We start from the raw sequence: 144,179 nt of genomic DNA on the forward strand, positions 1-144,179 counted from the left end.
CACAACAGAGCCGGCTAGCTAACCGATCAGAGCAGACTGGGCTCTGGTTTCAGACAGAGGGTGAAAAGAGGTGCTGCAGCACGAGAAAAATAAAGAGCTTTTTGAACATTAAAGCATGGAGATGGTCACAGTAGAGACACAAAAAAACATGAAACCTGAAAATAGGCATTATAGTGCCCCTTTAACTTTGTATGGCAGATTGATCACAACCAGTTTTTTTTTAAAGTTTGTTTATTGGGTTTTTTCAACAGCATACAGTTATTCTATCAGAGCATGTATACAAAGTAGGTAAACAAGTCTTCACTTTATAGAAAAATAGGTAGTAACGTTTCCTCCGGAGTGTTCAGCTGCAGCCTCATGAGCGGCAGCAGAGCAGTATGACCAGGTACAGCTGTATTATTCAGCAGGCACCTTGTGTGTTCACGCGCCAGCTCACCTTTGTCCACAGGAGCATTGTGTTTATGCAAAAACCACGCACAAACTTTTTGGGGGTGTGTATTACATATTTGGCTGCATGCCTTTTCTGTATAATGGGTGGGATATTGGTGTGTGACTTCCCTTCAGTGCTCCTGATCTTGGGTGCATGTTTGTATCAGTGACACCAGCTCTTGAGGACAAGCCGGAGCACTTTGCAGCCCCCCAGCCATGCCTGGGTTTCACCTGAGAAGCCTGGTAAGCTATATCACACTGAAATGAGCTCTCACTGCTTTCCCCCCCGGACGCACAGGCTATACAACTACATTTAGACGGATCTACAGATAGCCTTTCACTGCCGTTTAGATTTAACATGCAGATAAAAGGAAACGGAGAGTCGTTATCATCCAGCATGGAAAAGAGTCATAGCTGCTGTCGTATTCTTAAATGAATGTTGATGGAGATGCACTGTTGCACTCATACTTAGCTTGGCAATAACTGTCAGAATGCTTATCATCTCAGTAGTGGCTAAACTATGTCTGACCTGGGTGTCTTTAACCTCAGAACGAGGATCAGGGACTTAAAGTGTGTAACCTGGTCTAGATGCTGATAGATTGAGCCAAGGACCTGGTTTCACTGAGTTTGACAGACGTGTTACTCAATTTACAGTCCTAAATCTTTCTTTTTATTGAGTGGCTCACTTATTTATCAAAGTATGTTGATAGATTTCAACACTTGAAATGACAAAATAAATACAATTTATATTATGTTTGTACCCTAGGTCATTTCATCTCTGAAGAACTGATAGCATGTCACAGGTGAACTCCCAAGGTAAAAAACATGCAACGAAGCAGAAGGAAAAAAAAGAAAGTCAGCAGAAAAATGTGAGACCGAATGTTCCCAAAGCATCACATGCTCCCTCTAAAGAGCCGAATGTGAAACAAAGAGTTAGAGGGGATTTACCAGCTCTAGAAGACGGCAAGACATTGGAAGTGAAGAGCCACAGAAGCCATAAAATAGATCACAGTAAAACAAGAATTACAGGACCAAAAGAACAAGTTGGGAGCACACTAGGAAATGGCAAAACTGCAAAAAGTACATCACAAACTCAACATGACAAAGATAGTAAGATGGGCATAAAGAAGACCACCAAACTCAAGCCCTTACCAAAAGCAACTATACAAGGAAGGATCAACAAGAAACTCCCCCCTAAGCCTGATAACAAGAGAAGTAGGAACGTGTCGGCGAGTGAGGAGGAGGACTCTGAAAGTGATACAGAAGACTCAGCGGAGGTCACTGAAGAGGAAATTAGTAACAATGAGAAAGACGAGGAGCAGGGAAGTAACGAAGAGCCATCTGAGACACATGGGAGTGAGGACAGCATTGAGGAGGAGGAGGCTGAGGCGTTAGATACTCAAAGAAATAAAGGCCGGACAGAGACCGAAGAATCGGACAAGGTCTTTCAAGTGAACTGGCCACATCCAGCGAAGAAGAAGAGGAGAGTGAGAAGGAAGTTAAAGTATGTCCGAAGGCTATCCCATGATGAGAGCGAGGAAAACGAGATAACCCATGAGGACAAGTCTGATAAAGGCGGCAGACGACGCAGACAGGCTCCACATCCCTCGAAGCTTGCTCAAGGACCGAAAAACAAGATGTACAAAAAAACAAAGGCAGATAAGCAGGCGGAGAAGGCGGAGAAACAGAGAGCCAAAGCAGAGAAGAAGAGGTTAGAAAAGGAAGCCAAACAAAAAGCTAAGGAAAAGAAAAAGACTAAAACACAGAAGAGGAAAAACCCAGTTCTGCAACGGAGGAGATTGAATCACCAAAAGGTAAAAGAAAAAGTACTCATGAGAAAGATGGTCCTGAAGAAACTGACCCAGATGAGGAAGAGGAGGAGGAGGCTGAATCTACATTGACCAAAGCCATCAAAGGCCAAAACCGAATGATGCTTCTCAAAGATAAAGGTAAAGACCTCAAGAACATTCTGAAGGTGGAAGAACAGCAGGACGCTGGACGTGTCGTCAAAGGGCTTCCACAGAGCTTGCTCTTGGGCAAAGTCAAGATGTCATCTCTCCAGCATAAAGCAAATAAGATGTTATCCAAACCGGAAGAGGATTCATCAGAGAGTGAGGCCATTGATGTGGGGTCCAGCAGACCCATGGAACGTTTGATAGCACGAAGAAAAGGTATGACCACTCTTCACGAATGTCTGGTTGGCTTCAGAAAACATGCCCCGGGGGTTAAACATGAAAAAGAAGCTTTCTGCTTGGACTAAAGCCATCGGTTTTTCCCACTGGCTATCCTTTCGGACCATAAAACAGAAGCAAGGGCCCAGAAAAGCTAAGGGCAATATTCTCAAACATAGGATGGCCATGAGAGTTGCCAGTAAACCAGCCTGGCCAGTCAGAAAAAAAAGAGTTCCTCTGTGGACACAATGGGTAAAGAGAGTTTCCAGCCTCGTGGAAAATGCAGGGGACGGAGGGGAGGATGCGGTCCCTAAGCTGGGGAGAAAGAAGTAGAAGCCAAATACGCGGTGGTATTCCCCAGGATGAACAAACCTGGGCAAGGCAAAGACAGCCAACGTGCCCCAGGCAGCGGCTGGACCCGCTACTGCCTCAAGTGCCACTGGACCACCAGGGGAACCCACTACATCACAGCCAAAACCCCCAAAACCAGGTGCCAGGCTGGTGCTCCCTGTTAAACAGATCTCAGCCTCCTGAAGTCCATCAAGAAGACCTTGCCTGGAGCGTTACTGGCAGGTACCGATGCGTCAGAGAGGAGCCCTGGGTCCAGTGGTGTACCGGAGGCATCATCCAACACTGAGGATAGAAACAGGAGAGCAGTCCTAGACAATCAAGATGGAGTGAATGGTGCTACAGGCTGCAAGAGGAAAACTGGACCCCTCCAAGATCAACCTGACTAAGATGTCCTTGTCAGGGGGGAACAATCAATGGTGGTCGACTCGGGTCAAGGGGCCAGACCAGAGAGAGAGAAGCTGCAGCTGGGATTCCCAGGTCCACCACTCAATTTCAAAATGGGGGATGGCAGGTGCAGTGATATCAGGTGTCCGGTCCTTGTATGAAGAAGAGGCCGACAGGGAAAGTGGCCCAGCTGATTGGTGAGGGTGGTGGTATATATACGACCGCCCAATCAGAGGTGCACTGGGCAGGTAACCCCGCGGATGAGTGGGGACCCCCTTCAGGTACGTGTCACTTTCTGGGTGGGGCTTTCATTAGAACTCTGTTATGACACTTTTGAATATAAAAACCTCACTATGTCACTTTGTGCAAGTCATAGATAATTAACAAAAGAGGGTGTGTGACAACATTTGGTCAATCTGCGCGATTCAAGACTCTTATGAGATCAGTTTTCTTTCTTTGCTGTGTGTGGGATCAGGATTGGCTGCGTGCTGAGAACCTGTTGCCCCACCAAACAGTGGAGAAGCTAACCAAGTGGACAGTTTATGATGATATGGGCCAGGCCAGGACCGTCCCTGCTCACAATGGCAGGGCCCCTGGGAATCAGAGGACCCCACCAGGACTATGCTGGAGAGTCGATTGAACAACCACACAGGTATTGATACCGCATTATGAAAAAGAGCCATCACCTGTAGCAATGTTTATATTGCTTGGACTCTGACTTAAACTGAAAACCTGTGAAACCCAGGGCTTTCTGTCATTTATTTCCATATTCCGCTTCTTCTTTTAGCGTGACACTTTTGGAGTCATAAAGCCTTGAACTTCCCAATAGTCAAATCCAAATCTCAACATATGTTTATACTGAAACATTTTCCACTCAGACACATCTGTGTTTCAGAAGTGCCTTTTGCTTAGGACAATTCATGACGTGTTATTTGCCATAGATCATCGGCCCAGTGAATGCAATACCGTATTTCAACCACGTATTCACCACATAGACTGTATATAAACGGTTATTCCCGTCTGTCAGTGAGTCCTTTGTGCAGATTATAAAGAGCAGGCGTCCTGATCGTGGTAAACTCATTGGATTACTAAAAACAGCAATGAATCACTTTTTGCAGAAATGTAATTGAAGAAAAGACATATAACTCAACCTTAACCCAGGGTTTATAATAGTTAGACCTTGAAACAAGAACCTTGTACGACTTTGGTAGGTGGCTCTTCTCTTGTCTTCCCACTGTAGCTAGCACTAGCTAAATTAGATAGATGCATCAGTCAGGGCTGCCAACACTCACGCATTGAGCGTGAGAGTCACGCAATTAACCCATATCTCACGCACTCACGCCACACTTGTCTTTCCTCACGCTAAGTTTTCGTCCAAACTAAATGTATATAAATATAAAAATAAGTGAAGGAACAGCAAACCGAGCGGTCTATGAAATGAGACGGTCCTTCTGGCTTAGTTCAGTAAAGTTGGAACGATATTGGGAGATTCTGATTTCACGGATCAATAACTCATGAACAAAACGTTATTCAGACACAAATGACGTCTCCTAAGTACCGTGGTAAGGTTGACAACGAACTACAATCACATTTTGATTCGAAAAAGCCAATACGCGCCGTCCTCCGAGCTGGACACATTACATTGGTCTCTATCTGCAGCCGGAGAAGAAACGAGTGCTCAGGGACCGTCTGCAAAGTGCAACTCCGAGAAAAGAGAATGCAATAATATTCAATCACTATTATACAGCTTATTACTACCAAACTCACTACACCCATCAATCGTCTCCTGTGTGTCATACTACAGCAGAGAGTTTTGAAGAATATGCTTTTGAATAATTTTGGGGAATATTTATAATGTAAATCTTCAATAAATATGGCATCATCTTCAATAGCTTTACTATTATACAGTATATTTTCTACCAAACTCACTATTTGCATTGTGTTGTTAGCATCTGGTTAGCTAGCTGCGCTAACGGATATTAGAAGCTGTTTCTAAAACAAGAGAGGGAGAGCTCTCTCCTGTCAGTCAGACTGAGAGATAACTACAGCTCAGTGAGGTAAGGGACTCTGTTTAGATAGTTAACTTTAGTCTAGTTATCTCAGTGGGTCTCAAACGGTTTGGTCACCATTTATGAGAATACATGAAAAACAGTTATGAAATACTATGACAGTAAAACAAGAATACAGTTTAAAGGGGAGAGTGATTTGTAAAATATCCATATTTTAAAAAAATACTTAAAAATAGCACTGTACCTCTGCTCACTCCAAGCTGAACTTCAAATGTTGGCAGCCCCTGCATCAGTAGTTGTGTAACAGTTAATTGGGAAAACTTTAGCAGCCTTATTTAAAAATGTATTCAAAAAAGAACAGCCAACTTAGAGTTTGTAGTACATGTGTAAAGCTAACAAGCCAAGTTACGAGCCCTGCTAGGCTACATGCTAATTAGAGCTAACATAATAAGATGACATTAGAATGTTATCATTGGTTCTGTAAACATGTTTATTTCTGCTGTAAAGTTGGGCATTTTAAAGATCTACTGAAGGACAGGTCTAAAGGCTTGTCCTAATTGATATACATTTAGTTGTAAACTGTTGTAGTCTATTTTATTGTTCTACTACAATACATCAGCCTAACCAATCTTTATTGACAGCACTGCCGGCAACCCTTACCTGGAACTCCCAGTATCAGCTCTTGAGCAATGCCCTAGTATAACTTTGGGAGCTTTTTTTTTTTACCAAAACAGCCAGTTAACAGCGGAAAGAAAAAAAAATGAATCTAACAAAAAGGATTTTGCGTAAAAAAACAAAAACATAAGACAACATTCCCTTGAATTCAGAAAAGTTAAACATTGTTGTCTTATGTCTAATGGTCAGAATGTCAGCATATCAGTCTACCTCATCACTTTTAGGCGGTGTGCAGAGAAGACAAAAGGACATAAAAGACTTGCTGGTTAATTTATTTCCTGGTCTGTGCTGATACAATAGAGCATAACACACACCTATGAGATTGTAGTATATCAGCTATCACTGCTGAACTGCTGCGAAAGATTGGTTACCTGCTGTGGAAAAGTCAGGTGTGGAGAGGACCATAGGCAGAACAAACAAAACACTTCTTAAAACATAAAGGACCCTCTCTGGTGAAGGATCATTACTTCATTTCATTTGATCCAGACTAGAGATGGCTGTGGACAGAAGGAAAGGGCGAAGTTATCTGAAGTTCATGGTTACTGACTGAAGGGAGGGTTTAAAATGGACGTGGTGAGCTTTAATATTTATATCCTCAGTGCTTCTCAATGTCTGCATTTTGTAGGTGGTGATGCCTGGCAGCAAAACCTCTGTAGAGGTGGATGAGGTGGAGGACCTGTCCCAGCTAGAGTGAGTTTCTCCCCCTCTCTCACACACACACACACAACACACACACAACACACACACACACACACACACACACACCACACACACACACACACACACACACACACACACACACACACACACACTACACACACACACACACACACACACACCACACACACACACACACACACACACACCACACAGTTCCTTCAGTATAAATATGCACTGTTTGAACCTGTCTCTTAGGGAGGTGTGTGAGAGCTCCGTGCTTCTCAATCTGAAGAAGAGGTTCCACCGTGACTGTAATCTATGTGAGTTACTGTCCTCACACTATGATCTCAAACACCTCAAAGGCTTAATGCTACATTATATGTGTGAAATACTTTCATACTGCAACAACACATTTAGAATAAAGAGGTTTTTCAAAATAATACCTTTAAATATATTAGAAATACACAGAATAAAGTGAGCTAAAAAAACAAACAATTCCATCAACTGAGAAGGTCAATGAGACATAGTGGAAATCTGCACAAAAAAACTAGTGAGGGGGATACGATATTGTAAAAAGCAACAACCAAATTAAATCAGAGATAAATATCTGTTTCAGATGTCCCCCCCCCCCCCCCCCCCCGCCCCCCGCCCCCGCCCTAAACGGTACAACAATATTAGGGCGGGACTCGATTAAAAAAATTAATCTAATTAATTAGAGGCTTTGTAATTAATTAATCGAAATTAATCGCATTTTTAATCACATATAAATATTTGACCTGAGAACAGTGAGAAGCAATTTTTTTCACATGGATTTTAGTATACCATTAGGCGCATTCACACCGCAGTACTTTTCCCACAAAGGTTCATGAGAATTTAGTTCATGAGAACTCTTTGAACCTGGGGGAGGATTAGGCAAATGAAGCCACTGACGTCACTTCTTCTTCTTCTGCTTTGGGTTTACTGGCAGGCCGCAAACCACTTCACGGCGTATACTGCCACCCGGAGTCCCCGGTCGGAAGTCCCCGGAGTTGGGGACTGGCTTCAGTAGAAGCTGCTGGGAGTCCCAGCAGCCTTCCGAGTAAATCGCCAGAACGCCGACACCTCCTCATCTCCACCGCTCCCATGTTTTATTTTGTGTTGCCATAAGTTAATCTCTCTGCGTTTCTGCGCTGGGCTAATGCTAATAATGCTAATGCGAGGATAATAAAATGGCGGCTTCACAAAACTTTTTGGGAGTTTTACGGGGCGTGGTTTGCAATCCGCCCAGCCAATCAGAAATATAGCTATTTCTCACAAGAGAGCCGCACGAAAGTCCCTGCTCTCTAGCAGCTCTCTGCTCTCTAGCAGGGACTTTCGTGGGGGTAAAAAGGTTCTCATGAACTAATTTGTAGTACCGGCTCTTTTTGGTGTGAACGCGATAAAAGAGGCTAACGTCCACGCTAGCTTCCACGCTAGCTGCTATATGTTTTGCATTGAGGTGATACTTGAGGCTTGATGTGCTGCGGTGATATGCGAATTCCTTTTTGCATAATTTGCACACAACCGTGCTCTTATCGACACTTCCATCCGTCCGTTTTTTAAAACAACATTTCCCACTGTTGTTCACTGTGGTTTGTTGTTGTCTGAAGTCATGAACGTTAGTTGGTGCTCTAGTATAATCGGTACGCCTGCAACTCATCCAGTGAGAAACGTTCCGCGGTGCAAAAATAAGTGCGATTAAAATGCGTTAATTTTTGTGTAATTAATTAATCTTAATTAACGCGTTAAAGTCCCGGCCCTAACAAAAATGCTTTAGTGTTTATTATCCGAATGTCCTTTTCTTTTCCCCAGACTTATATTGGCAACATGATGCTGTCCATTAACCCCTTCAAGGCCCATCTACACAGAGGAGCTGAGACTCAAGTACGAGGGCAAAGAGCAGCAGAGAAACCCCCCGTGAGCAGACCATTCCCACACTGTGTGCATCCACTTTCTTTGTTTCATTTTCATTTCAATTAGAGCTATCAGAATGTTTCTCATCAAAGGTTTGAACCCATCGGAACGTCTGCCTGACGTTATTCTGTCCTAATGTTTGACCCTGTGTTGTTCTATGCTTCAGCCATGTGTATGCCATAGCTGACGCTGCTTTCAGTCAGTCTCAGGCCTCCACACAGGAGCAGTGCATCATCATCAGGTACTGACGAGGACACCAATATCATAATGTATCATTTATTTCAATGAGGTTTACACACAATTCTCGGTTTGACCTTTAAAGTTTAAACCTGGGGTTTAAACTTTAAAACCTGCTCTTTCCGAACCTCTATAATACAGAGACATATTATAAATATTTAGGCTGTTTATGTTTGATAGTTGTCTTATGGCCAGCCACATGCAATAAAAATATCAAAACATCAATGAATGCATGTAATAACATGAGACTATCCAACTAAGGGATCCTATACCACAGACATGGCCAAATCAGGCCAGGGATGTATGGAAGCCAATGGCCCCTTCCCTGCTACACCCCCCCCCCCCCCTCCTTCTGGCAGCCTTGCTGAAACCTCACCTATCTTCAAACTAATTTTGTCTTCATTTGATCTCAAATACACACCTGTAAAGCATGGTGACGGTTGACTTTGATGTAGCTGCACTGAGGTCACAACATTTCCACAGACACACACATACTGTACACTGTCCAGGCTGGTAGCAAGTATTCTTTTTCTCTGTGCCACAGAGCTCTATTGTTGTTAACAAATCTTTTAAACACATCAATGAGCCACTCTGATTTACAAGGTGACATCTCCCTTCATCACCATGAACACACACTGTACACTGTCCTACTGCCAAATGAACCAAATGTGGATTTACCACTGATAACAGTCCCAAAAATGCTCTATATCCTCCTGTTCCAGTTATCATTACCCGATATACAGTGGTCCGTTTAAGGAAATGACTTAGCGTTTTGAAAAATGAAACTATATGCCTGTTTAAATTGTAATATAAAGATGTGCATGTTCATTCCTTCCTTAAAGGCAGAGATATAATACATGAAGAAGGATTCCACCATACACACCAACAGGTTTTTTTTAACCCCTGCCCAACATCAGCATGCTAATGTTAAAGTCATTGTGATCATGTTCATGTCAGGGTTTAGCTCAGCACTGATCTGCCAGCATCACTGTACACGTTGAGTCATATTTCATGGTACATAGTATACAATAAACAATAAGCCGATTTCACCTAATTTTTAAGCTGTGACATATTCATAGTAATCTTAATTATTGTGCAGTGGCCAGAGTGGTTCAGGGAAGACTGAAGCTACCAAGCTGATAGTACACTACCTCAGCTCCATGTACCAGGGCAGGAACAACAACCTGCGACAGGTACGAATCTGAGGAAAACTAGAAAAGAAAACACTTTAATTAAATGTAAAGTTTGGCCCGTGTATCCTTTAGTCTTCCACCCGTTTTGTATTTGATATATTTCTATCTCCTCCAGCCCATGGAGGTCTTTCCCATCCTGGAGAGTTTCGGGAATGCCAAGACGATCCTCAACAACAACTCCAGCCGCTTCGGCAAGTACCTCCACATCCACATTCTCCAGTGAGTTCCCCTGATGGTAGACACATCTTTTCATGTTCCTTTGTTATCACCCTGAAGACATTGGGTGAGTTCTTTTTTGATGTGTCGTCCGTCTCTCATCTTGGTTGACAGTGGCGTTGTTGTGGGAACCTCGTTGTCCAAATATCTCCTGGAGAAGTCCAGGGTTGTATTTCAGGTGAGGACATTGACTGATGTGTGCTGTGTGCTCAAACAGACATCATGGAGGAGTCATGATGTTACATTTATATGCCATTTGCTTGACTTGAGTAAATGTCATATAAGTGAGTCTATGCACAGGTTTATAGTGACAGTGCTACAGTGTACGTATTATTCCAAAGCATGCATAACAATGTTATGGCTTCAAAAAGTAATAGCCCCATTAAATGTGTCTGCCTGATATGTGATGAATGGGGTGGCTTCAGACTGGCCGACACCATAGACCAGGGGCCTCATTTATAACGCCGTGCGTAGGATTCACGTGGGAAGGTTGCTTACGTAGTAGAAATCCAAAAAATAGGTACAGACATTTTCCGATTCACCAAACATTGCGTACCGGCGAGGAAAGTGCGTACGGCACTTCCTACGCCGGTTTCCCTTTATAAATCACAATCGACTTGAAATGTGGTGCAGCTTTTGTGGGCTTCACGTAACGCCCATATTTGCCTATAAATAGTCAAAGAAACGCCCATTCATTCATTCTGACTGACTGCATGAAGAAGATCGCAGGAAATGACGACAGAACAGCTAAAAAAGACATCTCACACCGTGTCAGATTTTGGTTCTTTTGGGGAGGTCGAGATAAATCATATTGTTTGGTGGATGCAGTTTGAACCAGAGTAGCAGCATGGAGGTCGGATCGTCACCAAAACAAATAAATAAGTGGTCCGAAAAAGGTTCATGACAAAAAAAATACACATAGCCTAACCTTCGTCCTCAGGCAGTGTGTTTGTACCGGGGACAGGAGACACCCCCTTGATGAGAAACTGTAAGACCTGATCGGGGAATCCCTCCGGAGTGGAGTCATGACGACTGGATCTGAATTATGTTTTTGTATTTGGTGGTTTGTGTCCCAGCTGTCGATCAGCTGTGTGCAGCGTCTCCACTGCAGCCTGTGCGTCTCAACCCCCCCCCCCCCTCCGCCCCGCAGCAACCCTATATCCACCAGTTAAAGGAAATACAACTAATGTGTTGTGTTATATTAGCTGTACAATTTACCACATATGGTGTTCTTAGCTTCCATACCTCCTGTGTTTTATGAGCGACTTATCAAGTCTTAGCAAACGGCATAAAACACGATTAAACATGGTAGTATATAAAACCATGCTCGTACAACCTATAGAAATGCAAAACCGCATCATTTATGAGAAAACATTTCATAACATTAACACAACATATTCGAGGTGGTTTTAAATAACATATCCGTATTTATTTATTTCTCCAAGTTATGTGTTTGTGTGCACTGAGGAGTCTCAAACAGGTGTTTGTTTAATCATTTTAAGATTGGCTTAAATCAATGTTTGAAAATGAATTCTTCATATATGATAAATGAGAGGTAACATTTTATTTATGGTATTATTTCCACATATTTCTCTCTATTCTTCCTTCTGCCAACGGTGTCGCAGTTTCTCGTCTCTCCCGTGTTTGTGCTTAGTGCGTACGCATGGGTTAGAGTTTGCGTGGAGGACCGCACGTTTTCCCGTCAAGTTAGTATTTTATAAATCGCAAACATTGTGTAGAAACTGGCGTACGCCATTTTTTGAGCGTATATCCCTTTATAAATCAGGCCCCAGGGCTGTTTTCAGAAAGCATATGGTTACCTTTTCTCTAATTTCATTTCATTTCAACATTCTTTCCAATGGGTTGGAGTGTAAATAAGTAAACAACACAACCACAGATTTGTGTGTGGTTTACTGCAGTTGTTTATTGAAGGTCCTCCGTTCTGTTACCCTCCCCTGCAGGCCCATGAGGAGAGGAACTTCCACGTGTTCTATGAGCTGCTGGCGGGGATGAACGACTGGGACAAACAGGAGCTCTACCTGCAAGGAGCCGAGACCTACTACTACCTGAACCAAGTACCACACTCATCCAGAAACTATTCTCCATCTCTGCTGTTTGTAATCTCATGTTTTCCTATCGATATACATGTCCCATATTTAATTTCTCCTCCAGGGTGGTGCATGTGAGCTGAAGGGTAAGCAGGACAAACAGGACTTCCAGCTGATGCTTCAGTGCTTTGAGACCATCGGCCTGCACGCTGACCAGATCTCCACCATCTGGGCCATCCTGTCCTCCATCCTGCACCTCGGCAACGTCTGCTTCAGCTCCTACGAGGTGTGTGTGTGTGTGCGTGTGTGTGTGTGCGTGCGTGTGTGCATGCGTGTGTGTGTGCGTGCGTGTGTGCGTGCTTGTGTGTGTGTGTGTGCGTGCGGCGGGGGGGAGGCGCGTTCACACCGCAGTACTTTTCCCACAAAGGTTCATCAGAACTCTTTAGTTCTCATGAACAGATCGCGTTCACACCGGAATAACAGTCCCTGGGGGAGGAGTAGGCAAGGAAGCCGCTGACGTCACTTATTCTTCATCTGCTTGGGTTTACTGGCAGGCCGCAAACCACTTCACGGCGTATACTGCCCGCCCAAAGTCCCCGGCCCGAAGTCCCCGGAGTTGGGGACTGGCTTCAGTAGAAGCTGCTGGGAGTCCCAGCAGCTTCCGAGTAAATCGCCAGAACGCCGACACATCACTCCACCGCTCCCATGTTTTCTTTTGTGTTGCCATAAGTTAGTCTCTCTGCGTTGGTGCGCCGGGCTAATGCTAATAATGCTAATAATGCTAATGCGAGCAAATAAAATGGCGGCTTCACAAAATTTTTGGGAGTTTTACGGGGCGTGGTTTGCAATCCGCCCAGCCAATCAGACATAGGAACCTTTTTCTCCCACAAAAGTACCTGCTCTCTAGAAGGGACTGAAAACTGACGGAAAAGGGGGTAAAAAGGTTCTCATGAACAAATTTTAGTTCCGGCTCTTTTTGGTATGAACGCGACATTTTGGAACTATATCGGAACTAAAGTGGGAAAAGTACTGCGGTGTGAACGCGGCTATACATCATTTCTGCTTCAGAGCGAGTCATTTGAGGTGGCGCGGATCTTCAGCGAGACGGAGGCCAGGAGGGTCGGCTCTCTGTTGCAGATTTCTTCTGAGGCCTTGCAGACTGTCATCACTCACAGAGTCACAGTGAGTCTCCCTCATGGATCAGACATGCCTCGTGTTGAGTTAACATCCATATGTCTGAATGTGAGAACACTGATTAACTTTCTGGTCCACAGGAGACGACCTACGACAGGATCTACTGCCCTCTGTCTGTGGAAAGTGCCATAGAATCCAGGTGAGGACATTTCCTCAGTAGTAGTACGTTTCCCAAACCAAAATTGAAGCTAATTACCTGGACAAAGTGTTCCTGTGATTTGTTGATCCAGCTTCTTCCATACATTTTCAGAAGGTCCTTTTGGTTCACCATTATAGGTGATTTGTGAAATGTAGATACATCAAGAACTTCCTCCACGGACTCCCCTCCCTCTCATGTCGCACCTATTTATCATCTCTCTGCCATATCATCAGAAAATACGCAATCCAATTCCACTGTTACGCGGATGACACCCAGCTCTATTTTTCCACCAAACCCACTTCCACTCTCCCCCCACTACCCTTTCCGACTGCTTACTGGAAATCAAATCCTGGTTCTCATTCAATTTTCTCAAACTAAACAGTGATAAAACCGAGGTTCTTTTAGTTGGCTCCAAGTCCACTCCAAAACTGACAAATTCTTCCTTACCATTGACAACTCCACAGTCCCCCCCTCCCCCCATGTTAAGAGTCTGGGTGTCATCCTCGACAGCACCCTATCTTTTGAAGCTCACATCAACAACATTACTCGATCTGCCTACTTCCACCTCCGCAATATTAACCGTCTCCGCCGTCACTCACACCCAACAGCACCGCCATTCTCATCCATGCCCTTGTTACATCCCGTATTGATTATTGCAACTCCATCCTCTCTGGTCTTCCTCACAAATCTCTGCGTAAGCTCCAACTGGTCCAAAACTCAGCCGCCCATATCAATACCAGAACTCCTTCCATTGATCATTCATATCACTCCGGTTCTTCATCAACTCCATTTGCTCCCCGTTAAATACCGCATCGACTTCAAAATGTTGCTCCTCACCTTCGAGGCCCTTCACACAACTCCATATCTCTCTGAACTCCTTCACACCTACACTCCCTCTCGTGCTCTCCGATCCTCCTCTGCCTTCCAACTCACTGTACCTTCTGCCCGCCTGACCACCATGGGGTCAAGAGCCTTCAGCCCCTCTGCCCCCCCCCCATCTCTGGAACTCTCTCCCACAAGACATCCGCAATGTGGACTCACTCTCAACCTTCAAATCCTGCCTGAAAACCCACCTTTTTAAACTGGCATATTCTATATCATAATTCCTCTAAACTGATTGTTGTTTTTAAGTCTTTCTTTTTTAAGTCTCGAATTTCTATTTGATCTTCTTTGTTGCTTGTTTTTAATTATGCAAGGTGTCCTTGAGAGCTTTGAAAGGCGCCCAGTGGCGGCTCCAGAGTATTTGTGTTGGGTAATCTATGGTAGGGCTAACCCATACAGTGGTAGGGATCAAGTCAGTATTTGCAATGTGACGCTGTATCGCCCCCCTTGACAGTGAAACGCCACGCGTGAGGTTTACATTATTTCCCTGTCTCAATCCAAATTGAACTGTATGAAATAAAAAGGCACATTTGTCTTGTAGTAAATAAAAGGGCGACCTGGAGCCAATCCTGCAATTTCCCCACAGGTGAAAAAGTTGACATGCTGAAAACCCAACCCCTGCAGGGGGGTCTGGGGGGATTCTCCCCCAGGAGATTTTTTGAAATACTAACATAAAATACACATTCTGATTCTGATACTCTCTTGAGAAGAAAAAATAAATAAAAATAAATGAATGCCTTTTTTGTTACTTTGTTCTGAAAGCTGAACCTGCTGCTCCTCACAGAGGGAAGAGGGAAGAGGCTGTGTGAATGACTTTACATTGTGGATAAGGGTGGATAGTCCCCATTGTTCTGTGTGTCAAAATGAAAGACAGCCCACACACCTATCAATCATCAAACCGTGGGGTCTTATTTCATTACGTGTTGATTTCTATCAACACGTAATGTTGTATCCATGGATGTATAAAGAGAAGTTCTACCGCAAAAGTATTCTCGCAGTTGCAGTATTCTGCAACAACACCACGCCGTTATCATGATTCTGATTGACCAGAAGACATTAGCAAAGATGTTTTATTGCGAAGACGATCACTACGTGACAAACGTTTTCAAAACCGTTTCTAGTCTTCGACATTTCCAGACAAGTGGTTACTGAAATCAATCTTACTAACTGCTGTCTGTGAAATGTACTCAGCGCGAGTTGGCGGACTTTTTTTACTTTAACATAATTGTTCATGGTGGGGCTAGCACCTTTCAACACAAGGCAAGTGCTTTACAAAAATTAAAGACTTAACCTCTTAAGCCCTGAGCCTGTTTTTAAGGTTTCAGGCTCGAAAATGCTATGCCCAAAACAAATGACTATAACTTAACTTCTAAAAGGGTTATATGAATAATTGATTTTATCAAAGCAAAGCATCTGTGAGTTGGATGTAGAAGTATCAGAATCAATATAGATATTTCTCAGTCTGAGTAAATTCAGATGGAACATAGTAAAAAAAGGTAAATTCTTACCCCCGCCTAAAAAAAACCCATTACTTATAGTGAAAACTACCCTTGAATGATGGGATAGTAGACTAAAAGCTTTAGGAATCCAAAGTATAACATATAATAAGTACCCTGTATCAAGATTGAGGCAAAACAAGTTAAATTTGACCTTTTTAGAGAGGTTTAGCTAAAAGTAGTCCAGGCGGACTGACCTTTGGGCACATTTGGGCACATTTGGATACCATCAGTGCCATTTGACCTTTTTCAGGTACCATATTGTAAAAATAATTGTATTATCACTACAGGTAATCATTCCACCCAAATACAAGTGTTTTTAAAAAAAGTGGTGGTGGTGGTCTGCTGCAGGGACTTCACCCCTCATGTCTGCAGCAAGCTGCTCCCTGAAGGACTTCTGGGTGTGTGGCTTCGTCCTGCCACCCCTCATCTTGTGCAGCTCCTTGTGGAGAAGGAAGCTGTTCACCACTGCAATGTCCAGAAAATGGTAAAAAAAAGGTCTTGTACCATTTCATGGTTTTGTGGTGAACACTGTAGTACCCAATCAAAGCATCGGACACATCCACGCAGCCCATGCTTCTGTTGTAGTCCACCACAGCGTCAGGAACGGTAACAACCTTAGTCTTCCACACACCAGCCCGTTTCACTTTCCTCCTGACAGTCTGTCCACTGAATCAGAAGATGCAGAGGGAGGCTGAGTTAGTACTGGTGCAGACGTCCGGCGTAGCTTGGATGTTGATGGCTCTGGGGCAACTGTATGCTGATCTGATGCACGTCGTAGCTCGGATGAGGCAGATGTTGATGGCTGTGATCCAGAAGCCATTTAATACTTGTCTTCATCACTGTGAAAACAAATGTGGAAAAAACTTTGATTACTTCACTGGATTATTCTTTCAAAAATGTAACTCAAATCAGAAATAATTCCTCCATTTAGCGTGTGTGAAATCAGTATACATATATATATATATATATATATGTGTGTATACTGTTATTTCATATATATATATATACTATAGCGTGTGTGAAATAACCGTATACATATATATATATACTGTTATTTCATACACGCTATAGTATATATATATATATATATACTGTTATTTCACACACGCTATAGTATATATATATATATTGATATACAATACAGCTTTATTTATAATCTGCTAATAGTCAATGTCTGTAGAACTACAAAACAGCATCCATTTGGCGTGTGTGGAATAACAGTATATATATATATATATATATATACTGGGTTGATATACAATACAGCTTTATTTATATACTGCCGTGTTATAGTCACGAAATACAATTAATCTATTTATACGTTCACCAACATGATGTTGCCATTGTTTTAGTTTCTCACGGAACGATAACGCTACAACAACAAAGCGGCGTCCATTTTGTATTTTGCGAGTGTGGAATTACTATAGATTACACCAAATACACAACTAATAGATACAAACAGAGAGAGTACATACCTTTCCTGAAGTTCCTAATCAGGGTTGCCTGCTGTTGTCTCTGTTCGCTGTGTTCTCTGTTCGCTGTGTTCGTTGCTGCTGTGCTGGAGCGGTTGTGCGGCTGCTTCTGCTATCTGTGCGTAAAGCAGCCGCTGCTGGCATTATTCATACTACGCAGGATCCTATCTCTGGAACCCATAGGTCGATTTGGGTGATTGACACCTTTTTTGAAACTTTGGAGCCAATAGAATCGAGGGGGGGTTAGTAAATCCCGCTTTACACTTACGTCAAGGAGAGAGAGGCTTGCGTAAACAGCACGTGAGAAACCTAAACCCGGACTGCAAAACTTTATACCTACGATGCGGCCATGAATGTAATGATGGATTATCAGGAACAATTCTAAAGTGACTAAGAGACATTGGATTAACCTTGAGCATCGTTTTTATTCCGTTGAACACGACTTTTGATCACAAAACAGCAACGGTAAGACATAATTATTGTTATGCTTTAGAACACTGTTGTTGTTTTCTTGCTCTGTTCTGGCTGCTCGCTCAGTGAGTTTGTGTCCTACAGTGATGATACTTATATAAATATAAGGGCGGGTTTAAGAGGTTAAGAAACATATTATAAAATGATTCTTTCACACACAGTGACGTCACGAGCTACCCACAATGCAATACGCGCCATATATATATATATATATAATACGCCATTTTCATGGAGGTGCAAATATCCTGGACGTACAAATATAAACAGCTAGCTAACGTAGCCAGGCAGAGCGCACTAGGTTTTTTTTCTGAATTAACGACCGAAGAAATCGCTGCATGTCTTCGAATTACATCTCTGGGCTTGAGGGGTGTGCTCTAGGTCGTTACCAGCATAAACTAGAGCTGTGTGGGTTGTCGGATTGCCCTTACTGACTGCCTGCAGACGTATGGAAAAACGACCCTCGAAAGTGGCCTTCGTCGATTTTGGCTGCATCTACGTCTAATTTCTGGAAACACCAGGTGAATACCCCACTTGTCACAATAATATTATCATGCCATTGCATATATGTGGTATTTTAGAGTTGACTATATTGATTAAGGCAATAGACTATGATATTCAGTACAGGAAGCTTAGCAACACCTAGACGGTGTACAGCTAAACCCTTGGCCTGCTTGCACCTCACGTAAAACGGCGGACACCGGAAGTACGGTGTCGCCCTCGGCCCAATACCCGTATGTGTGTGTGAAAGAATCTAAAAACACCCATTTAAAAGCAATGATATAAAATTACATTTAAAGACAGTCATTTAAAAGCAAAGATAAAAAGCAAAGATAATAAAAGTTACAGTGCAGTTTAAGATATGAATAGTTCAATTAAAAACAGCGACAAAAAGAAAAGTCTTCAGCCTGGATTTAAAAGTAGTCAGAGTTGCAGCGGACCTGCAGGTTTCTGGGAGTTTGTTCCAGATATTTGGAGCATAATAACTGAACGCTGCTTTACCATGTTTAGTTCTGACTCTGGGGACAGAAAGCTGACCAGTCCCTGAAGACCTGAGAGATCTGGATGGGTCATAATTTAGCAGGAGGTCAGAAATGTATTTTGGGCCTAAAGCATTCAGTGCTTTATAAACCAGCAGCAGTATTTTGAAATCTATTCTTTGACACACAGGAAGCCAGTGTAAAGACTTCAGAACAGGAGTGATGTGATCCACTTTCTTAGTGTTAGTGAGGACTCTAGCAGCAGCGTTCTGAATCAGCTGCAGCTTTCTAATAGATGTTTTAGTGAGACCTGTGAAGACACCATTGCAGTAGTCGAGTCTACTGAAGATAAAAGCATGGACAAGTTTTTCCAAATCCTGCTGTGACATTAGTCTTTTAATCCTAGATATGTTCTTTAGGTGATAGTAGGCTGATTTAGTAACTGTTTTAATGTGACTGTTGAAACTCAGGTCAGAGTCCATGACTACACCTAGATTTCTGGCTTTATCTGTTGTTTTGAACATTGCAGACTGAAGCTCAGCGCTAACTTTTATACGTTCTGCCTTGGCTCCAAAAACCATTACCTCAGTTTTATCTTTGTTTAATTGGAGAAAGTTCTGACACATCCAGTCATTGATTTGTTCAATGCACTTACTCAGTGTTTGAATTTGAGCATAGTCTCCTGGTGAAATGGTTATGTATGTCACGATTCTCATGTCATGTCACATTTCTATGTCTAGGTTTGGGTGTTTTTGCTGTTCTCTCTGTCATGTTTTCCTCCTGGGTTATTGTCTGGTCCTTTTCCCTGTGTTTTTCCTCCTGTCGTTAGTTTCCCTGGTGTGTCTAGTTATCTGATTGTGTTCACCTGTGGCCCTTGTAGTTTCTCCTCCCCTGCCGGCTGTTTCTCGTCTGTGATTACCCCTCCCTGTATTTAGTCTTGTCTCTTCCTGTGTTCAGTGTTGGTGCTTCTTTTGTTTGTGACCTAGTTCACCGTAAAGTGTTTTGTCTGTCCAAGTGTAATTACATCCTTGAAATAAAGGTGTTATCAAGTGCTATCTGCGCTTGGGTCCTACCTGCTTCACTCTGCGTATCAGAAAGCACCAACCAAGAAATGGGCCCAGCAGATCCGTTCGAGCTGGAATTATTGAATTTTTCCTTTTTTGTGGAAAAAAAACAAACTGCTCGGATCGATGGAAGAGAGCACCCGGAGTTCAGCAGCGAGAGGCTTTGTTATCAGAGGCGCACCAGATGGCTAGAGAGAAACCAGGTTTGGTGAAATTCTTACCTGGCTGGATTTCAAAGATCCTCCCGGTGTGTGATTCCCGGCCTGCTAGCCCCAGGCATGCTAGCTCCCTGGCTCCCAATTCCCAACCTGGTACCATACGCCTCGGTGGGTTCCGTCTGAAGTCAACCCATGCTTCTGCCCCAGTTCCTGCTACTGGCCAGGAGTCGTATTCTGGAACTCGTCTGGCTTATGGAGGTCCACGGAGTATTCAGGCGGCTGCTAAGAGAAGGAGTCGCAAGGCCAGGCTAGCAGCCCAGCCCCAGCAGCCATGGCTCCATGCCTCCAGTACCAGGCCCACACAGCCATGGTTCCGTGCTCCAGTACCATCCCACACAGCCATGGATCCGTGTTCCGGTTCCGTGCCCAACAGCCATGGTTCCGGCTACAGAACCGGCCTACACAGCCATGGTCCCGGCCCCAGTTCAGGCCCCAGCAGCCATGGTTCGGGCTCCAGTACAGGCCCCAGCAGCCATGGTTCCGGCTACAGAACCGGCCCCACACAGCCATGGTTCCAGCCCCAGTCCTGGCCCCAGCAGCTATGGTTCCGACGCCAGCTCCCCGAGTCTTGTCGGTGTACCGGCCGACTCCAGCACCTGCTGTCTCCTGCTGGCTCTCCAGCGAGCCCGACGCCGCTCCCGTGTCCTGTCGGCGTACCGACCGACACAATTTCCTTCTCAAGACCCTCTCAAAACCCATCTCAAGTCCCATCTCAAGTTCCTCTCAAGTCCCCTCTCAAGTCTCCCTCCAGTTCCTCTCCAGTTCCCTCTCGAGTCACCTCTCAAGTCACCCCTCAAGTCCCCTCTCGAGTCTCCTCTCGAGTTCCCTCTCAGGTCCCCTCCAAGTCTCTTCTCGATCCTCCCTCTCGAGTCCCCTCTCGTCCCTCTCGAGTCCCCTCTCGAGTCCCTCTCAGTCCCCTCTCAGGTCCCCTCTCAAGTCTCCTCTCGAGTCCCCTCTCGAAGTCCCCTCTCGAGTCCCCTCTCGAGTCCCCTCTCAAATCTCCTCTCGGTTCCCTCTCGAGTCACCTCTCAAGTCACCTCTCAAGTTCCCTCTCGAGTCCCCTCTCGAGTTCCCTCTCGAGATTCCTCTCAAGTCACCTCTCAGTCAACTCTCAAGTTTTCCTCTCGAGTCACCTCTCGAGTCACCTCTCGAGTTCCCTCTCAAGTTCCCTCCTCTCAAGTCAACTCTCAAGTTTCCTCTCGAGTTTCCCTCTCAAGCCCTCTCTCGAGTTCCCACTCAAGTCCTACTCAAGTGTCGTTGGAGGTTCCGCGGGGGTCCTGCCAACTCTATGTCCTGTGCCGTTGGAGGCTCCGCCGACTACTCTTCTGCGGGGGTCCTGCCAACCCTATGTCCTGTGCCGTTGGAGGCCATGCGACTACTCTCCTGCTGGGGGTCCTGCCAACCCTGTGTCCTGTCCTGTTGGAGGCCCTGCCGACTACTCTCCTGCCGGGGGTCCTGCCAACCCTATGTCCTGTGCCGTTGGAGGCCCCGCCGACTACTCTTCTGCCGGGGGTTCTGCCAACCCTATGTCCTGTGCTGTTGGAGGTCCCGCCGACTGCTCTTCTGCCGGGGGTCCTGCCAACCCTATGTCCTGTGCCGTTGGAGGTCCCGCCGACTGCTCTCCTGCCGGGGGTCCTGCCGGCCCTGTGTCCTGTCCCGTTGGGGGTCCCGCCGATACTCTTCTACCCGGGTCCTGCCAACCCTATGTCCTGTGCCGTTGGAGGTATCGCCGACTACTCTTCTGCTGGGGGTCCTTCCAACTCCATGTCCTGTGCCGTTGGAGGTTCCGCCGACTGCTCTTCTGCCGGGGATCCTGTCGGCCCTGTGTCCTCTTCCGTGGGGAATCTTGCCGACACCTGTCCCACCGGCTCCGGATCCTGTCGGTCGACACCGGCTCCTGCCCGGCCTCCGGAGCTGTCCGGTCTTCGCCCTCGAGCCCGGTCCCCTGAGTTCGCCGCTGTGGTCTTCGACCCTCCTCGAACTCTGCCTTGCCCCCGGGCGTCCGCCCGAGACCCCTCCTCGACTCCGCCTTGCCCCCGGGCCGTCCGCCCGAGACCCCCTCCTCGAACTCTGCCTTGTTCCCAGGCCGTCCGCCCGAGACCCCCTCCTCAAACTCTGCTTTGCCCCCGGGCCGTCCGCCCGAGACCCTCTCCTCGAACTCTGCCTTGCCCCCGGGCCGTCCGCCCGAGACCCCCTCCTCGAACTCTGCCTTGCCCCGGGCCGTCCGCCCGAGACCCCCTCCTCGAACTCTGCCTTGTTCCCGGGCCGTCCGCCCGAGACCGCCTCCTCAAACTCTGCTTTGCCCCCGGGCCGTCCGCCCGAGACCCTCTCCTCGAACTGCCTTGCCCCCGGGCCGTCCACCCGAGACCCCCTCTCGAACTCTGCCTTGTTCCCGGGCCGTCCGCCCGAGACCCTCCTCAAACTCTGCTTGCCCCCGGGCCGTCCGCCCGAGACCCCCTCCTCGAACTCTGCCTTGTTCCCGGGCCGTCCGCCCGAGACCGCCTCCTAAAAACTCTGCTTTGCCCCGGGCCGTCCGCCCGAGACCCTCTCCTTGAACTCTGCCTTGCCCCCGGGCCGTCCACCCGAGACCCCCTCCTCGAACTCTGCCTTGTTCCCGGGCCGTCCGCCCGAGACCCCTCCTCAAACTCTGCTTTGCCCCCGGGCCGTCCGCCCGAGACCCTCTCCTCGAACTCTGCCTTGCCCCCGGGCCGTCCGCCCGAGACCCCCTCCTCGAACTCTGCCTTGCCACGGGCCGTCCGCCCGAGACCCCCTCCTCGAACTCTGCCTTGTTCCCGGGCCGTCCGCCCGAGACCCCCTCCTCAAACTCTGCTGGACGTTGTGGATTTTTGTTTTGGTGTTTAGGGACGTCTAGAATCCGTCCCTTGAGGAGGGGGTTCTGTCACGATTTTCATGTCATGTCACATTTCTATGTCTAGGTTTGGGTGTTTTGCTGTTCTCTCTGTCATGTTTTCCTCTGGGTTATTGTCTGGTCTTTTCCCTGTGTTTTTCCTCCTGTCGTTAGTTTCCCTGTGTGGTGTCTAGTTATCTGATTGTGTTCACCTGTGGCCCTTGTAGTTTCTCCTCCCCTGCCCGGCTGTTTCTCGTCTTGTGATTACCCCTCCCTGTATTTAGTCTTGTCTCTTCCTGTGTTCAGTGTTGGTGCTTCTTTTGTTTGTGACCTAGTTCACCGTAAAGTGTTTTGTCTGTCCAAGTATAATTAAATCCTTGAAATAAAGGTGTTATCAAGTGCTATCTGCGTTTGGGTCCTACCTGCTTCACTCTGCGTAACAATGCAAATGTGAGTGTCATCCGCATAGCTATGGTAACTTATGTTGTTGTTTTTCATTATCTGAGCCAGTGGTAGCATGTAGATGTTAAAGAGAAGAGGCCCCAAGATGGAGCCTTGAGGAACCCCACATGTCATATTTGTCAATGCAGATGTGTATTTACCTATAGAAACAAAGTTGTTTCTGTCCTTTAAGTAGGATTCAAACCAATTGATGAAAGTCCCACCCAGTGTTCCAGTCGGTCTAGTAATATGTTCAACAGTGTCAAACGCAGCACTGAGATCTAATAATACTAACACTGAAGTTCTGCCACTGTTTGTGTTTAAGTGGATGTCATTGAAGACCTTTACAAGAGCAGTCTCAGTGCTGTGGTTTGGATGAAATCCTGACTGGAACACATCCAAACAGTTATTTAAATGCAAGAAGTTACTCAAATTTTACCTAGAAATGGGAGGTTTGATATGGGCCTGTAATTGTTCATTACTGAAGCATTACCGTTTTTAGGAAAAACACCTGAGTGAAGAGGTTTGTTTACTATATGAAGTAGATCTGAGGCCATGCAATGAAAAACATTTTTGAAAAATCATGTTGGAATGATATCAAGGCAGCAGGAGGAGGATTTCAGAAGTTGTATAATGTCCTCTAGGTCTTTATCATTAATCAGATGGAATTGTGTCATGATGTCTGAATTGATATTAGGTGGACACAGGGACAACACATCTGCTGTACCTGATGCAGAGGCACTGACTGCTTGTCTGATTTTCTGAATGTTGTCAGTGAAGAAGGAGCCAAAATCATTGCAGGCCCTGGTGGATAGAAATTCAGAGGCTACTGATACTGGGGGGTTAGTTAGTCTGTCAACGGTAGCAAACAAGGCACGTGCGTTGTTTTTGGCAATGATGTCAGAGAAGAAAGACTGTCGTGCAATTTTCTATTCCAAATTATAAAAGCCAAGTGTTACAACCCGGCTCCTGGGCTGCAACAAAAAGCTGGGAGACGAGGAGTATGAATATTGTAGGAGCCAAAACGTTGATTTATTATTTTGATTATTTAATCATTTAATGTATGTAATGGAGTATAATTGATTGGTGTCATTTGATCGGGATCCGCAACCACGGTTGGGCGGAGCGTTGCACTGCAAGAGAAGATTGTTTATTTAAGTGACGAAAACTGTTTTCAACATCGTCCTGGTAAGATAACCTTCATTTGTGTTTAAAGAAGAGAACGAACAGTGAATAAATGGAAACGATAACATGGGAAATAAATGTACCAAAAACAAACAATATATATCTCTGAGTGATGTGTGAGCGCGTCGGCCAGGCGCTAAAACCAAAGAACAGAAAAGAGCTTAAGAAAGGTGGAAAGATGGCTCTTTTAAATATAATAATTAGTTTATTCATAATAAACAAACAAGGTAAATGGAACCAGCAACAGGTCCCCGAGGCTGGCCGACGGAGAGAGTGCCCAGAGGGAGTGAGAGAGACGTATCCGCTGGGCTCTCTTCTTAGCCTTTTCGACCAGGTGCAGCTCATCAGGTAAATGCCCGGCCCCCCCCAGCATCGGATCCTGTAAACAAAAGAGAGAGAGAGAGAGAGAGAGACCACGGAACACCTAATGGTGTGGAGGGGTCGTCACACTCCCCCCCATAAAGAAAGGAGTTCCACTAGGAACACCGTCAACCCAGGCTACCCAACAGGACCCTCTTCTCACCAAAACAATACAGCTACATTAGCCTTCAAAAAACTCCAGACTGACGTCTATACTCCTTTTCAAAAACCAGCCAACAAACCTTCCCCTGCCCACTCAGCAACTCCAGCGCCTGAAAAAGCAATTTAAGAGGGACAGAGTAAGATCTAAAAGACCAGAGGCAAACAGCATAGTACCAGTCAGGCAAACCCAAAACAAACTAGGAGCTCTTCTTCTATGCTTCGGTGTGGACAGGAGAGAATTCTGGTCAGTCCCTTGAGCCAGCACATGAAAAAGCCCGGAATGTTTTTCCAGAAACGGCAAATTAGCCATTGCAACAAAACCAGGACCTGACCTCCAGAACTAAACGAGCGCTGCTGCAGTTTTTCGTTCATACAGAATGTTTCATCCTTACCTGGGCAGACGACACTTCTCTTTTGACCGAGTTGGCTTACCTCTCATTTGACACGTGTGACATGATATGCCGAGACACATCTCTCTTTAAACAAGGCCAAAAGAATACCGTAACATGCAATTACATGTTTTACGGACACACAGATGTCCTGATTGCTTATGTCTTTCTTGAGGACCTTTCTTGACAGGAACCCACAATCTGAAAGACTGGCTCACCAATGAGGCCTTTCCTATGTGACACCATTTTCTGACCAGCAGTTCCCCTTGCAGCAGACAACCACCGGTAGCGCCATTTCCATTCTCGGTGGAGAGAACCGCCTCAAAGAACGAAATGAGGGAGACATCAGCTTTCTGCTCTAACCACCAATTCACTGCGGGATACAGACAACAACAAGTCAGGAACAACCAGAATCTATCTCACCCACTCTTCACCCTGCTCAGCACTCCCCCTTTGCACGGGCTCACAGCCCGTGTCACAGTACCAGCCACAAACACTCCAGGAGTGGAGTGCACCAGCTGGTCGTAAGCTGGGCGTAACTCCTACGTCCGACGTAGAACCGAAGGTTAAGACCAAACTAAAGTTATGACTAGTGCACCACTTAGACTTAAGCCTGTATGCGTTGCGCCCGGGTGTAACTTTTACGCCTAGTATGGAACAGGCGTAAATCGGAAAGACCGACTAGTATCCATAGTAACGTTAAAACAGGCAAGAAGGATATAACGATGGCAGGGCGTCTTGTTTACATGTTTAACAATAAAGGGCATTAAGAAGAGTCTCAATTTCTCCTTCTCCAGCTCAATTTTTCGTGTTCCGCTCTCAATTTGACGGTCTCCCACCTCTACAACCGAACGATTTCTTTCTCCGTCAGTTCTACCGCTGTAGCTCTGACAAATCCCTCCTTTCATCTTTCGGGGTGTGGCCATTTGGGATTCCCCTTGAGTCATCGATGACGCTGTGGGGGTGGGAATTCCCTCTTCTCTGCAGTCCTCTGAGTCTGTAAAAATGGCGTTGCTTGGCAACAATTACTGTTTCGCGTGTATTCACGTGGACGCGCATCTTAAGACCAGGCGCAGCTACGCCCGAGACTAGTCAGGCTTGGTGCACTCGGTGTAAATTCGAAATCACTACGTCGGACGTAGGTCTAAGGGCCGACGTTAGAGTTAAGCCCTACTTTTTACGCCCAGCTGGTGCACTCCACTCCAGGGGAGCACTTAGCATTCTCCCTCTGCGTTACAGTCACAGTGGGTGAAGATGACAGTATGGTAGGCGGTGGACCCTCAGCCCACACACGGCTTGCCAGTCAAGCTGTTCCCAAGGATAACATCCACACCTTCAATCGGCATTACAGGACGGACCCCCATGTTAACCTCACCCCAGTTGTTTCCCATACATTGATTTATTTGTGGCGGGCCACCACAATTAAATATCGTCCGCGCACAAATGGATCTCATACAAAAAATAAATAAATTATTATCCTTTTTTTCTTTCTTCTTTTTTAAATTCTTCTTTTTTTTTGTTGGTCTAATGGATAGTGAGGTGGGCTGATGATCGGAAGGTTGCGAGTTCAAATCCTGCCTGGAACACCACTACTAGTGTGGCCCTTGAGTGCACTTAGCCTCGGTTACTCCAGGGAGAATGTCCCTGTAATTGGTCATTGTAAGTCGCCTTGGAATAAGGCGTCTGCTAAATGCCTAAATTGTAAATTATATTTTTGGGAGAATAAACCCCACAGATCCTCAACTCTGGTGTGTTTCACTCATTAACAACGCAACACAGAGCAACAGCAACGTTGTCTACAGTAGCCATGAACCTCACATGTATTATCTGATTTGAGGGGGGGGGGGGGGGTGATGCGTGGACCACCCGAATAGGTTAAGGGGCCTTTGGCTTTTCTTGTCCGGGGGGGGGGGCGGTGCGGTGCCCCCACAAATAGAATCAAATTCTGTGGGAAACACTGCTCACCCTGCACCAAACCACAGATAAGCACAACAGAATGCAGAGGACAGGCACAACATTCATTCCCATACCTATACCTCGCATCAGGACAAAATCCCCAGTTCTAGACTCTTCCGAACGGTAGCACAGAGCTCAGAATGTAGGAATCATACGATTCATTGTCTCTCGAAATCTTTACCGCACGCTGAGGTCACTTCCCACCAATGACACGCATCTGTTTGACAAAAAATGCAGAACCTGGTTCCTTCAACTCGCATGGCTCGATATTTGTTTTTTCCGCCACCTGCGTTCAGCTTTCGACACTCTTTTTTCTGTTTTCACGGTCATGGCCTTTCTCCATGGAGATATTTTCTTGCCAGTCACTTCCTTTACCTAGTTGGAGCAATGGCATCTATAACATTTTTAATGTTTGAATTAAAATGATCTACTAGCTCATTTACTGAGATGTTAGCAGGGGCAAGTGTGGAAGAGAAATTCTGAGTAAACATTTCCCTAGTATTTTCAGTTAAATATCGCTTTGTGGTTACCTCTTTTTGAACATTTTTGTGAACAAAAATAGAGCTCATCAAAGAAAACACAGGAATGATCAGAGAGTGCAACATCCAGTCACCACAACCTCAGAGATATTCAGACCCTTTGAGATAATTAAGTCCAGAGTGTGCCCCTTATTGTGCGTGGGCTCCGTCACATGCTGAGTCAGTCCATAGTTATCAAGAACACAAACAGTTCTTTAGCCCCTCTGTCCTGGGGGTTGTCAACATGTATGTTAAAATCACCAACAATGACTAGACGGTCAAAGTCAATACTCACTATAGATAGCAGTTCAGTAAAGTCAATCAAAAAAAGCTTGCACAGTATTTGGGCATGGTCTATAGATATTTAGGACAGAGCTCGAGAGGAGCATGTCAGCTGAAGGGCCACATATTCAAAAGAAGCAAAGTTCCCATAAGATGTCCTTCCTGCATTGAAGGGAATCATTGAACAGAATAGCAACATCCACCCCCTTTCTTATGCATTCTTTCCTGACTCATAAAACTAAGTTGGGAGGGGTTGATTCGATAAGAACAGCTGCACTGTTATTTTGTTCATCCAAGTTTCCGTTAAAAACATAAATCGAGATTGCGCTCAGTGATAAAATCATTGATTAAAAAACGTTTTCCTGCAAAGACCTGACATTTAATAAGCTAGTTTAAGTTTGTTAGATACACTATCAGTCAGATTGTTTGTGGCAAGCTGTGGCTGACATGGAATCACTGCTAAATTTGATACTCACACAAACGTTTGAGCACTTCCTGTTTCCAAGCTGATTCTCAATCTATTACCTATCAACACAGATATCGGCAAAGCTACTGGCAGGCAGGGCCCCGGCTTGTCCTGGAAAGAGTTGAGAGTGCCATACGCCCTTGAGCCTGGACCCAGCAAATATCAGTTAGAGTTTGCTGCGTTTTTTACACACACATTCTTATCAGGCTTCGGAGACTGCAGATGCTGTCTTGAAGGGGGGGGGGGGGGCTGTAGCCTACCCCAGCCATACCCTGGAGCCCGCCACTGTCTCCAGAGTACCATGGCAACCCATAAAGTAACCGAAGAGATACACTCCTAAGTCTTCTCAAAGACCGTAAAGCAGATCCTCACAGCTTATTTTATGAGTGAAGAACTGTTCCACTCTTCTAGTACCACAACACACATCTCAACAATCGCCAGAGTGATAACGATATGATCGCACTGTACTTTTTCAACCTTAAAAGTAGACAAGTGGAATAAACGTGGATTCATTTCTCGAATTTAATTGAAGACCGTAAAATCAAAAGAAAATAGCCCATGGATTTTTATGCGTCCATAAAATGTTTGCAGCAGAGGCTGAGATCAGATATTTAGTCATATGTAAAGGTCAAGCCTGCAAATGCTGGATATTACTTCTCTAGTAGTGAAGCTCGATAATGTGTCTATCTTTTGTTACTCTACTCAGTTCTTCCAAACTCCACTCCCACAGTTTTTAAGGCAGGTTTTTCTGTAAATCCTTTGCATTAAAGCCCCCCCCCCCCCTCTCTCATCCCGGTCCTCTTTGCAGAGATGCCATTGCCAAAGCCTTGTACTCTGTGCTGTTTGACTGGCTGCTAGAGCAGATCAATGATTGGCTGAGCCCCTCGGAGATGGACAGCACGGTGGGCATAGTGGACATCTATGGGTTTGAGGTTGGTATTCACCCTGCACACCATCAGGTGAAGTATCTGAGCGTTGCCTGTGGTGATGCTGTGATCCCTCTCCTCTGTAGGACCTGGCAGTGAACAGCTTCGAGCAGCTGTGCATCAACTTCGCCAATGAGCAGCTGCAGCACTTTGTCAACAAGGCGGTGATCTCCCAGGAGCAGGTCAGTGTCCGGACAGGTCCATGGAGAACACCTGACCCTATATATACAACACTGTTAAATAAATCATCCTTTACATACTAATAATCTGAGAGTAATGACTTTATCAATAGTGGATGAGTCATTTAGTTATGCCCTATATATCAGTTAAAAGCCATTACTAACAAACCTTTGGGTTGCCAGGTTGGAGAAAGTCCTTTTGACTGCACCCTCCTCCAGACACTCTTTGTCTTTTTAACTAGTAAGCTGGCTAGAAAAACTCCACACATTGACAAAACTCCAGCTTGGTGCTGTGACTGTGTAGTCATCACATAACAACAAATACCTGAACCGATTATACAAAATAGTTCCAACACCACTCACAAGATATGTTTTCTTCTTTTTTTATGCATTCAACTTTGAAATGTGTTGTATGTCGTACACTAAATAAAAAGGCACAGATAACTGTTAATAATTCCATAATAAAGGATTTATTAACATTAAGAGGACGTAGTTTTCACTTCGGATCCAGTCCCTGCGAAAGGCATTGTTAAATGTTAAGATTAACAAATCAGGGAGAGCAAACTATTTCTTTACACTGTATGCTAGTGTGTTAGCAAGGAGCCTGATAGCCAGTGTCTGTGTGTTCCTCAGGAGGAGTACAGTGCAGAGCAGATCCAGTGGTACCCCATGCCTCTGAAGGACTTCCACTCCTGTCTGGAGCTCATCTCCTCTAGACCCCACGGCATCCTGCGCATACTGGACGATCAGACCTGCCTGCCCCAGGTACACACGCACGCACGCATGCACACACACACACACACACACACACACACACACACACACACACACACACAGACTAACACAAACACACATGCACACACACACACGCATGCACACACGAAAACGAACAGGAAAAACATAGAAAGACTAATGTTTGTGGCCGAGATACCCCCTGTTACTTTTCCAGGTACTGTGATCTGTTTTTATGACGTTATATTTTGTTTGTGACAGTATATTGTTTTCTCACTTTTTATATCCCCTTTAAACACCTTGATGAGTTAAGGAAATGCCCTATATTCAATAACACTGCTTTGCTTGTATGGCAGTATGCCGTGGTTATTACATCTGATCTGGAAGAATTATAAACATTTAAGTGAATTTGTATATGTTTTTAAGTATTGTTCCCCTTTTTCAATCAGGCCACTGACCACACCTTCCTCCAGAAGTGCCACTATCACCATGGGAACAGCCCCTACTATGCCAAGCCTAAGAACCCCCTGCCAGTCTTTACTGTGTATCACTACGCCGGAGCTGTCACCTATCAGGTATCAGGCACAGCACACTGTACTAAATATGCAGCACATCTGCTGCAACAACCTTTGTCTCATAAACATAATATACTCTGTTTCCAGGTTCATAATTTCCTGAATAAGAACCACGACCAGTTCAGGACAGAGGTGGTGGAGCTTTTGCCAGGAGCCGGTTAAAGGTGCACCATCGGGCATTAGACCCAAAGAGAGTGCTTTGGGTCTTATTGTGTAGCTTAGCAACATGTGCAACAGCTGGCTTACATTTTTTTTAAATAATATTATTTAATTGGATTACACAAGTTTGTAAATCAAACATTTAAACTATATAACACCTGTAGTTGCGAAAGTGCCACCAAGAAGCTAATAAAATATCTATATTTTATAAGCAATGTGTTTCTCTGTGGCAACATTTGTGAAGTTCAGAGTTTATAAAAAAGATCACAAATCTCTCCAAAATACCACATCAAGAACACTATAGGACATGTATTGGATATTGGATAGTGAGTGCTGCTTTCCTGAAAACTGACCAGAAAAGCCCCTTATTGTCAATTTATATAGGAAAGCCGTTTATCATCTGAACGATTCCAGTCTGTAGTTTGTTGTTGTAAAGTGTTATGAGGCTGTGGTTATCCTAGAGGTCACAGCAGCTCATCTCATATTGAGGTCAAGTTTCAATGAATGGTCTTACTACAATGAAATGACTGCTATGGTGACTGGCATCATTACACATGAAATCAGTCGTGCGCATTGAATCCACTAGAGTCTCATATTCCCAACTCTTGCAATACCAGGGACTCATGCTGCAGAAATAATAAAGTCATTTTTAGAATTTGCATTAATAACACATTTATATGTAAAACCGCATGATTTGTATGTCTATAGAGAGGAGCCTTTTGTTCAGATACTGTAAAGTGAGAGGTTAAGATACTCCTGTAAATATGGCGACGTGACATTGGATTCCTTTAGTCTTAGTAGCTTCATTCCAGCTGTTAACCCTCTATGGCATACTGTTGCCCTCAGGCAACACACCACTTTTTTCGACCTCACACTGGCCCTCTAAATATATATATATTTTTTAAATATACACAATGTCACCTGACATGCTGGTGTCCAATAAAATGAGGGAATGATATGGGTGTGGCATTTTGTCTGGGGGTGGAGCAGTCCTTTCTGCAAGCAAAGCTGCAGGGGACTAAGGGCCACCACTTGGTAAGATACATTTCACTTTTTAACATATTAGAAATGTACACAACTTAAAATAAAAAATACATGCATGTGCATGAATACGTAAAGAAGTATATTTGATTGTTTAAAGACTTATTATGTATTTATTAATGAGCTAAAACTATGTTTTGTTGTTCGTTGCCTCAGGGCAACACTGTGCCACTTGGACCACTTTTTTCCAGGCAATATCATACAAGTGTGCTCAGCTGTAAAATGATAAACCTAATCAATGTTTTTACCATCTACTGATATTTACAGGAAATGGACAACAAAACATGTTATGGGCAGAAGGGACACGATCAGGCTGTTAGGGCTATTCCGTCTGACAGTGAGGACAGTGAAGATCAAGATAGGGTTAGGCACACACACACACACATAGACACACACATACAGACACAAACACACACATAGACACACACAGACACAGAAACACACACAGACAAACACATACACACAGACACACACACACACACACACACACACAGAGACACATGCATACAAACACATACACACAGACACACACATTTTATAATTGATATAATATCAGGGACCCCTAAGCTGCTGAAACACATGGTGAAACATTTTTTTCCTCCCAAAATAAAAAGTCATGCCATAGAGGGTTGAGCCTGTGACAGTAGGTTCCCCAGGGTGGATCTCAAAGGTCTCAGATGGTTAGAACCTTTTCTTGTAATAATGCTTAAAGGTGGGGTAGGTAATTTTGGAGAAACCAGCTCGAGTGCGCTAGAATTTGAAAATACACAACCGGAAGAAATCTGCCACTTCCTTACAGAGCCCCTCCTCCAACACACACGAACGCGCACATGACCAATGAGGGCACGAGATAAGTTTGTGCACAGATGGAAGGCTGACAGGCAGGTAGGCCATCCAGTTACTTTAGCCGGGCCGGCTCAGATGATTGGTCGTGCTTTTTACAGATGACATTTTTTAATGTATTTATTGTCAAAGCATTTAATATATTCATTGCTATCGGGATGTTAAGAGCATTCCATGGAATATAACAAAAAGTGTTTCTGAAATAAATTACATACCCCACCTTTAATATAGGTTTTTACTAGAAAATGTCTGTTTCTTCTTCTACTAAATGCAAACGTGATCAGTTTAAAGATATAGATATTGAAGAAATCATACAAAAAAATAATCTATTTTTACAGTTTCCCTGTGATTGTGTGTGTCAGACGGTGTCGGAGCTCTTCCGGAAGCTTCAGGACAGTTACATCCAGCAGAGAGAGCTGGGCTGGAGGGGGAAGGGTCTCCGGCAGCAGCCCTCCACCGCTGCCTCTCACTTCCTGCAGTCCCTGACAGAACTCACCACCCGCCTGGAGAGGTACCAACACATGACACACACACACTGACACACACACACACTGACACACACTCTGACACACACTCTGACAGAAGCTATCTCCCACCTTTGTAATCTGTCCATACAGACAGCAGTGCTACCTTCTGCCTGGAAGGCAGCCTCAGTGCAACCTTTGTTTAAAGGGGGAAACCATGCTGACCCCAACTGCTATCGTCCAATATCCATTCTACCCTGTATAGTGAAAGTGTTCTAAAAGTTAGTTTGCAAAAAGCTAACATGGTTTCTGAAGACTTACAACATACTACAGTATCTGACATGCAGTCTGGGTTCCGTGCAGGTCATGGGTGTGAGACGGCGACTCTCAAAGTCCTAAATGATATCATCAATGCCCTTGACTCCAGACAATACTGTGCTGCCATTTTCATCGATCTTGCCAAAGCCTTCGACACTGTAGATCACCAACTGCTTCTGGGAAAGCTTAGATGCATTGGTGTCACCAACCAATCGATAGCCTGGTTTGAAAACTACCTGTCCATGTGCACCCAGTGTGTAAAATCTGAAAATCTGATGACACAGCCCCTATCCATCTCTAAGGGAGTACCACAAGGCTCTATCCTAGCACCCATCCTATTCTCAATATATATAAATGACATGGAGAAATCAGTGGGCAACTCCTCTATCCACCTATATGCCGATGACACGATTCTGTACACTGCTGGCCCTTCCCCAGATACTGTCCTGAAAACTCTTCAGGATAGTTTTCAGAGAATCCAGTCACATCTCTCTGCCCTTGGCCTGGTCCTGAACACCACTAAAACCAAGATCATGTGGTTTGGCCGCAGTGGTGCCTCCCAAACTGGCACTATTGTGACCGCCGATGGCCGGGACCTCGAAATAGTTAAATCTTATAAATACCTTGGATTTTGGATTGACAGTAATCTGTCATTCTCAGAACATCTCTCCAAAATTCAGACCAAGGTTAAAGCTAGACTCAGCTTTCTATATAGGAATCGCTCCTCATTCACTTCATCTGCTAAACTCTCTCTGGTTCAGATGACTGTCCTTCCTCTGTTACCATCTACCGCTCGGCGTGTAAAAGAGCTCTCGATCATTTAGACATTCTGTATCACTCCGCCATCCGCTTTGCCACCAATGCCCCCTACAGGACACACCACTGTGACCTGTACTCTCTGGCTAACTGGCCCTCTCTTGAGACCAGGCGCAACATCCACTGGCTGTTGTTTGTTTACAAAACACTCCTAGGCCTCACCCCCTTCTACCTCACACCATTACTGCAACTCCGCACACCCGGTCAGCTACAAGCATCCTGCTAAAGATCCCCAAAGCCCATACATCCTTTGGCCGCTCCGCCTTTCAATTTGCAGCAGCAGATAACTGGAATGTCATTCAAAAAACGTTGAAAATGAAAACCTTTGTTTTCCCCCCGCACCTTCAATGTCACTATTATAGACACCCTGGTACACACATGTAGCTGCTTTGCCTGATGCTGATTTTAATGACTGATTGAACCACAGCAATATTGTTTTAGAGTTTTTATATGTTTAACTGCTATGCCTGTCATCTTTGCTCTATGTGTTTGTGTTGTCTCCTGGGTTCTGTAGTGCCCGGAGACTGTCTTTTTATTTTTTTTCCCTCCCAAACCCCATCCCCTCAGGAAGCCTGTGCCTCCTGTCAGGTCATCATTGTAAATAAGAATTTGTTCTTAATTAATTTTCCTGGATAAATAAAGGTTCTACTACTACCACTGACACACACACACTGACACACACATTACATTGCATTTAGCTGACGCTTTTATCCAAAGCGACTCACAATAAGTGCGTTCGACCAACAAAATACAAACTTGAAGAAAACAGAATCATATAAATACATCAGGTTTCATAGAGCTAAACATTTCAAGTGCTACTCAACTGGCTTTAGATAAGCCAGTCCTTTATTAGTATAAAAGTGCTTTGTTAATAGTTCTATTGCTCGAAGTGGAGTTGAAAGAGATGGGTTTTCAGTTTGCGCCGGAAGGTGTGTAAGCTATCTGCTGTCCTGATGTCAATGGGGAGCTCATTCCACCATTTAGGAGCCAGGACAGCAAACCCACGTGTTTTTGCTGATGGAAACTTTGGTCCCCTTCGCAGCGAGGGTGCAGCGAGCCGTTTGGTTGATGCAGAGCGGAGTGCACGTGCTGGGATGTACGGTTTAACCATGTCCTGGATGTAGGAAGGGCCAGATCCATTTGCAGCATGGTACGCAAGTACCATTGTCTTGAAGTGGATTCTAGCAGTTACCGGAAGCCAGTGGAGGGAGCGGAGGAGCGGAGGAGCGGCGTGGTGTGGGATAATTTAGGGAGGTTGAAGACCAGACGAGCCGCTGCATTCTGGATGAGCTGCAGAGGTCGGATGGCACATGCAGGTAGACCAGCCAGGAGGGAGTTGCAGTAGTCTAGGCGTGAGATGACGAGAGCCTGGACCAGAACCTGCGTCGCTTTCTGGGTCAGCTGGGGACGTATCCTCCTGATGTTGTAAAGCGTGTATCTGCAGCAACGGGTTGTAGCAGCGATGTTTGCAGTGAAGGACAGGTTGTTATCTAGGGTCACACCCAGATTCCTTGCAGTCTGAGTCGGGGAAACAACTGAGGTGCCAATGTTGATTGTTAGGTCAAGAGTGGGACAATCTTTTCCCAGAAGGAAAAGCAGTTCAGTCTTGTCAAGGTTGAGCTTGAGGTGATGAGCAGACATCCAATGAGAGATGTCAGCTAGACAAGCAGAGATGCGTGCGACGACCTGGGTCTCTGAGCGGGGAAAGGACAGGATTAATTGGGTGTCGTCAGCGTAGCAGTGGTATGAAAAACCATGCGGGCTAATGACTGATCCGAGCGAGTTTGTGTACAAGGAGAAGAGGAGGGGACCAAGAACAGAGCCCTGAGGGACCCCTGTAGTTAATTGACAAGGGTCGGACAACGACCCTCTCCAAGTAACCCTGTAGGTGCGGTCTTTGAGGTATGAGGTGATGAGGGAAAGTGCAGAGCCTGAAACTCCAAGTTCTTGGAGAGTGCGAAGGAGGATCTGATGATTCACCGTGTCGAATGCAGCAGACAGGTCCAAAAGGATGATGACAGAGGAGAGGGAGGCTGCTTTAGCAGTGTGCAGTTCATCAGTGACAGCAAGGAGGGCAGTTTCTGTGGAGTGACCTGCCTTGAAACCAGACTGGTGCGGATCCAGAAGGTTGTTCTGATGGAGATAACAGGAGAGTTGTTTAAAGACAGCGCGTTCAAGTGTGTTAGACAGGAACGGGAGGAGAGTGGGTTTCTTTAGGAGAAGGTTTACTCTTGCCTCCTTGAGACTGTTTGGAAAGTGACCAGAAGTTAGAGAAGTGTTGATGAAATGGGTGAGAAACGGTAGAATATCAGGAGCGATAGTCTGAAGGAGGTTTGAAGGGATAGGGTCCAGAGGACAGGTGGTAGGGCGGGCAGAGGTAATGAGGGTAAGAACCTCAGTTGGAGAGAGAGGGGAAAAGGAGGTCAGTGTGTGGGTGAAAGGAGGGTCTGGTGACCCAGTGGTGAGTAAAGGTGAGTCAGAAAAAGAAGAGCGAATATCATCAACCTTTTTTTCAAAGTGGGTAACAAAGTCGCTTGACAGAAGGGTGGAGGGGGAAGGGGCTTTGGGAGGGTCCAAGAGGGTGGAGAAGATGGAAAATAGTTTTTTGGGATTGAAATAGGAAGATTGGATCTTATCTTGAAAGAAAGTGCTTTTGCCTGAGAGATGGAAGCAGAGAAAGAGGAGAGGAGAGCCTGATAGGTTAGGAGGTCGTCATGGTGTTTGGATTTCCACCGTTTCCGCTCTGCTGCCCTAAGGACGGTTCTATTAGCACGCAGTGCATCATTTAGCCAGGGAGCAGGAGGGGACTGACGAGCCTGCCGAGATGTGAGAGGAAAGAGAGAGTCCAGAGAGGATGAGAGAGTAGAGTGGAGAGTTTCTGCAGCAGAGTTTGGAGGTAGGAGTTGGAACGAGTCAGAGGAAGGGAGGGCTGAGAGCACCGACGAGGCAAAGGTAGAGGGGGAGAGAGAACGAAGGTTACGGCGGACAGGTGCAGGATGAGAAGAGATTAGTTTGTTATGTTTGGAAAGGGGTAGAGAGAATGAAATGAAGAAATGTGGAGCGGGTTTACAGAGAGGTTAGAAGTAGTGGAGTTCCTTGAGAATATGAGATCAAGGACATTGCCAGCTTTATGAGTTGGTGGGGATGGAGACAGTGAGAAAGCAAAGGCGGTTAACAGAGATGTTAGTTAGTCTATCTTCCCTGTCTGGAGGTTGAAGTCTCCGAGAAGTACAGCAGGAGGGCCAGTTTCAGGGATGTGTGAGAAGAGATTATCTAATTCCTCCAAGAAGTCCCCCAAGGCGCCTGGTGGACGGTAGAGAACAACAATGGTTAATTGTATAGGATGGGTTACTGTGACGGCATGGAATTCAAAGGTGGAAGGAGTGAAGTTAGGTAGCTTGAAGAGGGAAAAGCTCCATTTGGGAGAGAGCAGGAGACCAGTGCCACCTCCTCTGCCAGTGGGTCTGGGTGTATGGGAGAAGGAATATGCTGTAGAGAGAGCTGCTGGGGTGGATGTGTTGGATGGAGTAATCCACGTCTCAGTGAGAGCAAGGAAATCCAGGGACTGCAGGGAAGCGTAGCCAGAGATGAAGTCAGCCTTAGGAACAGCTGACTGGCAGTTCCACAGGCCACCAGAAACTAGATGTTGGATGTCAGTGGAGCATGTGGGATAGACGAGAGCAGGCCGGTTATATCGATTAGGAGATACACGGGGCCAGTGATAATTGCGAGAAGACACATAAACAGGAATGGAGAAAATACACATGATTATAGCATGAGGGGCTAAACAACCATATAAAATAAAACACCAGCGATACTTAGCTCAATCAAAGTAGGATTTGCCTCCTCTTTGCCACCCTCGTGACTCCAGCAGGACTCTATTGTCTTGTCAGTCTTCGTCTGTCTGACGCTCCAGGAAAGTGCTACCTAAAATGGACACCTAATTGCTGAGTTCTCACAGCTGTGGGGCCACGTCCCTTTAATTAGTTAACTCTCTGCAGCTGGTGGCCCTCAAAAGGAAATCTAGACTGGCTCCCTCCTGAGTTGTTATTGTGTCTTTTCAGTGGCCCAATGGTTTTACAATTACATTAAACCCTAAGTTATAAAGTTATGAGTTTAACCCTTAATACAGTTACACCTACTCAATAAAGCTCTTAGTATTCTACAAATGTTTAAATCAAAGTTAACCCTAGCAGTCAGTTAGTTCAGTTTTAAGGTTTCAGTCAAATTACTTGTCCCAAGTTTCTGCCTGACAGATACTGTAGCGGTTTTGAGATTTAAAATCACAATTCCAGTCAGATCAACTACAGAGCATTTATACAGAGTGCACACACTGAAACAGAGAAGTCTAAAGACAGAATGTTACTCACACAATTCTAGAAGTCACCAGTTGTTATCCTGTCAAAATCGAGTTGCACACTCTGACACACACTGACACACACACTGACACACACACTGACACACACACACTGACACACACTCTGACACACACACACACACTCTGACACATACTGACACACACACTGACACACACTCTGACACACACACTGACACACACTCTGACACACACTGACACACACACACTGACACACACTCTGACACACACACACACACACTCTGACACATACTGACACACACACACTGACACACACACTGACACACACACACACACACACACACACACACACACACACACACTCATACACACACTGACACACACACTGACACACTCTGACACACACTGACACACACTCATACACACACTCATACACACACTGATACACACACTGATACACACACTGACACACACTGACACACACACTGACACACTCTGACACACTCTGACACACACTCTGACACACACACTGACACACTCTGACACACTCTGACACACTCTGACACACACTCTGACACACACACTGACACACACTCTGACACACACACCGACATACACACTGACACACACACTGATCCAGAGCTGTGGAGCAGTGTGAGAACCTCTAGAGCACACATGTCAAACTCAAGGCCCGCAAACTCAAACTCAATTTGTAATTACTATTAGATCTGGCCCGCCGGTATATTGCACGCACACCTTCACTCAGTCCTGAGGGTTTCCTCAGCTCAGAGCCTGAGCCCAAACATTGATGAACCTGCACCCAAGATGAGATGCCAAGTATCTGAACTAGCATCACAGAGCAGCACACTGAGTTTAATGGATGTTTCCTTCTGCACTTCCTTCTTGCGACGACAGGTCATGTTTGTTTTTTTGAAGCTGTTGTTGGCCTGTGGAGAAATGTAATCATAAGAAATGACTCTGGAAAAGCTGCAGATAGAGCCATAAGACATGAATGCAACTGATTATTTCATGTGTAATGTTGTTTTTATAGGCAATAATTGAAGCTTTGTTAGTTCCAGGTTTAATATGTGCAATAAGTTCATTTCAATACGTTCTGCAATAAACATTGAACCAGTCCGGCCCTCGACTAGTACCCATTTTTAAATGTTGGCCCACTGTGTATTTGAGTTTGACCCCCCCTGCTCTAGAGCATCACCTAAAGTAATACTGTTCCTCTGAATTTGTGAAATATCAGATAGCTGTGGTCTGTGGAGAATGTCGGTTTAATAAATGTCATGGAAAGAAATATGGGGATTAGGATAGCTGGTTAGTTCATCATATTGTCATTTGGTACTGTATGAGTCATCACTGAAATATGCCTGGTATGTGCAGTGCCTCTTGTTTGTGCTTTTGAAATATTCTTCTTTCAAATATCTGTATGATGCACAAAACTTTGACTGTGAGATATTTTGTGTTTATTTGCACTGTTTAGTTAATTATGTTTTAACTTTAAAACAGTATGAACCTAACATAAAAAGATTTGACAGTTGTTTTATTACAATATATGGATTGACAGTCTGCTGAAATAACTAAATGGTGATGCTGATTTATAAAATGTCTAAAATAAGGTTTGTCCTCAAGACAGGGCACTTTTGCTTGTTTTATGGATGGAGTGATGATCATCAGCGCCATTTCTGATTCAGCATTTCAGACATGAAATTCGTTTTGAATTAAGTGTCATTGCATTATTAGCTTTTGTCATGAGTGTGTTATGAATAATGTTTGCTGAACAATAACATGTGTGTTTTGTCCTTTAACTATTAGATGCAAAACCACTTTTATTCGTTGTCTGAAGCCAAACTACGTCAAGGTAACACCAGATTCTTTATACTGATGCTAACTTATATCCTAACATCTGCAACCGCTGTATAACCGTGTACTTCAACTGTCATGTCATCTGTCAGCTCCCTGGGATTTTTGACGTGGACTATGTGTCGGCCCAGCTGAGGCATGCTGGGATAATGGAGACCATCCACATCAGGAAGGAAGGGTTCCCCATACGCATACAGTACTCCTTATTCATCGAGAGGTGCTGCTAACATACAGAGCATCACACCAGCATGATGTGTTTATCATTTGACCCCTTTAGAAATACCAGTGTCTCATTTGTACTCCCCTTCTCTTATTTCTTCGTCTTTTCTCATGTATAGTTGCAAGATGTTCAGTACTGAGATGTGGCAATTCAGATGACCTTATTTCAAATTCAATTGGCAAAAATGACCATTTGTGTTTGGCACCGGCAAATCAAACCCCACTCCCCATACTCAGCAGAGCAAACTGTTGTGTTTCCTGCCCATTGGGACTCTCAGTCTGATGGCAGCAGCTGGAATGCTGGGTTGAGATGATGGGTGGGGTCATTGTATATCTGGATTACCTTTTTGGTTTTGGATTGATAGAATAGGTCCTGGAGTTGAATCATTTTTCATCAATTATATAATCTTTTTTTACAATAGAGTGAAATGCTGCCTTTTTTGATTCATTAAACACATTTAAACTAAAGGCACAGACACCACACCAACATCAAACAGACAGCCTGCTGAAGACTGGAGGCAAACAGCACAGACTACAGTGAACTAAATATTTCAAAGTAAAGGTCTTGATGTATGATCCTGTGTACTGTTCTACTGTGCACCGTATGTTGTGGGTGGCATAGTGGTGCATTTTATATCAGGGCTCAGTTTTGTCATTGTCTTCTAAACCCTCCACTGAATAAATGGCAGTTGATGAAGGGAGGGCAGCAGTGCTCAGTCTGTAGGGAATTGGCTTGATCACCGGTTTGAGTCCCTGTAGGACTAAAACAACGTTGTGTGGACTGGTAGCTGGAGAGTTGTCCGTCCACGTCCCGGGCTGAAACATGGAAGCCCCTTCGCTCGGACACCTCTTTATACAAATGCATGTGTTTGTGCATGTGTGTATTTCACGCCATAATGTGTAGCAGTCAGTGGAGGAAGAAGTACTCGGATGATTTAAGTAGCAATCCTAGTCACAGTCCTGCATTCAAAATTATACTTCTGGTACTCCTCATGCGGAATAACACAAATAAGCACCATATATTTAAATGATTGTATTATAATGATTAATGTGGTTATAACTTCAATGTTGGACATGGTAAAGTTGTTTTAAAAAATATATATTGTATACACACCCTGGCTAGCTTAGCCTCTAATAAAATATAATAATGTATTTTATATTTTGTATTCATATTTTAATCTACAATGTGACCAGTAACTTCATCTGTAAAATAAATGTAGTGAGTAAAAAGTACAATAAAATGCCTACAAAATGTAATGGAGTATAAACTAGCAAATTGTGAAAAATACTAAAGTAAAGTACAATTACCTCTATCTTTTGTTGTTGTTGTGAAAACTGAATTCCCCTTGTGGGATTCTTCTTCTTGATGAATTCAGCAACTAGATTAAGGTCATCCTCAGCTTGTGTTGACAGGTACGGAGTTCTGCTGAGTCAGCGTCAGAGCGAGGTGTCGGACAGGGAGCAGCTGCTGGCCCTGCTGGAGCTGGTGGGGGCAGAGGAGGGGCAGTACCAGCTGGGACTCACCAAGGTAACCAACTGCCTGTCATCACACTGGTTCAAGTCTGTACTGTACACATCAGCATGTGTGTGTCTGTCAGCTGTTCCTCAAGGAGCTGCTCTACCAGCAGCTGGAGGAGAAGTGGAGCAGCACTCAGACCTGGGCGGCCATCACCATCCAGAGGAACATCCGAGGCTTCATCTGTAGGAGGAACTTCAGGTTCTTCAGAGAGAAGGCCATCGTCATCCAGAGCCACATCCGAGGACACCAGGCCAGGTGCAGAGGAGCAGCTGTGCCTTATCAGTGTAGACAGTGAGGGACCTTATGATAGGCTCTTCAACTCTAGGGACACAATGAGGAATACAATAAAGCATATATTGTTTTACATGTCTTTTCCAAATGAAAAGTACTTGGAGAAGAGTTTACTTTTGCTTTAATATTTTTTTAATATTATTTTTTCCGTTTACAGTCAGTATTCTTCTTCTTTTTTTGTTAAAGTGTGAAGAAGGAAAGATCATTTTTTTATGATTAATAATGAAAACATGTAACGCAATTAATTCATGAACTATATCAATAAATACATTATAAAAGAGGGAGCTTAAGAAAATGGTGAAGGAAAGTGTAACAATAAATGACCAAAATATAGAAAGTTATAAACATGGAAATATGGATAGAAGGAGAAAAAGATAGCAGAAAGGAAACTAAAATAAAAAACTGCACTGAAATGAAACAGTTGACCATGGCCACTCACTTCTCCCGACAGACGGAGGTAACTGAGGAATGCATCAGGTTTCCCCTGGGGCTGAATGAGGTCATGTGATACACCAACATGATGCTCATTGTGTGTTGCTGCCTCCTCTCTTCTCCAGGAAGCACTACAAGCGTCTGAGGCAGTGCTTCACCCAGTTCTGGGCCGTGATGATGATCACCAGGGACACCATCAAGAGACGCCATTGGAGGAAGGTAGACAGACCCTGGCTGATGTTTCCTGGCAACCTTATGTTTGCTGACTTTATTACGCTATAAATCTTTGCTCCAAATCTCTTGCACAACAGCAGCAGCTTATCACCGCAGCCTGAGTGGTAATTGGAAAGATATGTCAGTGCCCTCTGAGTGATAACGTCCATGTTCAGGGTCAAAGTGTAACAACCATAAACTCTGCTTTTCATTCCCTCCTAAATAACATTAGTGCTGCTTTTATTGTTGTTTCAGTGGTCTATTTATGATTTGTCTTTATTTCATAGAATGGCGTCAGGTTCTTCACTCAATAATTATTTTGTTTAAAAAAAGGTATTTTAATGTCTAGTTGTATGTACAAATTCAGTGCAATCCATCCATCAAATAGTTTGTGGTACTCAAAACATCCAACATAGGGTATTTAGAGCTCATCAAAATGTTGAATGTGAAAGAAATGACAAACTGTGTACGGATCTTTGCACTTTAGAAAATGGTGCTTTTATATTGTTCATCATTTCCTGTAGCAGACAGACACAGTTAGAGACCAGCTGCTGAACATAGTGGAGCATAAAACTGCTAAAAAGACGGATACGTTTTTAAAAATAAATAAATATATTTCAAAAGACTGAATATTTTCAGGTAGCAGGTTTTCTCACCACACGGCAGAGACCACACCAGAGTTAAAGGAGACTCAATGTTAGACCTACTTACTACTAAGTCAATGCTCACAGAACACTATTAGCATGTGTTTGTCTACTCTATTTTAATAGGCAACTTCAAACAATAAGATGATGAGTTACTCTTTTCTTCAATGATGTAAATATATTGAAATGTTGGGTTTCTTTTATATAACGAACTAGATTTCCAAAAGAAAATTAGAATGGAAATCATATAATCCAAGTCATCCAGAGGATTTATTTTCTAAAGTAATTGGATTGTTTTATCTGAAATGAAAACTGAAAGCTATCCAGGTAAATGTATTGAGGACTGCTGGGCCCTTTATGTATGGGGTGTGTTCATTTACAGGATACTTCCTTTAAAAGATCTGATCCCTTTCCTTTAACTAGCTTTCTTATCTTGCATTAATCATGTATCTTGGGCACACACACACACACACACACACACACACACACACACACACACACACACACACACACACACACACACACACACACACACACACACACACTCAGGCAGTCTGGTCTTGGACTTCAACCCTCTGAGTGTAATTTGAAGCAGCAGCACATCTCTCCTTCCACCTTCTACCTGTCTCTCTCTCTGCTTCCAGTTCAGCCCCAACAGGTAGGCTGCCTTCTTGTTCTTAACCCAGGTTTCCGAACACACAGAGACTATACTTTCAGCTGGTGTTTTCTATGCCTTTTTGCCTTTCTCTGTGAACTAAATGTTGCTTATTTTGGCTTCAGTGTATCACAGCTCCATTCTATTTGGTGTTATTGTTTTATGAGGATTGGACTATGAACAGTGGAAACTGCCTCTGTCAGCTGTTAGCCTAGTTTGATTCAGTTAGTGTAAGTTACTAAAAAGCAAGATGAAGAGTTAACAGATATACGTTGGGCTTAAGGTGACATCTCATCTACGTCTGATCACTGTTAATGAGCATGGTGATTACTAGGAAAATAGAAAAGTGTGGACTAGATTATGTTGGTAAAAAACAATCATTAATGTCAGAAGAGCTTTTCTGTGGAGTTGCAAATCACTGACAGGCACACATTTTCAATATGAAGAGCAATAACACACCAATATTTGCTTGGGTTTAAATGAATCTGTGTGCAAACTAACCCTGATGATGACATGGTGATGATGGTTGTTTTAATTCAATACAGTACAATACAATAGTCACTATGTGATCAGACAGTCCACAGACTGAAAGACAGTTACACAACTGTGCATGTGGAATTGGAAAGAGGGTATCCTCAACCAGGCTTAAGATGCTTTACAGTTGAATTGCATTGTAGGAAATGTAGTCCAGGACTTTGGACCACAACTTTATGTGCAGTACATAGTATTTGACTGATGTATCTGGTCCCGTTGGAACTAATCTGTACCACTTAATGTACAGTTTGATAACATATTCACTAATACTGTGAGTAAAAACTACGATATTCATCTCTGAAGTATATGAGTGCTTAGTTTGTATATAAGGGCTTTGTTAGTAATTGTATTGCTCGAAGTGGAGTCGAAAGAGATGAGTTTTCAGTCTCCCCCGGAAGATGTGCAAGCTATCTGCTGTCGTGATGTCAATGGGGAGCTCATTCCACCATTTTGGAGCCAGGATAGCAAACCCACGTGTACGGTTTAACCATGTCCTGGATGTAGGAAGGGCCAGATCCATTCGCAGCATGGTACGCAAGTACCATTGTCTTGAAGTGGATTCTAGCAGTTACCGGAAGCCAGTGAAGAGAGCGGAGGAGCGGAGTAGTGTGGGAAAATTTAGGAAGGTTGAAGACCAGACGAACCGCTGCATTCTGGATGAGCTGCAGAGGTCGGATGGCACATGCAGGTAGACCAGCCAGGAGGGAGTTGCAGTAGTCTAGGCGTGAGATGACGAGAGCCTGGACCAGAACCTGCGTGGCTTTCTGGGTCAGGAGGGGACGTCCAAAAGGATGATGACAGAGGAGAGGGAGGCTGCTTTAGCAGTGTGCAGTTCCTCCGTGACAGCAATGAGAGCAGTTTCTGTGGAGTGACCTGCCTTGAAACCAGACTGGTGCGGATCCAGAAGGTTGTTCTGATGGAGATAACAGGAGAGTTGTTTAAAGACAGCGCGTTCAAGTGTTTTAGACAGGAACGGGAGGAGAGAGACAGGACTGTAGTTTATAACATCAGACGGGTTGAGAGTGGGTTTCTTTAGGAGAGGGTTTACTCTTGCCTCCTTGAGACTGTTTGGAAAGTGACCAGAAGTTAGAGAAGTGTTGATGAAATGGGTGAGAAACGGTAGAATATCAGGAGCGATAGTCTGAAGGAGGTTTGAAGGGATAGGGTCCAGAGGACAGGTGGTAGGGCGGGCAGAGGTAATGAGGGTAAGAACCTCACTTGGAGAGAGAGGGGAAAAGGAGGTAAGTGTGTTGGTGAAAGGAGGGTCTGGTGACCCAGCGGTGAGTAAAGGTGAGTCAGAAAAAGAAGAGCGAATATCATCAACCTTTTTTTCAAAGTGGTCGACTAACAAAGTCGCTTGACAGAAGTGAGGAGGGGGGAGGGGCTTTGGGAGGGTCCAAGAGGGTGGAGAAGATGGAAAATAGTTTTTTGGGATTGGAATAGGAAGATTGGATCTTATCTTGAAAGAAAGTGCTTTTTGCCTGAGAGATGGAAGCAGAGAAAGAGGAGAGGAAAGCCTGATAGGTTAGGAGGTCGTCATGGTGTTTGGATTTCCACCATTTCCGCTCTGCTGCCCGAAGGACGGTTCTATTAGCACGCAGTGCATCATTTAGCCAGGGAGCAGGAGGGGACTGACGAGCCTGCCGAGATGTGAGAGGACAGAGAGAGTCCAGAGTGGATGAGAGAGTAGAGAGGAGAGTTTCTGCAGCAGAGTTTGGAGGTAGGAGTTGGAACGAGTCAGAGGAAGGGAGGGTTGAGAGCACCGATGAGGCAAAGGTAGAGGGGGAGAGGGAACGAAGGTTACGGCGGACAGGTGCAGGATGAGAAGAGATTAGTTTGGAAAGGGGTAGAGAGAATGAAATGAAGAAGTGATCGGATGTGTGGAGCGGGTTTACATAGAGGTTAGAAGTAGAGCAGTTCCTTGAGAATATGAGATCAAGGACATTGCCAGCTTTATGAGTTGGTGGGGACGGCGACAGTGAGAAAGCAAAGGCAGTTAACAGAGATGTTAGTTCAGCTATCTTCCCTGTCTGGAGGTTGAAGTCTCCGAGAAGTACAGCGGGAGGGCCAGTTTCAGGGATGTGTGAGAGGAGATGATCTCATTCCTCCAAGGCGCCTGGTGGACGGTGTTTACTTAACTTGTTTTGATCCCCTGTCCATTCCATTGGATATAACTGTTGTAGGATTTCTTGATCTATGTCTCCAGTCATGTGATTCCACCTAAATGTTCAAACTGTTTTGGTTCAGTGTCTATAATCCAGTCACATTGTCTCACATCATAATAATAATCCAATGTGAGTCTCACAACACCTAACAAGTCGAGCCACTCCCCCTTGTTTGAGGCAGGGAGGAAGTGCAAGACAAATAACACATAATTAAATATTTAAACACAGTTTTTTGATTACTAATGACTTATGAGTGCATTTACTGAGTGGAAATCTACCACTACAATATGTGCTATTGTTCAACACTAAGGGTAAACTACTTGTGTTAAAGTTAAAATCCTCCACTGCCTTGTTCAGTCTGGACAAAAAAAAAGTAATCTGGCTGAGACGGAAGGTCAAGGAGTGAAAATGATCCAAGCCAATGTGTCGGGTTCTCTGAACACTTTGATGCTGCTCGAGGCGCTGGTCAGCAGTCATTAGGATTATCCTCAGAGAACATGAATGTCAGAATACATATCATTTCATGGAAGCCTTTACAATAATTGTGTTTCAGTGTACACCTATGGGGTGTACCAACTGATCAACACTGATTCTAACAGTAGCCCTCAAACCAATATATATTGAGACCCCATTTGGAGCCCAATGAATATGACCCCCATGAACATGTCAGTCTTTAAGAGCGGTGCATGTTACTAATAAATTAACAATGTGTTACTCATATTGTTGAAGTACCCTGTTCAGTTCAACAGAAAGCAATAGGTTTGTGTCACCAGATGTAATCCAACCATAATTAAGGCTGACCAATTCTTACCATGTGTGGATCCTTCGTTTACTAACATAGTGAAACACAGGATATACAATTGCGTATATGAGTCACTTTTTCCAAATGAGAATTACATGATCTGCTTTAACACTGTTATCTGTCACATCTATGCTCCTGATATGAGTTCCAAATGACATCGTTTTTACATGACACGTTTAAAACAAAATTATTCCACTGATAAATTGGTAACATATTGTCAGGGTGTAGTGAGCCTCAGGGTGCGTTTGGGTCACTCTGATTTGTGCCACACTTGTTTGGTTTGGGTGGGTCGGGCATTGTGGAGGTAAGGCAGGGTGGGGCTGTGTGTGTTTGAACAGACCCATTCTCTTTATTTAAGTGTATGAATAAAAAATGGCATGAAAGAAGAGTATTTGCTATATGAGTATGTCTGCACGCACATGTGTAATCTGAAATACATACTTCAGGTTTCAGGCATTTGTCCGATACCTACTTTAAACAAACTACTCACCCTGTAAATACTGGGAATGACAGAGATGAGTTCATCATATGAATCACATCTGAGTGACGCTGCCCTGCTGCATTGATGGAACTCCTCTCTGTGAGCTGTAAAGCTCCTGATAAAAACACACTTCCTGGACTCTTGGAACTGCGTGCCCTGCTGTATGAGGCGGGCCACCGCCTGAGGGAGGGGCAGAAGTATAAAACAGGACGTGTGTCTAAGAATAGGTCTGATTGAACACGCTTCTCCGCAGAGAGGAGGGAGGGTTGAGTTTACCTGGATATCAAGAGGATTACTCAGTGAAACAAATAAGCTTCAGGTGAAGGACGCCAGAAATAGAATTATATAACGTTAAGATTATGAGAGGAAATCCTGCTGGTCCCAGTGTGATGGACTGACTTTGCTGCGTGTCAATTTCAGGAATTTCATGAGAAGAATAAAGTGAAGGCAGTGACAAAGACTAAGAGTGTATCTCCAGGAATGGTAAGTGCAAATCAAATGTATCCCATATCGTAGAGAGAGAGCCTGCTGTAACATTTCCCAGAAATCTAAGGGCCAGCCGTCTGGTTTCTCCTGAGGTCGTCTTTGCTCTATGTTTCCCTCAGGATGTGGGGATGTTGGAGATCCCTGCTGAGCTGTCAGCCAGACTCCGCAGTGCAGCAGGTACCTTTGTAATAATCATCACATTGCATCAGATAACACGTGAATCCTCCTGTTCTGCCACAGCGCTTAGTTTGTGATTGTTGTTCCATCTCTGTCCACCAGGGCAGCAGCATGGCTCGGGGGTCACAGAGGTGGCCCCCCCTCAGGTGAAGGCCCAACACAAGCTCAGCCTGCCTCTGGATGTAGACAGATACCCATTCTCTCGCTATGCCAAGTCCATCTTAAAGGTGAGCAAAGGGCATGCACATACTACAAAAACATGTCTATTTAGAACATATTCAGGTATTTATTGCACAGCATTGGATCATAAATGTTAGCTAATGATCTACCAGGGACTTTGTTGACACTGTGTTGTTGTTGTTGTTGTTGTTGTTGTTGTTGTTATTGGAAAGTATTTCAACGTTTCAATCCACTCCCTTTATGTAAAAATGTAATAAATAAATGTCTTACAGAGATTTATGGAGATTCGGTCCTGGTTCAAGGAAACAAGGATTTTTATAAAAGCATATAATAACAAGAATAATCTTGTACCAATTTATTTCTGTTTGATTGAGGCTTGAATATCAAACTCAATCTCAGATTACATTTACGTTCAAAGATGTATTATTCTGAACAAAGCTTATACAGGAACAGCCCTACACCTGAATGAAAGGAGTGGGATTGTGTTTCCTGTCTTTGTGAGATTTCCTCATATGTTGTCCTCCTCAGGATACATGGTGCCAGCCTCAGGGACGCCCCCTCCAGAGATCCCTCACCCCCCTGGAGCCTGAAGATAACAGAACTGCCCTGGACATCTACAAACTGGTACAGAGTGATTACTTTAGTTTATATTTGTTTCATACTCATTTGTCCGTTTATTATTTCCGACCCTTCTCTCCTCAGATCCTGCGGTTTACGGGTGAGTCGGAGCTGAGTGGCTGGCAGGAGCAGCTGCTGGGTAACTACATCGTGGAGAGGGGTCAGAGCCGGCCCCCCCTGAGGGACGAGATCCTGGCCCAGCTGGCCTACCACACCTGGGGCCTGCAGGAGGATCTGAGCAGCCTGAGGGGCTGGCTGCTGCTGACCTGCTGTCTCAGCGCCTTCACCCCCTCCCCCATGCTGGACAAGCCCCTGCTCAAGTAGGTGTTCCCCTTCTCTACCTACAGGGGTCAGTGGAGAGCACAGTGTAGTGCTACAGGGTGACTGCACTGCCACCATAGTCTCCAGCTACATGCGTTAGAACAGAAAGTACCTCCCCACTCATCTGTGATGATTGGCCTACATGTTTTATTTTATTATACTCATTGTATTTGTATTCAACCCAACTTTCTACTGACACTCCCGGCCTGTTTGGTGCACTGGTGCCGCCACTGCAGATAGGTTGGTGTCATAGAATTATTCATTTGAAATAAATCCATGAGAAATGTATTTCTCACTGAACTGCCGGTTGTAGCTGTGTGTTTATCCCTGCCTGATCTTAAGTACCCCTAGGGTTCCCCGTACCCCCGGTTGGAAACCACAGCGTTAGAAGACATTACAGCGCAACTACGTCACTTTACAAAGAAGGAATAACACCATTTTTGTATTATACATTTAAATGTGGTTAGAGCTGCTGTTTCATGTACTGGGTCCCAGTCCAGTTTTGGTCCACTATGAGCAGTAGCTAATAGCAAACTGTATGGCTGTGAAACTAGCATTTAGTATTGTCCCTTTGGCCCATAGTTACATAGGCTCACTTAAAGCTGCACTAATACATTTAGATGAACAATGGAACGACTTAGTTTAATGTGAAAGGGGTCTTTTATAGCAATCATTTACAGTATGCCGTTTCACAAAGCTCTGTGGGGCCTTTTTAGTTTCTTTCAACTGATAAGCACTTTTACGATTTTGCTTTCTGCAAAACAGCTTCCATAAACCCAGAGCACAACAGCAGCGACACACAGTCACTCGCCCACGAAGATAGTTGAGCATTTAAAGAGCCTGTGACACGAGTTTCCCCCATCATCCAAACCCATCAATTTGAGTAAATATTGTCCCCTTGAAAACCGTTACTGAACTGATTTTGGATATTTGTACTTTGATAACCATTAATCTGCCCTTCAATGTTGACCATTTTCTGGATCTTCTCTGGGATTCTTCAAGTCCCGCCAAATTACGTGTGACGTCATTGCGGGCACAGCGCTCCAGCTGCACCGTTCAGGATCCCAGCATCTGCATGTAAATGCACGATGGTGCACACAGCAGCAAGCTCAGACAGCGATGACAGTTTCATTTTGAACGTGTCTGAGAGCTCATATGAGGCTGAAGGATCGGTTTATGTTGTATCTGTTAGAAGTTTAGGAATTAGGTGCGTCAATATGGGCGATCATACGGTCATGTAGCCAGTGGTGGAATGGGACTAAAAATCATCCCGGGACTCTCGACCGGCCCACTTCGGTACCGCTAGTAAGTTGTCAACGGGGGGAGTGGGGGATGTCAGGGGCGGCGGGTGCTGTAGATAGTTAATGTAAATATGTAAATATTTGTGTCACTGCATCCTGGTAAAATACAAATATAATGCAATGTCTGTGTCTTTGACATTAGCGCTGCTAGCCACCTGTGCCCTGTACTACGAAGCCAGTTCAACATACCCTGGATATGTTTGAGTAACAAACAAACTAACAACAACAAACTAACAAACGAGATCTCGCTAAGTGGTCCTAAGACGCTGGTTATCAACTCGGTAAATCAAGCCAGGGTTTCTCTCACCAGCTGAGAGCGCGTTCACGTCTAAGACACGAGTGGATCTGACTTTAATTACATTTGACTCGAGTGTTTCGTCAACATAATGTGTTGCTAAAAATAATACTTCTGCATACAGTATGTGACACTGTAAGTGTTGCACGGCCAGACACGGCAGATAAGGAAATATATGATATATTATGATATTATATGATCGATGATCTGATTGATGATGTAATATGAATGATAAGTGCGACACGTCGGCGACTTCTCTGCATAGGCCTACGGCAGTTTAAACTGTATTTCCTTTATCCTGTAATATGACTTGAGAGATTTAAACTCCGCACACTGAGTTGATCTCTTTTCTATAGACGCCGGAGGCGGGTAGCGTCAGGTAAAAAAAGTTATTTAGCCTTCCCAAACCTGAGCCTCACGCGCCGCCTATGGGGGATGTGCTAGTGATTTATCCGACCGGCCCACTTCGGTACCGGCCCACTTCGGTACCGGCCCATCGGTATTCGTCCCGATGGCCAGTCCGCGACTGCACCCAGCCCTCGTAAACTGTCAACGGGGGGAGCCTCGTGTTACAGATATGGGCATCTGTTAATGCCTGCTATATAGTGACGCCTGTTGGCGCTTTAGTAAACTGCATGCTGACACAGGCTTACACTGTGATGTACTATATCCGCAAGCGCGGGAATATACATGTAATGGAGTTGTGAGTTACGGAATAAAGCTGCAGACTGAAACATGGTGTCAGAAGTGGTCTTCTTGGACTAAAAGCTCAAGAAAACTCACGTCATGACGACAAACAGTATTCCGGCACCCGAGGGCATGCATATGTCTGGTGATATAGCCAAAAACTGGGAGGTTTTTAGAGCAGAATTTGAGGACTTTATGCTCGCTACAGGTCTGACCGAAAAAACGAATGCGGTGCAGGCAGCCACGTTGAGACGGCTTATGGGGAACGAGTGCCGGCATATATATATGCACAACGTCACGCTGACCGAGGAACAAAAGAAAGACCCCAAAACAATCTTGGATGCGTTGGGGGATTATTTCAAGCCGGCAAAAAATGTGATTTATGAGAGATACACGTTTGGATGCTGCAAACAAGGACCGGACGAGCCGATCGATAGCTTTATAACAAAGCTGAGGGAAAAAGCATCATCATGTGAGTACCGTGACCTAAAAGATGAACTGATTAGGGACAGGCTGGTACTCGGTATTGCCAGCGAGAGCACCAGACGGAGACTGCTGCGTGAACGGGACCTAACGCTGCCAACAGCTGTGGAGATTTGCCGCCTTGCAGAATTGACGGAGTCACGCATGAGGCTTATTGAGAGCCCGCAGGCACAGGTGGACAGTATTAATTCTATGGTGGACAGGCAAGGCGGACGACGCAAAATACAGTGGAAAACAGCTGAAAGAAACACAGCGGCTGAGAGAGAGCAGCAGTGGACCTGCAAATACTGTGGAAATGGACACAAACGGGGCAGAGAGCAGTGCCCAGCCTATGGTAAGACCTGCCGAGCATGTGGCGTTTCAAATCACTTTGCAAAAGTATGTCAGGCCAGCAGCAGAGCAGAGAAAACAAGAAAAGTTAATGTTGTTGAGGATGTACAGCAAACTGAAGGGGACTCGGATACAAGTGAAAACCTATACAATGTCACTGAATATGTGGGGAATGTGAAAGCACCTGGACGCAAATGGTTTGTACACCTACACCTGAATAAGAAAAGACAGCTATGCCAGCTAGATACAGGGGCCACTTGCAATGTTATGGGCCGCCAGTTTAAAGAGAAACTGTCACCAAAGACAGCCTTACAGCCGACCAGAACAAGGCTAAAGCTGTACTCTGATACATACATGCCATCCCTGGGGAAATTTCACACTGACTGTGTGGTCAGGGGGAAAATACACAGACTTGTGTTTGAGATAGTGAACACCAAACAAAAGCCCCTGCTGGGTGGTGCTGCATGCACTGATCTGGGCCTTGTGAAATTCACTATTCCAAGAGAACTACTGCCAGCGGAGGTGAACACTATTGATGCAAGCCAGTCTATGCCACTCACAAAAGAAATGCTACTGAAAGACTTTCATGATGTTTTCCATGACCCGATCGAGTCAGTCCCAGGTAATATTCATTTCGATCTGAACCCTGAAGTGACACCAGTCCAGTGCTCACCACGAAATGTCCCTGTAGCGCTAAAATCCCGGGTTAAGGAAGAGCTGGACAAACATGTGAAAGCAGGCAACCTTACGCCAGTGACAGAGCCAACAGCGTGGATAATGTTGGAGATTTGGAGGGATAACTGGTCCGCTTTTCAAATCTCCGCGCGTTCCTATGAAGCTGGTTATAATACAGGAAGGAATCCATATCTACAAAGTAACCGTTAACAATAATCTACTTTAATGGCAATATGACAATGCAATACAATCATTACAATACAACATGATATATTACAGTTATATTGCAATGCTTAAGGAGTAATGCCGGCTTACTCCTGCTCTAGTCCGCATACTGCAGAGCTACTTTCACCCGAGCGCAGCATGTGAAGAAGAGGCCGAACGCCAGGGATCCACCGGATATATACCAGAGTAAGAAGGAGGGGTTTGGTGTTAGGTCAGCTGGTCATCTTTTCAGGTCATCTCATTGGGAGACGCAACGCAGCAGGAAACGCAGCAGGAAACCAAACAGGCTCACTTTCCAACAAAAGGTCTCAAGGCCTGCATACCTACACCTCCCCCACAGAGCTATAAAACCCTGTTTACTCCAACCAGCCCAGAATGTTTATAGCCATTTGTAGTCCTTACATTTATGAAAGGATAAAACAGAGAAATCAATATAAAACACAAACACAGGTATTGTTTGAACAGTATTCACTTAACTGCTACTGTTGATAACCACCAGAGAAACCCAAGGGACCTCTCTTAACATCACAACCACTGTAGCTCGTTCTAAGTTGAATGCAAATCAGGACATGCTCTCACCTTCCCCCATCTTCCTTTGTCCTCAAAAACACATGTCAACAGGCCCCAAATGCAGCTCACAGTTTTACCCAAATTATTCCCATTTTAAGCTTATCCATAGTTTGCTAACATGAATAAATACAAATATAACTCTACAAATCCCCCTTTTTATCTCCTTCTCCAGAGATAAACTTAGACAAGGCATTTTGAAATATACCCACGGTCATTCTTTTCTACTGTGTCCGTAAATCCATCCGAAGCTGGTATTTAGAGTACTTGAAACCTTCATGGAGACCGAACACCACTTTCCATGGCAGTGAAGGAACCATGAGGGGGTAGCTGAGTGCTAGAATCATCAGCCCCCCCCCCCCGAGGAATAGCCCACAAGGACAGCTAATAGGGAGGGGGAGATGCAGCTTTCCCTTCACGGGTAGAACTGATCAGAGCAAAGTAGACTCCTCTGCTGCGCCGTCCCGGCTTGCCGTGTCTTTGTCCACCCAATCCGCTGACAGCAGCTTCTGGGCTGCCTGCTAGAGAGATGTCTTCCTCCTCCTCGTCCTCCGGCCCGCTGATGGCGGCTTCCGGGTCGATGCTGTAGAGATGTCTCCAGGGTCCTCCTTCTCCGGCCCGCTGATGATGCCTCCCGGGTCGTCTGCTGTAAGGATGTCTCCAGGGTCCTGCTCCTCCAGTCTGCTGCTTCCGAGTAGTCCACGTCTGCCAGGGCCACGTCCGTCCTGATGTCGTCCCCTGGTCCTAGTAGGTGGTTTCCCCGCCGCACACTGGCTCCCGTGGTACGAGCTGTCCCCCTTTTCTCCCAGGCAGACGGCATAAGAGGTCCGCTGGGTCACTCGGTCGGGGTCGGAGAGCCTGGGGTTGAGCCATTTTGTCCTCGTGCTTCTCGGGTCCCCCTTTTGGCGCCGGTGACCTGTGTGGAGAAATCTGATACAACTCCCTCAAGCCTACGCTCAGCTGTTTTGACCCACTTGGAGCCTGTTGGTGGGGTGTCTTGAAACAACAGCCGTCTGTGAACAGGTTTTCTAAATTAATTGTAGACCTCCTATCTGCCAGTGCGGCTTCAGAATCTTAATACTTGGATTGTGCCAACTAAATAAGAACCTCAACATCTTTAGGTAAACTAAATAACATATTTCAATAGCTCTGAATTTCTGACAAGCATCTGTGTTTATTTTTAAATGAAATCCTATTTAAAATCCAAATATAATATGAACTGCTAATGTTTCTGGTAAAGAAACACACTAATGTTATGGATTCAAAAACAACCAAAATCACGATGCTAACAAAGTGAATGACTTCCTGGTGATACTGCTTCTACCTGTCAGTGCTTAGATATTATCACGCTGAAAAAATGAATACAGAATTCCAACAAACTGTCATCATATGTCTTTCTATTCTAAATTTAGATTAAATGTATATCCCCATAATGACCTAAACAATAAAGTCTATGGCTTTACTTCTTTACCAGGCTAGTTACATGATGTTGTCTAAATTAAATTCTGTCTCATTACATTACTATGTTTTAGCTTTAACTGTAATATGTTCTTTCTACATTTCAAACCTCAGTTACTCTAATGTCTGTTAAAATATTACAAAATTGTTTCATTATCACAGGTCAACTTCTTCGGTTTCACAGTAGCCCCTTGGCCACTGCTTCTTTGTTACCTGTTATAATTCAAATCAATATTTAGAAACATCTCAACATTCATCAAACAGTATCTTATCCCCAGATATGGAGCAGGTTAATTACATTCAATGCTCAATCCTTAAAAGAAAAATTTAAATTGTGAATTTTACAGCCATGTTGACATTTATACATTATACTCACTCCCCCCTTTTACACATGAAATAATGTGTAACAAAAGCCTGTAATGGGAGGGGAACAAAAACTGTCAGGTAATTGGTTAGGGACATAACGAACATTATTATCATTATTTCCACAGTGAACACTTCAGTGAAAAGAAGTGTTCCTCTCCGTCCTTCAGGCCTAAAAGAAACAGAATCTTCAGATTGTAGTTTTACATTTGCAAACCGCCAACTCATGTGAGAGGAAAATATCACATGTGCGGTTTCCCCTTTTTGTGGAATTTTTAGGAAACCTCTCGTTTCCCTTGGAGCTCCAAAATAATATGTTAGTCCAAAAACATGCTTGGTTAGTTATTGTTTTAGAATCATGCAGTTACACTGATCACATGCCGGCATTCATTCACACTCACACTGTCTGGTCGTCATGTCAAGTTTGGTCAGGTTCACCCCAGAGTCAGTCATCCACAGTGCCTTGTCAAGTTACACTGTCGGTCAGGGTCAAAGGTCAGTTGGTCTCCGTCTTTTTTGGCCATGTGTCGTGCTCTGCAGAGACTTTGACATTTCAGCATAGGCCAGTATCCTTTGTCTACAAAAATATGTCACGATTTCAACTATAATTTTCAAGATGATTCTCACTTGTCATTGGGACTTCCGCCTCCCACTTTTCCTGAAACTTGGTACAAAACTCACTTCCTTCGAGTACCACTACTAATTAAAATGTCTAATGATCTATTTCAGAAACTTGTGTACAATAACTATTATCTTGAGTCAAAACATTACTAGGATCTGTGTCGCTCTGCATTTCATAGCTCACTATAATTCTGGTCTACTTAAAAAACGATGTTAAACTCTTTAGCAGTGTGTGGAACCTTGGGTGTCCGAACATGCAACAATTACTCCCTCCTTTATCAAGGATTTAAAACCGAAGTCTGGTAATAACTATGCCACAATGGTGAAATCAACACTTTAGATTGGAATTTAATATGTGGCTTGGCACTAGCCATTAATACAAACAAAGATTTGTCCTATAGAGTGGTTCCTAAAACTATCCTTTTAATGGTGATCAATATTGTAACCAATGAGATCGCTACTTTATTCACACGTGAATAAAAATGTCTTAAAGAATGAATTGTTAACATGATGAAAATATTGAAGAATATGGTTCTACTCTGTCAGTGTGTTTTAGGATGATTATCATTTTACTTTAATAGTTTCCTCTTTACTGCTATTTTTAATTTACCAAATGATTAATAAATCTTTCTGTCTTTACGTATTTATGAAGTTAATTCAAGTTATTTAAATGTGCGTTTCGTGAATAAGTGTGTTTATGTGTAACTCACTCATTCCCGTTCTCCTTTCCTCCTCCCCTGGTTTTCTCAAGCCGTGACCCCGGCCTCCTCACTTCTAATCGACCATGCCAACTCCTCTGATTCTGTCTTCTCTTCAGTCCATCAGCTGTTGAATCCATCCGCTGTAACTTTTGTAGGCAGCCATTGGCCCAGTCACATCTGCAGCCCCATCATGCCACTGTTGTTGCACTCCTCCTTTACAGTCTCTCTGCTGTTTTTATGGAGGGCGGATTCTGCTCTCATGTCTATTGTGCCAAATCTCGCGGCGCAGTTTGGAACTTCATGTCCTGTTTGAGGGACCGATGAGAGTATCTCTCTGTATGTCAGCATGCTGGTTTGGTTCTGGATGCCACAGGTGGAGATAGTTCTGGCTGCAGTCTTGATGTAGTCTTGTTGTTGTTGTTGGTTCAGCTCTGGTTCTCTGTCTGTACGATGGAGAAGGAGGAGTCTCCTGTTGGGTTAGGTCTCGTTGTCTGCTTGGAGGGTCGGGATCAAAGCCTTTCTAACTCAGAGGGGGAGTCCAGGTCCCGGTACACATTACCTATAAGAAGTCTAGCACACTGATGTTAAATAAATCCAACCCTTTCCACTCTGTCTCTTTCTAATCATACTATCTGTCTTAGTTGTTAAATGCCATCTAAACAACATAATTAATGTTTACTTATGATATTACAAAAACTAACTCCAAAAATTGTTTCATCCATTGTTACATATTTACCCAACACAACTCTGAAATACTTACATGTTTCCAGCATCACATATTCCACACACTATGAAAGAACATCTCCATATCTTCTCTCATTTTACATCCCACTGTTACTTCGAACAATAGTAAACCTGCAGAGCACACCAATCGGATCACAGTAATGAAATTTGAATCAAGTGTAGGCCTATGTCTTCTTTCTGAACATTTATTTATATTGTCTACATTTGCAAACAGTTCGAGTGTAAAATGTGTTTTGCACAATGTATTTACACTCTACAGATTCTTGAGTTTACTCATCTCCTGGTGCTGTCGTTGTAAAAAATGTTCAATCCCTTATTGTTTTGTACCAGTTTACCAAACAATACCGGCCAGCAATGTAATGATTAAACTCTAAGCTCGCATAAGTTTCAAGGGTGTGATACCCCCTTTCAGCCACTAGATGGCAGCAGCAGAAGTTTCAAGGGTGTGATACCCCCTTTCATCCACTAGATGGCAGCAGCAGAAGTTTCAAGGGTGTGATACCCCCTTTCAGCCACTAGATGGCAGCAGCAGAAGTTTCCAGACAAAGGGAAACGCTCTACCTTGGTTTAATATATAACAGACCTCTGGCTTTAAGCTTTTAGCATTGGTCTGTTATTTAAACCCCAGTTTTAAACGGCGACTCGATCTGATATATCGAGTTTTCAGGTTTTGCCGTGCAGGATTCAAACCTCGCATTCACACAAACTGCACCATTTCTACGCCACTCAGGAATAAACACCTGCAGATCCGCGCCAAACTGCTCTATTTAACGTCACGCAGGACTTTCGTCTACCTGTCGATCCACGTTTACGTTTTGTATATAACTTTCCTAACATAGTAAAATATGCATTGTATATTCCATTTAAACTATAAAAACACTGTGAAACGCCTACAGACAATCCTAAAGTTTTAGCGTATCCAATTACAGACAGGCGACTTTCATCGTCTGCTTACCTTATTTGCAAAGTTGCAGAGTCCTGCTGATTGTCTGAGATGTTTGAAAGCGTCTGAATTCTTCCTCAGCTTCGTTATAGACGTCGGGTCACCATTTTGTTGGAGATTTGGAGGGATAACTGGTCCGCTTTTCAAATCTCCGCGCGTTCCTATGAAGCTGGTTATAATACAGGAAGGAATCCATATCTACAAAGTAACCGTTAACAATAATCTACTTTAATGGCAATATGACAATGCAATACAATCATTACAATACAACATGATATATTACAGTTATATTGCAATGCTTAAGGAGTAATGCCGGCTTACTCCTGCTCTAGTCCGCATACTGCAGAGCTACTTTCACCCGAGCGCAGCATGTGAAGAAGAGGCCGAACGCCAGGGATCCACCGGATATATACCAGAGTAAGAAGGAGGGGTTTGGTGTTAGGTCAGCTGGTCATCTTTTCAGGTCATCTCATTGGGAGACGCAACGCAGCAGGAAACGCAGCAGGAAACCAAACAGGCTCACTTTCCAACAAAAGGTCTCAAGGCCTGCATACCTACACCTCCCCCACAGAGCTATAAAACCCTGTTTACTCCAACCAGCCCAGAATGTTTATAGCCATTTGTAGTCCTTACATTTATGAAAGGATAAAACAGAGAAATCAATATAAAACACAAACACAGGTATTGTTTGAACAGTATTCACTTAACTGCTACTGTTGATAACCACCAGAGAAACCCAAGGGACCTCTCTTAACATCACAAACACTGCAGCTAGATCTAAGTTGAATGCAAATCAGGACATGCTCTCACCTTCCCCCATCTTCCTTTGTCCTCAAAAACACATGTCAACAGGCCCCAAATGCAGCTCACAGTTTTACCCAAATTATTCCCATTTTAAGCTTATCCATAGTTTGCTAACATGAATAAATACAAATATAACTCTACAATAAGCAACATGGTGACAGTAGCTAAACCAGACAAGATAAGAATCTGCATTGACCCAAAGCCTCTCAATCAGGCACTTCTCAGGTCCCATTACCACATGCCAACGCTAGAAGACGTCTTGTACAAACTGCCCAAGGCTCGTGTCTTCACACTGGTTGATGCTCGTGACGCCTTTCTCCAGTGCAAGCTTGATGAGGAAAGCAGCCGCTTGACGACATTCTGGACCCCATGGGGTCGGATGAGATGGCTCAAACTCCCGTTTGGAGTCTCAGTGGCGCCAGAGATCTATCAGCGCAAGCAACATGAGCTGCTATCAGGCCTGGCTGGCATCGAGCCTATTGCGGATGACATCCTGGTGGTCGGGTGTGGCGATACGGACGCAGAGGCTGAAGAGGACCACAACACCAACTTAAGAGCTCTCATGCAACGGTGCAGGGCTGTGAAGCTCAGATTGAGTGAACGCAAGCTGCAGTTCAAGCTCAAAGCTGTACATTTCCACGGCCATGTACTGTCTACAGAAGGACTGAAAATCGACCCAGAGAAAACTCAAGCAGTGTTGGACATGCCGACGCCCACGGATGCTAAGGCAGTGCAACGCATGATCGGGTTTGTGACATATCTGGCTAAGTTCCTGCCAGGGCTATCGGAGATCTGTGAGCCTCTTCGCAGACTCCTGGATAAGGACACAGCATGGCACTGGCTGCCAAAACACGATGATGCAATACGCGAGATAAAGCGGATGGTCACCAACACGCCGGTTCTCAAATATTATGACGTCACAAAGCCTGTAACGATCCAGAGTGATGCCAGCATGAATGGACTGGGGTGCTGCTTGCTGCAAAAGGGGCAGCCCGTAGCCTTTGCCTCACGCGCACTGACACGGACTGAGCAAAACTACGCTCAAATAGAGAAAGAGTGTTTAAGCATAGTTTTTGCATGCCAGAGATTTCACCAGTACCTATACGGCAGGGACACAATCACTGCAGAAACAGACCACAAACCACTGATCACCATCTTTAAGAAGCCCCTCATGAATGCGCCTAAACGCCTTCAGGGCATGTTACTGCAGCTCCAGGGGTACAATCTGGATGTTGTTTACAAACCAGGCACGGAGATGTATGTCAGTGACACTCTAAGCAGGGCCACTCCACCGTATCGTGGTTCCGACACCCCCTATGTACGACAGGCGGTGTGTTCCATGGACAGCTTTCAGGTGGAGGACTCAGAGCTGGATCAGGCACAGCATCTGGATGTTACTGACTTCAGGTTTCGCCAAATTGCCCAGCACACAGAGATGGACGATGTATTACAAGCTTTGACATCAGTAATCCTCAGGGGATGGCCTGATTTCAAAGAGGACACCCCCCTCTTGGTGCGAGAATACTGGCCCTTCAGGGATGAGCTCAACGTGCAAAACAGTGTGCTATACAGAGGGCAGTGCGTTGTTATCCCTAAGGCCTTGAGGGCAGAGTTGTTAAGACGCATACACACCAGCCACATCGGGGGGGAGGCATGTTACAGGCGCGCCAGGGATACGCTGTTCTGGCCAAACATGAGAACAGAGATAAAAGACTATGTGTCGAACTGCTCTGCATGCAATGAATATGCACGAGCCCAGCAGAAGGAATCATTGATGTCGCATGATATCCCAACACGTCCATGGCAAACAGTGAGTATGGATATCTTCTCTTACGCTGGCCAAGATTTCATCGTCCTAGTGGACCACTATTCAGACTTCTGGGAGATTGATCTTCTGCCGGATCTATCAGCTGACACTCTCATCACACGCTGTAAATCTCAATTTGCACGCTACGGACAGCCAGACAAAGTGCTCACAGATAATGGCCCACAGTTCGCCTGTGAACAGTTCAGGAAGTTTGCTGCAAAGTGGGGATTTAACCATGTCACATCCTCACCCAGATATCCAAAATCAAACGGCAAAGCTGAGTCAGCTGTCAAGATAGTGAAATCACTCTGCAAGCGGGCAAAGTTGGATGGCACGGATAAATGGCAGGCCATTCTCCATTGGCGCAACACGCCCACAGAGGGGTTGGACAGCAGTCCAGCCCAACGCTTAATGTCACGAAGGCTGAAGACTTCGCTGCCGGTTGCGGACAGCTTGCTGCAACCGTGGTTAGTGACGGGAGTGACGGAGAAGCTGCGGTTGAAACGGCGGCTTGCAAAATCCGCCTACGACATATCGGCAAGGGACTTACCAGAACTGAATGTTGGGGAACACATAAGGATGAGGCCTCTTCCAGGAGATCGCACAGGCCGTTGGCAACTGGGTCAATGCCTCCAGAAAGTCGCTCCTCGCTCATTCGTAGTGGAGGTGGACGGCACGCTCTACAGGAGAAACCGGGTGGATCTGCGGGTTGCGGAGCGCTCAGCCCGGATGCGACAGCTGGTAGGGCCGGAGCAGAGCAGCCACACGGACTGGGGCCATGTCAACGCAGAGAGGGCTGCAGGTGGAGCTCGAACCGACCCGGTCCAGGATGACACAGGTTTGGGGGAGCCTCCTCACTCTCCAGGGGTCCCGGCGCAAGGGCGGGGTTTGACACCAGGGAAGCCAGTGAGTACAGAGAGCCAAGCTGTATACTCGCGGTGTGGTCGCCTGTTACGGCCGCCGCAGAGACTGAACCTGTGATACAACTGGGAACATTGTCACTAAGTCTGTTGGACTGTTAAGAAAAAAAAAGAAGAATGGTTGGATATTATTATAGTTTTGTATCGGTACTTGCATGGTTAATCAGTATTGTAATTGTTTTCATGTATTGGAGGTTGACAATGTTAAAGTGTTAGCTTTACACAATGTAGCTCTTACCTGCACTTTAAAGTGACATGCTGATGTTGTTTACAGCTAAAGGAAAGGAGATGTTACAGATATGGGCATCTGTTAATGCCTGCTATATAGTGACGCCTGTTGGCGCTTTAGTAAACTGCATGCTGACACAGGCTTACACTGTGATGTACTATATCCGCAAGCGCGGGAATATACATGTAATGGAGTTGTGAGTTACGGAATAAAGCTGCAGACTGAAACACCTCGCTGCGGGGAAACGGTGGACCTAGTGTCCCGATCGGAGTGGGAATAATAATAATAATCCGTGCATTTTATCCATTAATTTCCCCAACATTGTGGTGAAAAAAACACACGTTTAATCCATGTTGGTGTACTACAACTACAAAAAGCATCGGTTTGTTTTCTCATCAGGAAATGCAGACCGGCACAAACAAACGATTTTTAATCATCATTCTCACGATCATTTAATCTATCATATGTTCGCCGAATTGACATGAAAGCACTAATACATGTAGTTTCATCCACTTGAGTTTACAACTACAAAAATAATCGATTTGTTTTTATATCACATCCTACGGGACGAAATTCAGTAGCTCTCACTACCGATTTTTAATCCTAATTTAATCATCATCTTCACCACGATCATTTATGTTTATGTTCGCCGAATTGACATGAAAGCACTGACAAATAGGAATATTCTGTAGTCAACTTCATTAAAACGTTATTAACGTGCCTAAACTCAGTAATTCACAATTTCTACGCATGACAACACACTTTGTCCGTGTTTGGCTCTCTCGCCGCACAGTGAAGCGTTCCCGCATTGACGTCACTTCCGGCTTCCCCCAAAACTTCGAAGGAATTTCCCCGCGATGTTCGAAATTATTGATATTTAACGGAACGGTATCGCTTTTTCTTTTTTAAACTGACGGTTCAAGATTACTAGTAGCCCAATATTTCATTGCACAACAGTTGTTGGGATGCTGTCACAGGCTCTTTAAACTTTGGTTAAAGAGACAGATATTTGATTGGACACCCAGTTTAAAGTGACAGTGATGCTAATGTTGCTCCAGGTCTGCTTTGCAAACAGGAAATGATGATGATGATTTGGTGAACATGTTCGCCTTTAACTTTGAAAATGTTGAGATTCTTGAAAGTGACTAGTGCTTTTCAAAATTCAGTCTCTGACTCTTGCACTGGATTTTGTAGAAACCTTTTAAATCATGTTATGGATGTTCTCTTTTTGACCATGCCATTCCTTAAACCACTTTGAAACACTGTGTCTGCCATGACTCAGCCTGCTCTCTCGTTCTTCAGGTATGTTTCTGACCACGGTCCGGGGGAGTACCGCTCTCTGTGCCAACACAAGCTGCTGACCTCTCTGCAGCTCCCGGCCCCTGCGGCCCGCGTCTACCCCCCCACCCAGCTGGAGTGGACTGCCAACCAGAGGAAAGGCACCATGCTGCTGGATGTACACACCTACAACGGTAAGAAAGAAAACATTAGCATCATGAAACCTGACACATGATATCGGCAGCACAGTGTGAACCTAAACAAGCTTTGTTGTTTTCAGATGAGAAGCTGACCACTGAAGTGGAGTCATGGACCACAGGAGAGGAGCTGGCTGCATGGCTCCTGCATTATAGGTACTTCTGAACAAGCAGTGGATCTACCTCCATTTGAAGGTCCCATGTCATGGCCATTTCTACTGATCATAATTCCATTGTTGAGGTCTACTAGAATAGATTTACATTGTTCAATGTTCCAAACTCACATTGGTTCTCATACAGCATCTCTGTATAGTATGTGTATTCACTCTGTCCTAAATGGCTTGTTGGAGCTCCTGCCCCCCCCCCTCCAGTGTGCTCTGATTGGTCAGCTCGCCCACTCTGTTCTGATGAGTCCACCACCGTTACAGCGGAACATCAGTGTTTATGTTTTACAATGGCGTTTGTTAGCAACCAGAAAATGACACCAGTAATGACAAACAGATGAGAATGCTGCGTGGGGTCTGGGTGCCGTGTTGGCGGGACGTTGCGGGGCTCGCTGCTCCGCCCTTTGAGACTCGAGGAGCGGACAGGGTGAGCTGGGTTACTGGTGTCGTTTCCTGGTTGCTGCGTGGGGTCTGCGAGACAGCGCATTGGTCCATTTGGACCTGGGTATCGTTACGTCACTATACTCAGGAAGAAAAAAATGAAAAAAGAAAAATCTCCAACGAGGCGTTCTAGAGTTTTACTCGCTACAGGGTGTACTTTGAGGGTGTGTGACTCTGCAGACCGTTTACATGCAGAAAAAGCTACATGACACACAAGAGGACGGGTAATAACCAGAAAAGCATGCCATGGGAGCTTTAAGATTTATATGTATATTATTCCCAGTTCATCCTTCTCTGTGTGGTGTAACCCCCCCGTGCTGTTTTCAGAGGCGCGCCGGAGGCAGTGCAGGGCTGGTCGGTGTCTCTCCTGACGGATGAAGGCTGGTCAGATCTGGCCGGCTCAGACTTCGTCCTGGATCTCCTGGCTGGAGCTGAAGCTGAGGTGCTGCCCCCCCCAGGGACGCCCTCCTCTACACACTCCGACTACCTGTTCAGCAGCCAGGGGGACAGGTAGAGACTGAACAAACGGATGGTTTTTGGGTTTATCCAGGTTTTTTTAAAAGAGTATGTTCTCGTAATGTGCTGCTCTCCCCCCCCCCCCTTCAGGATGCCAGCTACAGACCTGGATGACTTTATTCCACCAGCACCCCCGATGCAAGCTCCTGGGCTGCCTGCTTTTGAGGGAAGCTCCTGGGGGAGAGATTATCCACAGGAAGGTAAGAGGGATAACATGCTTCAGGACAAATGACGGCTAAAAGTATGGCCATTTTGTTCTTTTGCTTTAGAAGTTTGTACAGTTTAGTTGTTTCAGGCAAACTCAAGCCCTTAGACTCTGCCCTTGTGGAATATCAAAGATGTTATCAATGGCCCCCACATGTCATTAGTACACGTACTAATTAGTACTCCAGTGTACAGTAGAGCAGTGCTTTGTGGCTTTATCACAGCTTGTGTGCTGAAACAGCTTTCTGATTCAAAGAGAGCCAGAAGCATGGCTAACCTGGACATTAGGCCAGCTGAATGGATGGACTGAAACCAAATGGATATTCAGACTGATCATTATGCTACTGGATCAAAAACAAGATTTAATACCTTTTTTAATCGTCACGTTTATATCGTGTTCATACAGTACGATATAGATATATGTTATGTGTTTAGCTGAAGGTGATAGGGCACATAAACCTTAGTGTTGGGGTCCGGTTTTTTTTCTGTCTTACCTTCTGATCTCTCTCCACCTGTCTGCAGGCCGTGGGAGACAGATGGACGCTTACGTTGATGACCTGTTTGACCCTGTACTGGACCAAGGACCTCCGGTTAGTGGTCATCAGACTGTGTGTGTCTGTGTGTTTGTCCGTGTCTGTCTGTCTGTCTGTCTGTCTGTCTGTCTGTCTGTCTGTCTGTCTGTCTGTCTGTCTGTCTGTCTGTCTGTCTGTCTGTCAAAGTTTGGAGGAGGGTGTATTCAGAAGAGGGCTTTAGGGCCATTGTGGCAGATAATAACCCTTCACTCGATTTTCTATAGTTAAAACTGTAACTAATGTAAATGTTATATTTACGTTAGATTCTCCAGAGAGTGTTACATTTTATACTCAGGGGGGATCGTGTGGTCTGGCTGTATCTTATTACTGAGCGTGTGAAGTCTGAAGTCACTGGGTTCTATTTCGTCCCTACTGACCGCCAGAGGCGGTGCTTTAGCACTGGATATGTCCATCGCGCACATGCGCAGCTCGAGTACCAATAACAACAAAGTCACCTGTGACCCACGTGACACCGGCTATATCAGCCGGTGTCGTCAGAGGATCTGTTCCTTTCATCTTCTCACTGCGCGAGAGTACCTTGGCTACATTTTTGTAGTCTACAGCGTTCGTTCGGTTGGAACATTTGTCAAGGATTCTCTGCAAACAGCTGGCTGCGTGCAGCTTCGCGACTCATCCAGTCGGGGCCGCGGGCTTACCCGTCCTCCAGGAGCTGTGGCTGGCTGCGCAGAGACTTCGTTCGGACAGGTTGGTGTCGGCTTGGTTGGTGATGGCAGTGTTTCCGCTCCCTCTCCCAGCCTAGTTGTCCTGATTACTGTCTGTTTGCTTTTGGGCTTGAACTTTTTTGGTGACGGAGGTGTTTCCGCTCCCTCTCCCAGGAGTTGCCCTTGCTGTACTTGTTCTGGCCGCGGCGTTGTGCCAAAATTCATTAGCATTGAGCTGTGTTTCTTGTTTGGCTAATTAGCAGCAGCGGCTGCAGCCACTCGGCTGACACCGGGATAAGCACCGGAGTTTCCCGTGCTGTTTTTTCTTTAGAAGTTACCCAGCTAGGTGAAGGCAGTGCTCTCGCTCCCGCTCCCTCTGCCGGTAACGTGGGTGTAGCTACATCCCTTTTTCTGTTCGGCGAGTAGCAGCACCGCTCTACTCTTCCCGTTCAGCAGGTAGCTGGTGAAGGCTGTGTTCCCGCACCCGCTCCCGGTTACGCTGCATCTGGCATTCGTCTTTAATTTAACCAGTGAAGGCAGTGTTCTCGCCCCCGCTCCTGGTAGACGCTAAACTGCCTGGGTTCCGTTAAGCAGGTAGCTGGTGAAGGCTGTGTTCCCGCACCCGCTCCCGGTTACGCTGCATCTGGCACGCCTCTAGCTCAACCAGTGAAGGCAGTGTTCTCGCCCCCGCTCCTGGTAAACTGCCTTAGTTATTAATCCAGCTAGGTGAAGGCAGTGCTCTCGCTCCCGCTCCCTCTGCCGGTAACGTGGGTGTAATTACATCCCTCTTTCGGTTTGGCGAGTAGCGGCGCGGCTCTACTCTTTCCGTTAAGCAGGTAGCGGGTGAAGGCTGTGTTCCCGCACCCGCTCCCGGCTACTCTGCATCTGGCTACCTACAGAATGGCTCATTCATGTAGCGCCTGTATGGCCTCTCTTGAGCCCGAGGACGGCCACGACCGCTGCCCCTCTTGCCTCGGCCTCGAGCATCTAAGGGAGGCTCTCACGGTAGGTGCCTGCATGAACTGTAGCTGCATGCCCCGGGCACTCAGAGTGGCTAGAATCACTGAGGTGGAACGTCTGGCGGCAGCCAACGGACACCTCTCCTGGTCACATCCTCCTCCAGATCAGTTCGTCCGTCCCCGGCGACTTGAGGGAGCGATGGCCATGGGTGCACCCCCCAATAGGAGGACAAGAAACAGGCTGTCCTCTAAAGTGGATCAGCTAGCTACCGACATGGACACGATGAAGTCGCTCCTCTTGGCCCTTCAGCCAGGGCCCGGTATAGGGGCTGCTAGTGTGCCGCCTGCCCCTCCTTCGGTTGGGGCGCCACAGGTTGGTGTCCCTCTTTCTAAGAGGGGCTCTACGGCAGCGTCCCCCTAGCACCCCAAGGGCCCCGGCTTGGGACCTGCCCCTAGTGCTGGATGCCCTATCATCTCCTCCCTTCGAGCCCCTGGCCCAGGTCGGGCTTAAGTGGCTGTCCCTGAAGGCAGCATTTCTGCTTGCCATAACCTCAGGGAAGCGAGTCGGAGAGCTTCATGCCCTCTCCGTAAGCAGTACATGCCTGAGGTGGAACTCCGATGGCTCGGGTGTCACCCTCTGGCCGAATGTGGCGTTCCTGCCCAAGGTGCTTCCACTAGCCCACTCCAATCGGCCTATCTAGCTGGCACGCTTTAACATTCCACAGGAGAGCGGCACACCTGAGTTGCTGTGCCCTGTGCGTGCCCTGAGGGCGTATATTGATGCTACGGCCTGTATACGGCAGTCAGAGCAGCTCTTTGTTTGCCATGGCGGCACTAGGAAGGGTCGTGCTCTCTCGAAACAGCGGCTGTCCCACTGGGTGGTTGATACCATCACATATGCCTATGGGAACAGTGGCCGACCCCCGCCATCAGGGGCCAGATGCCACTCTACAAGAAGCATCTCAACATCGTGGGCTGCCCTAAGAGGGGTGCCCCTGGAGACCATCTGCGCCGCGGCGTCATGGTCGTCTTCTGGCACATTCTCCAGGTTCTACCGGGTCAATGTCGCCACTCCTCACCCTCTGGATGTGGTCCTGTGGCCAAGCTCCGCTGCTTCCAGCTAGGTGAGTAAGTGCTTGGATTCTTCATGACATGGTTGGTATAGGTCATCCAGTGCTAAAGCACCGCCTCTGGCGGTCAGTAGGGACGAAATAGAACGATAGTTACGGCTGTAACTACGGTTCTATGAGTCCCGGATGACCGCCAGAGTATCCTGTCACTCAGAATTATTGTGTGCTCGCGAGAAGATTCTGGGAACAGATCCTCTGACGACACCGGCTGATATAGCCGGTGTCACGTGGGTCACAGGTGACTTTGTTGTTATTGGTACTCGAGCTGCGCATGCGCGCGATGGACATATCCAGTGCTAAAGCACCGCCTCTGGCGGTCATCCGGGACTCATAGAACCGTAGTTACAGCCGTAGTTACAGTTAACTATCGTTCTGTTTCCTGCTTTCTGTCCAGTAACTACGTGTGTGTGTGTGTGTGTGTGTGTGTGTGTGTGTGTGTGTGTGTGTGTGGTGTGTGTGTGTGTGTGTGTGTGTGTGTGTGTGTGTGTGTGTGTGTGTGTGTGTGTGTGTGTGTGTGTGTGTGTGTGTGTGTGTGTGTGTGTGTGTGTGTGTGTGTGTGTGTGTGTGTGTGTGTGTGTGTGTGTGTGTGTGTGTGTGTGTGTGTGTGTGTGTGTGTGTGTGTGTGTGTGTGTGTGTGTGTCTGTGTGTGTGTGTGTGTGTGTGTGTGTGTGTGTGTGTGTGTGTGTGTGTGTGTGTGTGTGTGTAGTGTGTGTGTGTGTGTGTGTGTGTGTGTGTGTGTGTGTGTGTGTGTGGTGTGTGTGTGTGGTGTGTGTGTGTGTGTGTGTGTGTGTGTGTGTGTGTGTGTGTGTGTGTGTGTGTGTGTGTGTGTGTGTGTGTGTGTAGGACATGGAAAGAGTAGCCATGCTGAACCGCAGGATGAAAGGAGGTGGAGGGATTGGACCCATGTATGGAGCTGGTAGGAAAACATCGACTTACATACATTCAATACTGTGGGCAATCCCCACAGGAGCAATTTGGGGTGAAGTGTATGTACACAGGACACAGGTACATGCTGACTGAGGGGATGGAACCAGTGGAAAACCGTATTATTCTTCACATTATATCCACACTGTGGATCATACTAACTCTGTGTACTGTAGAGAAACGGTATACAACCTAAAACATTAAGTAGCATTCGGCATAGGAAAGACAGGGCCCCTAGGTAGAGGGCTCCGTCTGTGTTTATAGAACTAGGATTACAATACGTAACCTATCGTTCTATCTCACACAGGCTCCGCCCTCTACTGGACTCTATGGGTACCCATGAATAAACGCCCTGTCGCCCTACAACATCGACCCACCACACTGCCCCTGACCGGCCTTTGGTTAACAGCCATCGCACCCCAACTTCCTATCACCCGGTTGTGACCGTGGAGAAGTCGGGGCCTCAGCTTACCTGGCTGGGTAGAGCTTAATCGATCTGAATAACCCCATAGCTCCGCCCCGCAGGTGCCAGCGCAAGTGACTATACACTGCGCACCCCGTTTCCAGGTCCCTAAGGAGCATGGGAAAACCACACTCACGCCGTCGAACAAGGCTGTCTACACAGCCATACCTCGTGGAGAGTGTGCATGGACCTCAGTGGCCGTCTAGCTGTATAACCCTCGACCTTGAAGAACTCGTTAGGTTCTTGGGAACAGAGGAGGGGTTCGGTGTTCGGAGTGTCACCCTGCTACGGTCACCACGAACCAGAAGGCAACTCGGGTGCACCGATAGAGCGGTCAGTGCGCATACTCTCTTGGCAGAAGTCAAAGCAAGCAGCAAAGCTGTTTCTTTTTGCTTCCCTCTCTCTCAATGATAGTGCCTACAGGGAGGAGAGCTCCAGAGGCTCAATGGTTCTGTAACCAAAGCCTCGAGCACCAATGGCAGTTCCCATTGCGGGGTGGAGATATGCACCACTGGGCGCTGTCTCCTGATCCCCTGCAAAAAACGCTTCATAAGCGGTTGGCTAAAGACTGGTCTGCCGCCAAATCCTGCATGACAGGACGATATGGCTGCTGCATACACATTGACTGTGGCATGAGCAAGCCGCTTGTCCACCAGTAGCTATAGCTAGGATGGAATAGAGCCCAATGTACCGGACAAAGCGCAAATACCTGTGTTTTGGCATTCTAGCAATTTCGACATGAAAGTAATGGGGATAGAGTCCAGTAGAGGGCGGAGCCTGTGTGAGATAGAACAGAGTTTGACGCTGGTAGTTTCACTTATAAAAACGTTTTCCACCGTTTGTCAAATAATCAGATTTTAAGTCTCATTTGGGATTCATGTGTCTTTGCAAACTGTATTTATAACGGATCATTCTGTTTTTCAGGTATACCCATGACAATGCCAACTTATCCTATGGGTAAGATTGATTTGAAGAATAACGCTTTTTGTGTCCTATCGGAGTCTTCAAGCTTTGAATCCTTTTGAGTGGCAGAAAAGTGACTGCATGAGAGTTTTCTAAACTATGTTTCTTTGTTGCCTCTGCTCACAAACACCAGTTAACCCTTCCACTCAGAGCTATGGGGCTCCCATGATGCCAACCATGACAATGCCAGGTAATACACACACCTTTCATTCAAGTACTTGAGTAAATGAGAATACAACTGTAAATATTATGTCAAGTTTACATAATCCCATCAAGATTAAAAATTATTAATTGAAAAACACTTTCAACACATTCAATCACAATAAACTGGAAAATACAGAAAAAAGACCACTGGCTCCAAACATATAATTTAACAAACCTGTTCTGGACAAATACATTTGATATAGGTATATATTATATACTGTATATATATATATATTTGATAGACATTATGGAAATGAAATCCCCCACCCCTCAAAACTGTTCCAACAGTAGGATTGTTTGTGTTTATTTGATATACTTTATTGTACCTATATTCTGATGTTTTTACAGCAGCCTGTTAAAAGCCATTATATATGTATATATATATACATATATATATATATATGTATATATATATATATATACATAATGATTGCTATGTTGTATGGTTGGTGATTTAAAGGTCTATATATCACAGGTCTCAGATATATATACAAAACATGTCTCTGAAGTGTTTGGCTCCAAACACCAAACAGATCATTGCAGCATTACCCATAATCCCCTCTGTTTCAGCCCTGTTTCCAAAGTGCTGATTCTCTGTCTGTTACTTTAGATGAAAATAAGGAGCCCCTCCCCACGCCCCTCTGAGAGACATTTGGTTAAAAAGAACACAATGGTGCTCTAGGCGGACATTCAGGTGATAAGGTGGGGGGGGGTTACCTTGGTTGCTGATTGGCTAATGGTTACACAAGACAAAACATCGCTATGACATCATAAAGTGGCCAAAATCTGATCAGCTCATTTTCAGACAGGTTTTTATAGAAATGGATCAAAAAGAGAGAGAATCTTTGTTCCTGAAACTTTCAGAGTCTCTTTCCACAGAGGGGACACATGTTGATGTAGAAGAGACATGAAGAAGAGGGGACACATGTTGATGAAGAAGAGACATGAAGAAGAGGGACACATGTTGATGTAGAAGAGACATGAAGAAGAGGGGACACATGTTGATGTAGAAGAGACATGGAGAAGAGGGGACACATGTTGATGAAGAAGAGACATGAAGAAGAGGGGACACATGTTGATGTAGAAGAGACATGAAGAAGAGGGGACACATGTTGATGTAGAAGAGACATGAAGAAGAGGGGACACATGTTGATGTAGAAGAGACATGAAGAAGAGGGGACACATGTTGATGTAGAAGAGACATGAAGAAGAGGGGACACATGTTGATGAAGAAGAGACATGAAGAAAGGGGACACATGTTTGATGTAGAAGGACACATGTTTGATGTAGAAGAGACATGGAGAAGAGGGGACACATGTTGATGTAGAAGAGACATGAAGAAGAGGGGACACATGTTGATGTAGAAGAGACATGAGAAGAGGGGACACATGTTGATGTAGAAGAGACATGGAGAAGAGGGGACACATGTTGATGTAGAAGAGACATGAAGAAGAGGGGACACATGTTGATGTAGAAGAGACATGAAGAAGAGGGGACACATGTTGATGTAGGAGAGACATGGAGAAGAGGGGACACATGTTGATGTAGGAGAGACGTGAAGAAGAGGGGACACATGTTGATGTAGAAGAGACATGAAGAAGAGGGGACACATGTTGATGTAGAAGAGACATGGAGAAGAGGGTACACATGTTGATGTAGAAGAGACGTGAAGAAGAGGGGACACATGTTGATGTAGAAGAGACGTGAAGAAGAGGGGACACATGTTGATGTAGAAGAGACGTGAAGAAGAGGGGACACATGTTGATGTAGAAGAGACGTGAAGAAGAGGGGACACATGTTGATGTAGAAGAGACGTGAAGAAGAGGGGACACATGTTGATGTAGAAGAGACGTGAAGAAGAGGGGACACATATTGATGTAGAAGAGACATGAAGAAGAGGGGACACATGTTGATGTAGAAGAGACATGGAGAAGAGGGGACACATGTTGATGTAGAAGAGACCTGAAGAAGAGGGGACACATGTTGATGTAGAAGAGACGTGAAGAAGAGGGGACACATGTTGATGTAGAAGAGACATGAAGAAGAGGGGACACATGTTGATGTAGAAGAGACATGAAGAAGAGGGGACACATGTTGATGTAGAAGAGACATGAAGAAGAGGGGACACATGTTGATGTAGAAGAGACATGGAGAAGAGGGGACACATGTTGATGTAGAAGAGACATGGAGAAGAGGGGACACATGTTGATGTAGAAGAGACATGAAGAAGAGGGGACACATGTTGATGTAGAAGAGACATGAAGAAGAGGGGACACATGTTGATGTAGAAGAGACATGAAGAAGAGGGGACACATGTTGATGTAGAAGAGACATGAAGAAGAGGGGACACATGTTGATGTAGAAGAGACATGGAGAAGTGTTTTTTGCATAATAAGTGACCTTTAAATCCATCTGATTCCTACCTGAATAACAGTTTGTCATGTCCCCTCTACCCAGCCATGATGCATGGGGCCCCTGTGGCTGACCCCCTGCAGATGGCAGCCTCTCAGCAAGCCCTCATCAACCAGCAGGCCTTCCTCATGGTGAGCACACCGTACTATTGTTACAACACTCTCCCTTTCCTTGCTCCTTCTCTGACCTCCTCTCCAACTCTTGTCTTCTCCTCCTCCTCCTCCTCTCCAACTCTTGTCTTCTCCTCCTCCTCCTCCTCCTCCTCCTCCTCCTCCTCCTCCTCCTCCTCCTCCTCCTCCTCCTCCTCCTCCTCCTCCTCCTCCTCCTCCTCCTCCTCCTCAGGCGCAGCAGATGACCATGCAGGCCATGACTCTATCTCAGCAGCAGACCCAGGAGCAGCAGAGGAAGCAGAAGGAGAAGGAGAAGGAGAAGCATTGGAAACGTCAGTCCCAGCGACGCTCCGACTCACCCTCTCCTCCCCCTCGATCTCCCTCACCCCCACCTGCACGGCCCAAAGCCTTCAAAGCCCCCCCCAGGCCCAGGCAGCCTGTACCAGAGGTGGGTTAATAGCATCTGTGTGGGTCTGGGTCTCAGCTTTCAAATAAAAGATGCCGGGGATTTCCATTTGGGAAAAACAGTTTGGTCCTCTGAACACCTCTACCACGAGCCTCACCTTACTGAAAGACAGAGTGGGAGAAGTACTCAGATCTCGTGCTTAAGTAGAAGTACCATAATGTATGAATACAAGTTACAAGTAAAGTAAGTATGTCTACACACAATTTGCCCCTTCTAAAAATACAATTAAAGGCAGCTACATCAATCTGTGAAGAACCATCACTAAGTCAGATGAGCAGCGTAGACGCTCTATGAGGTGAGGAGTCTCCTTAACTCTTACATTGTTGGTATCTGAGCTGGGAGATGTCAAATTCGGTTCGCTACTGCTCTAGTACACCTACTCAAGTATCTGCAAGATGGCGTATGTGAGATTGAGTCAAAATATACTTCGGTGTATGTATTGTCGCTACAGTATATCTTTTTTAGAAACATGTGTTGTTCTGTTGACTCTGGACATTATATTTGTTGACAGTACAGAAAGAAAGTAAATCTGCAACCTTATTGTTTATCTCTCTTAATGTGAGGCAGTGCTATTAGTGGGCAGTGGTGGAAAGTAACAAGTACCGTTACTTAAGTATTGCACTTTAGGACTTTTTTGACATATTTGTACTTTACTTGAGTATTTCCATTTAATGCCACTTTATACATTACATTGAATTTAGCTGACGCTTTTATCCAAAGCGACTTACAATAAGTGCGTTCATCCAACAAAATACAACTTGAAGAAAACAGACTCATATAAGTACATCAGGTTTCATAGAGCAAAAACATTTCAAGTGCTACTCAACTGGCTTTAGAAAAGCCAGTCCTTTATTAGTATATAAGTGCTTCGTTAATAGTTCTATCTCTCGAAGTGGAGTCGAAAGAGATGAGTTTTCAGTTTGCGCCGGAAGATGTGCAAGCTATCTGCCGTCCTGATGTCAATGGGGAGCTCATTCCACCATCTTGGAGCCAGGACAGCAAACCCACGTGTTTTCGCCGTTGGGAACTTGGGTCCCCCTCGCAGCGAGGGTGCAGCGAGTCGTTTGGCTGATGCGGAGTGCACGTGCTGGGGTGTACGGTTTAACCATGTCCTGGATGTACGAAGGGCCAGATCCATTCGCAGCTTGGTACGCAAGTACCAGTGTCTTGAAGTGGATTCTAGGAGTTACCGGAAGCCAGTGAAGGCAGCGGAGGAGCGGAGTAGTGTGGGAAAATGTAGGAAGGTTGAAGACCAGACGAGCCGCTGCATTCTGGATGAGCTGCAGAGGTCGGATGGCACATGCAGGTAGACCAGCCAGGAGGGAGTTACAGTAGTCTAGGCGTGAGATGACGAGAGCCTGGACCAGAACCTGAGTCGCTTTCTGTGTCAGCTGGGGACGTATCTTCCTGATGTTGTAAAGCGTGTATCTGCAGCAACGGGTTGTAGCAGCGATGTTTGCAGTGAAGGACAGGTTGTTATCTAGGGTCACACCCAGATTCCTTGCAGTCTGAGTCGGGGAAACAACTGAGGTGCCGATGTTGATTGTTAGGTCAAGAGTGGGACAATCTTTTCCCGGGAGGTAGAGCAGCTCAGTCTTGTCAAGGTTGAGTTTGAGGTGATGAGCAGACATCCACTGAGAGATGTCAGCTAGACAAGCAGAGATGCGTGCAACGACCTGGGTCTCTGAGCGGGGAAAGGACAGAATGAATTGGGTGTCGTCAGCGTAGCAGTGGTAAGAAAAACCATGCGGGCTAATGACTGATCCGAGCGAGTTTGTGTACAGGGAGAAGAGGAGGGGACCAAGAACAGAGCCCTGAGGGACCCCCATAGTTAATTGACAAGGGTCGGACTCAGACCCTCTCCAAGTCACCCTGTAGGTACGGTCTTTCAGGTATGAGGTGAGGAGGGAAAGTGCAGAGCCTGAAACTCCAAGTTTTTGGAGAGTGCGAAGGAGGATCTGATGATTCACCGTGTCAAATGCAGCAGACAGGTCCAACAGGATGATGACAGAGGAGAGGGATGCAGTTTTGGCAGTGTGCAGTTCCTCCGTGACAGCAATGAGAGCAGTTTCTGTGGAGTGACCTGCCTTGAAACCAGACTGGTGCGGATCCAGAAGGTTGTTCTGATTGAGATAACAGGAGAGTTGTTTAAAGACAGCGCGTTCAAGTGATTTAGACAGGAACGGGAGGAGAGAGACAGGCCTGTAGTTTATAACATCAGACGGGTTGAGAGTGGGTTTCTTTAGGAGAGGGTTTACTCTTGCCTCCTTGAGACTGTTTGGAAAGTGACCAGAAGTTAGAGAAGTGTTGATGAAATGGGAGAGAAACGGTAGAATATCAGGAGCGATAGTCTGAAGGAGGTTTGAAGGGATAGGGTCCAGAGGACAGGTGGTAGGGCGGGCAGAGGTAATGAGGGTAAGAACCTCACTTGGAGAGAGAGGGGAAAAGGAGGTTAGTGTGTTGGTGGAAGGAGGGTCTGGTGACCCAGCGGTGAGTAAAGGTGAGTCAGAAAAAGAAGAGCGAATATCATCAACCTTTTTTTCAAAGTGGGTAACAAAGTCGCTTGACAGAAGTGAGGAGGGAGGAGGGGCTTTGGGGGGTCCAAGAGGGTGGAGAAGATGGAAAATAGTTTTTTAGGATTGGAATAGGAAGATTGGATCTTATTTTGAAAGAAAGTGCTTTTTGCCTGAGAGATCGAAGCAGAGAAAGAGGAGAGGAGAGCTTGATAGGTTAGGAGGTCGTCACGGTGTTTGGATTTCCACCATTTCCGCTCTGCTGCCCGAAGGACGGTTCTATTAGCACGCAGTGCATCATTTAGCCAGGGAGCAGGAGGGGACTGACGAGCCTGCCGAGATGTGAGTGGACAGAGCGAGTCCAGAGTGGATGAGAGAGTAGAGAGGAGAGTTTCTGCAGCAGAGTTTGGAGGCAGGAGTTGGAACGAGTCAGAGGAAGGGAGGGCTGAGAGCACCGACGAGGCAAAGGTAGAGGGGGAGAGGGAGCGAAGGTTACGGCGGACAAGTGCAGGATGAGAAGAGATTAGTTTGTTATGTTTGGAAAGGGGTAGAGAGAATGAAATGAAGAAGTGATCGGATGTGTGGAGCGGGTTTACAGAGAGGTTAGAAGTAGCGCAGTTCCTTGAGAATATGAGATCAAGGACATTGCCAGCTTTATGAGTCGGTGGGGACGGAGTCAGTGAGAAAGCAAAGGCGGTTAACAGAGATGTTAGTTCGTCTATCTTCCCCGTCTGGAGGTTGAAGTCTCCGAGAAGTACAGCGGGAGGGCCAGTTTCAGGGATGAGTGAGAGGAGATTATCTAATTCCTCCAAGAAGTCCCCCAAGGCGCCTGGTGGACGGTAGAGAACAACAATGGTTAGCTGTATAGGATGGGTTACTGTGACGGCATGGAATTATAATTCTATTCCGCTTCATTTCAGAGGCAAATATTGTACTTTTTACTCCACCTTATTTATTTAACACTCACAGTTATAATTTATATATTAATACACATGATATACTGATATCATTCGAATTCTATAATGCAGTAATGTATTCTAAGAGTAATTCAAGTATCTACATCTACTTTTTCACAACAAGTACTTTTTCTTTTGCTACTTAAGTACATGTAGCTGATAATATGACTGTACTTGATATTATTCTGAAATGAACCATTATGCAGAGTCAGTACTAACTCTTTGTACTATATTTTGATGCTAATACTTTTGTACTTTACTTAAGTAGCATTTAGAATTCAGGACATAACTTGTAGTGGATGATTTTAAGACCATAGTATTTGTACTTTAACTTAAGTAAAGGATCTGAGAACTTCTTCCAACACTGTCTCCCCCCCATGTGTTAACACGTTGTGTGCCATGTGTTCTCCAGCCAGAGCGAGTGGTGGACCCCCCAGAGCCAGAGGACCTGCAGTCCTTCAGAGACAAGAGGAGGTACTTCCAGAAGATCGGTGAGTGGAGCTGAGCGACCTGTACAAACACATGGAGCTGAGCGACCTGTACAAACACATGGAGCTGAGCGACCTGTACAAACACATGGAGCTGAGCGACCTGTACAAACACATGGAGCTGAGTGACCTGTACAAACACATGGAGCTGAGCGACCTGTACAAACACATGGAGCTGAGCGACCTGTACAAACACCTGGAGCTGAGCGACCTGTACAAACACTGTTGGAGATTAAAAGGGATATCTGATCCGCTTTTCAAATCTCCGCGCGTTCCTATGAAGCTGGTTATAATACAGGAAGGAATCCATATCTACAAAGTAACCGTTAACAATAATCTACTTTAATGGCAATATGACAATGCAATACAATCATTACAATACAACATGATATATTACAGTTATATTGTAATGCTTAAGGAGTAATGCCGGCTTACTCCTGCACTGGTTCGCATACTGCAGAGCTACTTTCACCCGAGGGCAGCATGTGAAGAAGAGCCCGAACGCCAGGGATCCACCGGATATATACCAGAGTAAGAAGGAGGGGTTTGGTGTTAGGTCAGCTGGTCATCTTTTCAGGTCATCTCATTGGGAGACGCAACGCAGCAGGAAACGCAGCAGGAAACCAAACAGGCTCACTTTACGACAAAAGGTCTCAAGGCCTGCATACCTACACCTCCCCCACAGAGCAATAAAACCCTGTTTACTCCAACCAGCCCAGAATGTTTATAGCCATTTGTAGTCCTTACATTTATGAAAGGATAAAACAGAGAAATCAATATAAAACACAAACACAGGTATTGTTTGAACAGTATTCACTTAACTGCTACTGTTGATAACCACCAGAGAAACCCAAGGGACCTCTCTTAATATCACAACCACTGTAGCTCGTTCTAAGTTGAATGCAAATCAGGACATGCTCTCATCTTCCCCCATCTTCCTTTGTCCTCAAAAACACATGTCAACAGGCCCCAAATGCAGCTCACAGTTTTACCCAAATTATTCTCATTTTAAGCTTATCCATAGTTTGCTAACATGAATAAATACAAATATAACTCTACAACACATGGAGCTGAGCGACCTGTACAAACACCTGGAGCTGAGCGACCTGTACAAACACCTGGAGCTGAGCGACCTGTACAAACACCTGGAGCTGAGCGACCTGTACAAACACCTGGAGCTGAGCGACCTGTACAAACACCTGGAGCTGAGCGACCTGTACAAACACCTGGAGCTGAGCGACCTGTACAAACACCTGGAGCTGAGCGACCTGTACAAACACATGGAGCTGAGCGACCTGTACAAACACCTGGAGCTGAGCGACCTGTACAAACACCTGGAGCTGAGCGACCTGTACAAACACCTGGAGCTGAGCGACTTGTACAAACACCTGGAGCTGAGCGAACTGTACAAACACCTGGAGCTGAGCGACCTGTACAAACACCTGGAGCTGAGCGACCTGTACAAACACCTGGAGCTGAGCGACCTGTACAAACACCTGGAGCTGAGCGACCTGTACAAACACCTGGAGCTGAGCGAACTGTACAAACACCTGGAGCTGAGCGACCTGTACAAACACCTGGAGCTTCTTTTTTTGCTTTTTACTTAACTATCTTTCAAACTGGCACATTTTCTGTCACATCCACACAAACTCTGATTCATCTCTTCTTGTGGATCTGACTTTGAGAAGAGTCGAACATCATAGTGGAAGAGATTTGTGTTCATCCTGTCATAAAACACAAACACTTCTTTATTTATTTATTAGTTTATTCCACTAATGGAAATTATTAAAAAACAAAAGATGTACACTTTATGCAGTTTTTGTAGCCCACGATGGACAGGAGCAGGGAGAATACAATTGTATTTGATCTGCCCCTTATTCAAAAAATGTTAATAAAAGTAAATCAATTAAAATAAGGACACACTTATTAAGTGTCCTATAAGGAGACTTTCTACGATATCTGATAGAATATAAATGTAATTATTGTGTGTATATCCTCCATTCTCTGCTGTCCTCCAGGTGATCAGCCCTATGAAGAAATCCCAAACCCTCGTTCACCCCCCCCCAGCACATCCAGGCGGCAGCAGCGCTCCCCATCACCGCCACAACCATCACCCCCCCCTTCAGCACCAAAGCCTGCGGGTAATAAGATGAAACAAGTTCAATGGACACGATAATATTTAGTAGAATGTAGATTTCTGCTTTCTGTTGGCATCTGAATCCTATATATCATATCTCCCACAGTGAAGCGTCTCTACACCCCTCCTGTCGCAAAAGCGGACCCCCCAAAAGAAACACCCACCCCAGCTCCTCTAGCTAGGCCTAAGCCTAAACCCACCTCCAACATCCGGGAAATCATCAAAATGTACAACAGCCGACCCGAACCAGAGGCCATACCCTTGGAGCCCGTCAGGTCAGTCTCTCTCTTACAAAGTTTGATCTGATCTAATATCCTGCTGGATGCTGCTGATTGATCCCTTTTGTCCCACATGTTGAATGGGCGTCCAGTGTTTCCCACAGATATGAAATATACTTGGGCGGGTGGTGGCAAGGGGGGGAGGGTGCGCGAAAAAAAAAAAAGTTTTAACAACATTATTTATTGACTTTTCATTCCGGTATAATCATTTTGCGCAAAGATGGCACTGTTTGTCAGAGCACTTCATCCTTCTGGGATTTCATGAAGAACAGCTCCAACGCCTGTGTGTATGGGAATGCCTCTGGTGCTGGTCCATTAACTGCCAGTGTTTCCCACAGATCTGAAATATACTTTGGGGGGTGGTGGTAGCAGGGGGGGTTGAGGTGACGTGCAACAACATTAACCTTTCTGTTGGTCGCTTGTTAGCAGACCCTTCACGCGATGGCAGAGCGAACAGGTACAGGTACAGGCAGGGTCCATAATGATAGCCCTATAGTTTAAATCTACTACCCACACATGAACATATGGAAATGGGTTACTATTTAAAAAAATAAATGTATTTATTAATGTATTTAGGAACCTATCCATGTGATTTTTAGTGGGGGTCGACCTCAAATCCTCTAGGGGGGTCCAGGGGCATGCCCCCGCGGTAAGATTTAATTTTTTATTTTGGAGTTAAATGCATCAATCTGGTGCATTTTGAGGGGGAAATAAAGATACTAGATCTATGGAAACACCTATATTTAACAGAACTGTATACATTTCAATAATCATAAAATCAAGGCCATAACCAATAACATACCATTTCCAATATGAAAAAAACACTGAAACTTGTTTATTAATTTAGTTTTGGTTCATTTATAGTTGTGAGTGTGTCTGTGCTCCTGAATCAGCCTCTCCTGTCTCCCTCCTCTCCCCCCTCTCCATCCTCTCCCCCTGCTCCTCTTTGAGGCAGCAGCAAAGACTAGTTTTCTCTCAACAAGTTTTAAAAGTGTATCTTACCTTTTTTCACCTAGTTAACTTTTTATTTATTTATTCATGCATATTTTACTAATCACATTACATTTCATTTAGCTGACGCTTTTATCCAAAGCGACTTATAATGACCGATTACAGGGACATTCTCCCTGGAGTAACTAAGGGCTAAGTGCCTTACTCAAGGGCACACTAGTGCTGGTGTTCCTGGCGGGATTTGAACTCACAGCCTTCCGATCTTCAGCCCACCTCACTATCCATTAGACCAATCACTACCCTCTCAAATGGAAATATGTGTTTACATAAATGGTGACCACACCGTTTGAGACCCACTGAGAACTTAGACTAAGTTAACTATCTAAACACTCAGAGTCCTTTACCTCACCTGAGCTGAGGTTATCCCGAGCTTGAATGACACAGAGAGACCAATCAAGGGCTTTGATTTATGATCTGTATGACAGTGGCCATGTCAGCAGGCCACATCATGTGGACAGCCAGTCACCCTGTGTGAGGCAGACCACATCATGTAGACAGCCAGTCACCCTGTGTGAGGCAGGCCACTTAACAGGCCAGAAGGAGGCGAGATCAGAGCAAGGGAGCGAGGGATCATTGTCTACAAGTTAATCGATCGCAGATGGCGTCGTGGTCACGGACGAATAAAAAAAATATATATAAAAAAAATAAAAAATAAATGGGTCGCGAAATATACTTGGGCGGCCGTTAATATACCTGGGCGGCCCGCCCAAGTATAGCCTATGTGTGGGAAACCCTGGCGTCACATCAGGCTTTGCTCAAGAAACATCAGAAGGCTGACCTTTTGAACTTTTGTGTGTTTGGCAACATTTGAGCAGCTCTGCAAACATGACACTGCAAACTCTGAGTGCACACACGTAATAATAGACACTAACAATCCAAGAGGAGATTCATGATTTGAGAATGTGATTTCACGTCGTTCTGGTTTAGTGTAAATATATATGGAGCGTTTTGGTGATGTCATCCTGCATCATCAGTGCTACATGAACCTTGTATCTTTTCGTATTTCTTTATCTCAGTGATTCTCAAAGGGGGTACGCGGACCCCTAGGGGTACGTTGGGGTACTGCAGGGGGTACGTGAGATTTTTTTTTTTTAAAAGGAAAAAAAAGTTTAATTAAAAAAGATACCATGCATGATTAAAAAAATAATCTTAGTACAATAAGTGAAATACAAAACACAATTTTATATAAAATATTTCTAGAACCACCAAGGGGGTCCTCATATAAACATGTCAAATGTGTGTATTGTATTTTATAGTTTTTCATAATATATCATTTTGTTCATTGGTTTGTTAAACATATATATTACTTCAATTGAAAAACTCCTTGGAAAAATGTTCTTTTTTTTCATGCACAAAGATTAAAAAAATCCTTAGTTTGTTGTAATTCATGCATGAAGGAGTTAATAAATCACACACTGATGGAACATCACTATATTGTAATTATGTATATAGGCTTTTTCTATCAAAGATGTTCGGGGTCGGTCAGGGGGTACTTGGCTGAGAAAATATTTCAAAGGGGGTACATTACTGAACAAAGTTTGAGAAGCACTGGTCTATGGTGTCACAAAGAGCTTGTTAGGAGATAACATTATGGTTATCAGGAGACTGCAGCTGGGCCCATATTGTAAAATATTTACACAGAGTAGGACACAAACATCATTTGGTGGTTACCAAATGATGTAGGATTATTATGTATGACATGTATAAATAACTTTTACAGATTTCCTGACAGTTCATGAAAGGGCTGCAACAATAAGTCTATGGACACAAATGTTGATAATGGATTCGTAGCTGTCGTTTTCAGCCTCTGAAATATTGAGATTGGCTGCTTCTCTCTCTTTTGTGTCGTATTAAGTAAATCACTTATTTTTGACACATCTGTTTATCCATTTATTGAAAGAACAATGGTCAGAATAATCAATAATTCAATAAATAATTCTTAGATGCAGCTTAGTTCCTCATCGGCAGATTTATAAATGTTAAATGTCTTGTAATACTTTGAATGACATTTTCTTCCAACTTTCAGCCCCTGACATTACCAGGACTCCTTGAAGTTCCACAGTCACCAAAATGCACTACAAATAAGAACTTGTGTAATGTTGGTGATTCACAGTTTGTATTCTCTTCACAGACATCCGGCACGGAATTTTAAGAAGCAGAATGACCCCAAAGAGGAAGCTCTGGCCATACTCAGAAGTAAAGCTCCAGTGCCACAGCAGCAGGTCAGTGGGGGGGGGGGGTATTTTATCTATGATGTTGTCTCGTAATAAGTATCTTCATCTTTAATATATGTTCGCTCTATCCTCACATGTTCTATATCTTCCTGCTATCAGAGACAGTGGGTGCCTCCACCAGTCAAGCCTAAAAGGGAGCGCCCGTCCCCCCCGCCCTCCCCTCCCTCCATGAGGGAGGCCCGTGTCATCTCTAGCAGCATGAAGCAGAAGCAGCGCTCCCTGGGGGACCTGTTCGGCTCTCAGCGCTCCACTAACCCTCCGCCTGCTCCCCCCGAGTACCCCCCACCTCCCCCACGCCCTGCACTCGACATTCAGCACATCCCCGACCCGCCCCCCATGGCGGCCCCGTCTCTCGGTGGGTGCTGCTCTCTACATGTTCTCCAGATATTAAAGGCCTCTTATATGATGCATTTTAGCTGACTAGCTGCTAACTACCATTAAATTGTGTGATAGAATGTAAGGTTAACATCAGTCAGTGACCCCACCCCCTGTGAATATCCTGCAGATGTGATGCCAGATGGGGACGGCATCCGCTCACAACTGCACCGCTTCTCTGCTGGGGTTTACTTCTCCTACTCCTATGTGCCGGGAAAACTGTTCCTGCGCAAAGAAGTAAGACACACACACACACACACACACACACACACACAAAAATGACACTGTGTTGTGAAAGGTGTATTTGTTGAGGAAAACTGTCACCAACTCCGCAGTTCCTCTCATCTCTTTGCATCATTGATCCATCTTCCCCATTGGGATGTGTGCTCAAGTTGTATGCTGATGACGTTTCATATTCCCTCTCTTGTTGTCCTGATCCATCTATATATAAAGGTAAAGGTGTTCTGATTCTGATTCTGATAAAAACCTGCCTGAAAATCAGCTGATCCGATTTTGGCCACTTTGTGATGTCACAAAGTTTTTTTGGATTGTGCAACCATTAGCCAATCACCAACCAAGGTAACCCCCGCCCAGTGGCGGATATTGATATGGGCGACATGGCCGGTTGCCAAATTGGGTTGTCAAAAAAAATGTTTAATCGCAATATGCACGTAATTTCATATAGTGTATTGTTGCTGGTGTTGGTAGAAGGGGGCGCGGACGCCCTTATGAAGGGCGGGGGTGATCTCAGGTCGCCTCATATGGGGTAGAGAGAGAGGGGGGCGGCGGGTACACTATCTCTATCAAATAAACACTTTTGATGTTTATAAAGTTAGCAAAATGTATCTCACGCCTCGAAATACCACCAAAGTCATTCATACAATATAAATAGTTGTGCAGATTTTTTTTTCTCCTGGCCTGGGTTGTATGAAGCAATAATGCGATGGGAGGTGCACCACCCAGGGCACCATATCAGCTGAATCTCCTCCTAGAGCACCGTTGTGTTTTTTTTAATTTATTTATTTTTAAACCAATCACTTCTCAGAGGGGCGTGGCCAGCAGCAGCTCATTAGCATTTAAAGCTACAGGCACAGAATCAGCACTATGGGATGCTACAATGATCTGTTTGGTGTTTCAGCCAAACACTTTAAAGACATGTTCTGTATATCTTTAGGACCTATAATATATTGCTGAAAATTAGTATAATACGGGACCTTTAAAGCTTACTTCCAGGTTTATTTACCAGAGCCGTTTCCATATATCTGCAGTCACTGTCCTCGAAAATGTGTTCTTATTGTCAACAAATCCCATACATTGACCTTAGCATAACTGGCAACTTTAGTTGGTGTATTACAGTTTGTTGGCCAGAACTTTGGTGTTTTGGATCAGTATCACAGCTCTCATTAAAGTCATGTCCAGCAGCAGGCAGCTGTTAACAGCAGCTATGGGCTACTTACATAACACCAAGTCGGACAGCAAAGACCTCAGCCGAGGCCAATTATGCGTACTCCTCAAAAGGTTCATATTCCAAAGTTTGAAAACGGTTATTCCAGCTTCCGTGTGTTTATGAGCTTTATGTTTGGTGGAAACAACATGGGCACTACACGAAGACTTATTATGTTTTGAGTTAATATACCATCTTGAGGGGATGATGACAGGAACTGTTAAAGCCCAAATGTCCTTTTTCCAATTATTTCGACACAACATGAATACAGCAAATACTGTATGCCCTACTAGGACTCGAAATCTTGTGAGTAAAATCTATCATGTGTTTGTGTGCAGGTGTTTTACCCCAGAGAGATGTTCAACCGGCCCTACATCCTCAATCTGTTATGTGAACAGGTCAGTGTCCCATCATGTTTAACCTGATATATAAGCCATCCTATTAGATTTCTCTACAGTAGCCTCGGATTGTTTGATAGTGTGCAATTATTGTTACATTTGTTCAGATCATGAAGGACACATACTCGGACAGCTGTGTGAGGATCAGCAGAGAGGAGAGGAGGAAGATGAAGGACCTGCTGGGTGAGAGGGACACATCGTCTTATAACTGATAACTGCTTTGTAAATGCATTCACAAGGGGCTGTTATTATAAATGATCACTGAATATACACTGTATCAATTCTAATTGGTTTCTGCATTAGTTTGCTCATCATCATCCAATTTTTCACATTTCTTCCAGCAAATTTCAACGTAGGAATGACTATAAGCACCATCCAGAACGACAACATGAAGAAGAGGATTGTGATGGCTGCTCGGGACAACTGGGAGAACTACTTCACCCGCCTGTTCCCTGTGAAGGTGAGACCGGAATGTAAAGCATCTCACTGTCCTATAGCTTTACCAGAATAAAGAATACATTGTGATTAAAACAGTTAAATAATTGAAGTAGAGGAATCCAACCAATCACTGGCCCAGAACAGCTTCTGTCTTTATTGAGATTTGAAGGTGGCTAGTGTTGGGGAGCATTTCAGATCATCAGTTGGTTCAGCTGAAAACAGCATACATTTGATTTATTTTCAAATATGTTCAACAAGAGACTGGAAAACAGTGTAAACATGTTAGAACAGCAGTGATTTTTAGAGTTCTATTGGATGCCAAATGTTAAAAGAAGCTCTGATAGGCAGCAGTGTTCTGAATATGTCTATCCTGTTGGGTTAAGGCAGCAACTATGTTTTTCAAATATGGACTGAACCCATTTCAAAATGTCTTACTTGACTCTCTAAAGCTCTGGTTACCAGCAGAGTAATACCTTTCAATCTATCATTGCTGCAAAATACAATGATTTCCATTATCTATGTATTCATGTAATGGGCATTTATGTGCTTTAGATTAGATTAAACGGTATTGTCATTGCACCGTAGCTACAGGAAGTCATTTGGTACAATAGCTGTCTGTGAAGCTTGGATAATAAACCTTGTTGTCATTTATGATTTGCTTTAGAGGGAGCATGAACAGGTTCTAATAATAGAATACTTTTGGCCATCGACAGTGAGGTTACAAATCAATCTTAATGTAACTGATTAACATACTTTTATTTGAACAGGTTCCAATAGATTTTGTGATTTAATTCTAATAAGAGTGTGTTACTCTTAAACAGAAGATGTAACTTATTTGGCTATGGACTTTTCAAAACCTTATATAATAAGGAAATCCGTCTGTGCTACAGAATGATTCAAGGGCAAAATGGTTTTAATGTGACAATATAATACAATATTTACAGGAGATGACTGCTTGTTTTATTTGAAGCATAGCACAGAGATGGTTGAAGTTGGATATTACTGTATATTGCTGTGCAGCACTATAAGAGACACATTACCTTGCAACAAAGCAGTCAATAGCGTAATGTCCCTACAGTCGAAGTGAATCTCAGAGTTGATATGCTCCTCAAAACTGCTTGCGTAGTTGAACTCTTACTGACCTCTGTCCCCTCAGTCTTTAAATAATCCCAGGTTCCATAAACTTTTTCTGCTGATACGTCACATGCCAATGAAGACAACTATTGGTCATAGAAATAGATCGGCCTCTTTCCTCAAAACTAAATGAGTAACCCACTAGTATGTCTTGAAACACATGATTATATAAAACAGATTCTACAAGCTCATGCTGGATCACTAATCTCTTACTGCTGTTAACATGCATCTTCTGTGTCTGTGTGTGTGTTGCAGCCGGAGAGTGGGGATGCTCAGGTGTTGGCTGTGTCTCATCGAGGCATCCGCCTGCTGAAGGTGGTCAGAGCGTCAGGCATCAACCCCAAACACCTCCGCCTGCTCCGGAGCTACAGGTGCACACGCAGCACAAAATCACTTCATATTCTTCTTGGTTTCTTCCAATGTTTCCACATAAGGTGGTTTAAGTCTTAGGTCAAAAACAGGATGTTTTTTATTTCTGTGTGATGCTAAATATTTTTCCCACCCTAGAAGCATTTCATTAACACTATAAATGTCTGACTAAATGTACCATTAGCCCCATATTCAAACAATATGACATCTCTTCCCCGTCATGCGTCACTGTCCTGTCATTTCAAAATGCAGCTTGAAACCTGAAACCTACTATGAGCCCATGATGGGAGACGTGCAGAGTTGCACCTGTATATATTTTTATTGAGTAAAAAGCCACAGTAAAATAAAGAAGTTAAAGCGAAAATAAAGACATTAGTTTTAGTTTTCTTATTTAGTTTTGCTATTCTGGTAGCCTCTCCTCCTTTTGGAAATGCATTGCAGCCAGAATACAATTCCCAAATGACTCAGAATGATGTTATGCCATGAAATGTAAAGTGAAACGCTTTCGTGTTCTCCTGCTTTCAACAGAATCTTCCTTAGTAGTGATGATGGTAGTAACACTGTCACAGGCATGGTCTGCTATTCACTCTCTAAGTTCTACTTGAACTGCTTATCAGATCTGTCTCTTTCAGCTCATGTTGCTTCCTCAGATTGTTAACTGCGCATGATTGTAGTTTTGCAGAGCTGCTGTCAGTGGAGCTCCGGGGAACAGACAGGGCGGAGGTGGAGCTGAAGAGTGAGGTGTTGGTGCTGCAGTCCTCCAGAGCTCCACAGATCACCGCCATGATCCAGCTCTTCCTCCAGGAGCTCCTCAGGGTACTGCTTTGCTCTTAAAGCATCATCATTATTTTCATCATCTTTCACAATCGTTGGGCCATGTGACCCCCCAACTGTGATAGAGCTTTCTAACTTTGACTCCACATATCACCCTGACATGTTTTTGTTTCTCTCTAGGACTCCGGCCATGTGGTTGCCCTGAAGAGTTATGTGACCGATGACAAGAGTCTGCTTAGCTTCAGCAGGGGTGAGGTCATCAAACTGCTCCCGATGGAAGGACTCCAGACAGGTGAGGTCATTATGTGGGTGCCAGACAGTTTGTGGGAGCTTTTTTGCATGCTTGATTTCAGAATGGGTCACTGTGCCAAAAGTGTTAGCTGCCCACCTGCAAAACATTATTCAATGAGATACATACCAAACAGGAATAGACTCAAAATGATAACAAAAAGACTACAAAGAGACCAAAAACACCTAAAGAGAGATGCAAAAGGGCTCCAAAGCTACACGTAGACTTACAGTGGTGATGAATAAAGGCCAAACCAGCAGAGACATGAAAAGGCCACAACCAGACACAATACAACAAAAGATGCTACACTATGGAGTGTGTATGTATTGCTCCTATCTAGGAGAGGTGTTGGTGGCTTCAGAATCTCCTTATCAACTCAAATGTTGTTTTTGCTCCACCAGGATGGAGTTTTGGCACCTTGGGAGGGCGCTCTGGGCTTTTCCCAGAGGACCTGACCCAGCCATCTGCGGCCCCCGATTACCACTGTCAGACCCTCAACCGCAAAGATGACAAGAGGAAGAGCACGAGGGGCGCTGCACCTGTCAGTCAATCAAACAGCCCGCCTCCAGGTCCATCCAGCAGAGAGGGCTCGGTTCTGGCCCGAAGGTCAGTCCAGAGCTCCCGGGAGGGCTCGGTCCTGGAGCTGGAGATCTTCTCAGGCATGGCTGAGTTTGCCATGAACTACTTCAGGTACGACAGAAGAATATTAACCATTGTCGATTATAGTCCGATGGTTTGCTTTTTATCACGTCATGGCTAATTTTGTGCTCATCATCTTTTTATTAAAGAGTGGGGTCTACAGGTCAGCCAGCAACTGGAAGGATTTTTTCAGAGGCGGTTAAACACACAGAGGTAAGAGTGACCCGTTTGACATCAGATGACCTGGTCTACTCTTGTTCATACTACCAGGATTGTACATGGACACATCCGTATCCATGTGTTCAACCACAGCAGACTTTAACCTGCTCAGAGTGCAGTAACGAGGGGTTACGTATGGTAACCCTTGTTATATAAGCACAGGCGGAGTCCTCTACTGGACTCTATGGGTACTACCCCTTGATCATATCTTGCAAGCATTCATCCACTAAGACTTCTATAAACGTAGCCGGCCCCGGGGCGGGCCTACCTGAATGCGCGCACATCTCACCGTATAAAGGGAGGCCTCGCCTCCTGACTGTCATCCTACACCTCTCTTCAGCAAGCAGCATAGGACCGACAGGGCCCCGAGTAGAGGGCTCCGCCTGTGCTTATATAACAAGGGTTACCATACGTAACCCCTCGTTATATCTCTCACAGGCCCCGATGTATACACGCGCTGTCTTCCAACAACACCGTTCCATCCCACTGCCCCTGACAGGCTTTCTGGTTAGCAGCCGCTGCACCGCACCCTCCTTTACCTCGAGCCAGACATGTCCAAGAGATAACATTTTGTGAAGGAGCCTGGCGTTGACCAAGACGCCGCGTGCATATGTCCTCTACACTCACGCGTTGAATAAGGCTGTTGACACAGCCCGTGTAGAGTGTGCACGGACCCCTGCGGGGCAGGCTCTCCCCGCCTGTCCGTAGGCATGTGCAATGCCTTCGCAGAGCCAGCCTGCCAGGCGTTTCTTGGACAGAGCTTTCCCGGTCACCCCGCCCCCAAAGCACACGAACAGCTGTTCAGTGCGTCTAAAGGCAGCCGTGCGCTCCACATAACATGCTAGCGCACGCACCGGGCAGAGGAGGTGCAGTTTAGCTTCCCTGGCCCCACCATGGGGGGGAAGATTAAAACCCCCTAACTGAATAGCCCTCGACCTGAACGCACTCCTTAGGCTCTTCGGCACAAAGGAGGTCGCCCTGCTCCGGTCACCCCGGGTCAACAAGCAACTCGGGTGCACCGACAGAGCAGTTAACTTGGACACTCTCTTGGCTGACGTTAAGGCAAGAAGCAATGCTGTCTTCCACGACAGTGCTTTCAGGGAGGAGAGCTCCAGAGGCTCAAATGGTTCTGAGACCAGAGCCTCGAGCACTAGCGGCAGGTCCCACTGCGGGGCGGAGGCGTGCACTACTGGGCGCAGCCTCCTGACCCCCTGTAAAAACCGCGACTTCAGTGGCTAACTAAAGGCTGACCTGCCGTCAAATCCCTCATGACAGGACGAGATGGCTGCTGCATACACTTTCACTCTGGAATGAGCAAGTCCTCTGTCCTCAAGTAACTGTAAGTAGGACAAAATAGAGCCCAATATAGGGGCTCTATTCTCTATCGCTGGAATCCCAGCCACCTCGGCCTGTAACAGGCTGTGGTGGATCCAGCTCTAGCTGCCTGGATAGACTGAATAACGCTGTCAGACAATCCACCCTGTCTCAGCCTGTCCCTCTCAGGAGCCAAGCCTGGAGAGGACGGCCGAGAGTGGGTAACGCCCCGATTGCACCTGCCTCTTGAGACGTCGCCCCCCAGAACTGGGGGATTGCCCAGGGCTGGCCCACCTTCATCTGTGTCATCTCTGAGTACCACGGAGCCCCGACGTTGGATGGTTCATAATTTAGCAGGAGGTCAGAAATGTATCCTGGGCCTAAACCATTCAGTGCTTTATAAACCAGCAGCAGTATTTTGAAATCTATTCTTTGACACACAGGAAGCCAGTGTAAAGACTTCAGAACAGGAGTCATGTGATCCACTCCAAAATGACAGCCTTGAGCTTATATGTTATGTCACAAATGTTCTTTTTGTATTTTTACTTTATTGTAAAGCTGACATAAAGGTATGGGAAACGTGTAATTAGAAATGTGGTTCAATAGCAGAATGTCACGTTGAACATAACTAAACTAAATCAAATGTAATTCTTAGACCAGAAAATATATTGATACCACCTTCAAATCAGAATACATGAGAAATAAGTTGTATAAAAAGGTTTTCACTGACATCTATGCATCAGCAAACCTACCAACAAGCCAATCTTTCAAATCTTGCTTGGATATTTAGAACCATGAGTTGAGCGGATCTCTGAATTGTATTGTTCTGATATATACACAGGCCTTTGTTTTCAGCTAACTGTTAATGCTGATATTTTAATGTAACTGAGAGTTCCTGAACAAGTCAACTAACTGTGTTTGCTTTTATTCATCCAGGTTCCCATCCAGGAGTCCCTCATCCTCTACAATGATCCTGAGCTCAATGAGTTATCAGTCCAGTGCTTCATGAGTGAGTGCATCCACATGTACCATCCAAACATTCACACACACTGAGACCACTGTTCTCACTCTCTTCATCTATCTGCTTTCCCCTGTCCTCCAGACCTGATGGAGTTCATGGGAGAGATGCCGTTCAAGAAGGATAACACACAGTCAGGCTGTCTGAGCCACATCCTTCTGGTGAGGCCCCCCCCCCCCCGTGTTAATCTGTGTCTTCGAGTTCCATAAGCTTGATGATATTTAAAGAAGACTTTCTGTTCAGTTAGGGAAGGAGAAGGAGATGCTGAGAGATGAAATCTACTGCCAGGTCATCAAGCAAACCACCCAAAACCCAGTCAAGTGAGTGTCATTTATTGAAGTGTTTGGTAACATTTTCTGTGTGTGAACGCGTTTCAAAAGATTCAAACCCTGGATGTGAAACCCTGGACCTGAAGAAGCCAAGGAGCTTCTACAGAGCTTTTCTGAACATCTTTAAGCTAATTCTTCTGGTTTTTGAGCCGTCATCTTTACTGTTTTCAATTCAAAGATGGGCTGAACCATCTGTAATTTACACTGCGCCACTGAACTCCATCTTTTGCCTTTAGAGTTATACTTGTATTTCGGGTTTCTTCTGTCCTGTATTCCCCCTCTCAATGAAACGCACAACTTTAGCAGCTGTCTCTTTAGGGCCACTCCCAGAAAATCCAGCCTCTTCTGAAGATTCAGTGTTTCTGGATCTCCTGCATCGCACTCTTAGCATTCTGCAATGTCAATGCCAACTTCCCATCGACTGTATATACTGTATGTATAGCTTTAAAATCTCAACCTTACAGCTTTCCTGATCACTTATCTTAAGGCCCTGAATTGAGTGTGCAAAAATGCAGAAATCATTTTTTATAATCAGGTTGATTTCAATTGCCTTGTTGTCTGTGTCCAGGTCTTTCTGTACGCTGGGCTGGCGGCTGCTCAACCTGATGACGGGCTTCTTCCCCTGCTCCGACACTCTGCAGCCGTTTGTCACACGCCACCTGCAAGACATCTCCCAGGACTACCAGCACCCATACCAAGGTAGAAGAAACACAAAGCGTGCAGACGGATATCACTAAGTGCTGATCTTTCAGTTATTGTAATATCAAAATATGATATGATATAAAATGCTACATATAAGCAGCTGATTCAAAATCTGAATCAGAATCAGAATACTTTATTTACTGCGGGGGAATTTGGGTTTTGTGCAAGCTGCTCGATTTAGAATTAAATAAATAAAAAGATTTAGACAAAATACTATACTAATTATACTAAAATAATACAAGTATTTATACAAACATATGAAGTTAGAGTAAGAATGTGCAACACTTTTTTTTTTATTAAAGCAAATAAAGATATTTATAAAAAAATATGAAGTTAAAGTAAAAATTTCCAATAAAAATAACGATATAACGATAATAATAAAATGAAACAGGATAATAAATGAATATAAACACAAGAAGTCTTACAAAGAATGTGCAATACAAAGATAAAATGAATACAATTAAATGTTTTATATAAACATAAGAATGTGAAGCAAAATGTCCAATAAAAGTTAAAATTATATATATAGTAAATATTGATATTAACACAAGACATTAAAGTAAAATGTGCACATTATACTACAATATATAACATGTATATTACAATGTATATATAAATGGAATGGCTCTTCCTAACACCCTGTGTCCTCAGAGCTGGCGTGTGTGTGTCAGGAGAACATGCAGCGCTCTCTCACTTTTGGCGGTCGCCGTAACATCCCGTCACATGTGGAGATGGACGCCATTCTGGCAAGTTACCTACACACTGAAGCAAAACATCTAATAGACTGTTATATCCCATCATTATCAAGGCGTTTACATTTCGCCTGTTTTTCTTCAGGCTGGGAAAACTTCTCGACGTGTTCCCATCCAGCTGCCAGGAGAAGTGGAATTCCCCATCAAGATACGCAGCTTCAGTGTAAGATTTATATACGCCTACTTATGTGTGAACCAAACCAGTCTTCTTTTATTTATTCATACCTCCTGGTGGTATTTTGTATCTTCCTGTAGTTGGCAGGAGAAGCAGTCACAGACTTCTGTAAAGAGATGGGAGTCTTAAACCTGACGGAAATCAAAGAGTTCTCCATCCTCGCCAACCGACGCCAAGGTAAGACACTCTGCTGATGACTGTCAGGAGACACACCAAGGCCAACTGATGACTTTGTTTTCACGCCAAAGTAATACATACACATTTAGAAATAAAACCATTTATCCCCAGAAAACAGTACACCCCTACTCTTAAAATGACACAGAACACAATATCAACACTTTAAAAAATACAGTGGATATTTTAATTTATCTTCAAACCCTGAGGATAAAGCTAAAGTGTCACTTCAGAGATATGGACATTATTCATTGAGGGAACCTCTTATAAAGATGCAAGTTAAAGGCAGCATGTTTCGTTTTTCAGCATTCAAATGTCTAAAAGTGACTAGTTCTATGTTTTATATATATATTAGTTTTGTGTTGTGCACATACACAGAGAAATGTGTCATTTGAATGAAGGTGATGTTTCCTGTGATGACATCATATTCGTTGACTACCAGAAACAGAAGTCATGTACTGTCTTTATATCCGCTTTTAAGACATATCAACTTTTTAGATCTGGGTGCTTTTTAAACCTATATGTTTACCTGATGAAGAATTGTAATGATAGGACGTCTGGAACTGAAGTCATCAGAGAAACTACTTTGATTTATAATGTCACACCTTATTCACTATTGACGGTAAAACCATGAACACTGAGGAAATCGTAACCAGGAGCAGAACTCCCATGATCCTACGCTGCTTCATGACACCAAACTCCGTCCACCTTTTCATTATTATTGAGAGACCTCTAAAGGCAGAGAATGGCATGTGTGTGTGAAAGGGGCAAAGTGACAGATGATCTGCTGGTCCTCCATCAGATGGAATGGTGCGTCCCCTCCATGCTGAAGAGTATCTGTTCGACTTCCTGCTGGATGACGGCTCCATCTTCCTGTCCCTGAGGAGAGTGATGTGGAGGAGCCCTCTGACCTTCAGCAGTGACCTCTATGTGGACTTCCACTACCAGCAGGTGAGAACAGACAGGAGCAGCAGAACACTGGTCCAGAATCTATCTTGTGTCATTTTAATGTGTGTTCTGTGTGTGTGTGTGTGTGTGTGTGTGGTGTGTGTGTGTGTGTGTGTGTGTGTGTGTGTGTGTGTGTGTGTGTGTGTGTGTGTGTGTGTGTGTGTGTGTGTGTGTGTGTGTGTGTGTGTGTGTGTGTGTGTGTGTGTGTGTGTGTGTGTGTGTGTGTGTGTGTGTGTGTGTGTGTGTGTGTGTGTGTGTGTGTGTGTGTGTGTGTGTGTGTGTGTGTGTGTGTGTGTGTGTGTGTGAAGCTCCTGGCTGACTATCTGAGTGGGCACCTCCTGCTGGCCCCTGCAGACGGCTCCTCCTCGGTGCAGCAGCTGGCTCAGCTGTCCGCTCTGCAGCACCTGGCCCAGGGTCTGCAGGGTGAGCCCTCACTGTGAGTCACACACTGACACACTATTCTCATCAGTTTAGGTATGGATTCATTTTGGAGAGCTCAACAGAAAAGAATACAACACAGACGGCAGTAGTCAGGGGAAAGAGTCATTCCACCATATAGCTATAGCCAGGGGTGCACATAACTGGTACGCAGGTACGCATGCGCGGCAACAATCTGAAATGCGTACCGTCACTTGTGTCACAAAGTGCATTTGCATACCGACGTAGGCTACTTGTGAAGCTTTTCCAGAAGGCGGTTAGATCACCGGACGACAGAGTCGGTCTGTTAACGTCGGTCTGTACAACGGAATTGTGCCAAATGGATAATGGAGCCAGAAGTTGGAGTACCAAACACTGACTCCAGGTACTCATCTGAGTACCTCACTGAGAAAGTGATGTACTATCGCTCATGTTTGAACTTTCAAATTCAACACGTCATTTTTAACCATTCTCCAGACAATTGCAATCCAACAGAACAGACGTTATGCCAAATCGTAGCAGAACACATCTCTGTCAGCCACAGCTGCACCAAACAAAGCCTCGTTACACGTACGCTGTACACACTTCTTTCTTCGATTGACCTTTCTTAAATCTCCTCCCAAATATCAGACTATTGTTCAGTAGGTCATTTTGTACCATGTTATAGTAGAACATGTACCTCTTAAATGATCAGCAGTATAAATGTAGTTCCCATATTGTTTTCTCCTCCTCAAGTTCTATCGTACCTTTACCAGGTAACATTATGTACCCTATAATCCATCATGTGTATTTTACCGCACAGGTAATGTTGCATTTATGTATATTGAGTTTAGAGTCAGTATAACACACTTTTAATATTTTATTTTGTAAGTAGAGTCAACAGTACCACAATCAAAACCAAGTTGCAACACAATGCTAAGCTATAACCAATGGCTCTTATTTAAAGACACATCAATTAGATCAATAATACACTATACACTTCATTCTTCTTCATTTCTGTACTTAAAGTTTCCCAACTTTTTGGAAGTCCAGATTTGTTGAATCCCTTTTTGACACTGGGCTACTGCATACAAGATGTGAATGATTGCCTAAAGTGAATTCTCATCAAGTACAAAGCATTCCATTATACTTGGCAGCATTGGTCAGCCAGTGCGCTAACATCACATTATCCTGATCATCTCCCCAGTAATACTGCTTTCTTCTGGTGACATGTGCATTCTTTTAGTATCTATGTTGTTATCACTCAACACCTAACTTGACTAAAGTTGTTTTTATACTGAACGTTTCTGATTGTTTTTCTCTTGAAGAGCGGAGATGAAGGAGTACCTGCCCTCCCTGGACGGCCTGAGCATCAAAGCTGCTGAGATCCAGACCTTCTGTGAGGGCCAGATCGCTGCCATGCACTCCCTCAGCCCTCAAAACGCCAAAATACAATTTATTGGTGGGTAGTATCTCCTCTCCCCTCCTCTCCTTCTCTCCTTCCCTCTCATAATAATTGTGGTTGTCTTGCAGAGTTTCTGAGCGCCATGCCTCTGTTTGGCTCTAACACCTTCCTGGCCCAGAAGGTGAGCCAGCGGGGCTGTCCTTTGCCCTGCATGGTCAGCATCAGTCAGGAGGGGGTGCTGTTCCTTCACCCCAAAACAAAGGTACCTTCAGCACTAAAACCTGACCAGTTAATACAACTTCAACTGATGACATCGACATTTTTACATCAAAACTACTTATGTAAATGTTTTTAAGTTAAAGTCAAATGTATTGAGTACTATTTACTAGTCATTTCAAGTGACACAAACTTATTTTTAACTGTTTAGTTAAACAGTACTTATTAAGTTATTTTAACTAGGTATTTTGGTAACACAGTACAAATAAAAATCAAGGTTAACCTAAATATTTGTATTACCTTTTAAAAACATGTAGCCGTATGAACCCCACTATGTATTGAAAATGTTGCTTGTGTAGTACTCAAAACTGAATGTAAAGTACTTCAAGCATTTTTTGAAACTGATTACATAAATATGATGTAGTAACTGGAAGTAAACAAGTCAGGGTTCATACACTTTTTCACCAATGACTTTTCCATGACTTCTCCATGACCTTTACCTAATTTTCCATGACCAAACAAATGACACAAATGACCACTGAAAATGGTTTATTTGAACATGGAACAGGAAAATAAGGTGTGCATATGAAACATGTTGTGCCTATCTAAAACAAATCAAATAGGCTTACTAGCTCCTACAGGCTAAAGCAACTCAAATCTCTCACCAGCAAAACACCTCGTCAGTTAAAAGCCATACAGTATGTATTATCATTATAGTATTACTATTTTGGCGATTAGCTAAAATATGGGTATGACTTTTCCAAAACTTTGGGAATAATATTGTTTTCCATAACTTTTCCAGGGCCTGGAATTTGCATTTTGAATTTCCATGACTTTTCCAGGTTTTGAATGACCGTAAGATCCTTGACAAGTAAATGTCTTATTTACTCATTTTGAGTAAATAAGAAAGAAAACCTTTAACCCAGACAATTTATATACAAGTCACTGTTTTATTAAATAACCATAAACTATTTACCAAACAAGAATATGTATTGTTTGACAAATAGTTCACTTTTAAAAACGAAACACCTTAAAAACAGGCCTTGAGAAATGTCCAGAGCCACTTTTTGAACCATCACTTGCATGAGTCAAACACAATGTGACCTGGAACAGTTCTGCTGCTCAGTTTACCACATGGACCATAAAGAACAGGAACATGTTGTCCATACGATTTACACATCTACAAACACTCCTTCAAGTTGAACAGTAACAAATTCAAACTTCAAGTTGAATATTGAAACATTCAAAAGACTTTGTTGTAAAATAAACAGATATACAATACAGTGCTCTACGCCTACGGTATGTGGTGCCTGTTAAAGGGCAACTTTATTTGTTCATAGAGTGAGATCACTGCACTGCCAACAGGACATTTTTAAGGCTCAACACTCTTGGCCTCAGCTTCCGATCGTCCTGGCCCATCAAGACTTTCTGGGTGAAGTCAAAGGTGTTGGCCAAGTCTTTTGGGTAACTTAGATTCAGGGCATAGATCAGTGCATAAAGCAGGATGAATGCCTCAGCCAATCTGGGGAGTTCGAACACTCTGCTCCCCTCCAGTACCACAGCGATCCTCTCTGGGCAGCAGAGCGTGGTATTTTCTGACTTGGCACTGATCAAGAGAAGTCCAACGGCCATGTCATCAATGTCCGGTTCATCGGACTGCGCCACCTGGGGACAAGAACAGGGAACTGTTACCCTAAATGGCCATAGCTCTCTCTACAATCTGTTTCCCCTCACTTGACAGAATCAATCTTTGATGACACCAGGACCGTTCATTCTTTTCCAAACTAAATTCTTCATTTATTATAACCTTTCACTATACAAATGTAAATACTTCCTGCGCTAGAGCTACTGAAACAATGTAACAAGAATAACTGTATTTTGTGATCATCTGTCACATACATTTGAAACAGTTATTATGCTGACTTACATGCCACGGCTTCAGAAACCTGGAGTCATCCTCATGCAGATATGCAGGCAGAGCCCGGAGGACAGCAGCACGGAGGACATGGACGTCGCCTTGTTCCTGGGGTGGAGAACATCTTTGTTTTACTTTGGATGCTAAACAGCATAGCAGCACAACAGCTTATATCACAACAAGGGCCCTTCCATGACTGAAGAGATGAGCATTTGACAAAGAGAATCCACTCTTATATAATGATCAAACACCAAGAGGCATAACCGACTCACCTGGAGGTCATAAGAGCTGAATCGCTGATCCAGACCTTCAGCTACTTTCCCTTTGCGTGCAGCTTTCTTTCTGAACAGGCTCTGAAGACGGGGGGCATGCCGATCCAACTCAGCATAGAAGTGCTTCTTCAGGTTGATGTTTGCAATCCTCTGAAACTCGGCACAAATCTGCAAATATATAAAATAACTATTTAAGTCCCAGTACAATGCATATGCAGACTGAAGACAGCAGAGATGAACAGAAACGTAACATGTGTCACAAACGAGCTGAGGACCAAAATGCAACACACGGGAAACCAGGGATAGTCGGTAACCAGCTTTATTGAAGGCAATAGTCTGGTAGGAGACAAAACGGCAGATAGTAGACAAAGGGCTGGTCGGGGATAGGCGAGGGTTCCAGGAGAAAGCAGGACGGGAGTCGCAGGTACAGAACGGGTCAGGGAGCAGGCGAGGCAGGCTGGTCAGGGACAGGCAGGGTCGAAAACGGGAGAGCAATCTGGAGGGTAATGCGGGAAAGACTGGCATGCTGCAAAGTACGATCTGGCACTGAGGTGAAAGTGAAGTGGGCCTAAATACTAATGGAGCTGATGGGTGTAACAGAGTGAGAGAGAGACAGGGTGTGACTACCAGGTGACTAAGGAATGTTAATGCAGAAAATAGGTGAGTGAGAAAGCAGACTGTGACAACATGATACATCTGAGTAAGCCTGTCAAAGTTATCAATGACAAAGGCACACACAATAATGAAATATGTGTAATAAGTCAAAGATGTTCACCTGTGACTCTATTTTCAAAGCAGGCCAGCGTTCCAGGATCTGGCCAACAGGTAGCTCATCATTGATGACCTCATTGCGCCGCAGGGCAAAGGTAGTCTGCATTAACTTTGCAATCAGGGGAAGGTTTTTGTCTCTCATCTTAACTTCCTCTACCATTTGGAGTCTCAATCGCTCAAGGCTTGTACCATCTTCACCGAGTGGGAAATTAGGCAAGAAATTCACCTCTGCCCTCTTTGGTCTTTTGATGTTACAGTGGGGAGCTTGTTTGTCTGGATTGTTTCTACTCCTCTTCCCAGAATTGACAGCTACCTCGTGAAATCCTGCTCGACTTAACTTTGTGCGGAAGTTCCCCATCTTAAACTTCAGACTATTTCTCCAGCCGCACCATCCTGTCTGAGACCCTGGCTCTTTTAGACAAGGATGCTTAGTGACCAGTGCTTCTGCTACAATTGAAACCTCCTTATCATTGGGGTATGCCTTGAAGCTATGCATTTTGGTTGCAAGGTTCTCAAGGATGATGTGCTTTTGACCCCGAGAAAGCTTTAGAGTTTTCTCTGTTTTCTCATATGTAAGATTTCCCTCATTGAGTAGGAGTTCTACCTGCAAGGCAAAAGTGGGCACTGGAAAAACAGCAGGCCATCCCTCTGCCCTCTCTGGAGTTATGTCATGGGGCAATATTGTTGTGTCCTCTGATGCTTCGGAACTGTCATCACTCTCAGACTTCGTAACTAGCAATACAGCCTTTAATGGAAGCTCCTCGATGTCTACAAGGGAACATAACCTCCCGTCAAAGTCTGGATCTTGGTATGATAAGTTAAAGTCAAAGTCTAGCTTAAACTTTTCTTTTATCATGGTTTTTAGCTCATCCACAGATTCTGGACTTGAAGATAAAGTCATCTTCCTGATAATGTCCATTGAGGTATGGACATGAAGTACGTAGTTTTGAGCTGCCATTTCCTGTTATTAAAAAAAGAGAAAAGAGGCAATATGAGGAACATTCAGTTTGGCAACACAAAAGTCAGGCAGTGTGTAGAGTTCAGTTTTGAATGAAGAACTGGATTAGTTTGGATTAAGTATCATTCAACTCCAATGAAAACTGTGCGCAAACTTGGCCTGTCATGGTGGGTGGTGGTGACACATACAGTATGTCCCCACTTGTAGAAACATGTATTCCTGCAAGTCTCTGGTGGAAATAAATATTTATTGTCAACTTGAAATGTCCATCCATATTGTATGCCGTGATACTTAATGTGTCATTTAGCTCGGACAGCGGATGCACAGAAAAGTTGTATGAGGATAGCTCAAATAGCTCAAATGGCCTTAAATGCTTACGGTCACTCTGAGCTTGAAGTCTGGGAAGACAGATTGAAGACTCTGTCTGTGATCACTTATTTTAGTCTGCATGTACTGGATGGATTCCTCTGTGAAATATGTCGACAACACCAGCTGCACAATTTCTTTAAGGTCTTTTAATATGGCCCATGCTTCATCTCCTTCAGAGACTTTACTTCCTACCACAAGTGGTAACAACCTCAGCAAAGTGGACTTTTCTAGCCCATTCCCCATGTTGAAAAGTGAACAGCTAAAGAGCATCAAGGAAATGTGACTCAACGGGAGCTGATGCCGAGCTGCATTAGGCAAGCTTTGCTCAATTCTAAACAATTTGAAACAGGCTTATATGACTTAACAACATATAGCTGGAAGACTACTACTAAACTCTCAGGATTATGAATGAAATAACTTCTGAAAATGAACTTGATTGATTGATTTTACTTTTAAATGTTTTAAGTGACCCTTTATTAACTGTATGCCAGTCAGGTTAACATACTAAGACCCGGGATAGCTACTGGTGCTTTGCTGTGACATGGTATTTTCCGCACTGATTACAAGCCTACATTTAAAGTGAGCTTGCGTTACAGAAATGCAGAATGCATGGTACCAACGCTATTGCATGAAATGAACGTGAAACCTCTGTGCTTCTCTGAGTTACTAAAACATGCCCAGACACGCATGGCAATACAAACAAAGCCGATTTTAAATCGAAATGTACCACAGAAGTGTTGCAACACAAACGTTCTACTTTGAGATATAACTTAGAACCATATAAACACACTGTCTTGCACGTATCAATCACCTTTGATATGATAGTAGGGTGATACAGAGTAAGGTCGACTATCCCTTTAAGAGAGAGGGGAGGGGGGGGTAGGTGTGTGGCGCGTGCATGTGCAGAGCGAGCGAGAGCAGTATGTTTGTGGAAGTGAACCGGAGTAGCAGCATTGTTAAGTTTGTCTATGAAGTCTCAACCATGTCCCAAAATAATACAACGGCCTCCTAAGGAAAAGCCTGCTTGTCTGCCGTATTCAAAAGTATATATATAATGTAATTATAATACAAAAATCTATATAATGTTGCTAACAAAAGCTCAAATCAAACATGCCCATAATAACACACCGTACCACACTAAATGCAATTGATGCAGAAATGAACAAATACGGTGTAAAGACAATACGTACCTCACCAGAGTAGCGCGGCCAAAGAGAGCATCAATATTACGGTGACCAAGACTGGGGAAAGTTCTCTTAAAATTTGAGAAGAAATCTTCACGTTTAACCTCCAATACCTTCACTACTGGTCCCTCTGCGATTTCCCCAGAGGAGGAATACGTCCGTTTTCGGCTTTAACTTCCAAATATATCCGAGTTGTTTACATGCAGTAGAACACATGGATGTAGAACTGGATACAGCGTTGGAGGCGGGGCCTCGTTCATTCTATGAGGGCAGGGCTGCAGTCCAATAGTCCATTTAGCTTAGGAACCTTCCTAACGGAGTGAAATTACCCGGAAGTACGTCACTGGCAGCCATGATAAGTGCCGTTCCAATTCTCCAAATGAAAGGAAAGGAGGTTTCAAACTTCCTTTATAACCTCCTTTAGCTTAGGAACCACTGGACCTCCCTAACCGAAAGGAGAGGAGAAAATGCTGCCCCACAATGCATTGCAGCCGCAGCATTTGCCGTCACTCAACAGTCGGCCGTTCACGGACACAAACGATAATGGGAGAAATGATATCATGAAAGTTACGGTGCTTATTAAGCATTTTAAAACGTATGTGGTAAGTTGCCAAAGTGCTTTGTTTTGAACGTTCATCAGTATTATAATCAAAAAGAGAAATATGAACGTTAGTTTTTACTGAAATGATCAAATAAAGTCAACATTTCACTGTCTTTACTGAGCTGTGTGGGGTTTGTTCAACTTTTAAAAGATGTTTGAATGGTGATATACACAGTGATAGATGTTAAGGACTAACGTTTATAATAAATACATTTGTATTGGTTTTAAGATCTTTTAATAGTTCATACAATCACACGTATTGGGATCATTTGTATTAATGTGGACCGGAGGGAGAGGGTGACGAGCATAAGTTTCACTTTCCTTTTTTATTTCAATTCCAACTTTGGTCATGAAGAATATGTTTCTCTGTTGTCCACGTTCATAAAGCATAAAGCAACAGCATCAGAGCACGGTGCAGAGTCTCTAGATGAGTTTACAGTAGTCCCTCGTTCTTATTAAACATCCATGTTGTAGTCCGCTGTATAGAAAACTGTAGTTTCCATAGTTTCCCCACAGCAGCAGACGCACATTCATGACGTCCGCTGGCGCATCATAAACACGTCGAAACACAGTGAAAGTGCATTCGGATTCTCTAAGCACCGCAGTCTCTTCTCCTAAATCCTTTTGAATTCTCCTATCCACTATCCCTTAACCTCGTGACGTTTCACTCAGAGGTCAAGGAATAGGAGATAGGGTTAGAATTTAGGAGCTGATTTTTGGATTATCGGAACGCAACCCTGAAGTCGAATAGTCCATTTAGCTTAGGAACCTTCCTAACCGAGTGAAATGACCCGGAAGTCCCTCAGTGGCAGCCATGATAATTGCCGTTCGAATTCTCTACATGATAGGAAAGGAGGTTTCAAACTTCCTTTATAACCTCCTTTAGCTTAGGAACCACTGTCACTACCCGATCTGCAGCTCTGCCCGAGCTGCAGTGCGCATGTGCGAGATGGTCCACCATATTGGACAACTCCGGACGGCAACCAAGTAGGACAACATTGACACAGTGGCTTTTGGCAAAGCTCAAAAGGAAAACTCGAGAGAGATGAGTTATTGTTTTTACAACGTGACTTCACTATTATTTAACAACTCTTTTTATTGGGTTCTTTTATTTGGGGTTAAGTACATTGTCAGAATAAGTGAGAAATGAATTTAACTTCTGTTAGAGCTATATGCCATACATTTTTGCACACATTCACAGTAAATATGTATTCAGTATGATAGCTGTCTAACAGAAGTTAAATCAATTTCTCACTTATTCTGACAATGTACTTAACCCCAAATAAAAGAACCCAATAAAAATAGTTGTTAAATAATAGTGAAGTCACGTTGTAATAACAATAACTCGAGTGGCCTGTGTTCGTCGTCCATAACATACGCCTGCCCATACCATAACCCCACCACCACCATGGGCCACTCGATTCACAACATGAAGGGCCCAAAATCCCTGGCGGCGCCCCTGGTTGTGTGAGTGTATGCTCCAGAGGGCAGGACCTATAACACATTTACTACCCAATAGCATTGTGAGGCTGAACAAAAGGACCTTTTGACTATGTAAATGTACTCTTTTAAAAAACCAAAACATTTACTGACTTTTTTAGGATAGCTTAAAGTAATGTTGTAAAATTACAACCGGGGGCCTTACAGGATTAAGGGCTATTGTTTATTGTTATTTACTTTAAGATGTTTATTCTTAACCAATAATTGAATTTAAAAACTCTTATTTAAATGATGTGTGTGTGTCTCTGTATTCCTGATGATACACTGAGAGAATGAGCTCATAGTGCTGCTGACATTTGTATAATGTAAGCTTCGTTGATACTTTGCCTGTGGGAATAAGAAAAAAATAGTTAGATATACTGGATATTATTTGATCTATTCCACCACTAGCTTAATCCTAAATAATGTGGAGGTGTGTTGTAGGTGCCTTAAATAACCCCTTATTTTCCAGTGAGATGTATTTTTATGTTCATATAATAGTGATTTCAATGTCACCCCAAAATGATCACTGGTTCCATCCTGGCCATAACACTGAAAATGTCCTGGCTCTGCCACTGGCTGGGTGGAGTCCTTTCTAGAGTGCTACATCTGTATGTAAATGCATGACTTCAGACCACCGTTGAGACCAGCGTCAGACAGATTACTGTAAAAGATATTGAGTATATTCACCAATATGGACTTAAGTGGTTGAGCACTGTTTACTTAATATTACAAATCAGTTCAGATCAGAAAATTATCGGTGAATTACCTTTTTTAAATGTTTGAGTTACCACAACCCGTTTACTTTTACGGTCTTACAGTGAGTAGCCATCCCACTAAAACACTCTAACCCAGTGCCAAAGTGGAAAATATTCTTATCTACAAAAGGGGGCCCCTGCAGGAAAAGTTTGGGAACCACTGCTCTGACCATTGCTTCAATGTCTGTCTGTAAAAAATTGTTATTGTTATGTCCTCAATATTTAATATGTTTAACTTGTGACTGAGATTGTTATTATGGGACTGAGATTTCACAAAAGGAAATCTAGACGTCTTTCTTTTACTGTATTGCCATACTTCCTTGCACTATTTTTTCTATTTCAGAATTATCCAACATTTGTTGTCCCTTTTCAATGGGATTCAGTTTATTTTTATAGAAAGAAGTACTACATATTGATAAAGTCCTGTAGAATCTGATGATGTGTCTTTCTTCTGCAGGAGCGTGTGTTTCAGATTCCTCTGGCAGACGTGCAGTCCATGCGCACAGTCCGCCCCAAGAAACACGGCAAAGTGCCAGCTGTGGACATCAGTTATGGCAATCCGGGGCGACCCAAACAAGTCACCATTCATCTCAAACAGGTACTGACAGCTGCCTGTGACTCCATGTTGTGTAGATTTCATCAAGTCATTTTTATTTTTAAGAAATACACACATGTTTAACAGATCTCTTTAATAAATTCAAACTTAGCGTCTTGCCTTGCTCTTTGGATCACATACCAAAATCGTATGTCTTTGCATATTTTTCAACCTTCACAACAAACAACAAATCTATGAATTTGACCAATTTATTTTGTGACAAAAAAGTACATTTCCCAATCTTTCTGTCAAAGAAATAATCATAATCATAATTCCTTATATTAGTCCCGCAGTGGGGAAATGTACAGCTTTACAGCGAAAGTGACATAGCGGGTCAAATAGGCAAACAATAATAAAGAAAAAGCAGACATTTGTAATAAAAACCAATAAGTACTCATCCATGGCTACAAATCAGTAGCAGCATTTGAATAGCTATTGAACATATTAACGTTTTGAGATATAGTAAAAATTATGTTTTGCTCATAAAAAATATTATGATTGATTCAAAGTAGAGTTACAAAAAGAAGAACCCCATGAAATTCCCTAAATGCCAATGAAGCGAAAGTCCCTTAAATATGTATTGAGAATTCTGACCTACACTGTCTGTTATTGTAAAGTTTGTATAACATAAAATATTTCCTAATTTTATCACTGCTTTTTGGTCATTAGTCATGTTCATCGTGTCACCTTTCTCAAATGTGCAATCCCAGTCTGTGGCAGCGCTTATAATGTGAACACTTTTCTATTTAGAGGACTTTAAGAGTGAATTTCGCATTTGTTATAATTTTTTAAGCATACGGTCGTTGGAAATAGCCATATTAGAAATTACCCTCAAGATGTAATCTGTTAATCTCCATTTCAGGCTAAGGAGTTGTGCCACATCCTTGCTCAGATAATGGAAGAGTTGATCCGACCATCCGTCTCCAGCTCCATTTCAAGCCACCAGTAGATGGACACACACACACATACCATGTATACATCACTTCAGGGGACATTACATTGACTTACATGCATTTCCTGGAGACTTATCCTAACCTTAACCATAACCAACACATGCCTAACCCTAACCCTAAAATTAATGATTCCCCTCATGGGGACCTCCTTATGTCCCCACACGTGACTGTGTAAACAGATGTAGGTCCCCACAAGGATATGAATGCTAGGTCACACACACACACACACACACACACACACACACACACACACACACACACACACACACACATTCAGCATTGAGTTGTTGTTAATCACTGACTTCTGTAACTTTTGTGATTACCTTTTTTTGTTAATTTATATATTTTTGTCTGTGTAACTTCATTTGTGTCATTGATGAAATGGGCTTGAGACATGAATATGGACACAAACACACACACATAGACCACCCAAGAGTGTAAACACATGTGGACTCGGATCAAAGAACATACTGTATGGGAATGCAGGAGGGATTCAAGTAATTTATTGTATGATTAAACAATGCCTTAAAAATACTTATTTTGTGCATAAATATTCCATAACATCATTTTTGAAATGTAAAGTTTGTTAATTCTTGTTAGAAGTTAATGTTGCAATGATGTTGCAATGATAAGTGAATACTTTTGAGCATTAAAGATATTTGTTGATTAATTCAAGTCACTTGTTTTCATTTGTTGTAAGACACATAGAAGCTTCAGACATTCACCAGTGGGGTATATTATCTCTACAGCTTGTGTTGACCACAGATCTTATTTCAGGCATCTAACCTAAAACACGTTCAAAAAATCCCTGACTTTGTGACAAGGGAACTGGAAGTCAAATGCCAACTCATTTCCCAGTTTTAGGACTCATTCCTGCACCACCAGTAGTGAGTAGCCTCACTGACCAAATGAAATTGGTCATAACACAAGTAGACCTACAGGTTAATGGAAACTTCTGTATGATTTTATGTAATTTTCGAGTGTTGAAAGCGAATACATTTCCCCTTTCTGAGTAAAGTGGTACCTTTCTCTTTGAGCATGGTGTCATACACCATCATTTAAACACACAATATTCTGTCACTAGGAGTCTCTCAAGTAAAACAAAAAGGAGTCAAAAAGACAACAGGCATTCTGAAGCAGTGGGAGCTGTTCTCCTTGTTAGGAGTCCTTCAAAGTTCATGGTTCAGGAGGTTTTTCATCTCCTCCTCTCTTCTTATTTAAAGTCAACAGTGAATATATCAGTTTGAGGTTAAAATAATGTCTCCCTGCACACTGTTCAGCTGCCACTAACGTTTTGTGTACTAAGTGTTTTTATTCTTCAGATCAGCAGACAATAATACAGATCTGAAAATATGTGTGGAATCAGAATGCAAACAACTAAATGATACTCTGCTGTGAGTTGTTAAACCTCTCAGGATCCGCATCCTTATAGTTTAGGATGGGATCACTGAGAGTCTCTGATTGGTTTGGAATAAAACAGGGTGATCATAAGAAAGCAGTTTCACACAAGTTGAGGCGCAATTACACGCATAGACTTTGAAACATCACAGACTGACTGTAGCAGCAAACAAGGCTTCATGCTTTCTCCCATGGTCATTTCCTATCCTCTCTTATCCTTCACGTGCACCGATTACACATACACACCTCGTTCTTATGAAATGTTGATCATTATCACACAGAAAAAGGTAAGCTAGACTCGTTTTATGGGCTTTCCTGTATTTAGTATTTGCACAGTAACCTTATCATTGTTCCTTTTGTAGAGCACCCTTGTACAGCCCCACCCTTTAACACAGAGACTCTGAAGTACACTAAAAGCCTTGTTACATATATCCACAGATCTGAGTTATTATTCTCTTATGATTCAAATGAACACACAGGTTGTGCAAGTAATAATATGTAGTGTGATTGTAATAAACACATGTACAATCTTAAAAAACCCAATACAGGAAACTGACAATTGTGGTTGTTACGCAGGGAGATGTCATGGAGTTGTTGTTGTTATGGAGTACAGGAAGTAGAATGCTTTTTAAAAGTTTCCATCTCACAGCGGAGGCAGGTTTGGATGATTTGATGTCCTGTCCCAGTGTAGACCTAAAATATTAATATTCATTCTGCCATCTCAACATTAAAATAACACAACAAACGATAGGTCATGTTTTCATGTTCAAATTCAACACATCCTTTTTATCCATACTCCAGAAAAGAACATTCCAACTGAGCAGACGTTTTGACTGAATCACAGGATAAATGTCAAGATAATCTATCTCTACTGTCAACCACAGCTGCACCAAACAAAGCCTCAGCTGAGGGTGAAGCTCTTTATGACTGAGTGTATGGTCACTCTCACGTACCCTGTAACACTACCATAGGGACACAGTACTTACTTCAATATACCTTTTGTAAAACTGCTCCCAACATATTGTTCAATAGGTCATGTTGTACCTTGTTATACCTCATAAATGATCAGCAGTATACATTCAGTTCCCAAATTGTTCCCTCCTCTTTCTCTAACTGTACATCATGTTCTATCGTACCTACCGTTGCAGACCACTGTATCAATACATACATAAAAAACTGCAAGTTATAAAGAATAACAATGAATGGGTCGTATTCTAAAGATTTACCAAAAGTAAACCTTAAAGTTTAGGAAATGTACCATTTTCATTATTCATTAAATGTTATTATGGGTAGATGTGGTCGGGACACTTGTTTATGTACCCTATAATCCATAATGTGTGTTTGTGTGTATGTAGAGTCAACACTACCACAATCAAAACAAAGTTGCAAGACAATGCTAAACTGTAGCCAATGGCTTTATTAAAAGTGATTAGTCATTCATTATGTTCCTTGGCTTATATCCTACACCTTATTATCTAGCAGTGGTGTTCAGATCCTTTACTTAAGCAAAGGTAGAAATACCATAGTCTAAATATACTTTATACGGTTCTAAATTCAATATCTCATTATGTAAAGTTAAAAGTGAAATCACAATAGGCTATAGCCTACATGGACTATCACATAGACGGAACACTAACAGTCAAACACAAAAACAGGTTTGACTTTAAGATTAGATATTATATATTTTACTGTTGTTTGACTTGGGATTGACTAGTGCATTTTAACTTGCTGTCAAAGAGTAATGCAGCTGGTTAAAATATGCATGATGTCAGTCTAGCATACATTAATTTATGCTCTTTTCCGTTCCTGCTTGCATTCATTTATGAAATGGTGGGGAAAGTATTCAGACCCATACTTTGCCAAAAATTAGCAATATAATAATGTAGTACACCATGACAGATATACTTTGAGTCTTGGAATAAGGTTTCAATTTAGTAAAAATACAGATTGTAATATGTTACAAATTATTTTATCCATTTATTCTAGTCCTAATATAAAAAGCTGACTAACAACCATACCGACAGACTTTTTTGTGACACCTTAAATATTTGTTACAGTTATAGCTAATTTACGGATTGCATTACACATATTATATCATTATTGATATATTGTCGTAAATGCCTAAGACTTTGAGGGAAATTAATTGGTAGCTTCTCTTCAGTAAAGGTTTGAGGTTTCCTATTTCAAAATAGTACCATAAACTATCTTAACTAACTCTTGCTCCAGCCAATCAGTGGACAGAGTAATCTTCCGCCGTCCAATAACAACACACTATTCCTTCTTCCAGGCAGAGCGCTCCCCAACATGGCTGCTGCTGTACAGTAGAGGCTCAGCATTGTATTTATATAGGAAAGAAAACACACCATTTTAAAAGAATATCAATAACGACTGGAGATGTACAAGGTGAGCTCGCAGTCTCATATTGTTAATCGACGGGCTGTGTCTTTGTAGCGAATATTGCAAAAGTGTAAGTGTAGTTAGGTCGAAGCCTCTCCTCTGTTAGCATTATGCCTTTGACATCAAGGGAGAGGACGTTAGCCCTAATGCTAGCGATTCTTTATAAAGTATACGTTAAATCTTTTACGCTGAATATGTTAACACTGTTCCCCCTCTTAAAAAACATGTCAGACGAAATTATGTCATTTAAGGACAACGTACAGGCTCGAAGACGTTACACCGAGCAGCACGAGCTATCATGTTCCACCTGTGAGGTAATGATCGTTGTGCTGCTCTTTGTGAAATTGCCCACAATCGTTATGTGAGCATTTGAATGAAAATGTAATGAAGAAGGAATAGTGTGTGGTAGTTTGACGGCGCTATACTCCACCGAGTGGCTGGAGCAAGAGGGGGCAACGCTCTGATCTTTTAAGATCGTTTATGGTACTATTTTGAAATAGGAAACGCTTACAATTTCACTGAGGAGCAGCTACCAACCCTCAAATTGGAATGGAAGTCATAGAAGTTTTAAGCATTTACAACAACAACTCAATAATGATATAGCATGTATAATACAATCAGTCAATTAGCTATAACTATTACAAACATTTAAAATGTCACACAAAGTGGGTGTTGCTTTTTCCATAGTCAGTAATTGTAGTCTGATGCATGGATATAATATATTTAAATTCGTATCGGACATTTGTACATGTTGTCTTAGTTGTCTGAAGTCAGCTAATCATTAAGAGTGGATGTCAAATACGTATTAGAAGTTTCTACATTTCATTTCAGCACGTTCATTTTAAGTTGATGTGTAAGTGGTTTGTAGGCTGGCAAACTAAGTCTCTTTGCTCTATGCTCGGTGAGCTAGGATTAACATTAGCTGCTAAATGAACTCAACTAGTGGTAGTAGACCTGTTTGGAACTGTGTCTCACTCACAGCAGTTGTAAACAGGAATGGTAGCAGTAGCTATGTCTGTTGCCAAAACCGGAAACACCTGCTTTGGCACTACACTGTTATCGGAGTTGTATTATTCAGATGAAGTGAGCGTTAAGCCTGAGATAAAAAGCATCCCAAATAGAAACGTCTGTTGTCAAACAGTCAGCATGTCACTAAAGCTTCTGTTCAGACCTTGATTGGCCCTTTTCACTGAACACATTGATTTAGACACATTACAGCAGGAGACCAACAGATTGGTTGGCTTACTAGGGCTGTGTTGCATTACCTGCCCCACTGACTCTTCCGAGTAACTGTTTTGGAGTTGAATCTAACTCGAACAGTCTAACATAGTGCACTCTCTCACCTTTCAGTGTGTCTGGCTCTTTTCTCTTCTGTTTGGCTGAGCCCTGTCCACTCTGTGTCAGTGAATGGAGAATGCTGACTCTGGATTTCAGTGGGTTTTTGTGCCGGAGGAAGCTGCTTGTGGGGCTGTGAGCCTGGTGTCAGTAGATGCAGGGCCAAGGTCTGGCTTTTAAACAGCTATTATGCTAACACCTGGGTTTTCTACCTGCAGCCTAACAACATTCAACATGACTGCATTAAAGCTAACAGAGCAGCTTGAACTCATGTGCTGGTGCATGGTGCTTCAGAATCTTAGTTGATCCTGTTCTACAATGCAAGGTAGGACAATGTAAGTTTCATTAGACTTACTTTTGAATAGATTTGTGTTCTTTTATCCACAGGGCTCTACATGAATGTTATGAAGAGGATCCCTTTGCTGCACCTCAGCAACAATTAAACCTTGAAGCATAAATCCCAGAGTTCCCTGCTCCTCTCTGCTGGCTCCTGCAGGTGTGGGCTTGCCTCCTGTCACACTGGCAGAGGAGGCGGGGCAGGAGGTGCTGCCAGGTGGGGGACCAAGGCTGCACCAGCCTGCCTTCTCCATCTTCCTCCGGTCAGATCTCAATTACTCCATCTGCAGCTTCCACAGGCCGGGGCGGGCCGAGAGCCTCCGAGCGCCACTAACAAGGCTCTGCCACGTGCCGCTGGCTGGTTAAAGAGCATGTTGAGTGGCTGTGGTTACCATGGAGCTGCAGGATAAGAAAAAGGTGAGTTTGGTGGCTCAGTTCATTATGTTCCTATGCTTTCTGTCACTGAGCTACAGAGTTGTTTACTGAACAGATAGAGCCCCTGGGACTGTCCGTCTCAGAATAATGAGCTATGTGTATCATAGGATCATGCTTTTCCACTTTTTTGTTGTTGTACTCCTCAGGGGGAAACAAATGAATGACTGAAACTGCGCATGTGTAAACAGTTAATTACATGTATTAAAGCCCCCATATATAATGATTGCGATAGAAGGCTGTCTCAGAACTGCTTTGTCAATCATGAGAGCAGAGCCGCAGCAATAGGTACATTATAGAGGCCCTATTCTGCTTGTTGGGGTTTCCCCTTTCCTCTTGTGTCCTCGATAGGTATCTGTGCATGTACATGCTCTGCAAAGGCTACACCCCTGTGTTTCTCTCCCTCACACTCCCCCTGCCTGGAACGCCTTCATTGGACTCCTTTGTTTACTTCCGTTAAATAGTGACATCACTATGTAACTCTCACACGTTTTATTGGCTAGCGCTCCAACACATTGTTTGTGATAGGCTAAGGGGCGGGACATCTCTAAGCGGTTGACCAATCACAACAGAGCCAACCAGCTAACCAATCAGAGCAGACTGGGCTCTGGTTTCAGACAGAGGGTGAAAAGAGGTGCTGCAGCACAGGCAGTATGAGAACAATAGAGCTTTTTGAACATTAAAGACATGTCCCAGTGGAGACACGACATACCTTTATGAAAACTGAACATTCCCATAATAGGGCCCCTTTAATGAATTGAATCAGAAATATTATCAGCAATGAATCTGATAACCGATCAATTGTTTCAGTAATTTGCAAGCAAGAACGTCAATCATCCAATGATCCTTGGCAGTCAGAGTTTGTTCAATACAAGATTTTAGATAAGGTCTTTTTTCAGTCTGCCTATTGGATTTTGAAGAAATGAGAAAGTATTTCCTTCTCGCTACACAGGTTCAACACCACCTCCTATCATACCTCACACACATTGACAATCACTGCATCAAGCCAATGGTTGCTTTATAAGATTGGCAGACTGCACAGGCCCATAGAGTACCCCTCCAAAAAGTTGCTGCAAGATAATCCCAACAGCACTTCTTCTAAAGCATACCGTCATAGATTCTACATGGATAGTTTGGCTCATTTCACCTTTTTCATTTTTCAACCATGTTTGGTTGTTTTCTGTATTTGTCTAGAATGTGACTGATTGTCTTCGCTATGCACAGTGTGTTATCCTAACCAATAACACATGATTGAAATGATATTAAAATCATGGCTATCTTTAATAGCTGGTGACTCACAGATTTGTATTCCATTCTTTGGTCTACACTGAATCACAGCGTCAGTTCACCTTCTCCCATATTCATTTTTTCATTGTTCTTGATATTTTCAGTCATTTGGGTTAACCCATCTGAGGGTCAAATGATCAAACCAGTTCAGTTAATCACAGATGTTTCACAAGCAGCAGTAGGAACAGAAAGGTGGCTGCTCAACAGACTCAGAGAAAAGCTTTCCACTCTTCTATCTCTGTTCTCACCTATGTGCTGCGTTCTGTTATAATCACTCACTCACAACACTACTGTCAGAAGCATGAAGCCACCCTTCTAAAGGACATGAGTGATCCTGTCTTAGAGGGAGGGTAGGCCTTTTCCTATTACACATTGGAATGACATCACATAGTGTTGATTGATACAGGGAACATTTCACTTCTATTCATTCATATTTGTTTTGAAGGTATGATGGCTAAATAACACATGCAGAAACTCGGAGACCATTTGAGTCTTGCACTGTATCCAGGATATCCTACATTTCACTTCTTTGGTAACAAGTATTGTTACCCTTTAATGGTTTTGGTCAATCCACCAGCATTCAGCAAGATTCATTGTAAATATTGTGATTGTTTGAGAGTTGCTTTTAGTGTGAACAAGTTCAGCAAATGCATCTGCTCATTGTCTCTTCCTTTAATGTCACTGCATTATAATCAATTGAGTGCAAGACTGTACGGTATATCTTGCTATTTGATCTGATGCAGTCCCCTCCAAAACGATTGGAACAGCGAGGCCAATTGTTTGATTTTTGCTGTACACTGAAAACAATTAGGTTGGACATTAGAAGATATGAGACAAAAGGTCAGTATTTCAGCTTTTCATGCCAGGTATGTACACCTAGATCTGTTAAACAACTGAGAAGATAGCACCTTTTGTTTAAACCCACAAAAGTGAACAGAGACTTAAAATAGTGTGAAAAGTGAATAATACTTAGTATTTAGTTGCAAATCCTTTACTTGCAATAACTGCATCAATCCTGCAACCCATTGATATCACCAAACGTTTGCATTCTTCTTCTTTGTGATGCTCTTCCAGGCTTTCACCGCAGCCTCTTTCAGTTGTTGTTTGTTTCGGGGGTTTCTCCCTTCAGTCTCCTCTAGGGATGCTTCGATCGCCAATTTCGGGGCCGATCGCCGGAATCAGTATTAGCCGATACCGATCGCCGATCCGATCAAGTGTGCTAAATGGAAGATTTAAACATCACTTTAAATCTTCCATTTAAAGTGATGTTTAAAACTCAGTTAATGGGGCTCATTCACTGGAGCTTCCACAAACAACAATCAACTTAATTATTACATTCCAATGATGTACATTATTCAAGTTTACATTCACTTTGGATAATAACACGGGAGAAATGAGCGGAAGCGCTCTCTTTTCCTCTCTCCCTCTCTCTCTCTCTCCCCCCACTCTCTCTCTCCTGACAGCCTGTCAGTATCATCACATGCAGCTCACTGATCCAGTAATGAGTGACCCGACAGTGAAGAATAAATATATTTATAATAACTAGTTTAGCTTGTTCCAGAGGTAGATCAAATAGCTAAGTAGGTCTAACTCTTGTGTGTTTCGTTCCGCTCACCGGTCCGTCACAGCGGGTGGAGCTGCAGGATTTCTGCTTCACACACCTTGCATTCCGCTATTTTACTGTCTTTTTCGGACACCTTCAAATACTGCCAGACCGGTGAAGCCATTTTGGCGAGCTTGTTTTGCCGCACAGAGAAAAGTGTCATGTATTTTACGTCATGCGATCGGCTCTCGCGATCGGCATGTTTAGAGAGCACCGATCGATCGGTAGAGAGTGAGTATCGGCCGATCTCGATCGGAGCATCCCTAGTCTCCTCTTCAGCAGGTAAAATGTACGCTCTATAGGGTTTCAGTCTGGAGATTGACTTGGCCAGTCTAAAACCTTCCACTTCTTTTCCCTGAAACTCCTTGGTGGTTTTGGCAGTGTGTTTTGGTCGTTGTCTTGCTGCATGATGAAGGATCTCCCAATCAGTTTGGTTGCATCTCTCTTTAAATTGGCCGACAAAATGTTTCTGTAGACTTCTGAGTTCATTTTGCTGCTGCCATCATGTGTTACATCATCAATGAAGATCAATGAGCCCGTCCAGAAGAAGCAATGCAAGCCCAAGCCATGACATCCCCTCCACCATGTTTCACAGATGAGCTTGTGTGTTTGGGATCATGAGCAGATCCTTTCTTTCTCCACACGTTGGCCTTTCCATCACTTTGGTAAAGGTTCATCTTTGACTCATCAGTCCATAAAACGTTGTCCCAGAACTTTTGAGCCTCGTCTCTGTACTTTTTGGCAAATTCAAATCTGGCCTTCCTACTGTCATTGCTAATGAGTGGTTTGCATCTTCTGGTGTAGCCTCTGATACCTTCACTCCTGCCCTCTGGAGGTTGTTGGTGATGTTTCTTTACAGTTCTCACGATGTTTCTGTCCTCAGCTGCTGATGTTTTCCTCGGTCGACCAATTTGAAGTCTGATGCTCAGTACACCAGTGCTTGCTTTCTTCTTAAGGACATTCTAAATGGTTGTACTGGCTATGGCCAATGTGTGTTCAACGGCTCTGATGTATTTTCCATCTTCTCTCAGTTTCAAAATTGCTTGCTTTTCTCCCATAGGCAGCTCTCTAGTCTTCATGTTGGTTACACTGTTTTAACTATAAATGCAGTCTGCTGGGCAAAACCCAAAGCTCAAACTGAGAGTAGACATGCAGTGCTATTTATTGTTTGAATAATCAATGTAGCAGGACCAGAGGTTGCGCTAGACTTTTTCACTGCCCGTCATTTTGACGGACAGGATCGTAAAAAGGGGGGGGTCGTGAACTGTCAACGGGGGGCGGGGCGCACGCTCGTGAACTGTTAGCGCCGTGTTATGCATGCCCACTGCACCTCGCGGGAGTGCGCACAGCGTAAAGCCAAAACTCACAGACGTTTCAATGATTTGTAGGGCAAAGTTGGGTTTGGAAATGGTATCATTTCCTTTTTGGCAGGCATACTCAACACCGGAGCCTCGCTGCGGGGAAACTTTGGCGCTGAGTTTGTTCTAATCCGTCAAAATGACGGACTGCTTTCAGATTTTTCCGTCATTGTTAAAAAAAATCCGTCATAGGCGGAAAATATTCGGTTAACGCGACCTCTGAGCAGGACGCACCTGGGCAACAAATAAACACCTGTCAGTCACATTTTCCAATACTTTTGCTCACTTGGAAAATGGGTGGGTTTAAACAAAAGGTGCTACTTTCTCAGTTGTTTATCAGATCTAGATGTTAATACCTGGAATGAAAAGCTGAAATACTGACCTTTTGTTTCATATTCAACCTAATGGTTTTCAGTGTACAGCCAAAATAAAGCAATTGGCCTCGCTGTTCCAATCGTTTTGGAGGGGACTGTATAACCCAAGTATCCATTCATTGGATGTTTGGATAATCTTATCTGTCAATTAATATCTGATTCTCAAAAGTTACAAATTACTCATTTGTATTGTCTTGTATTAAAGAAAATGTAATATCTGAAGGTTTTAGTCTGTTGGTAGAAAAAAATAAGCAATTCAAGCCTTTGGCTTTTTTTTGGAGCTTTTAGAGGAATGCCGCGAGCTCTGCAGTTTATAAACCAATAGGTTAAAAACAGCAGGCTTCTGCAGCGAAGGAAACACCTCTGGAGTGTCCCCCTGTTGGAAGAGACCCAGGGGGATCCCCACGTGACCAGCTGACGCTAACGCCGAGCAGCTGCGTCACGGAGAGGGCTGTGTGGGTGGTGACATGCCGGAGGAGAGCTGTCAGTTCCTCCACTCGCTGCCGCGAGAGCCGCGCTCTCATGCTGGCTGAGTTTAATTCCACTCCCAGATAAACGATTGTCTGAGAGGGAAGAGGACAGCTCTTCTTCCAATTTATTATGAAACCCAGGCTTTGACAGATGCGATACGAGATGTACCGTCTGTAAAGCGACTTCCTCCCTGGAGCGAGCCAGGAAATAGCAGGTCGTCTAGAGGAAACCACACTCTCATCCCTCCTCTGTGTAGTGGCTCCTGCCTTCTCTACACAAAATCGTTAGCGAGGAGCTAACGATTGTCTGGTCTGATATTCCCTGAAATGAGAAACGCAGGAATTTCCTGTGTTTCGGGATGATGGGTACGTGGAAGTATGCATCCTTCAGGTGGAAGTGAACCAGTCGTCCTGGTGAACACATTCCAGCATCTGTTTGATCGTCAGCATGTGGAATACTGACAGATCGAGGATGGCTCATTCCCCCAGTAATTTTCGGGATTAGAAAAATTAACGGGAGTAAAAACCCCTGATTTTCCTCCCTTTGAGGAACCCTGGAAATATCCTCTTTCAACAGGAGTTCCAGCAGCTCTGAATGGAGCACAAGACTGGGAAGAGGAGTGTTTCCTGTATCCCATTGAACTGTGGGGGTGGGGGAGAGGCGAACTGCAGGGTGTACCCTCTGCTTGATCAGCCTGCTCATCCATCTGTCCATCAGACACACGCGCTGCCACTCTGAGAAACACTCTGAGAGCGGGCGCACATGCTTGAGATGTTCTGTGGTCGTCATGGCGACGAGCCGGAGCCTCCACACGCTGCGTTTCACTCCGGCTCTCCTCATGAGACGTGTACACGCTCAGGTGATGAATGGAGGTGTGTGCAGTGCTGTCCACACGAGGCGTTATAACGGCGCTCATGGGTTTATTATGACCGTGTGTAGGAGGCGTATCTCGGACAGAGGAATGCCGCGAGCTCTGCAGGTTATTAACCGATAGGTTAAAACCAGCAGGCTTCTGCAGCGAGCCCTGCTGTCTACTTAATCAACAGATTAGTGGCAGCCGGCTTAATTAGCGAGCTCTGCAGTTTATTAACCGATAAAAACAGCAGGCTTCTGCAGCGAGCCCTGACGCCGTGGCGCTGGGGGCACTCAGCCTGGAATACTGCTCATTCCCCCGTTCTGGCTTCTCTGTGATGTGCTGTAATGGTCGTCATGGTGACGAGCCACACCATTGCCCTTGCCGCCGCTGCCCGTGAGGCTAAAGGGCTGCAAGGGAGCCTCCACACGCTGCGTTTCACTCCGGCTGTCATCATGAGGCGTGTACACGCTCATGGGTTTATTATGACCGTGTGTAGGAGTCGTATCTCGGACAGAGGAATGCCGCGAGCTCTGCAGGTTATTAACCGATAGGTTAAAACCAGCAGGCTTCTGCAGGGAGCCCTGCTGTCAATCAACAGATTAGTGGCAGCCGGCTTAATTACCGGCTCTGCTTCCTCGGAGGTTCTCGCGGAGCAGACCAGGAGCGGGGGAGCCTCACTCCCCTTTGACTCGCCGCCGGGAGACCCTGTCTCTGGGGTGGCGGGGGAGCGGAGACGTGGGACGGAGCCCCTGCAGCCGCCGAAGGGCGAGTCTGACGCCGAGGCTGTGGGCGTCTCTCCGCTTGCGGCCTCCTGTGGCCGGCGTGGACACCGCGGCTGCTGCAGGCGTTGGTACCGCTGTGGGCGCTCAGCAGGCTGGAGCCAGCTGTACATGCTGGCGAATGCCGTCCGCCTGTTCCGCGGCCGTCTTCATGGACTCCACCATGGCATGGAACTGGGGTCCGAACAGCCCGTCCGGGCTGATTGGAGCGTCCAGTAGCACTTTTCTGGCCGTATCCGTAACAGACGCCTGCTGCAGCCAGAGGTGGCGCTGGATCTGTGTCACCCACGCGGAAATCCTCGCCTGGGAGACAGCGACGGACGCGCACAGAGTGAGCGCCGTGCTGGCCGCCCTCCTGGAACCTCCTGATGGCCGGGAAGCGTGGCCAGATCGGGTCACTCCTGACCGTCTGCACCCGCGAAAAAACTCCGGTCATGTCGTCCGGAGCACACCTCTCCTGAGCTAGGGGAACGGGGAGATCTCTGCAGGCGGCCGCCTTGCGTATGATCTCCGGCAGTTCCCCTAGGATGCCATCTATCGCCGGTAGCGCTGTGGTGACGGGGAAAGTATGTTCGGCCGCCAAGCTGGCACCCTGCTCCGACTCTGTCTCCCCCGTCCGGGGGAGAGGAGGGAGGGGAGAACCGAACGGTGAAGCGTGGAGGGAGGCGGGGCAGGAATTGTCGGAGTCCTGCCCGGCACTCGGCCCCAGGGACACTCGGCCCCAGGGACACTCGGCCCCAGGGACACTCGGCCCCCATCCGCGGGCTCGTAAGCCTGGACGGGCCAATCGTCCTCCTCGGCCGCAGCAGCAAGAGCGTCCGCTCTCCGCTTCCTGTCGCCCGAGGAGAGACGGGCACAGTGTGTGCATGCTACCTGCTGGTTTAGAGCCGCATACGTACGCGTGCTCTGACCCCAAGCAGGATTTGCATACGGTGTGCTGGTCATAAGTCATTATGAACCCAGAGCCACATGAGGGACAATCTCTCACACAATTGTTACTCATGTTTACTCTGCAATTGAAGTGTCTCTTGTAAAAGAGGGAGCAGATTGTCGGGCCTCCTTCCTATTTATACCGGAAGGAAGCCCGAGGGTGGGGGCCCACCTTGCGGGTTGGCGTGGACTACAAGTGTTTCAGTGCTGCGCGGGTGCGCAGGGGGATTACCCAATAGCGATAGCCTTAGAGGGCGAAAGCATATACGAAATAGAACAGGATGCAACGCGTCATCTGTGAAGCTCCGCCTACGTTGAGTTCCCGCCCACATCGAGCTCATTGAGGCACTGCGCACTGCAGTGAGGGGCTTCTCGACTTTCGTGGGAGAAAAAGGTTCCTATTTATTTTTTCTTTTTTTTAACACTTTATTTTTGAAAGTTTTTTTTTTTTACAAAGAAAAATCATACAGAATGTCATTGAGCAGTCAAATACATACTGTAGATCACGGCCCGTCCACACAGCGGCGTGCGTTGAAGCTTCCAACGCTTCTGCCCATTCACTTTGAATGGGGTGACGTCACTTTTAGCCGAACTGCATCGTGGGAAGCGACGCGGAGCGTTGCTGGCGTGGCTCGCTGCAAAAGTTGAGCAATGTTCAACTTTTGACGCCTCGGCAGAAGCGTCAGCCAATCGAATCATATGCCAGTACAAGCTCTAGCCAATCAAACCGCTGCTTGTGTGTCAGGGGCGGGAGATTCATGTGATTGGTTGTTGGTCGAGTGTCATACACGCCCGCCGGCAAGCGTCAACGCACGCCGCTGTGTGGACAGGCCGTAGATGCAACAGTGCACATTTAAACCAGACTGCCAAAAAGCAGATCAAATATACCCCCTACCCCAGCATGAAAAAAAAACAAAAAAAAAAAACAGAGTAAATGAGATAAGTGTACACGTTCTCACAAATGATACAAAAATTAAATAAATAAAAAAACATACCAAGCAAACGACAAACAAAAAGACAAAATATATGCAAAACCTACAATATTGCTTTAGAAATGGTAGAAGCCCAGATTCAGCAACACTCAAATCTATACACAATCTTCTTTAAAGAGTTAAGTCCAGCTTGCACTTCTCTACGTGTGTGATCAATGGCTGCCAGGCCTTATAACATCTATCAGTAGTTCCCTTCAGAGTGGACCGGATTTTCTCCAGACGCAAAAACTGCAACAGGTCTCTAATCCAGTGAGTATGGGTGGGTGGTGATTCATCCTTCCATTTAAGAAGAATTAGTCGTTGAGCTATCAACGATGCAAAATCAATGGCATTTAATTTATATTTTGGAAGTTGAGCTTCTCTAGCAACAACTCCAAACAATGCTGTCAGCGGAGACTGATTGAGAGGAATTTCAAACACTTCTGAGAGAGTTTTAAAAACATCTTCAAGACAGACCAAACCTGCAGGAGGAGATCTCAGGAAAAGAGTCTCAAAAGTTCCCGTGAATGAAAAGTCTGTTTAAACGTTATAAGGAATATGATCACGAAAAAAGAAAGAAAGAAAGGCCCTTACATGAGGCATTTTCAAGATATAAGCAGCGCAGTTCTCGAGATAAATCAGGCCTCATCCACCCGGAGCATTCCGATCCCGATTTCCAGTCCGTGGTAAACGACTCCTTGATTTAACAGACGACCCGCTTGGCAAAAACAGCACAAATGTTCACATATTTTCAGCTGTAGGCTTTTTCTTCATAGTGTAGTATTCCATCGCGGATTGGGGAGAGTCGAAAATCCTCGTCTCACTGCCGAAAGTGATCCGCAGTCGTGCCGGGTAAAGGAGCCCATATCTGACATCTGCCCTGCGAAGCACAGCCTTCACCTCATTATATGCAGCTCTGCGCTTGTCCAAATCTGCGCTGTAGTCAGGGAATATGAAAATCTGTGTGCCACCGAGCACTAGCTTGCCTTTCTGACGTGAGAGTTTCAGTATTTTCTCTTTCACTTGAAAAAGATGAACTTTACAGAGGAAGGAGCGTGGGCGCTCTCCGTCTTTAGGTCGGGAAGCGGGTACACGGTGAGCACGGTCAAGTACCGGTGCTTTCTCCAGTCCGGTAAACAATTCGTGAAGCATGTTAGAGATGAACGTAGTAGGGTTGCCTTGTTCAACACCTTCTGGTATTCCAACAATACGTAGATTGCAACGTCTCCCTCTATTCTCCAGGTCATCTGTTTTCAATTGTAATTTAGCGTTGTCTTTAGCTAGCTGAGTGCTGCGGGCTTCCAGAGAGTCAATCCGGGCGGCCAGGGTGTTTAAAGCTTCCTCATGATCAGCAAGTTGAGTCTTACATTCATCCAATTCAGCTCTTACTGGGGCAATTGCAAGCTGAATGTCTGTCTTGAGCGAGGAAACTTCATCCTGAATCACTTCCCTTACAATTCTGCGGATGTCCTCTAGCATCTCGTTGCGTTGATCCTTAGCCTCAACCATGCTACTGGTTAAGCTAGCAGTCGTCTTGTTCACCTTTGGAGGCACATACAGTGGGGCAAAAAAGTATTTAGTCAGCCACCAATTGTGAAAGTTCTCCCACTTAAAAAGATGAGAGAGGCCTGTAATTGTCATCCTAGGTACACTTCGTTCAACTATGAGAGACAGAATGGGGGGAAAGAATCCAGGAAATCACATTGTAGGATTTTTAATGAATGAATTGGTAAATTCCTCGGTAAAATAAGTATTTGGTCACCTACAAACAAACAAGATTTCTGGCTCTCACAGACCTGTAACTTCTTCTTTAAGAGCCTCCTATGTCCTCCACTTGTTAACTGTATTAATGGCACTTGTTTGAACTCGTCATCAGTATAAAAGACACCTGTCCACAACCTCAAACAGTCACACTCCAAACTCCACTATGGCCAAGACCAAAGAGCTGTCAAAGGACACCAGAAACAAAATTGTAGACCTGCACCAGGCTGGGAAGACTGAATCTGCAATAGGTAAGCAGCTTGGTGTGAAGAAATCAACTGTGGGAGCAATTATTAGAAAATGGAAGACATACAAGACCACTGATAATCTCCCTCGATCTGGGGCTCCACGCAAGATCTCACCCCGTGGGGTCAAAATGATCACAAGAACGGTGATCAAAAATCCCAGAACCACATGGGGGGACCTAGTCAATGACCTGCAGAGAGCTGGGACCAAAGTAACAAAGGCTACCATCAGTAACACACTATGCCTCCAGGGACTCAAATCCTGCAGTGCCAGACGTGTCCCCCTGCTTAAGCCAGTACATGTCCAGGCCCGTCTGAAGTTTGCTAGAGAGCATTTAGATGATCCAGAAGAGGATTGGGAGAATGTCATATGGTCAGATGAAACCAAAATAGAACTTTTTGGTAAAAACTCAACTAGACGTGTTTGGAGGAGAAAGAATGCTGAGTTGCATCCAAAGAACACCATACCTACTGTGAAACATGGGGGTGGAAACATCATGCTTTGGGGCTGTTTTTCTGCAAAGGGACCAGGACGACTGAGCCGTGTAAAGGGAAGAATAAATGGGGCCATGTATCGTGAGATTTTGAGTGACAACCTCCTTCCATCAGCAAGGGCATTGAAGATGAAATGTGGCTGGGTCTTTCAGCATGACAGTGATCCCAAACACACCGCCCGGGCAACGAAGGAGTGGCTTCGTAAGAAGCATTTCAAGGTCCTGGAGTGGCCTAGCCAGTCTCCAGATCTCAACCCCATAGAAAATCTTTGGAGGGAGTTGAAAGTCCGTGTTGCCCAGCGACAGCCCCAAAACATCACTGCTCTAGAGGAGATCTGCATGGAGGAATGGGCCAAAATACCAGCAACAGTGTGTGAAAACCTTGTGAAGACTTACAGAAAATGTTTGACCTCTGTCATTGCCAACAAAGGGTATATAACAAAGTATTGAGATTAACTTTTGTTATTGACCAAATACTTATTTTCCACCATCATTTGCAAATAAATTCTTTAAAAATCAGACAATGTGATTGTTTGGATTTTTATTTTCTCATTTTGTCTCTCATAGTTGAGGTGTACCTAGGATGAAAATGACAGGCCTCTCATCTTTTTAAGTGGGAGAACTTGCACAATTGGTGGCTGACTAAATACTTTTTTGCCCCACTGTATATTCCAATAGTAGATCAAATATTTAGCTTTAATCTTAAACTGGGTCAAGTTTTGGTCGAATTAGAACAAAAAATAGCAGGATGTTAATGGATTTATTATGAAGTAACAGGACCACCTGTTAGATCCGTCTACTCCATTAGACGCCCCTAGCGGTCCCAAAGGTTCCTATTTCTGATTGGCTGGGCGGATTGCAAACCACGCCCCGTAAAACTCCCAAAATGTTTTGTGAAGCCGCCATTTTATTATCCTCGCATTAGCATTATTAGCATTAGCCCAGCGCACAAACGCAGAGAGACTAACTTATGGCAACACAAAATAAAACATGGGAGCGGTGGAGATGAGGAGGTGTCGGCATTCTGGCGACTTACTCGGAAGGCTTCAGTAGAAGCTGCTGGGAGTCCCAGCAGCTTCTACTGAAGCCAGTCCCCAACTCCGGGGACTTCCGGCCGGGGACTTCGGGTGGCAGTATACGCCGTGAAGTTGTTTGCGGCCTGCCAGTAAACCCAAAGCAGAAGAAGAAGTGACGTCAGCGGCATCATTTGCGTAATCTTCCCTCAGGGAATTTATTCCGGTGTAAACGCGATCTGTACTTAGTTCATGAGAACTAAAGAGTTCTCATGAACTAAGTTCTGATGAACCTTTGTGGGAAAAGTTCTGCGGTGTGAAAGCGCCTATTGTAGATGTTAAATCACCGATGTTACTTGCCTTTACATTTTAAGCGGGAAACTTTAAATAATGTGTCCCTCTGTTGCTTTGCTTTACTTAGTTGTAATTTTGTTTGTCAATCTGTCAGCCATCTTCTCTACTAATTATCTTTCTATATCCTCTGTATGCAGCCCTAAATCATTGCAAAATACGCTAAGCCTGCAAGAGAGGCAAATATTATAAGCTTATACAGACCAGGTTGGCATTCTTCTTCACATCAAAAGAGCCCCCCAGCAGCTCTGTGTTCTGCAGCCCACTGACCAGAGACATTCTGCAGCATCTCTCTCCTGACTGTAGACATGAGCAGGCTCCAGTTGGACTTTATTCACATCCTTAGAACTAGTTTCAGACATGTAATGAGTCTTGTCACAAAGCACGGCTGCCGTTGGATATTACCCTTGTAACCCATCAGCAGAAATCCAGATTTGAGTGAAGCAAAGCAGAGCATGGTGTTGAATGCAGGCAAAGGGATATTCTTCAGTGTAAAGCCTCTTACACAGCAAACTGACTGTTGTGTGTTTCTGTGTGTTTGAAGTTGAACACATTCTCCTCAAGGCTAAACTAATGTAACAGGATGTGAGTGAAAGTGTCAGTCAGATGCAGAGGTTGCGCTAGACTTTTTCGCTGCCCGTCATTTTGACGGACAGGATCGTAAAACTTCCGTCAAAATCCAGAATTACCCGTCGGCCTTTACACAACTCTGACGAGGGGGGGGGGGAAGCATGCTCGTGAACTGTCAAGGGGGGGGGGGGGGGGAGAGAGACAGTTCACATGCGCCGTGTTATGCTTGGCTGCTGCACCTCGCGGGAGCGTGCACAGCGTAAAGCCAAAACTCACAGACATTTCAATGATTTGTACGGCACAGTTAGGTTTGGAAACGGTATCATTTCCTTTTTGGAGGGCATGCATAACACGGCATAACACCGGAGCCTCGCTGCGGGGAAATTTTGGCGCTGTTCTGAGTTTGTTCTAATCTGTCAAAATGACGGACTGCTTTCAGATTTGTCCGTCATTGTTAAAAAAAAAATCCGTCATAGACGGAAAATATTCGGTTAACGCGACCTCTGGTCAGATGTGATTGTATGTTGTTCTAATGCTCTTGATTTGTTGGTGAGGTTCATGGAGATCCTCCCTGGTTGTGAGCAGACTCTGCTTCACTAGTTTACTCTCGTTCACGTCTGTCTGGAGGATTTTGGTTCAGGCTTTGTTTCTCTTGGGAAATGGGGAGATATTTATAGCTTGCCTGTGTGGGATGTAGAGCTTGAGAGCTGAACTCTGTGTGTGTATGTTTGGGCATTTTTATGATGTGTATGTCTTTGTGTTGGCGTATGCGCAGGCCTTTTCAAAAACACACACCTCCTCATAGTGACATGGAGAGTGGGAACAGTTTCTTTCCCACTAACACCAGATATAGCTTGACCACACATAAAGTATTCTCAAGGCAAAGATAAGTGTTCAAACCATCGCTTTGATTGATCAATTCTCAGAAAAGGAATTGATAACAGCATTGATTTCAAATTGAAGCCATTTAGGGAAAGCGATGGATAATTATTTTTTCCTGCAATGATTTAAGGCAATATTTATTCATTTGACATAAGAAGTAAGATCTTAACAAAATAGTCTTCATTAATATAATGTTCCTGGTGGAGCCGTGTACTGCTGTCAGTGTGAGCCACACACAGAACACACAGCTGGATGAAGCATGTGTCTTGGCAGTATTCATAAAAAAAACAAAAACCTTCTCACAGGACGCGTGGGAGCGTTTATTTGCTCTATTGAACGAAAACACAGAGAAAAAAAAAACAATCACTCTTTAATTTCTCTCGCTCAATAAAGAGGGTCTGATTTTGAATCTGTCGACAATAGCAGGTTATCTTCATCTTGAACACTCTTAAAATGTTATGCATTTGAATCAAAAGGTATCAAAAAGTCTCATTAAACGGTTCTGTATGTGACATAATACACCTAATACCGGCTCATACATGGTCAAAACTTCAAGCTTTGGAAGAATCTAATTGTGTGTGTGTGTGTGTGTGTGTGTGTGTGTGTGTGTGTGTGTGTGGTGTGTGTGTGTGTGTGTGTGTGTGTGTGTGTGTGTGTGTGTGTGTTGTGGTGTGTGTGTGTGTGTGTGTGTGTGTGTGTGTGTGTGGTGTGTGTGTGTGTGTGTGTGTGTGTGTGGTGTGTGTGTGTGTGTGTGTGTGTGTGTGTGTGGTGTGTGTGTGTGTGTGTGTGTGTGTGTGTGTGTGTTGTGTGTGTGTGTGTGTGTGTGTGTGTGTGTTGTGTGTGTGTGTGTGTGTGTGTGTGTGTGGTGTGTGTGTGTGTTGTGTGTGTGTAGTGTGTGTGTGTGTGTGGTGTGTGTGTGTGTGTGTGTGTGTGTGTGTGTGTGTGTGTGTGTGTGTGTGTGTGTGTGTGTGTGTGTGTGTGTGTGTGTGTGTGTGTGTGTGTGTGTGTGTGTGTGTGTGTGTGTGTGTGTGTGTGTGTGTTGTGTGTGTGTGGTGTGTGTGTGTGTGATGGTGGTGTGTGGTTGTGTGTGTGTGTGTGTGTGTTGTGTGTGTGTGTGTGTGCTGTGTGTGTGCGCAGGAGGGAGACGCGCTGCCTCTGGGGGTCGGTCTACGGGCCAGGCTCTGCTGAAGCTCCAGGACAGTCTGAGCAGCCATGCTGGAGCAAGCACCAGAGGGCGGCAACGCAGACGGGTCTCTGGCCCAGGTACAGAACACATCACAAGCTACACGTTCATATCGGCAAATATCTTCCTCCTAAATGTTTTGACTGAGTTTTCTTACCGCATCATCCCTAATGGCTTTTCCTAGGAACAGTGGGGGATAATAGCTTCCTTTACCATGGGCAACCGTCACTCCTGTCTCCATTGGCCGGGAGCTGCCCTCACTCTACTGGTGGTGCTGGGACTCCTCTGTTGCCATGGCAGCCAGCCAAAGGGAAGGTAGGTGCCCTCTTTATGGGCTGACCTGTTCTGGAACATCTATGATATTTCATGCACAGCAGCAATATCAATCTTTGTCCCGTATTATGTTCATTATTTTGTTTCTGTTTCACTTTTTAGCTACATGTTTTTATTCAGATTCTGTCAGATTGATCAAAACTACTAACTTTACACAATTAATGACTACATGTTGCTCAGTTGTGATGCTATTGATGTGAACAATGTGTCTACAGACGTTCTTATGAAAAGAATCATGTATAAACCATCAGCTACACACTAAATATGTATGTGACCTGATCAATACTGACTGGCCAATGAAACACCAATGACTTTGGATACATCTGCTTTAAGTGTATACATGGTGGTTTCACAGAGGGATTCAATTCAAATTCCTTTTAGAATTTACTTTTTATAATTGAGGATACAAGTCTCTAAGTGTGCTGAACCTGGTAAAGGCCGAAGCCTTGAATTTCTATTGAATTTGTCACACGTGGCATGTGCACCTCCACAGTTCTGGTATCGAGCTGGTGAACGCTGCCGCCCTGCTCCTTCTCTTCCTGCTCAACCTGCTGCTGGTGGGACGTCAGGAGCGGCTGAAGAGGACAGAGATGGTGCGCCGTCTCAAGGGCATCATCACACAGCTCAGCGGTGAGGCAACACCGGAAATATAGAGGAATCATGGCGTACAAGAAAATCCCTGTTTATCTGTTGCACTTCTGTTCTTCCCTTAACATGAGCCTGGAGGGTTTTACCTTAAAGTCTAAACATGTGGCTTATTAGGCTAAACTACTTTATACACTCTACCTTCAGCCCGAAGCATATTCATTTGCAGGAGCTTACCCATTTAGAGAAATAGTTGAATGTATACATTTGATCTGCAATATTGTTATCGGGGCTGATTTTGTATGGTTGGCATGAGTGAAAGCCACCGTCAGCTGTGACACAGCAGCTGTCCACTCTTGTTTAAACGTTCAACTTTTTCTGCATACATAGTGCAGTGTTTCCCCTACCATTGTCTTGGAGGGGATTTAAAAAAATATATATCCCAATGCCACCCCCCCCCCTCCCCTGCTCAGGCAGCACCCTCCCCTAGGGGAAGCACTTAGTGCATGCATTGCATCATAGAGTGGTAAAAACAAATATTTTCCAGCCATCAGCACTGTCACTCAATTTAATATATAATCTTTGGTAGTACATTGTTGGACCGTGACAATTCTAGAAGCTGTCTGTAAATCAGTGAGCACATTCTGACAGAACATAGGAGTATATGCATTTCTCCACAGTGCTTACATAATCACATTGATGTTTGTCACACTCCCCTCTTCCTCTCTAAATGTGTCCTCACTCTTTTCGCCTGCTCCTCCAGACTACCTGTCAGGGTGTGTGGGGGAGGTGCCGTGGTCTCCCTCTCAGTACCCCGATCTGTACACACCCTCATCCCCTTCGTGGTCCCTGCACTGGACCTACAGAGACTCCCAGCTGGTGAACCTGCCCATCAGTCTGCTGGTGGAGGGGGACATCATCGCTCTCAGGCCGGGCCAGGAGGCGTTCGCTTCCCTCAGAGGCATTAAGGTTAGTCTGTGCGTGGACTCACAGACATGTACATGCACACGTGTTCAGATGCAGAGGAAGTCACATTTGGTACAGGAGGAAACTGCACATTATGGCCTCTCACAAGCTTCCTCCTCATTAGCCCTCTGGTCATACTCAGTGCATTCAATTTGCCTATCACCAATACAGTATAGCTTTTGACTATTCATAATTCAACTTACAATACTCATTCATTAAAATGTTCAATTTTAAATCCACAATTATAAACTGACATTACAACAGAAAACATTTGAACATTTTAAAAAAGAGTTCATGCTACTATTTCTTAAACATGGTAACAACGGAGCAGTAAGAGTCACAGCATAGGAGTCACATTCAGCTCATCGCCCTTAGTATCATTGACTCATCATCTTGTCTTAGATACTATGGGCGAACTGATTGATGAAAAGAAAATGGAACTACTTGCTGTTTTAAAGAGCTCAGCGATTTCCTCTACAATAAAATGCAGTGTTTGGTGTTACATGGTGACATCACTGCAGGACATGAATGAGCAGAGGTAAAGGTCAAAAGCATTCAGAAAGAACGACACACACATTTGTATGATAACTAAGAGGGTTCTTCCTTTAGAACAGCAGCAGAAGTGTATCAGTGAGTTCTATTATCTCAATGTTCTAACTACGACTGTCGATCAGTTGGTACAGAATGTGAACATCTAAATCTATTCCTCTCTCCTCAGGATGATGAGCACATTGTGTTGGAGCCAGGAGATTTGTTCCCCCCCTTCTCCCCTCCCCCTTCCCCGCGTTCCACTGAGAAGAGAGGCCCTCAGAGCCCCCAGCAGCACCGCCTCTTCAGGGTGGTGCGGACTCCAGTACTGGACATAGTCAGGTAGGGAACCTGCCGCGCTGGGGCTGGCTGTTGAGAAGGCATTATGTGTTGTTTTTTTGTATTTGTTGTTATTCATAACTGGCAAGTGATTTCAAAGAATGCATCTTCTCTCTGGTTCCCTTATGCATTGCTGTTAGAAGTTGATGTGACCTACACCAAAGACGACGACTGCATAAACATCATCAGTTAGTTTGACTTGTGTTTTGGACAAAGGGTTTGCAACACAATTAAAGCTCTATAATATCAGCTCTCAGACCAGTAAGAGTATACTGTTGAAATACAAATGCACCATAGTCAGTAAATCTAGGTATCGTTGAGTCTTTAGATTGTTCAGAGTTGAAGTAAATGACAGCAACACCTAGAATATGTCAGCTCCTTATGAAAAATGATGTTTTCTTCCCCCACAGTAACAGTTTGGAGATGGCGTTGGCTCGACCAATCACAGTGCTGGATAATGAGAGGTTCACAGTGCAGTCGGTTATCACCAAGCATGTCTGTCCAGTGGTTCTGGTGAGCATACAACAGCAAGTCTCTAAATATGTATAGGAAACCACCTGTTGTCCAGATGTAAGTGAACTCACTGAATGACCTCTCCTCTAGGTGGCCTTCCTGCTGGTCAACACTGTCCGCTACTTTATTGATGCACCCAGCCTCACTCCCGCCTGCTTCAATTTCTTTCAACTTCAGGTACAATCATACCAAAGTACAAATGTGTAGCTAACAACCACTGGAGTGTATGCGGCATGTCTCGTTTCACATTGTTTATAGACAAAGCCATACGGTTTATATTTGAATTATAATCAATTGAAGACAAATTCAGTTCTAAATGTTGGTAATGAATTAGAGATGTAGAATTTGTGGTTACAAAGGATGTATATCTGAAAAAGATCGTTGTGTTCAGAGATGTGTCATTGTATGTGCAGTTGATGGGTGTCCTGCCCGTCCTGCCCCTGCTCTTCCCCGTCATGTGGGTGCTGCTGAACGCCTTCGGAGAGGCCAGGGTCCTCGCTGAGTTCAGCCGTGCATCTCCAGCTGGTCTGGTGAGGGACACACGCACGCACGCACGCACACACACACGCACACACGCACGCACACACGCACACACACACGCACGCACACACACGCACACACGCACGCACGCACACACACACACACACACACACACACACACACACACACACACACACACACACACTTGACTTACTTGTTGTACAGGTGGTGATCTGCATTGCCAGCTTTGGTCTGGTTCATTTTCTTGCTTTTTTATTTGTGTGAATGATTTTCTTGTGAATGGGATGTGGAGAAAGTAGTGTAGATACCTTTTTACACCATTGTTTAACACTGTAACATAACATCTTGATTATTGTTATTATAATAATAGCTTTACTGGCCAATACTAGTGATGTTTAACCAATAATAATTCATTTTGGCCTCTGTATTCTGCACTGATATAATGACTTCAAATGCATATTAGGTAACCAGTACTGGTTCTTTTTGTATAACGTTCCCAACTTCTAGGAATGCATTGTTCAGAGTGGTGAAGCCCCAAAGTAACTACATTGCCTGTAGTTTTCAAATGTTTTTGTGCAAATGTTCCTCTCATTGAAGTTCTTTTGGCTTTAGTACAGAGAAAGCACATCTTTGTTATTGTCTTAATGTTAAATGACTTCATCAGAAGGAGAGGAGTGGTGCAGGAATGAGTTCTAAAACCCAGACATAAATCAGCATTTGACCACCCTCGCTTCCCTCCTCTCAAAGTCAATGGTTTCTGAATGAGTTTTTGGTTAGAAATAAGATCTGTGGTTGACACAAGCTGAAGAGATTTTAATGTTTTGTTTTACGACATCAAATCAACTTGAAATACCCCACTGATGAAGGTCTGAGGCCTCTATGTGACTAAATATGCATGGGGTGTCTTTGCCACATATCTTATGTTCTGTAATCCTTCCGATGTTAACTTCCAAAGGTCCGTTATCCCTGCACCACTCTGCTGGCACCTGTTGAGTCAGAAGACGTGACAGTGGTCACATCAGCCTAACCCTAACTCACACACAGAGGAGACACAGCCAGGCCTCCCTCTGTGTTTTAACTAGACTCTTCTCTCGCCCCAGCTTGCTAAGTTCTCTGAGGACACTCTAAGCAGCTACACCGAAGTGGTTTCCTCCCAGGTATAACCCCTCGCTGTCTCACCCCCCTCCTCCACTCGCTTGGCTCCTGACTCCACCTGAACCTGCCTGTCTTTATGCGCTTGCTGTCTGAGCCCTTTGCAACTCCCTCTCTGGAACCCCCCCCCCACACAGCTCTAGCTACTCCCCCACCTCCACCCCCTGACCCTTAATCTGCATTACATCTTTGATTCTAAAACATGGACATCTGATCAGACCACCTCTCTGATTCTCCATGTGTTCACTACCTTGTTTTTTTTACTTTGCTTCAGTTTTCGATTGATCTCGCTCAACATGTTATTTTCTCTCATAATCATTTGGTTTTGATCACTTCATCTGTGGAATATGATTCAGCACGTCTTGAGTGAGCACCTCTGGATGATTCTCCTCAGAAGCCTGTTGATTGGTTAACAATCAAACCTGCCTCTTTAAGATCATTCTCTCCCCTTTTGGATGGAACTTCTATTCCCCTAACCTCTTACACTTCCTGACAAATCAAGTTGTATTTATATAGCACATTTATAAACGATTTGTGGTCGAGCTGAAACCCAATCATTGTTGGGCTTTGTGCTCAAAGGAAAACAAAGGAATCAGCAGCCATCAGTAGATTCCTCCGATCTGTCTTTCTGGAAGGATTAGTGTTTTGTTATGGCACTGTTAAAACCGATCAAATAGGGAAGAGATGATTGGAGATGGACTTTCACGTTGAGACTGAGCCTGATTCTCCACCTCTGCTTGTCTGCCTGCCCTGCACTGCATGGAAATCAGCCCCAATACGACCACATGCTGCTCATTGTCTAGCCTTTCCTCCTCTTGGGTCCCTTCCTTATCCCCATTGAAATGATAATGAAAATATGTTTGAATTGGTCACACCATCACATGCAGATTGGATCTTTACTTGGCAGAACACTTTGTAATAGTCACTGCACTACGGTTACGCTATTTGAAACATCATTTCCCCTTGAAGATGATTATAAAGTTGAATAATTGAGCAAGCTACGTGATTGCAACTGATTAATGTACATCAGAGATATAAATAAATACAAATATTATTTAGAATAATAACAACTGAGTGACCCTTAACAGATGTATTTGTGCAGTAGTCACATTTGCCATATACATCAGTGCACTTATCCTTAGCGATCCAAACGCTGAGGCTCCATGCACACACTGATATAGTCAGCACCTTTAAGGGACAAGCTCATTTCCATCCAGGATAAGGATCTATGATCAAATCCTGCAAACAGGATTGTAGCTTTATGTGAAACCCCTAATTGACACTAAATGTACCAGCCCAGAGCCGATGAAGTGAGTCACGGATGAAAAGGAAAGGGGGTAAGGAAGATCTACTTGTGATTATTTTTGGTTTGTCCCTTCTCGAAAAGAGTCATCATGGATTCCATCCAAAAGAATCCAAATCTGCATGGATGTGTTACAATGCTGCATCTTGCCCCAGGCTTCACCTCCTCGCTTTGTAGCCTAGCATCTGTGTCCTTTGTCTTTCTTTCCAGCCCACTCTCAGAGCTGATTCAGTCTAGTTGGGCTTTACAGCTGATTTAAGATTTAGGCTAAGATGTTAAATCTATTTGATAATTCACTGCTAGTTTCTGTCCAATTGAATAACTGAAACACTTTATTTATGACACTCATTGTGTGTGTGTGTGTGTGTAGGAGTTGCTGCGCTGTGTGTGGAGACACCTGCTTGGCGTCCTGAAGGGAGAGTCCCAGACCCTCTGTTACACTTCCAGCCTTTTACACACTCTGGGATCTGTCACTGTAAGTACTTCGGGGGGGTTTGGGGATCATTACATCTATCAATTGGGTTTTCTTTCTGTACAATTACCCTGCAGGTCCACCTTGAATGTCTAACAGGGAAATTAAGTAAATAAATCACATAACCAGATACAATCCCAAACCCATATTGTTCCCACATGAAGAGGACCTCAAACTGATGCCATTCCCTGTTGTTTGTATGAAGCCAGGAATTCAATCAAATACACTTCAGCTGCTTTGCTAACATTTACTTCACAGAATAAGAGGATGGACTGACTCACAGACCCAGGTTTTGATAGAATAATTAAATACAAATAAGAATAAGAATTGTTGACTGACTGCTAACCATGGATGTATACAGCAGTTCCTCTTTTGTTGTATTTCTGACAAATTAGCTGATGAATGAGATAGTGATATGCTATGTTTCCATTATTTGATGCGTGTAGGTTGTAAATCTTTTGTGTGTGTGTAGGTGCTGTGCTGTGTGGATAAGCAGGGTATCCTGTCGTGGCCCAACCCCAGCCCAGAGACGGTGCTGTTCTTTAGCGGACGGGTGGAGCCGCCTCACAACAGCCAGGACGATCTCAGAGACGACCTCTCCGTCAGCTCCTACTGCCGCGTGGAGGCAGACGATGACCGGGATGAGGTGTGTGTGTGTGTGTGTGTGTGTGTGTGTGTGTGTGTGTGTGTGTGTGTGTGTGTGTGTGTGTGTGTGTGTGTGTGTGTGTGTGTGTGTGTGTGTGTGTGTGTGTGTGTGTGTGTGTGTGTGTGTGTGTGTGTGTGTGTGTGTGTGGTGTGTGTGTGTGTGTGTGTGTGTGTGTGTGTGTGTGTGTGTGTGTGTGTGTGTGTGTGTGTGTGTGTGTGTGTGTGTGTGTGTGTGTGTGTGTGTGTGTGTGTGTGTGTGTGTGTGTGTGTGTGTGTGTGTGTGTGTGTGTGTGTGTGTGTGTGTGTGTGTGTGTGTGTGTGTGTGTGTGTGTGTGTTGTGTGTGTGTGTGTGTGTGTGTGTGTGTGTGTGTGTGTGTGTGTGTGTGTGTGTGTTGTTCAGGGAGTTTTAGTGATTGTTAGTTTAGTTCCAGTGCTAGGTCTGTTACTGTAGAATTCCTCCCCTGATGCCCAGTACTGACTGCTGTTGACTGCTGTCCAGGCCCAGGAGGCGGAGGCTCTGCTCTGTCTGCCAGCAGAGCCATCCACTCAGATGGGGGAGGGGCCTGAGCCCAGCGAGACGTCACATGACACCGCTCGCTCATCGGACACATTCCAGCAGCGGCGCGCCTGCCAGCCTGCACCCACTCGCACCAAACACCACTCGGGATCCAACGTGAGCTTTAGCCGCGACACTGAGGGAGGCGAGAATGACCCGGGCCAGGTAAGAACGGGAACTCCATCTTCTGAAACTTTTATAATGTCTCAACACAATCATTTGTTACTTATGTCACTTTTCTTTTCTTTTTTTATTGCTGCTACACATTTGATGCCATGTCTTTATTGTCTTCATATTGATTTGATTACTATTGTGTGCCTTTTCTCGATATTTAACAAGTTAGCTTCTTTATTATTGCTTGCCATTTTTACCTGCAATGCCGCTTTTGCTGTAACACTGTACATTTCCCCGCTGTGGGACTAATTAAGGACTTCTGATTCTCAAGTGTACCAAATAGTTGTGAAAAATGGGAAGATTATATTTTATTTTGGTGTTGTTTGTCTTATCATTCCGTCCCGTCACTCTGCAGGACTTTGGCTGCCCGGAGGCGGAGGCCGACGACTTTGTGTGCGACTACCACCTGGAGATGCTGAGCCTGTCTCAGGACCAGCAGAACCCGACCAGCATCCAGTTCGACGACCTCTCCTGGCAGTGCCACCTGCCGTCCCTCAAGCCTCTGGGCCTCAACATCATGCTGAACCTGTGCAACGCCAGCGTCACGCAGCAGCTCTGCCGCTTCTCCGACCACCTCTCCAACCTGGCCCTGCAGGAGAGCCACGGCTCCGTGCTGCCCGTCTGCGTGCCCTGGGGGCTCTGCGAACTCTCCAGGCTTATAGGTGAGCATGGAGTTTTTTAGTTGGTTTTAGCTTTTTTACACCATGGCCTGATTCCTCCCTTAGTATGGGTTTGTGTTATACAAGATGACAGCAACACATCATATTCTTCAGATGGTCTGGCCTTTAAATGTTTTTCTGAGGGCAGAAATCTGATCTGACTTTCATCCCACGACGTAAACGTCTTAGTACCATTAGCAAAAAGCTTCCCCCCACATGGTTTTAACATAGTGGTGGTGTGTTGCTATCTTGCATTTAGGGCTGAAAAGTTGATTGACATTTTTTTTAAAAGGCAATATGACCCTGTGCAATATACAAATCCCAAGTGGCCTAATGTTTTTTAACGGGAACAATGACATTTGTTTTAAATACCATTGTGAAGGAAGTAATGTAATGTGCTGCAGTGGCCTACAAACTATATTCTACAGACTCAAATGTTGTGTGTGTGTGTGTGTGTGTGTGTGTGTGTGTGTGTGTGTGTGTGTGTGTGTGTGTGTGTGTGTGTGTGTGTGTGTGTGTGTGTGTGTGTGTGTGTGTGTGTGTGTGTGTGTGTGTGTGGTGTGTGTGTGTGTGTGTGTGTGTGTGTGTGTGTGTGTGTGTGTGTGTGTGTGTGTGTGTGTGTGTGTGTGTGTGTGTGTGTGTGTGTGTGTGTGTGTGTGTGTGTGTGTGTGTGTGTGTGTGTGTGTGTGTGTGTGTGTGTGTGTGTGTGTGTGTGTGTCAGGGTTCACTCCTGGTGCGCGGGAGCTCTTCAGACAGGAGAACCACCTGGCTCTGTACCAGCTGCCGTCTGGAGAGAAGAACAAGGAGTTCTCGTCTCGACGCCTTCATTACTTTACCAAGCGGCAGCCTCCCATCTCTCACCTCATCTCCCTGTTTGTACGGGACTCTTCCTCCAGTGAGTCCACACACACTTCAGGCTGTCATTCTGTCCATTGTTCTGTTTCATTTTCTTCTATCATTTGAAAGTATGAAGTAGAATGTGCATTTCTTTTTTTCTGGATATTTTACAACATAAAGTACATTTTAGACAGGGCCGCACACGTAATGAGAATTTCAGGCAAAAATGCAATAAATCCAAAAATATTCCATTCTTATGTTGAAATGACTCCATGTGCAAGGTAGAGAAAACTATTGTCTTTATAATGATATTTTGTTAAATTACTTAATTACACGTTATATATTTCAAATCATTACTACCATGGTGGTGAGAATTACCCATTTGTCCCTTTCCCTTCCCTTTTTTTTATTTCACTATTATTTCAATCTGACCTCTGACCTCCCTGCTTCAGATAACGTCCAGATGCTGTCACATGGCTCAGCCGACCTCATCCTCGAGTCCTGCACTGACTTCTGGGATGGAACTGACATCTATCCCCTCTCAGGCTCTGACAGGTGCAGCAACTCTCACATCGAATCTTTTCAACCTGTTTCAATGAAAGAATCACGATAATATCAGAAGTGGATATCTTCCCTATTTCCAGCGGTCTTCTCCTTATCTTTAGTTTAACGTTCCCTTCTCCTGCTACAGAAAGAAGGTTCTGGACTTCTACCAGCGGGCTTGTCTGTCAGGGTACTGCTCAGCCTTTGCCTACAAACCCATGCAAGTATCCCTGTCCAGCCAACTGAATGGGATGTGTGTGGAGCTGGCCCCCAGTCCCGGGCTCTTCTCCGGGGTGGAGCTGCCCTCCACCACCCCCATCAAACAAAACTCCTGCAGGAACAGCTGGAGCTCTGACGGTACAACTTAATGACAGGAGACGTGTAGCTAAAGTATGATTCAACTTGATTCTCATCTTCCTTTTATCTCTCTCCCCCTCGTCTGCAGAGGGTATAGGTGAGGGGGTGGAGCGGGAGGACTGTGTGCAGGCCCTCAGTGGGCAGATCTTCATGGGCATGGTGTCGTCCCAGTTCCAGGCCCGGCTGGACACCGTCCGACTCATCGACTCCCTCGTCACCGCCTGTATCCGCTTTGTTTACTTTTCCATGGAAGACGAGCTCCGCAGCAAGGTGAACACACATGAGCTCCTCGGAACATCTAACAGAGTCTTGGACAGAAATTGGGCCGCTGCATTCTTTTGTCTTTGTATGTCTCCCCGGAAGCACAATGGATCTTCCATTATAAAGTCATTGTGCAATCCAAATATGCAAAAGTTTCCAAGTTTGCAGTAATTGCTACAAAAAAACGCATTAGAGGTTAGCAGTAGACCTGTGCCATAGTAACAACCTCCCATCCTTAAAAATAATATATACAGGGGGTCCGCGGGGTCTTAAAAAGTATTAAAGGTTGATAAATCAATTTAGCGAAAATTAAGGCTATTAAAAGTATTAAACTGCATTTCCCAAGGTGTTACATGTTGCAGCTTGTTTTCAATAAGTATATAAATGGTCCAAAGAGATTGTATTCTACAGTCTGCCTGAATGTAATCATTGCGTAGGTGTGTAGTGTGATTCTGTGTAGTTTATTTATGGCATCCCGTTGGATTGGACGTTATCTGAACAGGACATCGCACGCTCACTGCTTGATAGCGCGAAGGTCAGTTTACGCCGGTTGTTAAACAACATCGTTATGGGGAAATGCAAGTCTGCGTCCAAATGGTTGGAAGATAAGGAGGAAGGACAATCAATACTGTATGTAGTCAATGTGAGGTAGAGTGTGTCGCCAAGGTAACCGGTTAGAACTCCAAGTGACGATGAGGTCTTAAAATGTACGGAAAGGGTCTTAAAAAAGGTCTTAAAAGGTCTTACTTTGACTTCAGGATTCCTGCATATACCCTGTATATATAACATACGTCGTTTAAGTGAGAATTGTTCATGAGGAACATGTATAAAAAAATAGAAGCTACATGTGTTGGATTTCACGAGCAGTTGTGTGTGTGTGTGTGTGTGTGTGTGTGTGTGTGTGTGTGTGTGTGTGTGTGTGTGTGTGTGTGTGTGTGTGTGTGTGTGTGTGTGTGTGTGTGTGTGTGTGTGTGTGTGTGTGTGTGTGTGTGTGTGTGTGTGTGTGTGTGTGTGTGTGTGTGTGTGTGTGTGTGTTTGTGTGTGTGTGTGTGTGTGTGTGTGTGTGTGTGTGTGTGTGTGTGTGTGTGTGTGTGTGTGTGTGTGTGTGGTGTGTGTGTGTGTGTGTGTGTGTGTGTGTGTGTGTGTGTGTGTGTGTGTGTGTGTGTGTGTGTGTGTGTGTGTGTGTGTGTGTGTGCAGGTGTTTGCAGAGAAGATGGGCTTGGAGACAGGCTGGAACTGTCACATCTCTCTGACTCCAAACGGAGAGAGTTCCTGTGACGGAGCTCCATCCAGCCCCACGCAGGGCTCCATGCATGAAGGTACCTCAGTCTAACACTCATTCATTTCCATTTAGCATAGAGATGGACCATAGAGATGCTTTTTCTACGCACTGCAGATTTAAATTGGCCATTAGTACGAGTTCTCAAGGTTACTCTGGAGGTGTAAGGACGTAAATACTTGAAGGGAACATTCACTGATTTTAGACATCAAGGAGGTTACCCCCTCATCTTAAACTGTCCGTCTGTTTTAAGTCTAGTGCTTATTAATATGTTGTTGATATTTCCATCTGTATGTGAGAGTATAGTGATGTGATGCCTTTACTACTCATACAAAGACGTGTATGTTTGGAGAGTTTATAACAGATGGGGTTTCATTTTGATTTTCTTCAAATATGAAATTTCTTGGAACAGTGAGCGTGCCGTTAAATCCAAAGTAAACAGAACCCCTCCATGTTTATTAACCTGTTGAACCCCATCGACCCACCCCCGGGCGGAAAAACGCATCATCTGCAGGAAACAGCGTCTGAGGGCTTCTTAATATTTAATAAACTATGAATGTTTCATATCCATGTAACGGGAAGAAACTCAGCTAACTGATCCATTTTTTTTTGTCAATCATCAAAATCAACCGATGGGTTCCAGAGATATGGAAAATCCACCCAGATGACCCCAGAAGTGTTTTTCTTTTGCTAAACCTCTCTAAAAAAGTCAAATGTCACTTGTTTTGCATCAATCTTGATACAGGGTACTTATAATATGTTGTACTTTGGATTCCTAAAGCTTTTAGTCTACCTTACCATCATTCAAGGGTGCTTTTCACTATAAGTACAAAATCATTTTTGGACGGACTCTATAATTTACCGTTCTTTACTATGTTCAATCTGAATTTTCTTTAAAAATAAAAAACATCTACAGTATATTGATTCTGACTCTTCTACATCCAACTCACAGGTTTATCATTACTTTGAGAGAAAAGATTATTAATGTTCCCCTTTTAGAGTTATGGTCATTAGTTCTGGGAATGTCCTTTCCGAGCCTGAGACCTGAAAAACAGGGATGGGGTTCAACAGGTTAACGCTCTGTGTTGTTTCAATGTCCTTCCTATAGTATGGTGTGTGTTCCTCAGATACATGTTTCTTTAATCCAGCCTCAACAAGTGCACCCCGGTAAAGCTTCTTATAAAATGTGACTTTTGAAATGTCAGATTTTAGACAGCTCTCTTCACATGTGTCAGATTCTCGTGATGAAGCTGAGGGCCCCCTGCTGACAGAGGAGGAAGCCCACTCTGACCTGGCCAGCTTCCAGCCCACAGACAGTGATGTGCCCAGCTTTCTGGAGGACTGCAACAGGGTAACAACACTGCTTAGAAAATCAATGAAGTGTTCTATTTTCTTTATCTGTACATTTCCCCCTTTGTGGGACGAATAAAGGAGTTCAGATTCTCACTACTGTCTAACAGACTGCACCAGCACCAAAGGATGTGTTGTCTGTGTGTGGGCCTCTACACTTGTCTTCTGAAGAACCTAAATGAGTGAATGTGAGTCTGAACAATTTGTCTGTTCTCTCTCAGGCCAAGCTACCTCGGGGTATCCACCAGGTTCGTCCTCACCTGAAGAACATTGATAATGTGCCTCTTTTGGTGCCCCTCTTCACTGACTGCACCCCTGACAGTGAGTCAACCTCATTCTGCCTAATTATTTAATTGTATTTATTTATTTTGTATTTATTTGACAGGGGCAGTGCACATTGATTAACATTTCTGTAAATGCGCCAGAGTCAGCCAACAGGCTATTTTTCATCTGCAGTCCCTGGACAGATGTTTTAGTCATCCTAAAAAAAAAAAGAAATTCACTTCAAATGACAGGTAAATACAATCAGTAAAACAACATTCAACATAGATGCTTATATTATAATAAAAGAATATATAAAAACTAAAATACCTATTCACAAAGCAGACAGATAGCAACAGGTCAAGGCACATGTACAAACAGAGCGTTAAAGTGCAGATTGTGTCAGTGTTGACAGAGCTGACTTTCCACTAACCATGTTTCTAAGTTAGATTTGAATAAAGTGCAGGTGTTTTGTTCTCTAATCGTTACTGGGATTGAGTTCCACTGTTGTGCAGCTTTAAAAGAAAAAGAAGATTGGCTGAATGAGCTCTTCCTTAATGGAACAAGGCAGTGTCCTCTTGCTGCAGCTCTTGTTGACCTGTTACAGGTGTGCGTCTGGTGATCACATGTCTGAGCGGAGGTGAGGTAAGGCCGTGTATTATTTTGTACATGAGGCAAGCATTTGCATATCTCATTACATGTTCCCAGCTCAACAAGTTATATTTTGTGAGTATTGAGCAATGATGAGAATAAACTGACTTCTTATCTACTATTTTAAGTGTTTATTTGTATAATGATTCCAGGGGTTTAAGAGTGGTTGTGCGGCATGTGAGCAGGTTGTTAAGCAGTATGTGATGTGAGATAGAACCATAGAGTGCATGTACATCAGAGCCGCCTCTGTTGACATGCACTCTC

At 44.4% G+C, this 144,179-nt stretch overlaps 3 protein-coding genes across 5 annotated transcripts in view; 2 read left to right on the forward strand and 1 right to left on the reverse strand.

The window, feature by feature from the left end:
• Window positions 1–6,512: 6,512 nt before the first annotated feature.
• Window positions 6,513–109,270, forward strand: myo15b (myosin XVB). The gene is made up of 66 exons (XM_034221838.1): window positions 6,513–6,557; window positions 6,645–6,709; window positions 8,552–8,614; window positions 8,778–8,852; window positions 9,948–10,041; window positions 10,157–10,260; window positions 10,372–10,435; window positions 12,219–12,332; window positions 12,430–12,591; window positions 13,374–13,487; window positions 13,580–13,638; window positions 29,637–29,760; window positions 29,841–29,936; window positions 30,567–30,698; window positions 31,115–31,240; window positions 31,328–31,397; window positions 32,349–32,434; window positions 33,646–33,794; window positions 41,042–41,087; window positions 41,182–41,306; window positions 42,656–42,836; window positions 42,907–43,082; window positions 43,676–43,769; window positions 49,465–49,527; window positions 49,650–49,707; window positions 49,810–49,934; window positions 50,416–50,511; window positions 50,590–50,825; window positions 65,282–65,451; window positions 65,538–65,610; window positions 66,387–66,569; window positions 66,666–66,775; window positions 67,302–67,369; window positions 70,946–71,018; window positions 72,414–72,446; window positions 72,586–72,642; window positions 75,114–75,199; window positions 75,411–75,626; window positions 79,526–79,604; window positions 81,620–81,742; window positions 81,845–82,013; window positions 85,159–85,249; window positions 85,361–85,616; window positions 85,767–85,873; window positions 87,419–87,478; window positions 87,586–87,661; window positions 87,820–87,938; window positions 89,306–89,421; window positions 90,094–90,235; window positions 90,374–90,485; window positions 90,884–91,172; window positions 91,271–91,334; window positions 93,591–93,663; window positions 93,757–93,833; window positions 93,916–93,992; window positions 94,570–94,700; window positions 95,355–95,449; window positions 95,541–95,618; window positions 95,711–95,807; window positions 96,607–96,755; window positions 97,061–97,188; window positions 97,647–97,739; window positions 98,477–98,610; window positions 98,682–98,815; window positions 107,534–107,674; window positions 108,534–109,270. Exons 1-66 carry the CDS (start codon window positions 6,513–6,515, stop codon window positions 108,618–108,620), a joined length of 7,308 nt encoding a protein of 2,435 aa, XP_034077729.1. The 3' UTR covers window positions 108,621–109,270.
• Window positions 99,700–104,596, reverse strand: LOC117549770. Of its 3 annotated transcripts, none has more exons than XM_034221843.1 (5): window positions 104,352–104,596; window positions 101,732–102,688; window positions 100,957–101,124; window positions 100,697–100,792; window positions 99,700–100,434 (listed from the first exon to the last, which is right to left on the reverse strand). In XM_034221843.1, exons 2-5 carry the CDS (start codon window positions 102,683–102,685, stop codon window positions 100,117–100,119), a joined length of 1,536 nt encoding a protein of 511 aa, XP_034077734.1. In that variant the 5' UTR covers window positions 102,686–102,688; window positions 104,352–104,596; the 3' UTR covers window positions 99,700–100,116. The 3 variants fall into 3 exon arrangements, with proteins under 3 accessions (XP_034077734.1, XP_034077733.1, XP_034077732.1); XM_034221842.1 differs by having other exon boundaries at window positions 104,250–104,596; XM_034221841.1 differs by having other exon boundaries at window positions 104,245–104,596.
• Window positions 109,271–129,835: 20,565 nt separating the features above from the next.
• Window positions 129,836–144,179, forward strand: part of tmem94 (transmembrane protein 94) — a 21,235-nt gene continuing 6,891 nt past the window's right edge. Inside the window, exons 1-18 of the mRNA XM_034221840.1 lie at window positions 129,836–129,965; window positions 130,477–130,613; window positions 131,332–131,537; window positions 132,253–132,404; window positions 132,812–132,914; window positions 133,005–133,091; window positions 133,328–133,444; window positions 136,241–136,345; window positions 136,815–136,988; window positions 137,487–137,708; window positions 138,073–138,379; window positions 139,098–139,271; window positions 139,666–139,768; window positions 139,905–140,113; window positions 140,202–140,383; window positions 141,573–141,693; window positions 142,889–143,004; window positions 143,225–143,324. Of these exons, the coding sequence (XP_034077731.1) occupies window positions 129,865–129,965; window positions 130,477–130,613; window positions 131,332–131,537; window positions 132,253–132,404; window positions 132,812–132,914; window positions 133,005–133,091; window positions 133,328–133,444; window positions 136,241–136,345; window positions 136,815–136,988; window positions 137,487–137,708; window positions 138,073–138,379; window positions 139,098–139,271; window positions 139,666–139,768; window positions 139,905–140,113; window positions 140,202–140,383; window positions 141,573–141,693; window positions 142,889–143,004; window positions 143,225–143,324 (2,716 nt within the window). The 5' untranslated portion in view covers window positions 129,836–129,864. The remainder of the gene's footprint in view (window positions 129,966–130,476; window positions 130,614–131,331; window positions 131,538–132,252; window positions 132,405–132,811; window positions 132,915–133,004; window positions 133,092–133,327; window positions 133,445–136,240; window positions 136,346–136,814; window positions 136,989–137,486; window positions 137,709–138,072; window positions 138,380–139,097; window positions 139,272–139,665; window positions 139,769–139,904; window positions 140,114–140,201; window positions 140,384–141,572; window positions 141,694–142,888; window positions 143,005–143,224; window positions 143,325–144,179) is intronic.

The sequence above is a fragment of the Gymnodraco acuticeps genome, unplaced genomic scaffold, assembly GCF_902827175.1.
Source record: "Gymnodraco acuticeps unplaced genomic scaffold, fGymAcu1.1, whole genome shotgun sequence".
Taxonomy (NCBI): domain Eukaryota; kingdom Metazoa; phylum Chordata; class Actinopteri; order Perciformes; family Bathydraconidae; genus Gymnodraco; species Gymnodraco acuticeps.

Excerpts from the sequence above, each read along its gene's own strand:
- myo15b (XM_034221838.1), top strand. The coding sequence starts at position 6,513 with ATGGCTGTGGACAGAAGGAAAGGGCGAAGTTATCTGAAGTTCATG. Across the intron at positions 49,528-49,649 it reads AGAGTGTATCTCCAGGAATG|GATGTGGGGATGTTGGAGAT; the intron begins GTAAGTGCAAAT and ends TGTTTCCCTCAG. Across the intron at positions 71,019-72,413 it reads TGGACCCATGTATGGAGCTG|GTATACCCATGACAATGCCA; the intron begins GTAGGAAAACAT and ends TCTGTTTTTCAG.
- LOC117549770 (XM_034221843.1), bottom strand. The coding sequence starts at position 102,685 with ATGGCAGCTCAAAACTACGTACTTCATGTCCATACCTCAATGGACATT. Across the intron at positions 100,793-100,956 it reads TCAGCTCTTATGACCTCCAG|GAACAAGGCGACGTCCATGT; the intron begins GTGAGTCGGTTA and ends TCTCCACCCCAG. Across the intron at positions 100,435-100,696 it reads GGTTTCTGAAGCCGTGGCAT|GTGGCGCAGTCCGATGAACC; the intron begins GTAAGTCAGCAT and ends TCTTGTCCCCAG.